A 143,241-nucleotide genomic window follows, 5' to 3' on the forward strand; every position below is an offset into this window, starting at 1 on the left:
TCACGTCCCTTAGCTTACTCACCATCTCTTAAGAAACGATACCGGAGTTCCCGTGGTGGCGCAGCGATTAACGAATCCGACTAGGAACCATGAGGTTGAAGGTTCCGTCCCTGGCCTTGCCCAGTGGGTTTGGGATCCGGCCGTTGCCGTGAGCTGTAGTGTAGGTCGCAGACGCAGCCCGGATCCCTCCTTGCTGTGGCTCTGGTGTAGGCCGGCGACTACAGCTCCAATTTGACCCCTAGCCTGGGAACCTCCATACCGCTGTGCGCTGGCCGGAAGCGGAAGTGGACGAGTCGACAGGCCCAGACTACACTTCCCAGAATGCTCTGCGAAGCATAGTCTTTGGGGCCTGACTGTACAGAAAATAAGAGTCCATCTGGAGCCCGGAGAAGGGCCTGGGGCCAAGTTTATGCAGAGGGATGCAAGATGTTCTGGCGCTCAGCTCTGCTGCATCGGAATACTATTTCATTTAAAAAAAGTTATTACGTTGTAGAAGGTCTGACAATATTCTCAAACAAATCCACAATTTCTCACAGGGCATACAAACATTACGAATGTAAATTATGTATACACACACACGGACACACACACACACGGACACACACACACACACACACACACAGAAAGTTGGTGGTGTCGATTCTCAATTACCTCACCACCAACCAATCAGAAGAAAGTCCACGAGATGATCATGCACCGCACAACCCCTGTCCCTCACTTGTCTTTAAAAATCTTTCCCTGAAAACCTTCGGGGAGTATGGGCCTTTTGAGCACTAGCTACCTGGACTCCTTGCTTTATTGCACGTGAGCAATCAGACCCAAGTTTGGTTCAGTTACAGCTGGGTGACACGGGCGATTTCCTGAGGGCTGTGAGAGAAAAGATGGGAGACATGGGGGAGGAAGTTGGTGTGTTCTCTGATTTACTCCATGTTCCTTCTCTTTGCTAGCCTGATTCATGCAGAAATCTGGGAACAGCTGGAGAGTAGCCGGGTGACATGCGAGATTCTCTGAGCAATGCGGGTGAATTGGTTGGTTATAGACGTAAGAAGATATGGTACATTGTTGATGAGTTTGGCAACTCTGAAGAAACCCTAGCAGAGGACAGGGCAGACCACATGGCTTTGGTGATTTCTGGTGTGGTTTGGAGAAGAAAATGTGAATTTGTGAGATGCTGGTGATGATGGAGGTAAATCTGGTGAACCCCTGGAGGTGATTGATAGGTAGACCAGAGACCCTGGTGAGGAGCTGCCCATTATGGAAGATTTGCTGGGAGAGGAGAGTGAGAAGCTGGGTGACTGAGGTGAGCACGTTAGTTTGGGGAGTCAGGGCTGGGGGACCCTCCAGGGGAGGAGCCAGGTGTGACCTCAATCTCTTTAGATGACGATGTGACTGAGAAACCAGCAGCTCCCAGAGGCTCCTACATTTTCTGACCCCACAAATGGTGTGTGTGTTTGGGGTGGAGGGTGGCAAGGTCTCTAAACAGATGCAGTAATAAACAAAAGACACAGAGAGACTTACTTACCAAGTGTTCTTTCCTCTGTTTTCTGAATCAAATTCCAAGTAGGTGGGACTCTGTAAAGACCAAGCACAAGCAGCTCAGACTAACCGATTCATAATGCTATTCGCCTCTGAGCGGATCAAATCAGTAAGAAGCTGGGGTGAGCTTAAATACCAAGGGGCTGGGGTGGGACGTAACACTTTCTCATGCATCTGATCTCAGGCAGCTGTGTCTGCCAGACTTCCTCTCCTGATTTGATTTCATGTTAAAGGTTTGGGACAACTTAAGGCAAGAACTTAGAACTTTTGTGAGGCAGGTATGTTGTAAATTAATTTCATTTAAACACGTAAAACCATTCTAGCGCTGTGGTTCTCAGATTATGGTCTGGACCAACAGCATCATTGCAAATCCTCAAACTCCACCCGAGAGCTACTGAATCAGAAACTTGGGTCAGGACCCAGAAATGTGTGTTATAAGCTTTCCCTCGATTCTGATGCTACTCACGAAAGAGTGCCTCAATGTTTTCAAAGTTCCTGAAGATATATTAAATTATTTAATACACCTTTGCATTTATTTCTTCCGATTCCAAGTCTGGGACAGGTGCCTAGGTCAGGCGGATCCTAGACTGTGCCTGCACCTGAGTTGTGTGGAAGGTTGGGATGTCAGGGCCACCAGTGCCTGGTGTTTCCTGGAGAGTCCATAGTGGTAGATGGGCTGTAGATTCCATTCAAACGAATTCACTGTGCAAACTCATTCATGGAGTTTTTTCTCATTTGCTAAACAACAGCAGAGAGAAAAAAAAAAGTTTCCAGTATAGCCTACTTTTGCCTAGTCCATATGTGAACTTTTTCTTCACTCTACATTTTCACTTACTTGAATATGGTTATATAGCCTCCAACTTAATACAGCTCTATTCCAACCCCAAACCTATGGACTGCTTTCCCTGGTGGCAGGATAATGTAGGGCCTGACATTGCTCTCACTCCCTCATCTACAATCTCCTAGTAGTATCCATTTTTTTTCTTGAAAGGATAGTTCAGATGCTGTGCACTAAAAAAAAAAAAAAAAAGAAAGAAAGAAAAAAAAAGATGGATGCGTGGTGGTGGATTGTAAAACCAGGTAAAATGACCAAGCTAATGAATACTCAGTTTCGTTGTTGTAGGTAGATATTCAAAATCTTTTTTCTAAAACTGCTTTTATAAAACCACAGACAAGTTGGTGACTGGCAATTTTTACTGCTTGAGATAATTTATCCTTATTTGGATTCATTTGTTGACTAAATAAATGATGGTTTTATTATGTCTTGCAGAAAAATAATATTGTTACACTGAAAGATATCACATTTATACATGCACCCCTATGTTCACAGCAGCACTATGCACAATAGCCAAGACATGGAATCAACCTAAATGACCATCAACAGATGAAGGGATTAACAAGATGTGGTATGCATACATCATGGCATGGTACTCAGCTGTAAGAACACAGCAATGCCATTTGCAGCAACATGGATGCAACTAGAGATTCTCATACTAAATGAAGTCAGTCAGAAAGAGAAAGAAAAATACCATATGATATCACTTATATGTGGAATTTAAAATATGGCACAGATGAACCTATCTACAGAACAGAAACAGACTCACAGATGTGGAGAGCAGACTTGTGGTTGCCAAGCGGGAGGGGGATGGAGTGGGAAGGACTGGGAGTTTGGAGTTAGTAGATGCCAACTATCACTTTTTTATTTTTTTTGGTCTTTTTATGGCCGTGCCTGCAGCATATGGATGTTCCCAGGCTAGGGGTCTAATTGGAGCTGTAGCTGCTGGCCTACACCACAGCCACAGCAACTCGGGATCTGAGCTGTGACCCGCACTGCAGCTCACAGCAATGCCAGATCCTTAACCCACTGGGTGAGGCCAGGGATCGAACCTGCAACCTCATGGTTCCTAGTCGGATTTGTTAACCACTGAGCCATGACAGGAACTCCACCTTTTTTTTTTTTTTTTTGTCTTTTTAGGGCCGATCCCCAGGCATATGGAGGTTCCCAGGCTAGGGGTTCAATTGGAGCTGTAGCCACTGGCCTACACCACGGCCACAGCAACTTGAGATCTGAGCTGTGTCTGCAACCTACACCACAGCTCATGGCAATGCTGGATCTTTAAGCCACTGAGCAAAGCCAGGGATCAAACCTATGTCCTCAAGGATGCTAGTCAAATTCGTTTCCGTTGAACCATGACAGGAACTCCACAAACTATTACATCTGGAATGGATAAGCAATGAGGTCCTGCTGTATGGCATAGGTAACTATATCCAATCCCTTGTGATAGAACATGATGGAATATGAGAAAAAGAATATATATATGACTGGGTCACTTTCTGTACAGCAGAAATTGTCAGAACATCATAAATCAACTATAATAAAAAATTTAAAAGAGAAAAACATCACTATTGACATTTGCCAAGTGAATCTTCATGTTGGAACAGAAAAGTTGGATTTTCTGTCTTATGGCCAAGGTGGGATTGATTTGTAGTCCACCGAGGATGGCATGTCAGTGGGAACAGGTTGAAATTTAGGATTAATAAACCTTTCTGTGGCAGTTGTATTACCTGTATGGACTCTCTAATATGTTTTGTGTTCTACTAAATGTCCATTCTGAGGTCATGACTATATTCATGACTATTTTCTCTTTTGTTTAGGGAGGATTCCTGAAATTTAGCTGGCTGTTCAGCATGATTCTAGCAATTTTTTTCTGTGAAGCCCTGAACACGGTCTCTATTGCCAATTCCTTTTTTTTTTTTTTGGGCTGTGCCCATGGCATGTGGAAGTTCCTGGGCCAGGGATTGAACTTGAGCCACAGCAGTAACCCGAGCCACTGCAGTGACAATGCTGGATCTTTAGCTGGCTGTTCCACTAGGGTACTCCACTACTGCCTTTTTTTTTTTTTTTTTGTCTTTTTAGGGCTGCACCCATGGCATATGGAGGTTCCCAGGCTAAGGATCAAATAAGACCTGTAGCTGCCAGCCTACCCCACAGCCACAGTGACTCGAGATCCAAGCCACGTCTGCAATCTACACTGCAATGCGCGATCCCTAACCCACTGAGTGAGACCAGGGATTGAACCCACATCCTCATGGAAACTAGTTGGGTTTGCTACTGCTGAGCCATGACGGAACTCCCACTATTGCCAATTCTTGAAGCCACCTAATATCTTTTCCTGACTCAACTGGCTAAAGTTGGCTCATATGCTTTCCAATTAAGAAACCAGGCTGCTGCAATTATAAAGAGCCATTTGTGCTATTTACCTGATGTGACCCATCAAATCTTCTAAAGGGAAACTGAGTCCATGTGTAATCTCTATCGACCAACTGGAAAAATACTGATTTTTCAAGAGAAAGTTCTAAAGGCCTGGGTAAGATTAACTGGTCTTATCAAGTACATTAAACAAGACATACAGAATAGATATCGGTGAAGTACAAAATCCAGAAGAAATTTAAAAATCCAAAGGTGTATCTGAAAATAGCCTCAAAAAGTCTGGATTCCTTCCCCTCTCCTAGCTGAAACCTCTAAAAACATCAATAAAAGCAGATTTATCTTTGTCAGGCCTATGAGTAAGTGGAAACATCAAACCACAAAATAAGGTGGAAAAAGTTAAAAAAAAAAAAAAAAAAGCACCGAAGACTGAGCCAGAGTGTGGGAGGAAACGTGATGACTGTGATTAACACTGCTGTTTGGGACATTTGAAAGTTGCTGAGAGTAAATCTTAAGAGTTCTCATCACAAGGATTTTTTTTTTTATATGAGATATAGATGTTAACTAATTGTGGTAATTATTTCACAATGATTAGAATTCATTATTCTGTACATGTTAAACTTAGGTCAATTACATGTCAATGCAATTCGAAAAATATTTTTAAATTGGTTCTAGGAGAACATTCCTTAACATCTAGATATTTAAAAACATTTTGGTCACCCTTCATTTATTTATAATTCCTGGAGTATGGTAAGAGCAATTTGGCCTGTAAAAATGTCCACACATTTTTATTTTTCTATGGCAAAGTACAATTTTACTTTGTGAATTTTATAGACAAAAAACTTTATTCAAGAGACATATGCCATGGAGTTCCCATTGTGGAGCAGTGGTTAACGAATCCGGCTGGGAACCATGAGGTTGCAGGTTCGATCCCTGGCCTTGCTCAGTGGGTTGGGGATCCGGCGTTGCCGTGAGCTATGGTGTAGGTTGAAGACACGGCTCGGATCCCGAGTTGCTGTGGCTCTGGGGTAGGCCGGCGGCTACAGCTCCGATTACACCCCCGGCCTGGGAACCTCCACGTGCCGTGGGGAGCAGCCCTAGAAAAGGCAAAAAAAAAAAAAGAAAGGAGACATATGCCATTATATGTATCATACATGTCACTAAAATCAAGTTACTGATTCCCCCTTTTGTCTTTTTCTAGGGCCACACCTGTGGCATATGGAAATTCCCAGCCTACGGGTTGGTTTGGAGCTGTAACTGACAGCCTATGCCACAGGCATGGCAACACCAGAACCGAACCGCATTTGGGACCTACAACACAGCTCACAGCAACACCAGATCCTTAACCCAATGAGTAGGGCCAGGGATTGAACCCACATCCTCATGGATACTAGTTGGGTTCGTTGCAGCTGAGACTTTCTTAATCCTAAATTTTAGGTTCTGAAGTTTACTTACACATTTTTGACATGTTGTCACTTTAATTTCTTTTCATTATTTGTTGACTTTTTTTTAATGGCTTTTTTAGGGCCCCACCCACAGCAAATGGAGGCTCCCAGGCTAGGGGTCTAATCGGAGTGGCAGTTGCCAGCCTACACCAGAGTCACGGCAATGCCAGATCCAAGCCATGTCTGCAACCTACACCACAGCTCACCGCAACGCAGGATCCTTAACCCACTGAGCAAGGCCAGGGATTGAACCTGCAACCTCATGGTTCCTAGTCAGATTCATTTCCACTGTGCCACGACAGGAACTCCCCGCCCCTGCCCCCCCTTTTTTTTTGCCTTTTTAGGGCTGCACCTGTGGCATATGGAGGCTCCCAGGCTAGGCGTTGAATTGGAGCCACAGGGGCTGGCCTCCACCACAGCCACAGAAACTTGAGATCTGAGCCATGTCTGCAACCTACACCACAGCTCAGGGCAATGCCGGATCCTTAACCCACCGAGCAAGGCCAGGGATCAAACCCACGTCTTCATGGATGCTAGTCAGGTTCATTAACTGCTGAGCCACGATGTGAACACCTGTCGACCATTTTTTTAAAAAAGAATACCTTTCTTACAGAGGGAAATCACTCGAAATTAGCATTTTTGTTTATTTGTTGGATTTATCTTACTTCAAAACACTTGGCAACCATAACTCACCGCCTAGGAACTGATGTAATACTTAGGGCTTAGTGCACACAGATGGCTCAAGTATTCAACCTGACCAAGAAACACACCATCACACACGTTTCAAAATCCTTTGAAGTTTTTTCAATGAAATGCTTTTAACACTAAAGAGACTACTTTGCAATAAATTCCTTCCCAAACATGAAATCTTCAGAGCCCTCCTTCTTAGCCCAGTTGGCTTTATACCATTTGTACCATCCTGTTCTTGCCTTCAAAGTAAGATTCAACATGCCCAGTGAAAGTCATCCACTTGTACCTCACACTGCCATTGGTTTTAGCTACTAATTTGGGGGAAAGAAGCCTAACCACTCTCTATGCCAAGTTAGCATTCTCACAATTTTACATCCTCTCCAAGAGACAGTATATGGCAAATACCTTGTGTTCCTCTACCTGTGCATTCATGGACTGACTAAATATCTAGTTTTTCAGCCATCAACAACTGTTCAGAAATTCCATCACTGTCAGGTGTGCTGCACTCGCTGGGTTAATCCTCATAACTCCATCTATCATCTCATGGGGACAGAATTTACAAAGGGTAACCCCTATTGGATGTCACTTTAGCTTTTTCTTTCTTTTTCCAGAGAATTTACCTCTATTCTCTGGTCTCTCAGTTCAACTCTCAGCTTATTTCTCAGTAACTCTCTTGATCAGAGGTTTCAGGTCCATGATAAGCCACAGGAGTAGAATTCATGATTTAGAGGCAAAGATCAGAAAGACTGGTGAACCAAATCTAGAAAACCAATGAAAAGCTACAAAATCTGATCTAAAAGCATTCTTGTGAGCTTAATTTACATGGTGAGCACTTAGCTAGGGCAGTACCATCCCACTCAGAGGACTTTTACATTAGGGAATATATGCCAGAGGAAAAGACAATACTGCATAAGGGGAGAAAAAGAAAACTTAAAAAATTGAGCTACTTTATACTGCTTTAAGTATATGGGTTAAAAAAAAAAAAAAAAAAGCCATTTGCCCTCCATTCTGCCCATGTCCCTGTGGCCTAAATTTCCAATTCCACATTCCCAGGGAAATATTTTATTTCCAACGAGGGATATTCCTGGGAATAGAAGTCCTAAGGAGTGACTTGTTCATGTTAATCCAAACGGAACTCTTAGAACCCTGAGGGACCTTTGCTATCTGGCTGTCTAGGCTCCCCTAAATGGTCAAAGGACATGCTCATTTTTATGGGTTTTCTAATTATTAGTATCATCAGTATTATTTTCTGACATCATTTATTAGTATTATAAAAAAGCATACATTCAAAAAAAGAAAAAGAAAACCAGGCATAAACCTAAAATTAAAAGATACACCTAGAACCTCTTGATTCTGCTCCATACACAAACATGATGGTTCTATAAATGAATGTTCCATATGCTTGCCCTGCATTTTTCAAATTCTTATCTAGCCCCATTTTCCTAGTTTTTACAAAATCTTCACATACAGGGGAAAGTGCTGCATGAAATAGATTACCATGTAGCTGCTGGGAAAGTCATGCTGTAAAATGATACAATGAAATGTTGTTCTCCATCTAAGTTTGAATAACTATAGCAATTTATCAACATTCTCAACAAGCCCATCAGTGTTAGCATTCTCATTTATTCTTTATTGGAAAAGAGGTCCACCTCACTGGCAATCACTCCACAGCATATTGCCCATTTAATAATAATTCTCTCAGATTCAGACTGAAGTGCTTTCTGCAAGGAAAAGTGCCAACATTTATTACTTTCATGGGAATGTGTCATAAGGGCCAAGTTTGATCTTTTTTGAACATGGAATTGCTAAGTAAATGTGATTCACAGTTTTTCTTTCTTCTCCAGAATGAAATTTCCAGATACACAATAACAAAGAGCTAACTGAAAGCTGTTCCACACACATTCTTTTCATGCTATTTCTTTCTAATACAAGTAATCCTGAAGGAATGGAAGGAGGGAATGAAAGGTAGGAGGGAGGAAGAAAGGAAGGGAGGAGGGCAGGACGGAAGGGAGGGAGGAAAGAAGGAAGATACTTTGGCTGAAAAATTTCCAAACTAGTTACATTCATAGGGTTTCTCTTCAGTATGAGTGGCCTGGTGCCTAGTAAGTTTAGAACTATTAATGAAAGCTTTCCCACACTGAGTGCATGTAAAAGGTTTCTCTCCAGTATGAGTTCTTTGATGTACAATAAGTCGAGCACTCAAACTGAACGTTTTCCCACACTGATTACATTCATAGGGTTTCTCTCCAGTATGAGTTCTCTGATGTTGAGTAAGGCATGAACTCTGCCTGAATGACTTCCCACACTGACTGCACTCATAGGGCTTTTCTCCAGTATGAGTTCTCTGATGTACAACAAGAACATAACTCTGGCTGAAGGATTTCCCACACTGATTACATTCATAGGGCTTTTCTCCAGTATGAGTTCTTTGATGCATAACAAGGTGAGAACTGCGGTTGAAAGATTTCCCACACTCATTACATTCATAGGGTTTCTCTCCAGTATGAGTTCTTTGGTGTGCAACAAGTTGAGAACTCCAGCTGAAAGATTTTCCACACTGATTACATTCAAAGGGTTTTTCTCCTGTGTGAGTTCTCTGATGGGCAACGAGTTTGTAACTCTGACTAAAAGACTTTCCACATTGATTGCATTCATAGGGCTTTTCTCCAGTATGAATTCTTTGATGGGCAATAAGTTTATAGCTCTGAATAAATGATTTTCCACACTGACTACATTCGTAGGGCTTCTCTCCCGTATGAGTTCTTTGATGGGCAATAAGTTTGTAGCTCTGTCTGAATGACTTTCCACACTGATTGCATTCATAAGGCTTCTCTCCAGTGTGAGTTCTTTGATGCACAACAAGGACATAGCTCTGGCTAAAGGATTTCCCACACTGATTACATCTATAAGGTTTCTCTCCAGTATGAGTTCTCTGATGGGAAACGAGATGAGAACTGCGGCTGAATGATTTCCCACATTCGTTACATTCATAAGGTTTCTCCCCTGTATGAGTTCTCTGATGTGCAACGAGATGAGAGCTCCAGCTGAAGGATTTTCCACACTGATTACATTCAAAGGGTTTCTCCTCAGAATGATTTCTCATGTTTTGAGCAGGAGATGAACTCTGGGAGGTTTTACTACATTTAAACTGACTCTCTTCAATGGAGATTCTCTGTTGTTCATTACACGATACACTATGGTTTAAAACTTGCCCACAGTCCTTAAAATCAAAGGATCTTCCTTGTGTACATATTTTCTCATGTATATCTAGGGGTGTACAATGGCTAAAAGGTTGAATACTGTCTCTAAATCCATAGGCTTTATCTTCTGTTTGAGTTCTTGTAAATTGAATAAAATGAATGCTCTGGGGGAGGTTTCCACCACATTCATTATTTTCACAGACTTTCTCACTATCATTAATCATCTGATGATCATTTACCATAGAATTATAATGCAATTTTTAATATGTGAGGCATGTTTATGAAAATGGTTTCTTACGGGTATCATTTGGGGTGAAAGAAGACTGGAATTCAGACCACCCTTCTCCTCAAGGTCATCACTTTTGCTGCTTCTCTCATGAGTAATAGCTTTCTTGTGAGTAAACATCACTTCCTTCAAAAGTCTCCCTTGTTTTTCCTGTTGCTTCTCCAACTGCTCCTCACAATCCCGAACTTCTTCACATGAAGATAACCAAGAACTGTCTCTTGTCAATCTTTCTATCTTCACTCTGTGGGATGGTTCATCATCAACAATGCTCTGCTTTGATGTTGATTCTCGTTTTCCAAGTGCAGTTACCGACTCTGGAAGAAAGCAAAATAAAACCTTGGCCAAAAAATTTTAGAGCCGTAACAGTGGGAAAAAAGCCAACAAGAAAGTATGCAAGATATAAGTGGATTTGTTTTTAGTTATGGACCTACAACCCGAATTAAGAAAGCAAAAGGAATGGATGAAGCAGTAAGCAGAGAACTGCCACAGTCCAATACCATAACAGGACATTAAAATGAAACTATTTCAATCTTAGTGTTGCTGAATAAAAAGACTTTAGATGTCAAATATCTCCACATTCCAGAATAAGATGACCTATGCAGAACCTACAGAATTGTAAAGCAATTCTGCAATCTTTAGCAAAAAATAGAGGGTCCTTTATACCCTCTTTAGTGCTAGACACATGATCACTGAAACAGAAATTAATGTCTACATTTCTAGGAATTTCAGGAGGCAGGAAACTTGCTAGCACAGTCTGTATTATAATACAAGGTCAAACTACTTTCTGAACCAGGAAAAAAGAATGGGGGCACTATTACCCCAGGTTCCCTAAATGCTTTGGGGGCTAACATGGCTCCATGGATTCTTATGGTTCCACGTGAGAGAGGATGGCGACTAGCTCATAAGCAGAAACCTAGGTGGCCAAAAAATAGAAAGCACACCTGGAAAAAGTGGTGATGTATACAGTCCACTAGGAGTGGGAGATGGAGAAATATGTGGCATGTCCTATGCAGAGATTTCAAACAAATCTTCTTCTGTAACTGCAATGACTCCTAAGTGTCTGCTTCTCACCTGGATATGGGTGTTGGAAAATTCTTTTCATACTCATCTCCATGTTCCAACTAGGAGAGAGCATCTGGTTTGAAAAGCTGGTAGGGAAACATATAGGACTTTGGGTGTTTGGGCTGGGGACAAAAGAAAATCACTGCAGAATTTGGTCCTAGTCTTTGACCTTTAGGAACCAAGAAGACTGAATAAGCTAAATCCAAGAAGCTATACCATTGCTACCCTAAAAATTATAATTAAATCTTCACTGGGGAATGAAGAGCACAAACACAATCTATGTGTGGCCAGAATCATCATGGCCTCTGTACTCTCTAATCTTGAAAAATGGAAATAAGATATCATTTCAATATATAAACTTCATTAAAGAAGACTATATTCTTACCCCAAGAGACTATGTCCCTGTGGTTCTCCAGGATCACATCTCTGTCCAGGGTCCTCTGAGCAGTATTCAAAGTGCCTTCTTCCTCCTGAGTGAAGTCTACAGTCACTATTCTGAAGTTCACTCCTTCCTAAAACATGACACACATTCCTGCTCAGCTGGGCATCATTTCCTTCAAAGTTCATAGAGAAGGAAAAATTTGACAGAAGGAAGAAGGACAACATGACGGCCTAGAAACTGTTCTGAGATGGTCAATGACCAAAGGAGTCTAGTCAAGAGGTACAGATACCATCCAGAACTTGCCTTGTATGGTCTACAGCATCCACTTGTAGAGTTCTCTGATATTAATATAAAAAAAGCTGACTTTAGGGAGCTGTGGTACAAGGGATTGGTGGCATCTCTGCAACACCAAGGATGCAGGTTCAATCCCTGGTCTAGCACAGTGGGTTAAAAGATCTGGTACTGCTGCAGCTGTGCCACAGGTTGCAACTGTAGTTCAAATGTGATCCCTGGCCAGGAACTCCGTATGTCACCGGGTGACCAAACAAAACAAAACAAAACAAAACAAAACACCCTAGGAGTTCCTGCTGTGGCTCAGTGGCAATGAACTCAACTAATATCCATGAGGGTATGGGTTTGATCCCTGGCCTCACTCAGTGGGTTAAGGATCCCGCATTGCTGTGAGCTGTGATATAGGCTGGCAGTTGCAGCTCTGATTCAAACCCTAGCCTGGGAACTTCCAAATGCCACAGGTGCAGCCCTAAAAAAAGCAAAAAATAAAAATAAAAACCTGATGTTAGGAGTTCCCTTATGGCATAGTGGGTTAAGGATCTGGCACTGCCACTGCAATGGCTCAGGTCGCTGCTATGCCACAGGTTCAATCCCTGGCCCAGGAACTTCCACATGCCTTGGATGCAACCAAAAAAATAAACTGACTTTAATGAAGCACTTTACTACATAGTGTCAGGCAGTGTGCTACGCATGTTGTGTAAATTATCACTCATTTAATTTTCACAAGGTCCCTGGAAAAAAATACTATTAGCACTATGATTTTTCAGATGAAGAACTAGACGGTCAGAGAAATTAACACATATGCCTAAGTTAGTGACTGGAATGCAACCTCAAGTTTGCCTAACATCACAGACGATGCTCTTGGTCACTGACCCATAGCCAGCCAACTCCCAGCCCCTGACCCTTAGGGTGAGACCCCAGATCTTAAAATCACCATAAAGTACTCCACCTCTCAAGCCACATATAAAGAACTGATAACTCTTTAGTTACAACATCAGATTACTTGCTTAATTTTACTCCCTATACTCTTCTCATTCTTTGATGGTTTAGAGCCTTTATTGAAATATCTACTATTACTATCCACCAGTCTATAGGTTTTCTTTCTATTTAGGTCTCTTTATTTTTCCATCTTAGTTATTCATTTTAATCAGTTTTGTCTTTTTGCCATTTCTTGGGCTGCTCCCATGGCATATGGAGGTTCCCAGGCTAGGGGTCGAATCGGAGCTGTAGCTGCCAGCCTATGCCAGAGCCACAGCAACACGGGATCTGAGTCACGTCTGTGACCTACACCACAGCTCATGGCAACGCCAGATTGTTAACCCACTGAGCAAGGGCAGGGATCGAACCAGCAACCTCATGGTTCCTAGTCAGATTCGTTAACCACTGTGCCACGACAGGAACTCCGTTATTCATTTTAGAGTCTGTGGATCATTCATTTTAACCTTTCTATTCAAAAATTCTCTTTCAAATATTACCTTGACCTATGGGGCTTCCACTGAATGTATCTTGCTACAAAAACTAAACAAATATGAATGTTGGTCTGTTATCTATGAAAAGGAGGTTACAGGATGGGGAAGAAAACCCACAAAAGCAGCTGGATAAAACATTAATGGTGACTATCTCAGAATGAGACTTTCAGCCTGAGCAGCAACCCTATTTTAACTCCTGGAGCAGCCTGTTTCTCATAATCCAAATTATTACTTTAAGCCTATTGTGCTCTGACCATCAAACATCTCTCCATTGCAATTCCCACACTCGTGCTTGATGGATAACTTTATCTAACTGTTCACATAGAAAAATGCAAGCCTTCAAATAATTCCCTCAACTTCATCCTTCTTAAATGAGTTCTTCCTCTAATAGAGCCAATGTGTTCACATATGCTCTGAATTCATTCCCCTGGCACTACTGAAGGACTTTGCTTTACAGTTTTTCTTTTTTTATTATTAGTTTTAAATTTTATTTATTTCTTATTTAAAATTTTTATACCATTTTGAAAAGTTACTTTCCATTTACAGTTACTACAAAATATTGGCTATATTCCCTGTGTTGTATGATACATCCTTGAGCCTACCTTACACCCAATAGTCTGTACCTCCCACTCCCCAACTCCTATATTGCCCCCAAACCCTGCCACTGGTAATCATTGCTTTGTTCTCTATATCTGTGAGTTCTGCATTATATATAGTTCTCTCTCCTTCAAAAGCCCTTCAACCTCAGGTTTCCCTGCAATTATCATTCTCTTCAATATTTAACATGATAATCAAATGTTTGTAAAAACTGTCCACTCTTATGTCTATGGTCTCATTTTCTACTCACTTCTCAGCTCATTTCAAACTGGCTTCTGAAGCCCACCAGCCATGTACATTTCTCAGCGTAAAGAAAGATGGCCTGTCCAACTCACCTGGGATGGGACAGCCAGTGACCCAGCATCGTCTCTCTCAACCTTGACAATAATCTCCTGAGGAAGGAGAGAGTCCTGAGGAGTCAAAGCAGATGAGAAAAAGGAAAATAATCAGGGAGCTTGGTTATGGCTCAAAACTCCCACTGTAAGTTGGCCAGGATTTGTCAGACCACCTGTTTTAACACATCCCACCTATCAAACTTCTGTTCTTTCCTATTGGAAAGCTTAAGCAGGCCACGTGGAGAGAGAGGTGGGACATCTGGAGGAGCCATGAGGCACCAGACATGGCATGAGGTCTTTGTGCATCTTCTAGGCCAGCCCATCTACAAGCTGAATACAGCTGAGTGACCCCAGACACTATGTGGAAGAAAAGAACTGACCAGTTATGCCTGCCTGAATTCCTCAATCATGCAACTATAAGCAAAGAAGATTTTATACAGCATGACCAAAGAATGATAAAGAAAAAGGTTAACAAATTCATGCTATAAAATGTTTGGCAAAAAGTGTCACCAATAAGGGTACTATCAATAAGAATCTATATTGTTAAGATTCCTTCCATATCAGAAAGAAATAGGTAGCCTCAACAGAAAAATGGACAAAGAAAAAAGCACATGCAACTATGAGGAAATAAAACAGCCGGTGAATACACAAAGAGGCTCACCTCTTTCTTTTTTTTTTTTTTCTTTTGTCTTTTTTGCTATTTCTTGGACCACTCCCATGGTATATGGAGGTTCCCAGGCTAGGGGTCCAATCGGACCCGTAGCTGCTGCAACGTGGGATCCTTAACCCACTGAGCAAGGCCAGGGATCGAACCTGCAACCTCATGGTTCCCAGTCAGATACATCAACCACTGAGCCACGACGGGAACTCCAGAGGCACACCTCTTTCGATCAGATAAAATCACATCTCTATTCCTATAACCTTCCTATACAGAGACCACAAATTCTGATACTTCCGATTACAATTCAACAACCCATTTTATTCTAGCTTTCCTGCTTTCTATATTTGTACTTTCCTTCTCCAGCTCCCATTATCCTACTTATCTGTACTTATTTGCTCAAACCCCTGTATGTAATCAATATCACCACCACATGGAGTGCTTCTTCGGCCTATTGCTAATGACTCCTGTCCTGGTGGCTTGCTGATCAACAGCTTCATACACTCTTAGAGGTAGTTTAAGTTGATATAACCTTCTTGAACTGGGGAGATATATATGCATATATAAAATAACACTGCATTTTTTTGTTTGTTTTTTGTCCTTTTAGAGCCACACCCACGGCATATGGAGGTTTCTAGGCTAGGGGTTTAATTGGAGCTGTAGCCACCAGCCTACACCACAGTCACAGCAATGGGAGATCTGAGCCATGTCTGCGATCTACACCACAGTTCATGGCAACGCCAGATCCTGAATCCACTGAGCAAGGCCAGGAATCAAACCTACAATCTCATGGTTCCTAGTCAGATTCGTTTCCACTGTGCCACGACGGGAACTCCAATAACACTGTATTTTGAAATCACTTAAGACTCACAAGAAGTTACAAAAGAACAGAAAATTCCTATTACCCTTCGTCCAGCTCCCCCGAATAATAGTATCACACACAATCACACTAAATTGTCAAAACCAGGGAACTGGTATAATATGTATGTCTGTGTATACATAATACACATATATATATATACACACACACACACACAGTATATATACATTATGGCCGCACCTGTGGCATATGGAAGTTCCCAGGCCAGGGACTGAATCCGAGCCACAGCTGTGACCAACATCACCAGATCCTTTAACCCACTGTGCCAGGCTGGGGATCAAACCTACCCCTCTGCATTGACCTAAGCCAATGCAGTTGGATTCTAAGTCTGCTGCACCGTAGCAGGAACTCCATCAGTACAGTACTTTTAACTCAGACTTTAATCCAGATTTCACTACTTTTCATATACACTCTGTTTTTATTTTTGTTTTTTTTTTAATGGTAATTTTTTTGTAGTTCCTGTCGTGGCTCAGTGGTTAATGAATCTGACTAGCATCTATGAGGACGCAGGTTTGATCCCTGGCCTTGCTCAGTGGGTTAAGGGTCTGGCATTGCCATGAGCTCTGGTGCTGATTGCAGACACAGCTGAGTTGTGGTGTAGGGAAGACTCAGCTCCAATCTGGTGTTGCTGTGACTGTGGTGTAGGTCGGCAACTGAAGCTCTAATTTGACCCCCAGCCTGGGAACTTCTGAGGGTGCAGTGCTAAAAAAAGACAAAAAATAAACGAAAATGGTTCTCAACCCCTTTGGTTTCCACATGAAAAACAAAAGGGAGATCAGTTCTGCTCACAGTCAACTCCATCAACTGTCCTTCCCTGAACTCACCCCAGGAGTCAATTCTGCCACTTTACCCTGCTTTCGTTTTTTCTTTTGTTCTTATTACATGTATCTTTATACCTTGTTATGTTTTGTTTTGTTTTTGTCTTTTTAGGGCCACACCCACAGCATATGGAAGTTCCCAGGCTAGGGGCTGAATTGGAGCTGTAGTCGCCAGGCCTACACTATAGCCACAGCAATGCCAGATTCAAGCCACATATGCAACCTATACCACAGCTCACAGCAATACCGGATCCCTGGCCCACTGAGTGTGGCCAGGGGACTTTCATGGATACTAGTCAGCTTGTTACCACTGAGCCACAACAGGAACTCTGGTTTTCTAAAAACCCAACTCCACTAGAGTGGATACCATAAGAGCTGGGCTCTCCTCTCTCCTATTTACCAAAGCTTCATCGATTCATGGCTTCATTGGGCTTAAAACCAGCATAGTCATCACTCCAAGGCTATGAGGGATTGGCTCCAGGATCCTCGCAGATACCAAAATCCATGGATGCTAAAGTCCCTTATATAAAACACTGAACTTATTTGCATTTAACCTCTACGCAAGCCTCCTGTCTATTTTGAATCATTTTTAGATTACTTATAATACCTAATTTCATGTCAGTGTTATGTAAATACTTCTAAGTACCATGTAAACGTGACGTACAGAAATGCAAATCAAAACTACAATGAGGAGTTCCTGCCTTGGTGCAGTGGGAACAACTAGGAACCATGAGGTTTCGGGTTCCATCCCTGGCCTCCCTCAGTGGGTTAAGGATCTGGCATTGTGGTGAGCTATAGTGTAGGTTGCAGACACGGCTCTGATCTGGCATCACTGTGGCTGTGGCATAGGCTGGCAGCAAAAGCTCAGATTAGACTCCTAGCCTGGGAACCTCCATGTGCCTCAGGTGCGGCCCAAGAAAAAGACAAAAAAAAAAAACTACAATGAGGTAATACCTCACACCAGTCAGAAAGGCCATCATTAACAAGTCAACAAATAACAAATGCTGGAGAAGATGATGTAGAGAAAAGGGTCCCTCCTTCACTGTTGGTGGGAATGTAAATTAGTACAACCACTATGGAAAACAGTATGGAGGCACCTCAGAAAACTAAGGATCCAGCAATCCCACTCCTGGGCTTATATCTGGACAAAATTTTAATTGAAAAAGATACATGCACCCTTATGTTCATAGCAGCACTATTCACAATAGCCAAGATGTGACAACCTAAATGCCTATTGACAGATGAATGTGCTAAGATGTGGTATATATACACAATGGAATACTACTCAGCCATAAAAAGCACAAAATAACACCATTTGCAACCACATGGATGGAACTAGAAACTCTCATACTAAGTGAATTAAGTCAGAAAGAGAAAGACAAATACCATATGATATCACTCATATGTGGAATCCAATATATGGCACAAATGAACCTATCTACAGAAAAAAACCACAACAAACTCATGGACATGGAGAACAGACTTGTGGTTGCCAAGGGGGAGGGAGAGGGAGTGTGGTGGACTGGGAGCTTGGGGTAGATGCAAACTATCGCATTTGGAGTGGATAAGCAATGAGATCTTGCTGTATATAGCACAAGGAACTATATCTAGTTACTTGTGTTGGAACATGATGGAGAATAATGTGAGAAAAAGAATGTGTGTATATATATATATATATATATATATATAGAGAGAGAGAGAGAGAGAGAGAGAGAGAGGGAGAGGGAGAGGGAGAGAGAGAGGTATGACTGGGTCACTTTGCTGTATAGCAGAAATTGACAGAATACTGTAAATCAACTATAATAAAAAATTTTTTTTAAGTGAAATAAAGAGTTGCCAGGCAAGCAGCAAATCCAAGTTTTGCTTTTTGGAACTTTGTAATTAAAAATATATTTTTGATCCATGGTTGGTTGAGTCTGCTAATCCCAAGGATACAGACTAATTGTGCTAACGCAGAGTAGGCACTTCATAAACATGCTGACAGTAAAACAACCACACAGAATATAGTACCTGAGCCTTCACATTTGTCCTATGGTCCCCAAAGGCACCAAATCATTGCCGAGCTCAAGTCCCTCCTATAATTATGAGAAACCTCCACTGGGTGCCCTTTCTTCTCAGAAAAATCAGAGCATCAGCCTCCAGAACCTACCCCCAACTTATTCTCTCAAACTAAATGCTCAAAATCCATGTTGTCATAAAAGTATGCAAACATGCACACACACACACACACACACACACACGCACACGCACACGCACACCCCTACACCCACCCACTCTCTCTATCCACTTCGGATTGCTGACCATTTTAGGAACATCTCCTGCATTGACATCTTACCTCCTGCAGTTTCCTGCAAATAATCTCATCTACCTAGTGACATGTCAATTTCACCAATACAGAAATCACTGGAAATAAAGTTTAATAAACTCGCTGAAGTCCAGGGAGTTCACCAGAGATGGTCCCAGCTCGGTGGGTTAAGGATCCGGCGTTGCCGTGAGCTGTGGTGTAGGTCGCAGACGCGGCTCGGATCCCGTGTTGCTGCAGCTCTGATTCGACCCTTAGCCTGGGAACCTCCATATGCCTCAGGAGTGGCCCTAGAAAAGGCAAAAAGACAAAATAAATAAATAAATAGATAGATAAATAAATAAACAAACTCACTGAAGTCCAGGGAGTTCACCAGAGATGGTCCCAACACTGACTACCTGATCGGAACTCCTCCCCTTTTCCCAGCCCCACTGCTCCAAGTCTAACCATTTAAGCTCCAGATCAAACGCCACCTCTTCCATGAAGCATTCCCAGACAGCACCGTCTTTTCTTTCCTTAGGATTTCCTGGCTGTCTTTATCAGACCCTGACCAGACCAGTAAACTAATTCTCCTCTAATTACTTCCATCACTATACAGGTCTCCTGTGGGTCGTGGGTCATGAGTCCCAGTCTGTTAAGAACTAGAGATTTTTCAGTTTTGTATTCTCAGTCTTGCCCAGGAGCCCAATGGGAGCTGTCTGAATTCGACAAGACTAGAGATGTGCGGGGGCTTTGGATATATGAATGGAATTATAAGCCTCTACCCCCACTTTTATATGCTCTAGAGTAGTTTTATTTTTTTTACTATTAACAATTTTATTTATTTATTTTTTATTTTTGTCTCTTTTAGGGCCACACCCATGGCACATGGAGATTCCCAGGCTAGGGGTTGAATTGGAGCTGCCGGTCTATGCCACAGCCACAGCAATGCGCGATCCGAGCTGCATCCTCAACCTACAACACAGCTCATGGCAACACCGGATCCTCCCTGAGTGAGGCCAGGGATCAACCCTGCATCCTCATGGACACCAGTCCGGTTCATTACCGCTAAGCCACAACCGGCACTCCAACGATGTATTTTGCAGCTTTACTGAGGTACACCTGACCGGTTACAATTGCATAAATCTAAGGTGTACAACGTGATGATCCGATACACGTACACGCTGTGCAATGAGCACCACAAGCTCATGAACACACCCGGTGCCTCGCAGAGTTACAACTTTTTTGTTTGATGACAACAATTACGATCACTCTGTGAGCCAACTTCAAGGACACCACACAACACTGTTAACTTTGGTCACCAGGCTGTCTCTTAGATCCCCAGAACTCATTCACCCCACGAAACTGCACCTGCGCACCTCTGACCGACATCGCCCCCTTCCCCAGCCCCGGGCCCTGGAGCCAGCACTCTCCCTTCTGCTTTTATGGGTTTGACTTTTTTTAGGTTCCACCTATAAGGGAGCTCGTGCACGGAGTCTGGCTTATTTCACTCACATAACGTCCTTGTAGAGCAGTGAAAACCAATCCTCTCCATGTCATGAAGGGACACCCGCTTTCTTCTCCATGTTCTTTACAGAACTGGAACAGGAGTCTGTCGCCTTCCACACGGAGGAGAGTGACAGGCAGAGCCTAACTGTTCTCTTGGCGACGTGGATGGAAGCATGTGTGAACCAGGGCAGAGGAAGAGCGACAAGCAGAGCCCACACGGTGGGACCTGTCCCCTTCGCAGGGAGCCTGTGCTCAAGTCAGCCCTAGGACTATGTACTACTTGCTGTCCTGTTGACTAAAAATCAGAGTTGACCAAACACACCCTTCCTAACGGGGGCGGGGGGATTCTCAGAGCAGTAAAACCAAGCTTCTGGTCAAAGCACACAACTGTGATTGAACTTGGTTCTTGAAGCTTTGCATTTGGGTTGTCCCACTGGAAATGCCCCCTTCTGTGAGGGTTCAGGACAGCAACTCTTACAGGCGTCGCACCAGGAGAATTCCTCTCTTTGGTGTGTTCGCTTCTCTTATTGCTGCAAGAGACACTGGGCAGAGTCCCCATTTCAGCTCAAGGGATGCGACACAAAGGCCGGTGTGGAGGGCACAGGGCTTCTTAACTACAAATCTGAGAGGGGCTAAGAACACCCCCTGCTCAAACTAGACAGCGGACGGTTCCCCTGCCTGATTTCCTCAGGGAGCCTCCAGACCCAAGGGTCTCACTAGTTCTCATGCACAAGAAAATCCCCTCTCCCATCCCCCAGCATCATCTATGAAAAATTCTCCACTTTCCTCAAATGTATAGAACAGACCCTCCACCATGGGGTCACCAACTCACCAACAACCTGTCCCGCTCGGATGCTGCGACTGACAGGGGACAGGTGAGGCTCTGTCACCACCTTGGCAGGATTTTTGACCTCAGCCCCCAAAGGCAGGCAGGGCTCAGTCACCTTCCGTGGTTGAGTTACTTCCTGATGTGTAAGCCACACTGAGATCTCTCGGCTCACATCCTAATATGGAATGCGTGGAAATTGCCAGGCCAGGAATCGAACACACACCACGGCAGTGACCGAACTGCTGCAGGGACAATGCCAGATCCTTAACCCGCTGAGCCACCAGGGAACTCCCCATGTGGTCTCTTCGTGAGTGTCCCTCATTCAAAGCCAAAGCCTGGGCCCCTGGATGTCTCTCCTTGCCAGGGTTCTACTTAATATCTCCAGGCCCAAAGTACATCTTCTGATAAGGACTGAATTTAACTAGAGCACATTCAGAGTTGAGAAGTGTGGAATCAACCTCCTAGATGGCCCCCAGCAACCCTCACCTCCTGGTGTTCACACCCTTATGTAGTCCTGGCCCAAAGGATACCCGGGTGGGTCTGTGTGACCAAGAGAATACAGAGGAAGTCAGAGTTCCCGCTGTGGCACAGTGGGTTAAGAATCCAACTGCAGTGGCCTGGGTTGCTACAGAGGCACAGGTTCAATCCCTGGCCTGGAAGAGTGGGTTAAAGGGTTTGGTGTTGCCGACGTTGTGGCTTGGATTCAATCCCTGGCCCCAGGAGCTTCCATATGCCTCAGGTACAGCCATCAAAAAAAAAAAAAAAAAGAATACAGAGGAAGTGATGGTGTGTTCTGAGAACAAATGACAGAAGACACATCTTGGCTGTGTGCAACTGACTGTGCAAGCTCGCCCTCCCCATCTCTCTCTCCTTCTCTCAGACCATTTGCCCTGGGAGACACCAGCTGCTGTGCTGTGAGCAGCCCTGGGAAGAGGTCTCTGTGGTGCGGAACTGAGGCCTCTAGCCAACAGCCACATAAGCAAGCGTGTAAGTGGATCCTCTTACCCAGTCCGGCCTTCTGAAGGCAACAGCCCCACCCAACAACCTACAGCAATCTGTGGATAATCCCGAATGCCAGAAACATCCAGAGAAGCCGCTCCCAGATTCCGACCCTGAGAAACTGTGGGAGATAATAAACACTGGCTGCATTCAGCTGCTAAGTCTGGGAGACGCAACTACAGCTAACTAATACAAGAAGGAAGGTGTTTCAGCTTTTCCTACCTATGCAGCCTCGGAATATACAGGAAGCGCATTTCTGTCTGTGAGAACGAAGCCATCTTTCTCCCCGGTGCCTCACACAGGGCCTTACACTGGTTAGGCCACCAAGAAATATGTGAGGGAAGTCAAATTGTAATGAGGAGATTGCTAGGTCCACCGTATAACATAGAATAAAACGGCAACCATGCCCCGAAAATACTCCAAGTCACTAAAGTACAGTATTAATGGTCACTTCAAAACACGTTTTCCCTATATTTTTGATAAAGATGTAATGTAAATTTACATTTGCATAACTCTTGGAAACTCTTGCACATGTGCACGAGGAATCACGTGCAACACAGCAGTGCTAACTCGGAGAGCAAAGAGCTGAACGCTAAAAGCCCATTAACAGGAAACTAACAGGAAACTCATAAAGTCCGTGGCATATTTAGAAGCTGAGAATCTGGGCACTAAGGGTGCGCACTGGTATCAGAATGTCTCTGCTCCGAGGCCCCCACTGTGGGCAGAGACGGGTAATATGTGTTCACCTCCATACACGTGTGCTCACATGCATGAGCGTGCGCGCACACACGCTCAACATGTTTCTACATCTATGTAGAATGAAACCCAGGAGCCACGCCAATACCTCCAATCCCACGGATCACCTCCAAGTTCCCTCCAACGTCCTCTCTTTCCACGGCTGACGGCGAGAACCCTGCCTCCCACGACCCTTACTGTATTGATTTATCTGAGTTCCCATGGTGGCTCAGCAGGTTAAGAACCTGACATAGTGTCCGTGAAGATGCAGGTTCCATCCCTAGGCTTGCTCAGTGGTGTGGCTGTGCACAGACTAGCAGCTGCTTCTCCGTTTCGACCCCTCGCCTGGGAACTTCCATATGCTGCAGGGGTGGCCGTAAGAAGAAAATAACTAATTTTTAAAACGCATTTATCTGATCGACCCCCACTCCCACCCCGTAAGTAACTCATCTCCCACTTCCACCACCACCCCCTCTCCCACACAGACATGCTTCAGCCCACCTGGGCTCTGCCACCCTACATGGGGCTGTCCTCTGCCAAGGGGCCCTTGTCACCTTGCCTTGGCTTCAGCTCTGCAGGTCCAGCATGCGTCCATGAGATGCCCTTGGCATCCTGCGTGAGCTCTGCTCCTCCACGCCCAGCCACCTTCACATGGAGCCACTGCCACATGGAGATGCCCTCAGCCTGCTCAGGCTGGGGACATACCACACCACGATGCAGCTCCACCCCCAACTTGGCTGCACGCCTGACCCTGCTCTGGCTGCCACCCCACGCTGGACCAGCCCTGGCCTGGACATCCTCACTGCACTTGGGGTGCCCACACCAGCATTCTCTCTCTGGATGCCCTTCTCACTTGCTCTGGCCTTGTCACCCCAAATGGGAACCTCCTTCCTCATATGGACACTTACCTCACCCACCTTGGGCTCTGATTCCTGATGCCATTTTCCTCACCCTTCTTGGTCACTGACACCACCACACATGGACACCCCTGTCACCTTGATCAGGCTGTGACACATCAGAGAGCCCTCCCTCAACTGCCTACCTAGCTCTGCCCCCACCTAATAGCTTCAGGATTGAATTGTACAGGAAGGAAAAGGTGAAATTTTCATCTTACTTTTTTTTTTTTTTTTGGCCACATTTGTGGCATGTGCAAGTTCCCGGGCCAGGGATTGAATCCACACCACAGAAGTGACAATGCTGAATCCTTAACTACTAGGCCATGAGGGAACTCCTAATTTAACGTGGGTTTTTTTTTGTTTGCTTCTTTGTCTTTTTGCCTTTTCTAGGGCCACTCCCGTGGCATATGGAGGTTCCCAGGCTAGGGGTCCAATCGGAGCTGTAGACGCTGGCCTACACCACAGCCACAGCAATGCCAGATCCGAGCTGCATCTGCAACCTACACCACAACTCACGGCAACACCAGATCCTTAACCCACTGAGCAAGGCCAGGGATCAAACCCGCAACCTCATGGTTCCTAGTCGGATTTGTTAACCACTGAGCCACGACGGGAACTCCCTAATTTAAAAGCAAAACGTTCTCAAAGAATATTTGCTGTAGGGAAATGCTTTAAATTCTTTCTTTCTGTCCTTCCTTCCTTTCTTTCTTTTTTGCTTTTTAGGGTCCCACCCAAGGCATATGGAGGTTCCCAGGCTAGGGGTCGAATCGGAGCTGTTGCCACTGGCCTATGCCACAGCCACATCAACTTGGGATCCAAGCCATGTCTGCAACCTACACCACAGCTCATAGCAATGCCGGGTCCTTAATCCACTGAGCAAGGCCAGGGATTGAACCCGCAACCTCATGGTTATTAGTCGGATTCGTTTCTGCTTCGACACAACAGGAACTCCTAAATTGTTAATTTCTTAACCTTCAAATGTGCTGTACGAAAGTATATGTAAATAAATGAAAACATAAAATCACTTGGACTGGAGTTCCCATTGTGGCTCAGTGAGTTAAGGACCTGGTGTTGTCTTTGGGAGAATGTGGGTTCAATCCCTGGCCTCACTCAGCGGGTTAAGCTACGGTGCAGGTCACAGATGCAGCTCAGATCCGGTGTTGCTGTGGCTGTGGCACAGGCTGCAGCTGGAGCTCCGATTCAACCCCTAGCCTGGGAATTTCCATGTGCCGCAGGTGCGGCCATAACAAGAAAAAAAAAAATTGGACTATAACTTACAGATGTTCTTTGTTAACTAATCTACTTATAACATGTTTTCTATGCTCACACAAACTCCATCCCTTTCTCATCACTTATCTACTTCACACAGCTCACAAACATCCTTTTCTGTAGGTAAATATGCTTTACCCTATCAACGGCTACAGAGAATTTCATCCTGACCTCGCCCTAACTCGTTTCGCTCTCCTCTTGCAGAGCACACTTTCAAACACTCTTTCCAATTGCTCCTTCTCAAGCAAACTGTGAGCTGCTGGCCACGGGGGAATCGATACTCCCAGGACTTTTGAAACAGGATGCAAAATTCCTCCCAGAAAGAGTTATCTGAGTTAAAGGGTGAGAAAATGCAGGGAGACTCATGCACTGTAAAGTGTAGAAGTGCCAGAAGCCTGCTTGTCAGGAGGGCCCAGAAACTCTCAAAACACAGCCAGAGAGCTGGACAGCCTCCCAAGCCCAGCAGGTCAGGCTGTGGGTGTGGCTGGGAGTAAGCTCTGGGTCCCCTGCAGGGAGGGAAGCTCCACTCACCTGTGCGCAGGCCTTCAGGGGCCCTGGGGGCTTCTCATCCTGCTCTTCCATGCTCTCCTCCAGGCACCGGCAGGAGCCTGACGTCCTGAGCTGCAAGGGGAGAAGCCCTGAGCACAGCATCCTCCTGCAGGCCCACTGTGGCTCCCCCTCCCTGGGTTAGTCTCTGCTTCCAGGATGCAATCCCCATGGCAACTGTGCTTCTAGAGGCTCCTGCCCAGATAGATCCCTGCTGGAAGGGCTGTGCATGCACCCTCAGCTCCTCTCCTCGGCTGAGACTCTGCAGCTCCTTCACTACCTGGGGCCTCTGGACCACTACCCAGGAGCCTACCTCATGCCCAAATGTGACCTCCTACCACCAAAATCTGCAGCACAAGTCAGTCCCTCTCTATCCCACTGGCTCCTAGGACCGCCCCCCCCAACAAACACCCATCACATTGAGGGCCCCCTAGTGTGCACTCTCATACTCAAACTTGAATCTACAGCCCCAAACCAGCACCCCTTCCTAGGGGGAACAGCAGGGCTCTGGGATTGATGGCCCAGAGTCGAACTCTATGACTAACTGCATGAAGCTCACGACACAGCCTGCCCCCCTCCCAGGATCCTATTTCCACTGACAAGCCTGACCCTCCAGCACCTGCTGTGGGTGGACCACCTATCGCTCCCTGTTCAAAGAGCCAACCATATGCACGGGGCTCAACTGTACCCAGGACCCAGTCCCTCACCATTCTGGGGTTGGTGGCACTTCTACTAGAAGAGTGGCAGCCCAGAGTCCCACCCCTAAACCCTCCTAGGCCCTGAATTTGTTCTTTTGACCTGGCCCCACCACCAACCTGGAGGTCCTCGGGCTTGAGTCTGAAACTGGGAGCCACCCAACAAGCAGCAGCACATGCCAGCCCCTCCTAGGCCCAGAATGTGAACCTCAATTGTCTTTCTACCAACTAGATGTTCCTGGGTCTGAGACTAGAACAGCCCCTGGCAAATCCCACCCTATGCATACCACCCCTGCCCCATCTCTCCCTCTTACCCACCCCTAAGCTCCCCAGGATTCTCACTCAAACAGTATATAGTGTGAGTTCACAGTGCAGCTGTACCTTGAACCTGCACCCAAACCGCTTCCTTCAGCAACCTCTGCAGGCCCGTACCTGAGTCACATCTGCCCAAATTCCTACCCAAGTATCTTCCTGGGCACCTGAAGCTCAGGGAGATAACGTCTCTCCACCAACCTGGCTGTCATCAGGCTGTGATTAGGATGCCATGTGCACAAAGACCCCAGTGCCCTCTAATGTCCACCTCCAGCCCCTCTTTTCCCACCCAAACACCTGTGCTCATGTGCAGAGCACACCCAGGCACCCTCGGCAGCCCAGAATCCGAAGCTGCTCCTTCCATCCACCTGGATATCCACAGGCAGTACCAGGGCTCCAGGACTGCCCCACCCCCCATTTTGCCCAAAAGCCAACGCATGTGCAAACTGTAGCCTTGGCCCTCCCAAGCTCAGAACCCGGGGCTCTGAACTGGGGTCCCCCAGGTCCCTACTCCAGCAGCCACCACACAGAGGCCACTGATCGAGGTTCCCTCCTCCTGTTGGCACACTCGTGTGCTCAGAGCAGGCTCACACCCAGAATCTGCATCCAGGACTGGGGTCCTCTGCCAGCCCTGGGCATTGTGCAAGTCCCTGGTCCTGAGATGAGAAGCTGCATCTCCCACTCTATGCCTCAACTTTCCGAGGATACCTCAAGCACCCACAAGCCTCTGTGAGGGTTCTCAAGTCCCTGGCCCCACTGCCTGCTTATTGCCAGAAATTCAGAACATCCAAATAGCACCCTGAGAAGAGAACTCCAGAATCAGACCTAGGACTTGCACATTCACCAGCCTGGGTGTTCCTGAGCTCATATTAGAGCAGCTCCCATGGGAATTGGGTCTTTTTGCTTCTTACAACCCAAATGCGAGTCCCTGGGTGCCATGAGAATCCAGCCCCTTCCAGGTCTAAATCTGCAGCCCAGATTCTCTCCCTCTACCAACTGGCGCATCCTCAAGCCTGCAAGCTGAGCTGCCCAGCAAAGGTCCTGGGAACACCTACTTGATAATCATGTGGGCAGCATCCGGCTTCCTCCCCCAACAGCTGTTGATTTGATGGGAGTTGTTGCAACCCTGTCATTCCTGGGCTCCGACCAAAACGTGGAAGTCCTAGGACTCTGCAGTCTCCTACATGGGTCCCAGGATCACCAGTCCAAGTTCCTGCTTCCCATTCAGGCACCTGTAACATGCGCACATGCCCTCCACCTAAATCTGACCTAGGCTCTAGTCCCTCCACCAAGCTAAGAATCTGTAGTCCATCAGCCATTCCCAGGGAGGGGAGAAGGGGGTGCGGTCACTGAAGTAGCAGTGCCTCTCCTAAGGCAAGAAACTGCAACTCCAATTTGGTCTGTCCACTACCCAGGGTGCCCCAGGCGTCGAAAAAGAGCGGTGTCTGCTCCAGAATCCCAGAGCCAAGTGTCCAGAATCTCACTTCCCACCTCCTGTTACCTGCTCAAACACACCTGCTCAGGAGTATTGGAAATAATGGCAGATGCCCTCTCCTCCGAGAACCAGAATCTGCAATTGAGCACTTCATCAACCCAGTCATCCTCAGGTCCTCCACTAAGCAAGCCCAGCCTTCGATGAAGGGGAGGTGGGATTCTCAGGCTCTCCCACACAAACCACCTGACGGCGTAACCGCGCACGCGTGCAGGACACAGCCAGGAGATCTTCAGCTTTCCTAGAATCATCACCAACTTCGACCACCAGAGGCTAAAGCACTGCTACACGGGTCCCAGGGCTCCCACCCACACTCTCAATCGCAGCGTCCCGCCTAAACCCTGCGCATGCGCTCATGGGACGCCCGGCACTGCCCCGCCCCTCACCAACCTGGGCGTCCACCAGCTCCAGGACCAAACAGGGCCCGTCCCAGCCTCAGTGCCCAGCACAGCTCTGCAGCAGGACAAGCTCGGTTAAGCAACTCTCTGCCCCGATTCTGCACACGACAGACTAGTGTTAAGCTAGTTCTGTCCCTTCCCGTAGTCGGCATCCGCAAGGCCGCTCGCGTTAACTTCCAAAGGGCCGAGGTGCGCCGAAACAGAAAGCGTCCGCGCGCTAGACAATGGCTGCGCTTCTGGCTGAACCGGGAAGTGCGCTTGCGCTCGGCGAGCCAGAACTACAACTCCCAGAAGCCTCGGCGGCTCGGGCTGCGATTGGGTGGGATTCCAGTTCCCCAGAGGAGGCGTGCGCTGGGACGCAGCTACAAAAGAAGGGGGCTCTAGGGTTGCAGCAGGGATCTGCGAGTTTGAGTGTCTGAGGTTTTGCTGCCCGCGGAATGGAAGTAGCAAGATCGGAGGCCGAGCCAAGGCCCTGATGCATGAGGCGTGGCTGGCTTGGAAAAGGCTGCCTCTGGGCTCTGCTTGACGCCCCGGAATGGCAGTGAAAACAGGATCCGGATGGAAACAACGGGGACCCTTCCTGGGCACCTGCTGCCTGGTCAGACGCTCCGCGTGCATGGTCTCCTTTTGTCCTCACGGGAAAGATAGTTGCTACAAACTCAATACAATACAGCCCAGGAAGCTCCTATCAAGCCCTTCAAGAGTCTGGTTTTGTACTTAATGATAGTGAAGTCCTTTTGTTTTTTAAATTGAATTTCTCTTTGCTACCTATAAGGGCTTAAGTAGGTTTCCTATCCGTTCGCCTTATTCTTTGTCTTCATCTCTTGACCGTTTTCCAGGCTCAGTTCCAGTCACGATGGCCTTTACATTTTCTCCAACAACTCAAGCAGGCTCCCACCTCAGGACTTTGGTGTGTGCTGTTTGCGCTACCTGGCAGGTTCTATCTCTGAGGATTCCCCTATCTTTAGGCTAGTATCACCTTCTCAAGAGGTATTTCCCCCACCTTCCCCCAACCATTGTAAACTTACAAAAGAAATCTTCACGCCCAGGTACTCCTTGCTTCCTCCCATCTTTATTTTTTTCTCTAAAGAACTTGGAGTTCCCTTTGTGGCTCAGTGGTTAATGAAACCGACTAGGAACCATGGTATGCGGGTTTGATCCCTACTCTCGCCCAATGGGTTAGGGATCCGGTGAGCTGTGGTGTGGGTCACAGACGTGGCTTGGATCCCATGTTGCTGTGGCTGTGACATAGGCCAGAAGCTGTAGCTCCGATTCGACCCCTAGCCTGGGAACTTCATTATGCTGTGGGATCAGCCCTAAAAAGCAAGCAGAAAGAAAGAACTTTTCACTGACATAATATATATTTTAGGTATTTATTTAGTCTATTGTTTATTTGCCTTTTCCACTGGACTGTCAGCTCCATAAAGGAAATGATTTATATCAGTTTTGATCACTGCCCTATCCCCAGCACCTAAGGTACCTGGCACATAATAGCTGCTCAATTAAGTATTTGTTTTGAATAAAGTTTCCTGGCCCTACATTAAACACTTTAACATCTCACATCACATTAACTTCCCATACCCACCCCACCCAGGGGGACGCTGAAAATTGAAGCCCTGCTATATGAAAATAGGGTTTTGTTTGTTTGTTTTTAGGGCCGCACCTGTAGCACATGGAGGTTCCCAGGCTAGGAGTCCAATCAGAGCTGCAGCTGCCGGCCTGCCCCACAGTCACGGCAACACAGGGTCCAAGCCATGTCTTCCACCTACACCACAGCTCACGGCAATGCTGGATCCTTAACCCACTGGGCGAGGCCAGGGATCAAACCTGCGTCCTCGTGGATACTAGTCGGGTTTGTTACCACTGAGCCACAATGGGAACGCCTCATCTCTCCCTTTTTAAGCAGCTATTCTTTTTACAGAAGTAATATGAAATAACTTATGTTAGACTATAAGGGCGGAGCTGGTATTTGAGTCCAAGAAGTCTGACTCTGGAGTCCATGCTCTTAACTCTTACAATATTTTGCCCCTTGCCTGCACGTCGGTATCTTTCCGCTACATAGCAGGACTAAGTTTGCAAACGAGGCAGAGAAAGGTACACACTTATTCATAATAGAAGCAAACAAGTCCTACAAGTAAATTTAGTAAGATAGATAGAGACATTAGGGAAAAACCTCCAAAACCCTACTGAGAGAGACAAAAGACATAGAAATGCCACTTTACAATGGTTGTGTTGGAAAGATGTCAAATCTCGCAGACCGATGTACAGATGCAGTATACATAGGACAGAATCACAATGGGGTGCTTTGAGCATTAGTTCATCTTTTTTGGCCTCACCCACGGTACAAGGAAGTTCCTGGGCCAGGGATCCAACCAACACCACGGCAGTGACAACATCAGGTTCCTAACCCTCTGAACCACCAGGGAACTCCTCATCTTCCTTTTTTTCAGTTCACATGTTTTGACTTATTTTTTATTTTTTTACTTTAAGCTGTTTTTATTTTTTTACTTTAAAGCATTGGTAATATATAATGTAAAGGTGACTTTGTCTTTCGTTAGGTCATTTTTTTTTCTTTCAAAATGAACTGGATGGTCATGTTGACTTCCAGGAGCACCAGAATCCCTGACCTAAGCTGAATATTATAGGGACCTTGAGGAACAGAAACGCCTCCTAGAAAAATGCCCTCTAATCCAGAGATTTCTCTCTCAGGTGTTGGGGGATTGACTGAGACCAAGTTTCATAATGAGGCTCTGTTTTTAGGGAGCTGGATGAGGGCTCGCCATCCACTGGAGAGCCAGGAGGTCACGAATCCATTTGCTTTAAAGTTTAAGGGAGAGGGAGAGTGTGACCCGTCCCTTGGAGATTCAGGGGGAAGCAGTTCCTGGCAAGAAAAAAAAAAAAAGGACCGTCCTTTTCCTTTGCACGATCCTCTGCCTCAAACTATAAATGTTGGAGGGACCAACATTTACTTTGTTAGTCCCTGCTCTTCTCTGTCTTCATCTCCTCTCTTGGGGGTCTGTAGGGGAAAGGGTTAACTCAGCAGGCCTGAGTTGCTCAAACCCTGCATATTCCCCTCAAAAGGCCTAGCTTAAAGGACTTGATCAGCTTCTAGGAACTGAGCTTCTGCAATGTTCTATCAGATAGAGGTGTTTTTGCACACCTGTACCCCTCTGTCTAGATAGTTATACAAGCACGGTGATCTGTAGTGAACATACCTCCTTGCCTCCTGGGGGTCTGGAGCTTCAGCAATGGATCCGCATAAAGACCCTGAACACGCAGATTCAGGGTGAGCCTCCCTGGTTGGCAATGCTTCCCGTATGTGGTCACCTACTGCGGGAATCCCCCTGTGACTCCAGAGAAGGGACACCTGGCAGCTTCCTCATGTTTTCCTTCAGACGTCACTGCTTATATCCTTTTCCTTTGCTCATTTCCCTCTCTGTCCTTTTGCCATAATGAACCATAACAATGAGCATAACAACTTCCAGGTCCTGTGAATCCTTTCAGCAAATCATTGAGCCTGAGGGTGGTCCTGGTGACCTCCGACACAAGATTTCATGGAGCCCCCTAACTTCAAATCCCACTGACAACTCCCAAATGTGTCTCTGCAGTCCTGCTCTATCCAGACTTTCAGGAACATCTGCCTACTGGATTCTCCAATTGATCCTTGATGTGTCTAAACCAAATTCTTGGTTGTCTATCCCAAATTTGCTCCTCCCACACTGTTGCTTCAGAAAGTAGCCTGCCGATCATTCCGTTGTTCTGGCCAGGAGCCTGGGAGTCACCCTTGACTCCTCTTTACTTTTGGCAAACCTTGTTCTCTCATCTCCATCAATGAGTCCTTCGGGGTTCTAAGAATCTCATGCCCGCACCTCCCCAGGTGCCTCATTCCCATGGTTCATTCTATGTTTTCTCTCGCCAACTCTTCCTCTCTGTCTATATATACAGCATCTGCAGCATATGGAAGTTCCTGGCCTAGGGGACAAATTGGAGCTGTAGCTGCTGGCCTGCACCACAGCCACACCACTCCAAGCTGCATCTGTGACCTACACCGCAACTTGCCACATGCCAGATCCTTAACCCCACTTGCCAACTCTTAATAGCTCCTTTTTCTTTCTTCTCTACCATGATTTGAAAAGACACGGCTTATCGGACCCCTGCATACACCCCATACTCTATCTTATCGGACTCACACTTCTCCTTGGATACCGTATCTATCAACAGTGTTTGCCAAGGATGGGCAAACACTATGGCATCCCCAACTCCTGGGTGTCGGATCTTGGCCGTCTCATTCTAGGTCACTTTTGCCTTGTCTCTATTGCATTTAAAGAAACAGGAGTCCAAAGCCTGAGATTTGATGGGAGCTAGGGTCCAGGGCCTGGAAAACACATCGAAACAGAATGTCACAAGCTCTACAAAGAGATAGGCTGGAGTACAATATGCATGCAATAAAAGTCATTGAAAATATGATTGGGCGTGATTTCTTCAGGATTTCTGGAGAGACGATCTCTGCTTCTGTTAGACGGAGGAGTTGATGTGGCAGTAAAGGTTGTGCTCTGGATTCACCAGCACCTATTATACAAAGAGAAGAGGTGAGTTGCATTTCTAGATGGACCTTCCTAGTCTATTGTTGTAGGGGCCCAAACACTCTAGCATTCTCCTTTCCCACCTTTGAAAATTCCAAAGAGCTTCCTTGTTTCTCGCCGTACTTCAATCACACTGGAACTTCTCCATTCCTTGAATGGCCCATGCATGTCCCCGCTGTGGAGGACACTCTAAAGGGACCCCCATGATCCTCGCCTTCTGGTATTCATACCCTCATGTAATCCTTCCTTGAGGGCAAGAGCTGTGATTGGCTTCTAACCATTAGACTATGGTAAAGGTGACAGGATGTACATGCTTACATGTATGTGATTCTGTGATCTAAGATCATGACATCTGTCTTGGCTTTGAAGATGCAAGATGCAATGTTATAAGCTGTGTTAGGCAAGGACTACATGGCAAAGGATTGAGGGCAGCCTCTGGCTGACAGCCAATAAGAAACTGAGGCCCTCATTATGACAGCCTGCAAGGAACTGAATGCTGCCAATAACCATAACAGCTTGGACGTGGATCCTTCCCCAGTTGAGCCCCAGATGAGACCTGAGACTTGGCCAACACCTTTATTGTAGTCCTGCAGAAGACCCAGCTGAGCAGCCCCTGGACTCCTGACCCAGGAAATCATGAGATAGTAAATGTGTGCTGTTTTAGGTTGCGAAGTTTGTGATAATTTGTTATACAGCAATAACAAATTCTTTCACTTTAGGGCCTTTTCATTGGATGCCCCTCAACTCGGAATGTTCTATTCCAGACCCTTTGCATCGTTTGCTCCTCCTCATCCTTTGAGAACGTAGCAGACACTGAGGTGGCTGGCCGGACACTCTTCTCCATATTTGCTCCCTTGCCTGCTTCTATTGAAGAGACTGGGAAGGATAACACCTCATTTTCTCAGCCTTCCTTCCAATAAGAAATACCTACCATTTAGGAGTTCCCGTTGTGGCGCAGTTGTTAATGAATCCGACTAGGAACCATGAGGTTGCGGGTTCGGTCCCTGCCCTTGCTCAGTGGGTTAACGATCCGGCGTTGCCGTGAGCTGTGGTGTAGGTTGCAGACGCGGCTCGGATCCCGCGTTGCTGTGGCTCTGGCGTAGGCTGGTGGCTACAGCTCCGATTGGACCCCTAGCCTGGGAACCTCCATATGCCGTGGGAGCGGCCCAAGAAATAGCAAAAAAGACCAAAAAAAAAAAAAAAAAGAAATACCATTTCATGGCATTTCAACCCAAGGAGATATAAGAGGCAGTGTACTGGGTGAGATTTCCAGGAAGAGCTTTTCCTCTACGGATAACAGGGAACAAATGTGACTCCTTTCCCCAGACCCTGATGAAGATAAGGACCTAAGAGGCTATGTTTGTACCAGTTCACAGCTCCCTGGAGGGCTGAAAATGTCAGCACAATGCATACAACAACCTGAGAAAGCGTGCTTCTCTCTGGAAAATTTGAACCCAGAAACCTTTAAACAGCAGTAGAAGATGCTGTCATACATAATTATACAAGTTGTAAAGGAGCCGTGGCCAGGAAACTTTCGTAGAAATTCCATCTGGACTAAGGAGAATGGAACCGATTCATTGATCAGCAAAAATGGGCAACCACATAGGAGAGAAAAACTTCCTGATAACATTCCGGTCCCAAGTAATTTCTGTAATTGAACTATCTGAGATTCCCCAGTGTTTTCTTAATTACTCTCCATTTTACCTGAACTCCTTTCAAGGGGTTTGTCTTTCTTATTAAAAATCCCTGAGATACATATAGACATTCACATCTTTTGAGAATGGTTCATCCGATAAGTAATGGAGCAGAGTGGAATATGATGCCCTTGCATGGGCTGGATTAAGGAGGCATGAAGAAGAAATAGAAGGGAAGAGGATGGAATGAGAGGGAACAGAAAAGAAGGAAACAGAATTGAATGGAAAGGGAAAGGGTGAGGAAGAGGAAGTGAAGAGAAAAGAGAGAAGGACGTGGAAAGAAAATGAAGAGAATGGAAAAGGAAGACATAGAGTTAGAAGAAATGGAGTGTGGTGGAAGGAAAGCCAATCAAATGGAAACGAATGCAAATAGTGACACTGACTATTCCAGACGTGGAAGGAAGGGCAGGTGATAGAATGAATGGAGTAGGTGAAATATATGGATGTAAGAACAGGAATGAAAAGGGACAAGAAGGAAAAGAATAGAAATGAAATACAGTGATGGGATTAAAATGGAGTAGACAGGATGGTACTAGACAGTAACAGAATGTGGGAGATTAAAATGAACAAATAAAAATGAATAAAATGTAAGAGGGGGACGTAGGAAAGAATGGGAAGGGATGAAAGCAGAAAGATGGACTAGAACACAATGAGAACAGAGTGTTGTGGGATAGAATGCAAAGGAATGACAGCGAGTGGAGTGGGTGGGAAGAGAGGACAAGGAATGGAATAGAAAGAAATAAGAGGAATAAAAAGAATGGAAGGGAAATAAAAGGAATTTTTCATGGCCACACCCACAGCATATGGACGTTCCCAAGCCAGGGCCTGAATCTGAGCCACAGCTGCAATCTACGCCACAGCGGTGGCAATGCCAGATCCTTTAACCCCCTGCACCAGGCTGGGGATCGAACCCGCACCTCCACAGCAACCTGAGCTGCGGCAGTGGAATTCTTAACACGGCACCATGGCAGGAACTTCAATGAAAGGAATTTTTTTTTTTGTCTTTTTAGGGCCACACCCATGGCATATGGTGGTTCCCAGGCTAGGGGTCTAATCAGAGCTGTAGCTACTGTCCTACACCACGGCCACAGCAATGCCAGATCCAAGCCACATCTTTGAGCTATACCATAGCTCACGGCAATGCCAGATCTTCAATCCACTGAGCAAGGCCAGGGATTGAACCCACAACCTCATGGTTCCTAGTCGGATTCATTTCCGCTGCGCCATGGTGGGAACTCCAAATGAAGGGAATTTTATGGAAATTAATGAAATGGAAAGAAATGGAGTGGAGTGGAATGGGGAAAAAAAAAAACAACAACCCTAAATGGAATGGAGAGGAAATGGTTGGAATGAAGTGAGAAGTAAATGAAGTTAAATGGATAGAAGGGAAATGGGTGGAGTGAAAAGAGATGTGATGGAAATGTGGGCTGCTGTACAATGGAGTGGACTGAAAGAGAGTAGGATGAAATGAACCAGCAAAAGTGACAGGATAGAAATGGATTGAATTGAAAAGATTGAAAAGACTTTCGAAAGGAATCTCTGGATAGTTTATCCTACAGTCTCCTCAGCAAGGAGGAAAGCAGCTTGGTGTCAGCCCCTCTATCTGTCCAAAGACTCCATGTGGCATAAGGATACCTCATAGTTTGACTCTGTGTTTCCCTTTGGTAGAGTTGGGACTGATGGATCCGATGCCAGTTTGGGCTGTGGCTTCCTGGGGCCACGAGAATAGCCCCCATGGACCGCTGAAGATGATTCCTTCTGGAAGTGAACAAAGAGGTCCTTTAGGACCCACAGGCACAGATTGCCTTAGAATTAGAGCATCTGGAAAGTCGACGTGTACTCCCCAGTGATCCAAAGAGAAAGTGATTCAACCAGGTTCTTACAATGTATCGGAAACAAAAGGAGGCTTAGGACCCAGGGCTCAGAAGACTTCCCTTTTCACCTGGCTACTGCCACAACCTCTACTCCAAAACTTCCCTTCCACCCCAGCACTTGCTAGGCCAGTGCCACCTCATTTCCAAGCCCTGGGGTTAGAAGCAGCTCAGTATAGGAGCCAGAGTCCTAGAATGTGACCCAGCTCCATGTGAGGCTTTGGGGTACCTTCTCCCCATTCCTGGCCCTGCAAGGCTCAATGAAAGATCTAGCCAGGATGGTTTCTCAGACTTGTCACATAGAACATTCTCGGATTGTGTTCCCTTGCAGCTTCTTTCATAAAATCAAGCAGGGACAACCCACCTCATGGAACTCCCCTGGAGGGTCCTGTGTCAGCACCTGAGGGAAAAGAAAGTAGTGAAGAGGTCATGGGGCTTGGGATGAAGGACACCCCCGGAAATGCTTGGAAATAGCTTGGGCCTCAGAGGCAGTTACATCCCCTCTGATTCCTGAGGTGGGTTTCAGGTTAGGCATTGTCATGCTGAAGAGCAAGAAGACAAGGAAAGGGATGAAAAAGCCTTGGAAGGTCTTGAGATCCCCAGAAAAGCCAGGGAGGAGATGCGGAGACACCCAAGCTGCCACCCACCCCAGGAAGTGAGGCCAGAACAGCCCTCCTGGAGTGAGGAAGGGCCAGATAGTCAGGGGAGCAGAGAGGGTTCCTCTGGAGGTTCTACCCACCTTTTTGACTCGGACCTGTTCTTGAGTGTTGGGTACATTGGCATACGTGGGCATGGGCCAGTCTAGAGAAAATGAATGCCAGCCCAGGGCTGGAGTTAGGAAAAGATATGAGGGAAGGGTCTATTTGTCCAGGTCACTTCTATCCCCAAGAAGGATGTGGCAGAAGCCTTCCTTCCTTTCTTCCCAGGACTCCCCATCACATCTCCAGTGATCTTGACCAGGGAATGTCCTGGAAATCAAGTTCTGGATTAGATAAAGGCAGATGGATGATACAGATGAGCACCAAAGTCTAATATCTAGCCCCAGTTGTGCCAGGGTCCTCTGTAGATGGAGTTTATCATATATCTTTCCTGGCCTTGGTTTTCTTCTCTGTGAAATTGAGCTGTATTGGACAGTTTCTAGAGGACTTCCATTTCATGAGCCCATCATATGAGAATCTTAGGCCAGACACAGCAAAGGTGTTTCATTTCATCTTTGGTCAACTCCTATCCATCAGCAGAGGGTGGCTGAGGCACTGGGTTGGGATGGACTATGTGACTGGTTTTGAATTTAGCAGGGAAGTGTGTTGTGATCAATTCTCTCTGTCTAGAGCAATCAACTAACAAAGTTTTCCAAGAGTAAGGAAGAACAGAATGGCAGCATGTTGCTATATTTGTGTTATGGCTATTGGAACAGGCAAAATCCCTCAGAATTCTTGACCCTGATTGCATCCATTTTCCAGATGGGGACACAGAGGTTCTGGGTATACAGGGCTTGCCCATGACATTATAATGACCTGGGGGCAAAGCTGGGAGCAGAGGCCTGGGCTCTCTGCACCAGCCTCTTCCCCTGCTCTGGGCATCAGCTATGGAGTTACTTACTGCGACCAGGCTCTGCAGGATGAGTCGTTTCAGAGGTGGGTGTCATGGCCTCAAGGATGAGGTCCTCTGTTGTTCTCCTTGAGGACCTGAAACCCCGAGACCCTCATTCTTTTATGCCTTTAGTTCCTGCCCATCTCCACAGGCTCTGCCCATATCCCATGTCCATTTTGGGCGATGTCCCAAACCCTCTCAATTCCCCATGCGCCATGGAAACCGTTCAGCACCATGGTCAGCACCAGGTCTGCCAGCAAGTCCCCTGTGGGGCACACCCCCTAACCCATTCCCAGCTTTACCCTTTGGCATATCTTATGTAGAGGAAACAGGCCAGCCCTGTGGCCAGGGCAACAACAGCCAGGCTCCCGATGGTAATGCCAGTGATGGCCCCTATAGACTGGGACAACCGGGGACCTGGGGAAGGAGAAAGAATCAGGACCTGGGCCTGACACACCCTCATCCTTGTCCCCAGCCCCACTTCCAAGCTTGTGGCTTTATCTCCACTGTCGTCTGATGAGCACTTGTTTTCCAGCCATTGGGAGGCAGAAGTTTGTGGTAGTACTAGCATCATTTCTGGAATCAAACAGCCTAAGTTCACATCTCAGCTGTGTGACCTTGACCATGCTACTTAACCCCTCTGGGCTTCAGTTGACTCTTCTGTAAAAGAAGAAATAAAAAATTCTTTTTCTTTTTCTTTATTTTCTTTTTTTTTAGGGCCGCACCTGGGGCATATGGAAGTTCCCAGGCTAGGGGTCAAATCAGAGCTACGGCTGCTAGCCTACACCACAGCCACAGCAACACAGGATCCGAGCCATGTCTGCGACCTGCACCACAGGTCATGGCAATGCCAGATCCTTAACCCACTGAGCAAGGCCAGGGATCAAACCCGCAATGTCATGGTTCCTAGTCAGATTGGTTTCTGCTGCACCATGACGGGAACTCCTAAAAATAGAGATAATATGATGCCTACTTCATATGGTTGCTGGAAAGATTAAATATATATATATACGTATGTATATATTCATGTTCCCTATATGTGATGTTTAATATGTTCAATGTAGGTAAAGTATTTAGACCCATGGGCAGTGATCGGTGTTAGTGTGATGACACTGCTGATTAGGATGACGGATCAGATGTGGCCAAGTATGGCCAAAGGAAAGGACTTTGGCAACCAGAAACCTGGCTTTCCCCTAAGTGAGTCACCTTTGACTCTCTGGGGCCCTGTGAACATTGACAAAAGTGACTTCTCTTTCTGAGTCTCTTTCCCGCACCCGTAAAGTGGGGGAAATGGTACCTACTGCATGGAGCTGTCACGACAATGAAATGAGATCATGAATGTTATCGCCTGGCCTCCAGTAAGTGATTGATTAATACACGGCAGTGGTTACCATGAACAGTGGCCTACTGTTTACCCATCCCCCTTCCACCTAGAACCTTTCTCAGTGGGGTGAAGTACAGCCACAGGAATTAGGAAGGCAGCCACCCGAGGGTCAAGGTTATGAGGAAAGGGTCCCACTTTGGAGGGGGTTTCCTGGATGCCATAGGAATTCCTGACTGTATTCTCTGAGTACCCATTTCTTTAAAGGCCAAACAAGCCTCATCATCTGTAACCTTACAGGCTTTATGAAAGATTCAATGAGATCCCCTGTGAAAGTACCAACACAGTGCCTGATACTTAGTAGGTGCTTATAAAAGGCAATAACGATGATGATGGCGATAGATGCTGCCATGTACCAAGCTCCAAGATCCCAGAGCCCTTCGTACCTGATCCAATTCAAAGCCTGCAAGATCCCTGTGACCATCAACTAAATTCACCGCTTCCTGAGCCTCTGCTTCTCCATCCATCCTGTGGTCTCAACAAGACCAGAGGTTGTTCTGATGAAGAAATGAGATAGTGTGGGAACCTGTATGGGGCCCTCCACTCTGTGGACAACTGGGAACACTGCTCTTGAGATGGCCAGCCTGGTTTTAAACCCCAGGAATGGGGCTTTAGTCTCTAGATCTCAGTGTCTCCTGAACGGTGGAGAGACCAACAGGCCTGCCTCGTAGCTGGCTGGCCAAGAGGACCTAAGAAATCTTTGCTGATGGTGTCTACGGAAAGGCTGGCTTCAGGGTGTGACACAGGCTCAGTAAAGAATCATTTTATTTAACACACACAATATGCCAGGCACTGCCCTAAGAACTTTACCAATGTGAATTAATCTTCCACAACCCTATGACATAAGCACAAGTTTGATGTCTGTTTTACTGGCAAGGAATCAGAGGCCCAGAGAGGTTAAGTAGCATGACCAAGGTCACACAGCATTGGAGCCAGGTTGTGAACAGCGACTGGCTAACAGTGACACTGTGTTGCCTTCTCAAGAACTCAAGACAGACATACAGAGGTTTGGGGAGTTCCTTGGTGGCTCATCAGGTCACAGATCGGATGTTGCCACCGCTATGGCTCTGATTACTACTGTGGTGCGGGTTCAATCCCTGGCCTGGGGAGCTTCTGCGTGCCACAGGTTCAGGAAAAGATAAAAGAGAAATACAGGGGCCTTGCTGCCGTCACAACCAGGTTGTTATTAATATAAGCTTTGGCTCCCCCAGTCAGCTCATTCCTTCTCTCCTTGACTGTCTCCTTGACTCACTGTGCTTCTAAACAACTCTGAAATGTAAGCATCACAAATCCCATCTGTAGGTGGGAAAACTGAGGCTCAGAGAACCCTGCAGAGGCAGCCAGGGCACCCACGTAGGAAGGAGCATCCCTAGAACCTGAGTGTTAGGAGTTGAGACCCCACAGCTCCAGATTAGGAACCTGCCTCCGCAGGACACTCGCAGTCACACCCTGCCACCCGAGCCCAGGGGAAGGAAGACCAGCATCAGGAAAAGTCCAGGTGACCCAAGGAGAAGGGGCCCTGAAGGACTCACCCATCACCCTGACCCGGACGGAGGCGGAGCTGGCCAGGTGGGTCAGGGAGTTAAAAGCCACACAGTTGTAGATCCCCTGGTGTTCCCAGGTCAGGGCCTCGATGACCAGCTGCTCCCCCGTCCACACACTGGTGGAGTGTTCGAGGGTCCAGTGAAACTCAGCATCTGGCTGGGATTCAGCCCGACACTGCAGGGTCAGGCTGGAGTTGAACTCTGCCTTGATGGTGCTGACTGCCTCGGACGCCGGGCCCCTGGTGATGTCCGCTCGATCAGGGCCATCTGTGTGCAGAGCCAAACACACGCACCCATCCTCCACTGGCGAGATACCTGTTCCACTCCGTTCAATCCCACATTGGAAGTTCTGCCTTTTTTTTTTTCTTTTACAATTCTAACTAAGGGCATTCCAGGTTGTAGCCTGGAAAACAAAGGCTCTTCCACCTGCTGTTCAAAGGAATCTCAGTGAGAGCAAGAAAAAAATGCTCCCTTTCGTCCTTGGCAGCCCAGCAAATGGATTATAATCCATAACACAGATGAGGAAAATTTTGAAATAAAACAAAATTAAAATAAAAAACAGAGTTCCCTGGTGGCTCAGTAGGTTAAGGATCTGGTGTTGTCACTGCTATGGCTCAGGTCACTGCTGTGGTGGAGATTTGATCCCCGGCTGGGGAAATTCCGAATGCCACAGCTGAGGCCAAAAAAAAATTTAAAACAAGCCCCCCACCCGCAAAAAAAAAAAAAAAAAGCCAGAAACCTCTGCTCTTGCAAAACTGAATTCTAACAAAGGAGGCTTATAAGACATCCAGGCTTCAGAAGTTGTTGGTGTGTCCTGTGAAGGTAGCCCCTAACTTCCAAAAAGCTCACAATTCTGATGGAATCTCTTACTTAATAATTACCAGCCCTGTGAGAATACTGACACTTACACCTATGTATTCTCAAAGGCAGAGATGCTCGTAGCTGTTCTTTGTAAAGCCAGAAGGAGACCAGTTGTCCTTGGCTCTCCTCCCGTATCCGTGAAGGAAACAAAGGATATGGCTGGTGGATTTCTCATGCAAAACCAAGAGTTTGAGTCTTAAGTCCATGTGAACTACTGGAGGGAAGGAGGCAAAGAGTTTCTAGTTGCAACAGCCCACCAGAGAAGGAAAATCTTGCCCTTGCCCCTAAATATCCTTTGAATCTGTTCATGTCTCCCCATCTGGTCTCCCCGTCCTGGTCTCACATCCTCCAGGGAGCAGCTAGAGGTGTCTTCCTAAGTACACCTGCCCACTCTCCTCCCTACTCGGATTCCCTAGTGTCCTTGGAATGAAGCCCATGGCTTACGAGCTCATTCACAATCTTGAAGACCCCTCCAGCCCCACCACTCACCTCTCCACACCTCCCACTCTCAATCCAGGAATAAGATCCACTTGGATATTCCATCCCTGCCACAGCCTCTCTTGCCTCAGAGCCATCGCATACTCTCTTCCTTCTGGAATGCCCTTCCCCTGAGTCTCTACCTACTTACTTGTCCTTCAGATCTCAAGGTAACATCGCCTTTCATGGCGAGTCTTCCCACGTCCCCCAGACTGGCGGGGGCTTTCTTCGGGGTCCCCAGATCTCTCACGTCATGGCAGCACCTAACACCCTGTATTTTCTTTGCTTGATTATTGATCTCCTGATCCTGAGTAGGCTGTGAGCTCTGAAAGTCACAGAGCCTGACTTGTTGCTCAGTATAGAGAGAGAACAAATTAGACACTTTTGATTGAACGACTGGAGTAGGGAGGAGAGAGCAAGAGAGAAAGGGAAAGCCATGTACTTAGTCTCTGACTCGCTGCCCCCTTGCTAGTCAGTGCATAGAACAGACCCCCGCTTTCTCTCCCTGCAGACACCTCTGCTCCCCCAGTCTACCCGAGCTTAGTTCACAGCCTCTACATCCTTTGAGTAGCTCAGGCAAAAAAAACCCTTGGAGTCATTCCTGACTCTTCCCTTTCTCTTTGCTTCATGTCAGTTAGCAGCGAATCCTGTGAGTCTGGTATTTAAAATACATTCACAGGAGTCCCTGCTGTGGTGCAATGGGATGGGCAGTGTCTTGGGAGCCCTGGGATACAGGTTCGATCCCTAGCTCCACACAGGGGGTTCAGGATCTGGCGTTGCCACAGCTGCAGCTTAGGTCACCACTGAGGCTCGAATCTGATTCCTGGCCCTGAACTCCATATGCTGTGGGGTGGCCAATAAATAAAATAAATGGAATGAAATCAATGAAATAATAATAAATACAGTAAAATAAAAATAAAAATAAAATAAAATAAATAAATTAAGTCCATGGTCTGACCACGTCTCTTCACCCACAGCTGCTACCCTGGCTCAGCCTCATCATCTCTTGGTGGACGGCTGCGGCCCCCATGAGAAGGCACCTCACAGTGTAATGACCAAGGGCCCAGCTGCTGTATCCCCACATCCCAAGCCTCTCCCAAGCTGCACCCTGCCAGGACCTAAGCGTAGGGGGGGAACTAAGGCAGAGCCCTTTCAGGAGGCATGGGCGCCTCAAGAGTCCTGACAGTGTCCCTTTAGACCACTCCATGGTCTACACGATCCTACCCAACGCGCTCTCCCTTTCTCCCTCACTTGGAGTCGGACTTGCATCTCAGTGCCACGGCTCCCCCAGCCTTTTGAGGCTCTCCCAGCCTTTTGAGGCTCCCTCCCTCATTCTGCACAGGAGCATTCCCTTAGTAAAATCCTTGCATGTCTAATTCCGTGTTGGGGTCCACCTCTCCATGGAGCCGGACAAACCCAAGTCTTTCTCTAACTCCTCCCTCTCCCCTGCTTCTACCCCGTAGACAAGGGCCAGAGAGACCTTGTGACAACCTAAGTCTAATGCTACCGCTCCTCTGCTCAGAGCCTTCTGTGGCTGCCAGTGTCCTCCCCACGGCTCACTGGACCCCGTGTGCTCTACTTCCACTCTCCGGACCTCTTCCGTTCCACTGCCCCCCTCCCCCGACTGACTTCTCCGGTCACCTTGGCCTCCTTGCGTTCCTCTGACATGTCAAGCACAGTCCACCTCAAGTGCTGGTCCCTCCCCTGGGACTCTCTTCTGCTGGCTATCTGCACGGCTCGCTCCCCGCCTCCTTCTGCACAAAGGCCACCTCCTCGGGGAGGCCCCCCCTGACTACCCCAGCCAGAACTGCAACACCTTCCCCGCCAGGCCTGTCGTTCTTGCCACCTCTCGCTCCATCAGACATACCAGGATTCACCCTCGATTAGCTGTTTGTGCTCTGTCTCCCCTATAGGAACATAAGCTCCACGAGGGCAGGTGTGTGGTGTGGTCCAGGGCCCAGACATGCCCAGCACAAAGCAGATATTTGACATTTATGGAATGAATGGCTGGAAGGAAAAATTTAAGCAAGGGAGGGAGAAGGGAGGAAGAGAAGGTCGCGGCTCGCGAGACTCACAGCTGATGTTCAGCCTGAAGGAGTCGCTCCGGGCCCCGCTGCCCCAGTTCCAGACCTCACACTCGTAGGGCCCCGCGTCGTCTCGCCGGAGGCCGTGGATGACCAGGGTCCTGTTGTCAGCTGACAGCACCAGGTGCGGGCTGGGCAGGAGGGGCTGGCCCCTCAGGAACCACTGGACTCCAACCCCCTCGTGGCTGGTCTGGCAGGTCAGGACCACCAGGCTGGCATTTTCCACAAGATTCAGATTTGGGGATGTGATGCAAGGCTTGGTCACTCTTTCTGGAAGTACATGAAGACAGAGGATGGGGGCCAGGGACCTTTTGCCTGTCTCCCGTCCATATGGGGCCCACAGGGTCTTCTGGTGTATGCATTTTGTGGGTGGTGTGTGTGTGTGTGCTTTGCATAAGACCGTATTGTGGGGGTGGTACATCTAAGCTTTTGGTGTGTGTGTGTTATGTGACAATTCTGTGAACGTGCTATGGGTTTTGTGTGTAGAGAGAGTGTGTGGTGTATGGATGTATTTGTGTGTGTGTGTTGTATGTATATGTTTTGTGACGATGAGGTAGGGGTGGTGTATATATATATATATATATATATATATATATATATATATATACTTTGTATACAGCGAATGTGTATTGAGTATATATGTTTTGTGACGATGAGGTAGGGGTGGTGTATATATATATATATATATATATATATACTTTGTATACAGCGAATGTGTATTGTGTATATATATTTTCTGGATATGAGTGTTGTGTGTCTGTGGTTATACATATGTGTTGTACTATTTGTGTATCACTTTATTGTGTGGGCAGTGCATTTAAACCTTGTATGTGTGTTCTGTATCATTGCGCACATGGGCTGAGGGTGTTGAATGTGTGGTGTGTGAGGTGTTTTCTGTGTTGCATGGGAGGATGCTGAGTGTCTGTGATGTGTGTTGTGTGCATCTACTGTGTGTATGAAATGTTTTGTGTGTATATGTGTTTTATGGGCGAGTGAGTTGTGTGTCTATGATACTGCTCCTTGCATATGTGAGATTAGTGTTTCTGTGTTTTATGTATGAGCACGTCCTGGGTATTGTGTGCATGCTGTGCATATGTGTGAGTGTACTGTATGTACATGTTGTGGGTTCGTGCATATGGTATGTATATGTGTTGTGTGTCTGCGATGTATTATGTCCTATGTATTGTGTGTATCTGTCATGTACATGTTATATGTGTCTTATGTGAGTGTGTAGTATGTGCTTTTTAGTATGTGCTTGGTGTTATGTGTGCTGTGTGTCTGTGACGTGTGTTGCATGTATTATGTGTACGGTTTTGTGCATGTTACATGTGTCTTGTGTGAGTGTGTGTTGTGTGTGAGTTGGATGTGTCTCTGGTGCATATGTGTGAGTGTGCTATGCATGCAAGACTATTATCAGGGTCTTCATGAGTGAGAGTTGTGTTAGCCTTTGTGTGGACAGACAATCACCTCCCCACTTCAAAAAAATCAAATAACAGACACCCCACAGAGACCCAACAAGGTCGTGTGGTGGCTGTGCCAACCCAGGACCCAAGACCTTCCCTGTGGTCAGAGCCATGATCTGCCACCAGTCACACAGGAAATGCCCACTCCACTGGGTCCTCCTCCAAGTCTAGGACACTGGTGTAGCTCTGATTCTCAGAGAAACAAAGGAGACATACAGGGAAAAGACACTCACCAAGGACGCGGACTTTAAGGGCACCCAGACGGGACAGGTTGGTGGCCTTGTTGGACACCAAGCACCTGTACAGGCCCTCGTGTTCCTTGGATGCAGCATGGAGGGTAAACGTGCTCGTGGTGGGACTCAAGCTCGTGATGGGCTTGGAGTCATTGGAGAAAAACCATGAATAGTCAGGGTGTGGATGAGACAGTGTTTCCACCGAGAAGGTCAAGTTGGAGCCCTCTATCACCTCAACTGCCTCCCCATTGGGTACACCAGGCTCCAACTTGATTTCAAAAGGGTCAGGACCATCTGAGAGAAGAAGAAGAAGAACTGTAGCAGTAATGATAGCATCGGTGACAGCTCTCTTCGGGGAACCTAGGCAGTCAATAGATATTAACTTTTTTCTTCTCCCATCCAAGCTCTGGAACCATTACAAGGAGATGCAAGGGTCTGGGGATGATTACATGTCAGCTTCATCCCTGGGTAAAGCTGGACAGGAAGATACATCTCCTAAAGCAGGCCAGCAAATGCTCCTTCCTCACCCCCTTCCCTGGCAATATTTTGGATCAACCATCTGAAAGTGAAGGAGCTCAGTTTTAGGCCTGTCAAGTTGGAAGTTCCCAGTGGAATCCAAGTAGAGAGGTGACACAGTTATACATCTGGAGTTCAAGGGTGGACGAGTCTGCATTTGGATGGTATGTAAAGCTGTGGGACTTAAGGAGATCACCAAAGAAGTGGGTGAGGGGCTGGGGAGAATGGAGAGGGACTCACAGTACACAATCAGGAAGGTGGGGTTGCTGCTCTGGACCTGGAGGACACCCCAAACTTCACACTGGTAAGTCCCTGCATCCTCCCGCTGGACAGTGAGGATGGTGAGGTTCTTGCGATCCGTGGACAGCCACATGCGCTCATCGAACTTCAAGGGGTGATTGTTGGAGACCCAGTAGATGGTAATATTGACGTCCTTGGTGTCACAGTAGAAGCTCACCCCTTCCCTGTGCTCTATGGCAGTGCCCTGGCTGACTGCAATGGTGGGCTTGGCCAGTGAGCCTACAGGAGAATGAGAGAGAGGGAGACAGAGGCAGAGACTCAGACAAACAAAGACCCAGCAAGACACACTCACCAAGGGAACCCAGAGAAACAGGGATGGATTGGAATTGCATGAAGACATGCTGAAGCTCCATGAGCTCAAATGCTGGATCTACTTCTCATTCTAGGTGTGAGCTTAGGCAACTCACTTCCCTTCTCCAAGCCCCATTAAATGGGATTGTACAAATAAGACAGAGGGTCTTGGACATGACCATGGGTCAATTAGTATCAGCTGCAAAGAAATCAAGCTTGTAACAGGAATGAGTGCTGGGGCTCCCTACTCACTTCTTAGCCAACCTTCCTCACCCATGGCCATGACAGCCATGGTCTACCCTTTACCCTGCCCCCAGCACAACTGATCAGAGCAGCTGTTGCCCATTCCCCAACGGGGCCAATCAAGTTTGTCCTGTTGGGACTTTGGGCATGTGACCCTGATGGATGGAGACAGACAGACAGCCTTGTTCCTATGCCCACGACTCTGCATCTGCCATGAGTCTGGCACGACCAAGGGGTCCCCAACATAGACAGAATAACATCCTTCTCACTTCGGGTGGCTTTAGGCAGTCTGTCAGCAAGGGTGAGCTGGGCTGCAGCTGGCAGGCTCCATGTGGTCAAAAGCGAGGCTGGAGGGGGAAAGAAGAAGCATTCAGGGAAGGAAGGGTGTGTTGGGGTGTCCAGTTTTGGTCTTCACTAGCAGAGGGAGGTCTGAGGTCGAGGATGGGGCGCTCCGACACTAGAGGCTTGACTCCTACCCACCACTTACAGGCTGTGTGACTTCAGGCATGTTTTGATCTTTTCTGAGCCTCAATTTCCCCACTTGCGAAATGGGCATATTATCACCTGTCTCCTAGGATATCTGTGGGTGGTCATGAATACTGACAAGCTCTAACTGGGTCCCCCGAGGGTCCCTGTCTTTCTCCAATGACGCTTGCTCCCTGGAAGTTGCATGGGCAGCCTCCCCTTTCCACGTAGAGGTAGACGGATGCTCAGATAGGTGAGCTCACTTTCCAAGACCATGCAGTGGGTGTCAGAAGCTAAACTTGAACCTGGCCCACCAGCCCCTAAAGACTGCCGGCTCAACACTGTGACCTTCCTCTGACCCGGGGCTGGGGCATGGAGTCAGCCCCTGAGCAGAGGGAACTTCTGTTATCTTTGATGGGATAAAGGAACCTTTGGTACTTCCTCATCCTTGCCCTCAGGCAGAGATATCCCTTGTTGGGGGGGGGGAGCAGAGGGAACAAGACAGTAGAGGTTTCCAGTTTTCCATCTGGCCATTCAGCACATAGTTTTATGGAAACTCAAACGGTGGACATAGGTGGGGAGCCCCAACCCCAGCAGCCATGTCCGTGTGCGGCTAACCTAATACCCCCCACGCCCCTCCCATCAGCTCAGTTAACAGAGCCTGGCCGTCCTGCCCATCTCCACCCTCCAGAGACCCTAATTTGGCCCAAGCACTGCCCTATCCCCTGCTCAACCAGCGGTGAAGGGCTTGGGCTCTTGGATCCTGGGGAGCAAATATGGACTCTCACGCTTACTTTCTCTACATCTCTGAGACTCAGTTTCTTCAACTACAAAATGGGGAGAAGAGAAGAACTTAGTTCAGTAGGTTATTGTGAGGTCTGAGGAGCTATCAGACGTGACGCTATTATTTTTATGATTGTTATTCTACAACTACTGTTATTCTTATTTCCTGTACTGGTATCTCTCTATGTTCAACGCCATTAGAGGTGACGTTCACAACTCAGAGCCTGACTCTCTGGGTTTTGAATCCCAGCTTTGCTGTGTTTATTTGGGCAAGTGGTGTCCTCTTACCCAAATAGACATCTTGTCTGCGTCTCAGTTTCTCCGTCTGTAAGATGGGGGTCATCGCAGTTTCTGCCTCGTATAATTGTCACAGGAGAAATGAAATACTGCAGGTGCAAGCCTCACAGGTGGGCCTCATCATACTCATCCAAGGGCGGAAATTCTTTCTGTGCAAAGCCTCCACCGGGACCCTCCCCGAGGCTCCTCCCCAGAGAAGCCTGCTTCCTGTCCCTCTAGGAGGAGGCCAACGTTGAGGAAAAACCCAAGATGCTGTGGCTGATAACTCTCAGCCTCCCAGGAGGGACAAGGAGCCCCTGAAGTCTGCCTGGGGCAGCCAGGAAGCTCTGGCCAGAGGGAGGAGCGGGTCTCAGAGCCACACAGCAAAGCCGGGCTGAGCCCTCACCTCTGCACACCACACATTGCAAAATCACATCTTTACCTCCAAAATGCTTTTTTAAAAAATTAAAGTGTCAGGAGTTCCCATGGTGGCTCAGTGGTTAATGAACCCGACTAGGATCCAGGAGGATGTGGGTTTGATCCCTGGCCTTGCTCAGTAGGTTAAGGATCCGGCATTGCCATGAGCCCTAGTGTAGGTTGCAGCTTGGATCCTGTGCTGGCTGTGGTGTAGGCCAGTTCAACCCCTAGGCTGGGAACTTTCATAGTCCACAAGTGCAGCCCCAAAAAGCCAAAAAAAAAAAAAATTGAAGTTTAGTTGACTTACAAAGTTGCACTGGTTTCTGGTGATTCAATTTACATATACATATAATATATAATATATATTTATATATTAAATATATATTTAACATTAATGTATTAAATATATTTTATATATTTATATATAAAATATATTTAATATTAATGTATTAAATATTTTTATATTATATTTAAGATATATAATAGTATATATCTATATAATATATACCATTAATATATTATATATGATACAGAATAGTATATAATTATATATAATACAGAATCACATATATTTATACTATTGTAAATATATATTTATAGTATAGTACATATAGTGTAAATATACTATACTATATAAGTAGTATGTATTTAGGGAGTTCCCGTCGTGGCGCAGTGGTTAACGAATCCGACTAGGAACCATGAGGTTGCGGGTTCGGTCCCTGCCCTTGCTCAGTGGGTTAACGATCCGGCGCTGCTGTGAGCTGTGGTGTAGGTTGCAGACGTGGCTTGGATCCCGCATTGCTGTGGCTCTGCATAGGCCGGTGGCTACAGCTCCGATTCGACCTCTAGCCTGGGAACTTCCATATGCCACGGGAGCGGCCCAAGAAATAGCAAAAAGACAAAAAAAATATAGTATATATTTATATACTATTCTGTATTATATATAATACATTATTATATATAATACATATATATTTAATCTAATAACCTGTAATGGAAAAGAATATAGGAGTTCCCTTGTGTCTCAGAGGGTTAAGGACCTGGTATTGTCACTGCAGCAGCTTAGGTCACTGCTGGCCCAGGAACTTCTGTATGTGGCAGGCATGGTCAAAAAATATATATGTATGTACACACACACATACACATATATGTATATACACGTATACATACATTTGTATACGTGTATATGTATATATATTCTTTTCCAAATATAAATGCAAATATACACATGTATATACGTATATACATTCATTTCCATTATGGGTTATTATAAGATATTGAATATAGTTCCCTGCACTATACAGTACGACCTTCTTATTTTTTTTATACATTAATGTACATCTGTTAACCCCAAGGTCTTTTTTTTTTTCTTTCTCTTTTTAGGGCCGCACCTGCAGCATATGGAGGTTCCCAGGCTAGGGTCTAATGAGGGCTATAGCTGCTGGTCTACGCCACAGCCACAGCCATGCAAGATCCGGGCCGCATCTGTGACCGACACCACAGCTCAGGGCAATGCTGGATACTTATCCCACTGAGCAAGGCCAGGGATTGAACCTGTGTCCTTATGGATGCTAGTCAGATTCGTTAACCACTGAGCCACGACAGGAACTTCACCCCAAGCTCTTAATTTATCCCTCCCCCCACCTCTTTCCTCTGTAAATCTGTTTTCTGTCTATGAGTCTATTCCTGTTTTTCAATCCAAATATTCTAGCTTCTCCCTTTTGGCTCAGATGCCCTTTAAGCATCAATGTCACATCCATCCCCTGTCCTGATGTGTGACCTGTCCCCTCTGGGCTGACACGTCTCCCTCTGCCTGTCTCACTCCCGTCTGTTTCCCTGTCTCCCGCTCTGACTCCCCCGGAATCTATTTTTCTCTGTGTGTCTTTAAAGTTTTCTTGCTCTTTATCCTGCCTCCCTCTCGCCTCTCTAGTTTGCCCTCTCGTGCAGTTTCTACTCTTATTTTCACGGTCTGTCTGTCTCTCTCTGGTTCTGGTTCTGGTTCCATGGTTCGGATTCCATCTCTCTCTGCACGTATGTTGTCTCTGCCTCTGTTTCCCTTTGTCAATCTCTTAAGTATTTCTGTTTCTATTTCTGTGTCTCTGTGTGTCTTTTGGGCACATGCACGCACACCCACAGCCACACCCTTCTACCCCCCACCCCACCTGAGGGGAACAGGGCACTCACCTGAGAGCAGGAGTCCTGCCCAGTGGTGGGCCCAGAGGGCAGTGGACGCCATGGGTCCTGCCACCCGGCTTCAGAAGGCCAAGCGGATCGCCTCCCCGGCTCGCTCAAGCAGGCACCGTCCTTTTCCGGCTGCGGGCCCTCCAGCTCCCTTCTCTTCCCCTCTGCCGGGCTGCAGACTCACAGGCTCTTCAATGACAGCACCCCACCACCTCCAGGTGAGGGGGGAACTTCGGCCGCACCTCCCTTCTCCGCCCCAGGGTTCACGTCCCTCCTTCTCCTCCTCTCCGCTCAGAGAGCCCCGGAAACCCTGGAGTTTCCCCCGAGGTGGCAAAGGAGGAAGCAAGCCCCGCCCTTTGGCCCCGGATCCCCTGAGAAATTAGGCTTCCTCCCACTTGCTTGACATCAAGGAGGGGGCAGCCCAGGGAGAGGCAGGGCCAGATGTTAAAGGGGCCTGGAACCAAGATTATAAATGCTCAACAGCTATTGCAATAAAATCAATAACGGTGGGCTCCCGGTGGTCAAGCGCTTAAGAAAACCAGCCCCAGGGGTCCCACTGTGGCTCAGCAGGTTAAGAACCCAACTAGTATCCATGAGGATACAGGTTCAATCTCTCTCTCTCTCTCTCTCTCTCCCCCAAACTCTTTGGCTCCTTGGGCTAAGGGCACCAGGTTCCAGTGAGCCAGCATTCCAGACCCCCCACCATCCATCCCATCCTGTCCTCCCCAGAATACCTGAGGCTTCTGACCACACCCCCACCACTCCTCATCCACTCATCCAGGCTTCGATCCTGCCTGCCTCTGCTCTGTCTCACCCACTCAGCGGCCCCAGCCCTCCTCCCCTCCACCCCACCCAGGAGGACAGAGCCCCCACTGGCCTGGGCTTCCAGATCGGCCTCTTCATAAGGGAGGAGATTTCTCTCCCTAAATCCCTACTAACCCACCCTCCACAAGGCAGGTTGTGTCTTTTCCTGCCCCCCCACAATAAAGGAGGATTTCCTGGGCCCTTTTCCTAGCACATCTTCCACTTTCTTTCTAACAGGTGAAAGTAAACCCAAGTCCTTCCTGCCCCCACACCCTCACCTGCCAATCTCAGCAGAGCAGGCTGGCTCACTGCTGTGTCTTCACCTGACCTCCCAACCCACGTTGCCACGCTATGGCTGCCTCCACCATTCACAAAGATTTATTTGCCCTGCTATGTGCCAGGCACTATTTTGGTGTTGAGGGCGTGCCAGCAAGTGAAACACAGACCTCAGCCCTTAAAGAAAGTACATTTCATGCAGGGAGAGTGGAGGTTTGGGGGAAGACAATAAGATATGTGATAAATAACTGAATTATCCGTGGTGTTGGAAAGTGATGGTGCCACGGGGGCTCAGGGCAAGGGAGTCAGAGTGCTGGGTGGGCACACTGGATTCCGGGCTAAATTGGGTGGCCTGGGTCGGCCTCATAGACTTTGGAGAACAACTTGAAGGAGGTGAGAGGGTAAAACAGGCATTGGAGGGTCTTAAGAATTAATTCATTTCTGAAAAAAATGGAAGCAGAGTGCCAAGCTAGGAGCCACCCCCTGCTTCCTGTGTGTAAATAACCACACAAGTTTCTCATTGCTGTTGTAACAAATGACCACAAACTTGGTGGCTTGGAAACAAGACACGTTCATGATCTCTCACAGTTTGGAAGGTCAGAGTGCAGGTTGGCTCAGCTGGTTTCTCTGCTGAAATCAAGCTGTTGCTGCCTGGGCTCTTTTGGAGATGCCTTGGGAAGAATCTGCTCCCAAGTTCACCTAGGTTGATGGGAGAATCAAATTCCTTGGAGTTGTGAGACCGAGGTCCCCATTTCCTTGCCAGTTATCAGCTGTGGGCCACTCTTTGCCCCTGAAGCTTTTTTCTTGTCCCTGCATGTGAGCCCCGAGTCTCAGAGCTGCCAACACACAGCACATCTCTCTGGCTTCCTTTTCTGCTGCATGTCTCTACTGCTTAGAGCTAGAGAAAGGTCTCTGCTCTGAAGGGCTTGCGTCATTCAATTGAGCCCTCTGGTAATCCAAGCTATCTCCCTATCCGGGAGTCTGTAACCTTATTAACATCAGCAAAGCCCCTTTTGCTATGTAACAGGTTCATACCGTATTCACAGCTTGGGGCATGGACATCTTTTCTGCTTACCGCAATGTTGTGATGTGAGGGCAGGATATCTACAGTTGAGCAGCCCTCTTGAGACCATGAGGTAGCAAACTGGAGAGGATATTCAACACACAGGAATGAGGGATGGATGGAAGGAGTCCACTGAGCCATGAAATAAGCCTAGGGCCCCTTGTAAAGTAACAGTTATGCGTTTTGCCACTGGGAGCCAGGGTATCTTTTGTTTGCAGCTGAATGTATCCTACTTGGTACCCTGTTCAGTCACCACTGGAAATGTTTATTGGAATTTCTCACCTTGTTTTTTTTGTTGTTGTTGTTTGTTTGTTTGTTTTTTGTCTTTTTGCTATTTCTTGGGCCGCTCCTGCGGCATATGGAGGTTCCCAGGCTAGGGGTCTAATCGGAGCCGTAGCCACCGGCCTACGCCAGAGCCACAGCAACACAGGATCTGAGCCGCGTCTGCAACTTACACCACAGCTCACGGCAACGCTGGATCCTTAACCCACTGAGCAAGGGCAGGGACTGAACCCACAACCTCATGGTTCCTGGTCGGGTTCGTTAACCACTGCGACACGACGGGAACTCCGGAATTTCTCACCTTGTGATCAAAACTCTGATTGTTTAGAAGCTCAGAGTTAATGGAGCTTGTGTCCTCGGTCCTAGAGGGAAATAAAACTTGTAGAACTTACTTTGAGGAGGAACGTACTCACAACAATCACTCTGTTTAAAAAGAGATTCCTGTCTGTCTCCTTTCTATTCAATACGAAGAAATTGAGTTCCAAAGGGGAGAGTGAATTTCTTGAGGATCATAGAGCTGAGTCTTCTTCTTAGAGCACCTGGGAAACTCAGTTTTGTACCACTGACTTTTTGTGCCACCGTGTAGAGAAAGCGGGAGCAGTATAAATGAGAAGAGGAAAGATGCGGTATAAAAGGATCCAGTTTATACAATAGCAACATCTCAAAGACATGATTGGCTCCAAAATAGACAAACATCTCCTACAGCTTAATATCAACAAAAACAACCCAATCAAAAAAGGAGCAGAAGATCTAAACAGACATTTCTCCAAAGAAAACACACAGATGGCAAAAAAACAGATGAACAGATGCTCAACATCACTAATTATTAGAGAAATGCAAATCAGAATCAAAATTCTATGAGGTACCACCTTACACCAGCCAGAATGGCCACTATCAAAAAGCCTACAAACAATAAATACTTGAGAGGGTGTGGAGAAAAGGGAACCCTCTTACACTATTGGTGGGAATGGAAACTGGTGCAACCACTATGGAAAACAGTGTGGAGGTTCCTCTAAAAACTAAAAATAGAATTACCATACAGTCCAGCAAGCCCACTCCTGAGCATCTATCCAGACAAAACCATAAAGAGACGTGCATCCCGGTGTACATTGTAGCACTATTTACAATAGCCAACCATGGAAGCAACCTAAATGTCCATCAACAGAGGAATGGATAAACAAGACATGGTACATATAAACAATGGAGTATTACTCACCCATAAAAAGAATGAAATAATGCCATTTGTAGCAACATGGATGGACCTAGAAACTATCATACTAAGTGACGTTAATCAGTGAAAGACATACATCATATGATAACACTTCCATGTGGAATCTAAAAAAAAAAAGAAAAAAGGATATAAGTGAACTTATTTGCAGAACAGAAATAGACTCACAGACTTTGAAAAACTTACGGTGACCAAAGGGGACAGGTGGCGGGGTGGGAAGGATGTACTACGGGTTTGGGATGGGCACATGCACACTGAGGTATATGGAGTGATTGGCCAACAGGGACCTGCACAGAGAACTCTACCCAATATTCTGGGGTGATCTACGTGGGAAAAGAACCTGAAAGAGAATGGGTGGGTGTACACGTATGACTGACTCACTCTGCTGTACAGCAGAAAGGATCACAACCTCGTAAATCAACTACATGTCAGAAAACCTTAAAAAAAGACATGATCAGAAAAATCTACAACCACAAATCTCTGCAGACACATATCACCCTGCACCTCTGAAGCTGCTACACCACACTTGCTGCCATGACTCTGTAAAATCCTAGGGCAACCCAGAAAACAGACAAAACATTGGCCCACAGACACTCAGATATTTTATTGAGTTCCTTATGTCCACTGGCCTCACAGGAATGGGCACATCATTTCTCAATCATGGTTCAAGGGAGTGAACTTGCTCAGAAGCTTCTCTAGCTGAGATGTTCTCAATAACTTCACAAACACTCTCACAATTCCAGCCCCTCCTTCCTCCTAACAATCCACATTCCACCCCACCCTGCTGAAGCCATGACTTCCAAAACTTGGGGCACCACCAGTTAGACAGTGAAATGCTTCTTTGCCAAGAGGATGCTTTATGTTTACTTTAAGATCAATCCTGCATCAACAGTTTTGTAAGTTACCGACCTCTCAGCTAGCAGCAAGGGAGGAAAGTGTTTTCAATCTTCCATAATCAAGCCAGCCATGAAAACTCCATTTAAGTGAGATGGTGGCGAAAGGAAATCGAGGATGAGAGAGAGGGAGGGTTCTGTGGTGGGAGAGGGTCCTAGGAACTGAAGGATGTTAAAGGTAAACTGATGACATGAGGACATTAGCCTAAGTCACCAAGGACCATGAATGTCCTTTTTGCTAGGTGAGTGAAGACTGGAATTCCTATTTGAATTGTGCAGGTTTTCTTTGTACAGCTTCACCTGCGGCATATGACAGTTCCCGGGCTCGGGGTTGAATCAGAGCCCAGCGCAGGTCCATGCCGCAGCCACGGCAACACCACATCCAAGCCACATCTGTGACGGACATCACAGCTTGCATCCATGCCGGACCCTTAACCCCCTCAGCAAGGCCAGGGACTGAACCCTCATCCTCAGCAATATTATGACTGGTTCTTAATCCAATGAGCCACAATGGGAACTCCCTGAATCATGAATTTTTTAATGCAGTTCCACTCTGGGACTGAGCCACACAAGCCACGGTTTCTACAGGGTTACACACAGATGTAAAGAATGCATCATGGAAGGGGCTGTTCTTCAGAACACGTCTTCACTGGCGGAATAAAGGCTGTGGTACAAGGCAAGTCTTATTTGTCAGCAAGCCTCTTACTCAAGTATTTTCTTAAAAAAGGAAAGAGACTGGGGACGGATTACAATCCTCTCCTATGCAAATAATCTCAAATCTGTTAAAACAGCTGGCTGCCGAAGCATGGCTCAGTTTCTCCTTTCGGCTTTGGAAGATCTTGGCATCCTTATGTAGGTGTCAAAAGGCAGTTACAATGAGGTTGATATCTCCACCCCTCTGAAAAACAGGAAACCTTGGTCAACCTTATCCAAGAAAGGATCTTTCTGTTCTGGCCGCCAGGGCCCAGACGTGCCTCGGCTTCCTCCAGCAATGGGACAGACGCCTGGTTCCTAACGCAGGGTCAGCTGTCCCCTCATCTTTCAATTCTGTTTTTTCTCTCTGAAATTCAAAACATCTGCACATCCTCCTGGATGCCCTCCTTTCTCTAACCCACCTCCAACATCCAATCAGTCACCAAATCCCGTGAGTTGCATCTTTTTTTTTTTTTTCGCTGTACCTGTGACATGTGGAAGTTCCCGGGTGAGAGACTGAACCCAGTCACAGCAGCAGCCGGAGCCACACCACAGCAGCGACGACGCAGATCCTTAACCCACTGACCCACAAGGGAACTCTGCATCTTTTCATTAACTGTTATCTGCCCCCTTCTCTCCATCCCACTACCTTAGGCATCACCACCATCTTCCCTCGGCTGTGAAACTGCCCCAGCCTCCCTGTCTCTGAGCTCACCATCTCCAGGCTGCCCACAGCAATCCTGGCCCCCTTCCAAAATCGCAGCTTTGACATAGAGTCCCTCCCTTCTAAAAAGAAATTCCAGGAGTTCCCGTTTTGGCACAGCATAACAGAATCCGACTAGGAACCATGAGGTTTCAGGTTCCATCCCTGGCCCTGCTCAGTGGGTTAAGGATCTGGCGTTGCCGTGAGCTGTGGCGCAGGCCGGCGGTCATAGCCCCGATAAGACCCCTAGCCTGGGAACCTCCACATGCCTCGGGTGCGGCCCTAGAAAGACAAAAAAAAAAAAAAAAAGAGAGAGAGATATTCCAAGACCCTCATCTAACCCTGCAAGAGGTCGGGGATACCCCATCTCTCCTCTGATAAATCTGCAGGGTGAGTGTGAAACTCCTCATTCTGGCATCTGAAGTTTCCTTGCCTGGAACCTCCCTCCCCAGCGTCTCTCCTCTGCAGCTCCTGCACACACACTGGCAGGCTCTCGAGCCACGTTCTCTAGATGCATCTTGGAGACAGTTTTTCCTCAACAAGAACGTTTCCTCCTTACCTTGCTGAGCTGAACTCCACAGGATTCCTGGACTAGAGAGAAGGAGAGAAGCCTTAAGCTCCATGAGGAAGGTGGCAAAGGTGCCCGCCTCTGTGGCTAAGCCAAACCCAAGCTGGCTTCCCCACCCCACCTTCCAAAAGAGGGAAAGGGGACAAATAGATGAGCTCTTTCTTTTTCTTTCTTTTTTTGTCTTTTACCCTTTTCTAGGGCCACTTCCCGTGGCATATGGAGGTTCGCAGGCTAGGGGTCCAATTGGAGCTGTAGCCACCGGCCTACACCAGAGCCACAGCAACGCGGGATCTGAGCCGCGTCTGCGACCTACACCACAGCTCACGGCAACGCCGGATCCTTAACCCACTGAGCAAGGCCAGGGATGGAACCTGAAACCTCATGGTTCCTAGTCGGATTCGTTAACCACTGCACCACAACGGGAACTCCAATAGATTAGATTTCTGCTTTAGGATGAGCCCAAGTTCCCCGAGAACCTTGGAGGGAGAGGGGACTCTGTGTGTCACTCGGTCCGTCCCAGAAAGTGGAGCTTATTTGGTGCCCACTCGCGTGTGCTCAGATGGGATGCACTCAGGTGGCATCTTCGTCCCAGACCCCCCTCACCCTGCTCTAGTCTTGGTGTGCTCAAGGGAGCCTAACAGCAGAGGAGGTAAGGACCCAGGCTCTGGGCCAGACAGAAATGGGTTCAAGGTTCAGCTACTCCACTAGCTAGCTGTGGGACCTTAAGCAAGAGGCTGAACCTCATTGAACCTTGGCTTGTTCTTCTGAAAAATGGGCATAACCACAGCACCTCCCTCTCAGTGAGATGGCGAGAGGCTGAACCGAACAGCTCAGCAGACAGTGAAATTAATTTTTTAAAATAACTGTTTCATTCATTCATTCATTATTTTCCATTTGTATTCACCCTGATGCAGGCACGAGTGTCAACCCTTTAATTCCTAATAACCCACTGATGGAGGGCCTATTATTAGCCTCATTTACAGATAAGGAAACCAACACTGAAACATTAAAGAATTCCTCCAAGGTGACAAAAGCCCAGATCTCTGTGTATGAGGTAGCTTGGCCTTTGAGGTCAAGGGCAGATCCCATGTGACCCAGGCAAGTCTCTCTGACTCTCTGAGCCTCCATTTTCCTTCTCTTAACTGCAAAGAATAATACGCACAGCTTCTTCCTAAAGCTGTTGGAAGGATTTCATGAGGAAACCCAGAACCGGGACTGCAGTTAGCTCTTTGTAACTGAGCCATATTTATGATGAATGATGATATAATTATAAGATTATACGTTAACGATGTTCTGAATGATGATAGAGTTAGTGACCCCTGACCACATGCAGACACTGGCTAAGCCCCAATGATGCCAGTGACCGGGGATGACACGGGCTACATTTATCCCCAAGTCACAGATGAGCAAACTGAGGCAGGAGAGGTTAGGTCATAGTTCCAGGATCACCACAGCTGGAAGGTGGTGAAGGAGGATTTGAGCTCTCTCCTGCTGACTGGGGAGCCCAGGATCTAATCACTACACTAAACGCAGGGCAAGTGAGCAGTGACCCACCCCCAGCCCCAGTCCTGGCCTCCAGGTCCCAGGGCTCACTCCTCCCCTGGAGCCCAGCCCTCATTGGTCCCCCAGCTCCCTACCCGCACGGCTCCCAGCCCTGAGCCCCCTCTGAACTGTTTCAGACAGGCAGGCCCAGCTCTGTGACCTCTGAAGAGCCCAGAACGGGTACCTGGGACCTCATCACCCCAACAAAGTAGCCGGCTGTCCCTGTGAGCGCCACACAGATCAGGACACCCAGCGTGATTCCTGCGATGCCCCCGCCAGGGATGGCGGTCCTGAGCAAGGTCGGCTGCAGGTTGCTGTCTGGAGCTTCTGCTGGAGGAAGAGAGAGATAGAGAGAGAGAGGGGAGAGGGGAGAGGGAGGAGAGACTGTGAGAGAGAGCAAGGTACAGGCTCTGGGTTTCAGGGCCTCCAAGCTGGGCCCACTCTGCGTGTGCCCTTTACTCCCCCCAGTTTACAGCCTGGAAAACTGAGGCCCAGAACAGGACCAGATAACAGCTCTAAGAGTCATAAATACTAAGTGGTAATGACCAGTAAATGACATTATCTCATCTATCGCTCAACACAACTCTATGAGATAGGCTTTGTTAATATCCCCCATTTTTCAGAGGGAGAAACTGAGGCACAGAGGTTAAACTACCCAACCATGATTGCACACGTGGTAGAATTATGATTTGAAACGTGCTGATGCCAGAGCCCACACTCAGCCCCTCCATTATTCCACCTCTGGGGAATCACTTGTATCTATTCCTCATTAAATAGATTTTTTTTTTTTTTTGGCCATACCTGTGGCATATGGAAATTCCCAGGCCAGGAATTGAATCCAGGCCATGGCTGTGACCGACACTGCAGCTGCTGCAATGCCAGAGCCTTTAGCCCACTATGAGGGCTGGGGATCAAACCTGCATCTCTGCAGCAACCTGCGCCACTGCAGTCAGGTTCTTAACCCATTGTGCCACAACAGGAACTCGCCTATATTCATTTAGCACCTACTGTGTGCCAGGCCCTTTTTCAGGTACTGGAGGTATAGTTGGGAACAGAGTAGGCAGAAATTCCTGCCATCCCGAAGCTTACACTTTAGGAGGGAAATAAGACACGAAACACACACGGAGCAAATAAACATCATGCAAGTTGTGCCAGGGTGATAAAGGAGCAAAATGGGCTGCTCGGTGAGGATATTACAGGAGTGCAGGTCTAACCTGGGGTGATCAGGAATGCAGCCTGGAGGTAATGACATTTCATGCAGGCCTTGGCCATGGGTTTGACCCCTGGCCTCACTCAGTAGGTTAGGGATTCGGTGTTGCCATAAGCTGTGGTGTAGGTGGCAGAGGCGGCTCAGATCTCACGTTGCTGGGGTGTAAGCCTGTGGCTACAGCTCCAATTGGACCCCTAGCCTGGGAACGTCCATATGACATGGGTGTGGCCCTAAAAAGGCAAAAAAACAAACAAACAAACAAAAAAAACAACCTCACTTTGGCTGCAGAGTTGATAGTTGCCAGGGGAGTAGGATGGCACAGGGGGAAAGGGTCACCAGTGAGGAAGAGGCCATCCTAAGTGTCCGGGCAAGACACGTGCAGCTTAGACTAAGGTGGCTGCTGTGGGGGAGAGTGATGGGCATGGCTTCCAGAGAATCTGCAAGACTGAATCTAGAGCCAAATCCCAGCCTCACCATTCAATGGCTAGATGGCCTGGGCAGGTCATTTTGCCTCTGCCTCAGCTTCCTCCATCTGTAAGCGGAGGTAATGATGGTACCTCCCAGACGTGACAGAGTGGTTAGGAGGATGAAGTGAGGAGTTCCCGTTGTGGCTCAGTGGTTAACGAATCTGACTAGGAAGCATGAGGTTGCGGCTTCGATCCCTAGCCTTGCTCAGTGGATTAAGGATCCGGCATTGCCATGAGCTGTGGTGTAGGTTGCAGATGCAGCTCAGATCCTGTGTTGCTGTGGCTGTGGTATGGGCTGGCGACTACAGCTCCGATTCGACTCCTAGCCTGGGAACCTCCATGTGCTGAGGGAGTGGCCCAAGAAATGGCAAAAAGACAAACAAACAAACAAAAAAAGGGATGAAATGAACTCACATGTATAAAGAATTTAGAAGGGAGCCCGGGACTTTGTGTTTTTGTGACTCTAATATGGACAATGAGGTCCAGGATGAACCACAGGGAACTCAGAACAGAAGATACATCAAGAATAGAGCACGTTTAGGGAGGAGACCCGTTTGGACCACATGATCCTGTGAAATGTCTTCGCAATGAACAAACAGCTATTATCTTCAAACGACCTAGAGTTAATGGCGGTTGGTGCAGAAAGCAGCAGCTTCTTGGAGGCAGGCTGGGTTGCAATCCCAGCTCCTCTGCTTCCCAAATGCATCCTACAAGACCAACAAAGCCTGCAGTCATGGTCCCTCTGACGGTCCTGTGCTAGGTCGCTTGCAAAGGTGTCCTCACTCGGCCCTTCCCTGAACACATGCCCTTTGCCATGTGATTTTTTTCAGCTCCTCCTCCCTCTTGACTATGAGCTGGTCATGTGATTTCATTTGACCAATAGAATGGGAAGAAGGGATGTTATGCAAATTTTGAGCATAGCCCTCAAAACTGGTAGCTTCTGCTTCCACCTTCAATAAGTATTATTCACCTCCTCCTCCTCTTCCCCCTGCTTTTGCTCCTCCTCCCCCTCCTCCTCCTTCTCTTTCTCCTCCTCCTCCACCTTCCCTCCCCTCCTCCCCTCCTGCTCTTTCTCCCTCTTCCTCCCTGCCCCAACCATCTCTCTCTCTCTCTCTCTCTCTCTCTCTCTCTCTCTCTCTCTCTCTCCTCTGCCTGTGTATGATATAAACCCAGCCCAGGCTGGCCTGCTGGAGGATAAGATACCAAGAGCCTGGGCATCCCACACCAGCCGGCCCCCAAGATCAGCAGAGCCACCTGCGGCTGACCACAGATGCATGAGTGATCCAGCCAACTCCAGAAGAATCACCCATAGATGTGTGAGTCATAACACAGGTTCACTGTCTTGAGCCATCGAGTTTTGGGAAAGGGAGCGTGCAGCTTTCCTGAGATAAGTGTATGGCTGACACAACCCCCATCGCCACCTGTATAAAGGCAAGAGAGCCTGAGCCACTGTCACCATGACACCTCCACACCCACCTGAGATCCGGATCTTCCCATTGGCTGAGCAGCGAAGGTGAGTGATGCTGTTGAAGGCTTCGCAGGTGTACCTGCCCTCCTGGTCCAGGGAGACCTCCGCGATGACCAGGTGCTGGGTGGCAGGGCCTGGCTTCCCATCCACCTCCCAGCGGTACTGGGCAGGGGGGTTTGAGTCAGCAAAGCAGGACAGGGTGAGGGCTGCGCCAGCCCTGACCTCTGGGTCCAGAGGGTTGACCACAGGAAGGTCTGGGCCATCTGCCGAGAATCGACAAGTTCAGGCCAGAGGGAAGAGCAAGGTCCGTCCTCATCAGAGCCTCGGGCCTCTGACCCGGAGAACACTTTTTCATCCCCATCCAGGGGACAAGGGCGTTTGACCCCTCTTCTGCCTGCCTGCCTCTTGTCCCGTAGCCCCCCAGTCTCCACCAAGCAGCCAGAACCAAGTCATATGTCATCCTGCCTCTGCACAAAACCCTTGTCTCCATCTCACGCAGACTAAAAGCCAAAGCCCCCACCAATGGCCACGGGCCCCCCACGCTCCGCCCCTCTTCCCTCTTTGGGGAGAGTCCCTTCTCTTTCACCCCCCCCCAACTCTGCTTCCTTCACTCTGACCCCCTTGCTGCTCCTCAAGCGGGCCAAGCACCCTCACCCCCGGGCCCCGGAATTTGCATCTCCCTTCCCCGCAAATATCCACCCCTTCATTTCCTCCAGATCTTCTCCTCAAAAGGCTTGTCTTGGAGTTCCCGTCATGGCACAGCAGAAACGAATCCAACTAGGAACCATGAGGTTGCGGGTTCGATCCCTGGCCTTGCTCTGTGGGTTAAGGATCTGGCGTTGCCGTGAGCTGTGGTGTGGGTCGCAGACGAGGCTCGGATCCCACGTTGCTGTGGCTGTGGTGTAGGCCGGTGGCTACAGCTCCGATTCGACCCCTAGCCTGGGAACCTCCATATGCCATGGGTGCAGCCCCTCCCCAAAAAAAGACCAAAAAAAAAAAAAAAGACAAAAGGTTTTTCTGGGGGCGGGGAGCAGATACATCAGGAGGATGGGGTTGACACGTGCGCGCTGTTAGTCACAGGGTAGGTGACTACCGGGGACCTACTGTGCAGCCCAGGGAGGTCTGCTCGATGTTCCCTAATAACCTATGTGTGAAAAAGAATAGATGTACGTATAACTGATTCACTTTGCTGTGCACCTCAAGCCTAGCAAATGTTTTAAATAAACTTTACCCCAATGAGATTAAAAGAAATTTTTTTAATCAAAGTGGTAGTCCATTTACCATGTTGTGTCAATTGCTGCTGTAGGGCAAAGTCACCCAGTTATACATACATATATGTATATGTACATTCTCTTTCTCACATTCTTCCATCCTTGGGTTTTTGGTTTTTGGGTTTTTGTGGGCTTTTTTGGCATTTTAGTGCCACATTCACGGCAAATGGAGGTTCCCAGGTTAGGGGTTTAATCGGAGCTACAGCTGCCGGCCTACGCCACAGCCACAGCCACACCAGATCTGAGACGTGTCTGTGACCTACACCACAGCTCACAGCAACGCTGGATTCTTAACCCACTGAGTGAGGCCAGGGATCCAACCTGCAACCTCTTGGTTCCTAGTCAGATTTGTTTTCGCTGTGCCACAACGGGAACTCCCCCATCATGTTCTATCACAGCAAAAAAAAAAAAAAAAATTTTAAAGGCTTTTCTGGAGTTCCTGTCGTGGCTCAGTGGGAACGAACCTGACTTGTTATCCATGAGGATGAGGGCTTGATACCTGGCCTCACTCAGTGGGTTCAGAATCTGCTGTTGAGGTGAGCTGTGGTGTAGGTCACAGAGGCAGCTTGGATCTGGCGTGGCTGTGGCTGTGGCTGTGGTGTAGGCCAGCAGCAGTAGCTCTGATTCAACCCGTAGCCTGGGAATCTCCATATGCCGCAGGTGCGGACCTAAAAAGATCGAAAAAACAAAAAGGCTTTTCTGACCACCCTCTGCCACTCTCTGGTCTCTCACTTTGGTTTGTCCTTGCAATGATCACCAGCCAACATTGTATTTTTATTTGCTTAATTCGGGGGGTGGGGGGTGGCATTCCCACAGCAGGTGGAAGTTCCTGGGCCGGGAAAGGAACCCACACCACAGCAGTGCCAACACCGGATCCTTAACCCACTGAGCCACCAGGGAAATCCTTTATTTGCTCATTTGTTGATTGTCTTCCTCATCCCACCAGCATGCCAGGTCCGTGGAGCTGGGGTTTCTGTGTGTTGTGGTCACAGCTGGGTCCCCAGCACCTAGTACAGTGCCTGCCACACAGTAGGGGCTCAACACAGGTTGATGGAATGAATCTGCCGCCTGGTCTTTGGCTGTTCAGCTACCACGCTCCACTCCCTGCCTCTGGCCACCCCCTGTCAACCCCTCTGTGGGCTCCTCTTCCTCCACTGGAGCCCTAAATCTGGTGGGCCCCAGGGTTCACACTTTTTGGCTTTCTATCCTTTTCATTTTATACATCCCCCCTCAAGACAATTTCACCCATTCCTAAGGCTTCCATCACCACCCCAGGATATCGAGTCCCAGCCCAACATCTCGGGTCAAATCCTCTTTCTAAGCTTCACACTTATCTATTTGCTTGATGCTGGCTGTCCAACACTGAACTTGGTGTCTGTATTGACCACGTCTTTTTCTTTCTGTATTCTGATGCTGTGACATCTTAGAGCCTCCTCGGTGAGGACTTGGGTCCTGGGGGGACTGCCCCTCCCAGGGTTAGCTAATTCCTAGAGATATTAAATAATTTGCTCATGAGCATGCTTTTCAACTGCAAACCAACAAAACCAGAGCCCATACCCAAATCATCTGCAACACTCCAGGCCACTGCCTACCTGTTTTAACCACCCTGAGGCAGGTCCCAGACACCTAGGGACAGCCTCCATGCCCCAGAACCCACTGAAATCATTCTAACTAGCCAACGGTATGCCTGCTTATTCTGTCTCCCCCATTTCTTCCTGCAGAAACCACAATAAAGGCTCTTGCCCACAGTATCCCCTCTCCCCCTGCCTCCTGGCCGACTCTGGTACTCCCCCACGTAGCCTCCATGGCAGAGTGTCCCCCTCCTTTTGTGAACTCTCAGTAACAAAATGTCTTTTCAATGGCCGTTCTCTCCCAATCCGTTGGCCTTACTGAACCTCACATTTCCTGTGAATATATTTTACTTTGAAACAATGTCTTCCCCAGGGAGTTTGGGGAACGTAGATGCAAACTATTACAATTCCAATGGATAATGGGTCCTACTGTACAGCACAGGGAACTAGGTCCAGTCTCTTGGGTCAGAACATGATAGAAGATACTATGAAAAAAAATGTATATATGTGTATGACTGGGTCACTTTGCTGAACAGCAGAAATTGAAGGAACACTGTAAGTCAACTATACTTGAATAAAAAATATTAAAAATAGGAGTTCCCATCGTGGCGCAGTGGTTAACAAATCCGACTAGGAAACATGAGGTTGCGGGTTCGGTCCCTGCCCTTGCTCAGTGGGTTAACGATCCGGCGTTGCCGTGAGCTGTGGTGTAGGTTGCAGACGCGGCTCGGATCCCGCGTTGCTGTGGCTCTGGCGTAGGCCGGTGGCTACAGCTCCAATTAGACCCCTAGCCTGGGAACCTCCATATGCCGCAGGAGCGGCCCAAAGAAATAGCAAAAAAAAAAAAAAAAAAGTGTCTTCCCTCAAAACCTGCTTCTCTTCCCGGCGCCCCATCTCCGAAGGTAGTGCCACCATCCATCTCACCTGTCCTCTCTCCCTTGTACCTCAGGATGCATCACCTCCAGCCCCTCCCTGTGGTCCTCGCCCCTGTCCACTCTTCCTCCTGCTTGTTACTGAACCTCCTGAATGGCCTTTTCATTTGTCCCAACCCATCTTCAACAGGACAGGCTAGAGAGTATTTCAGTGCAAATCCGACCACATCACTCCTCCGTTGGTAAAGAACAAACCATCAGCAAGGACGTCAATACCAGGGTGAGGTGAGCCTGAGTCTCCAGGCTCACCTTTCACTTGTCCACCTCTACTCCCATGTTCCTGCGTTTCCCTGACCTCTCTTGCTATTTTATGCCTCTGGACCTTTGCACAAGCTGCTCTCTCCACCCAGAACATTATAAAGGTTACAAATCCTAACCTTTTCAACTATGTCTTCCATAATCATCCTTCAGGTCTTCTTTTCCAGGAGGCTTTCCTCGACTCCCAGGCTTGGTCCAGCACCCCGGCTGGGTTTCCTCCAACCCCTTAGATTCCCCCCATCCCAGCCCTGCCCACTCTGTTTGCTGCCACTATCTGGAGACAGGCCTGTCTCCTCCACTGGACTAGAAGCCCCAGGAGGACAGGACCAGGGATCTGCTTTGTTTTCTGCTGCACACTCAGGGTTTAACACAGGACTCTGGTGCACCTTCAGCCTCTAAATATTTTCAATGTATTGACTAATTAAGAGTCAGTCAAACACCATGCATTAATTACCAATGACAACAGCTGTCATTTACCATGTTCCTGCAACATGCCACTTACATTTTCAGGTGCTGTAAATGCTAGACTTCACTTGCCCCTCTGCCAGATCCTAGAAGGTGGATTTTATCATCCCCATTTTAACAATAGGGACACTGGGGCTCAGAGAATAAAACATCTTCCCCAAGGCCACATGTTCCATTAATTCATCCATTTAACACATATTTACTGAGGACCTACTGGTTACTGAAAATAGATCTGTGAACGAGTCTGTCACCCAATGTAGATACTGCTGGTGGAGCTAGGGTTCCATGTCCTCCCTATGGAGTTTGCAAGCCTTTCCCAAATGCCCTGTTGGGCCTGCTGCTGGGAAGTTAGTAACACATCGCACAGTGGGACAGGCATCTCTGGCTTGGACTTAAACAGGATCCTCAACAGCGGGAGGTCTTTATGCGAATAATACACATTCCCCCACCTTAGGGCAGCCGCCACCAGCTTGGCCAACAGACCCAGCTGGATTTCAACCCCCTGCTTCACCCCTCAGCCACATCCATGTGGCATCCCCACCCATCCTTTAGCAAGGCCCACAACTCACAAATGACTTTGACAAGGACGGGGTCGCTGATGCTGCTGGCGGCTGAGTTCCTGCTCTCACACTGGTAGAGCCCCGTGTCGTTCCTGCTGATGTTGTGCAGAGTCAGCGTCCTGTGGTCTGAGGACAGCTCCATGTGGCCCCCAGGGAAGATACTCTGGCCATTGACATACCACAGGAGGGCCACCGTACTCTTTGGGGGGGAAGCAGTGCAGGCTGATGGATTCCACATGCTCTACTGGGGCTAAGTTATTGGCTGAGACATTGGGCTGTGGAAGTGTCTCTGCGGGAAAATTAGGAAGAGGTAGAAGTGTTGAGTCCTGACAGATCATAGGCTCAGGTAGAAATCAGAGTCCTTACCAATCATTCTTTTACTTATTTATTTATTGTCTTTTTTTTTTCTTTTTTTTTTTGCATTTTCTAGGGCCACTCCCATGGCATACGAAGGTTCCCAGGCTACGGGTCCAATCGGAGCTTCAGTCTCCAGCCTACGCCAGAGCCACAGCAATGCCAGATCCGAGCCGTGTCTGCGACCTACACCACAGCTCACAGCAACGCTGGATCCTTAACCCACTGAGCAAGGCCAGGGATCAAACCCGCAACCTCATGGTTCCTAGTTGGATTCGTTAACCACTGAGCCACGACAGGAACTCCCCAATCATTCTTTTAATAATCTGTTCGTCCAAACACCCGTCCATACACCTGTTCATAAGTTCATCTATTTACTCACCAACTCAGCCATTCATATATCGCTCCACCCAGGGGTTCACTCTTCTATCCACCCATCATCTGTACATCTATCCATCATCCATCCATCTACCTATTTATCTGCTATTCATCCATCCATCCATCCCTCCATCCATCCTATCCATAAATCCAACATCCCATCTACCGACCTGTGCCGACATCCATACATGCACCTGTCCATCTAACACTGGAGTTGCCACCAGACCCTTGCTGAAAACCCACCCACCCCTCCCCTGAACAGGAGCTAACATTTATCTTTAAGTCACATGGTCTGGCCGCAAAGAAAGAAGGCTATAGGAAGAGAAAAACAAAAACTGAATAGAACCAGCTGAACCCAAGATTGTGATGACTCGGACCCCCAAAACATCCTGAGTCTCATTCTATGCTGATTTGATTACATTAGCAAACTAAACGACATTCCTGTGCCTGAGGCCATGACCCGAAGTCAAAAACCAAAAGTCAAAGCCCAAAAAAGGACAGAAAAGAGGTGATACCCCATTTCTGGGAAAGCCAGGCCTCTTCCCCAGAAAACTAATGCACAAGCCTCCCCATCATTAGTCGCCATCCTCTCCGCCTAGTCCTTACTCCTTAAAAGTAAATCCCTCTCCCTGTTAAGGTGAGAAGTTGATTTTACGGAGTTCTAGCTTCTCCATTCTTTGGCCACTGAATAAAACTAGTGCTGCTTCAATCTCAGCTTCATCTTCCTTTTAGGCTGTGCAAAAGTGCATGGAAAAAGAACCTTGCCTGCTAGGGCAAGGGGCCTCAGTTGGGCTAGCACCCAGGTAGGGGTCCACGTGATCTAATCTAGTTACACATCTACCCATTCATTCATTCATCCACCAATCCACCCACTGACCATTCCATTTTACATATATATATATATATATATATATATATATATATATAATATACATATAGCTTTTAGGGCAATGTCTACGGTATATGGAGGTTCCCAGGCTAGGGTTCATATTGGAGCTACAGCCACAGCAACGCGGGATCCGAGCCTCATCTGCGACCTACACCACAGCTCATGGGATCTGAGTGAGGCCACAGATCAAGCTAGCATCCTCATGGATACTAGTCGGATTCAGTTCCGCTGTGCCACAATGGGAACTGTCTTCTAGATTTTATATTAAATCTATTCTTAAGAGATCAAAGTGTGATCTCTTAGAGGTGAGGTGAAGCATTTCTGGAAATTTCCAAACGCTGAATAAACGTGACGTTGAAGGTCAAGCCACCTTGAATCTTAGGGCTGGAATGGCCTCTTCAGACCGTATTTAGAAGCTTTTGTCGCACAAATGGGAAAAGAAAGACTAGACCAATCCCACAAGAGTGGCCTGTCTGGTCTACCACAGGGTGCTGGCCAAGCTGCTTGCCCCCTATGTCCATAAAGAAAATCATGTACAAAATATGTGTACATATACACACAGTGTATAAAAAGCTACACTGCAGAGCAATGGGCAGTGTTCTAAAGCAACACTCATGAAATTTTGTTAAACGAACAAATGCTGGCTGCCAAGCAGTATGCATAGTCCACTCTCCTTTTGTAGGACAAAATGCACGTGTCTTTATTCATTTATTGGAATAAGCATGGGGACAGAGTTCCCGTCATGGCTCAGCAGTAGCAAACCCCACTAGTACCCATGAGGACGCGGGTTCCATCCGAGGCCTCACTCATTAGGTTAAGAATCTCGCGTTGCCACAAGTGTGGTGTGGGTTTCCGAGGTGGTTCGGACCACGTTGCTGGGGTGTAGGCCTGCAGCAGCAGCTCCAGCGGGACCCCTAGCCTGGGAACTTCTATATGCTGTAGGTGCGGCCCCAATAACAACAACAACAACAAAAAAAAAAAAAAAAAAAAAAAAGGAAGAAAAGACACAGGCACGAGGAATGAATCTGTAAAATCTGTAAGAGGAGATGCCAACGTATTAGCAGGGGTCATCTCTGGAAGAGTGGGGTTTTCCTCCCTCTTCTTTCCCTTTTAAAAAGTATCTCCAGGAGTTCCCGTCGTGGCGCAGTGGTTAATGAATCCAACTAGGAACCATAAGGTTGCAGGTTCAATCCCTGGCCTTGCTCAGTGGGATAAGGATCTGGCATTGCCGTGAGCCGTGCTGTAGCTCGCAGATGCGGCTTGGATCCTGAGTTGCTGTGGCTGTGCTGTAGGCTGGCAGCTATAGCTCCAATTAGACCCCTAGCCTGGGAACCTCCATATGCTGTGGGAGCAGCCCTAGAAAAGGCAAAAAGAGAGAAAAAAAAAGTATCTCCATTATCTAATTTTATTTTGCACTGAATATACAGCATGTGTTCAATAAAGAAATAGTCCAAATGAGGATGTGATGTGGCTCTATGTTAACCAAGATAGAAACTGAAGATCAGAAGATTAAAATTTAAAAACAGGTTAAATAATGGTAAATAGAGTATAATATTTTTTGATTGTGGGTTTGTTTTTTTTGTTTTTTGGTTTTTTTGGTCTTTTCTAGGGCTACACCCGCAGCATATGGAGGTTACCAGGTTAGGGGGTCTAGTTGGAGCTGTAGCTGCCGGCCTACGCCACAGCCACCGCAATGCCAGATCCGAGCCGTATCTACGACCTACACCACAGCTCATGGTGTGATCCTTAACCCACTAAGTGAGGCCAGGGATCTAACCTGAGTCCTCATGGATACTAGTCAGGTTCATTAACTGCTGAGCCATGATGGGAACTCCTAATATTTTTTGTTTTGAAATACATATATTTGAATGCAGATATTGAAATAAGGGAATTACAGAAGCTATGCGGGTGTCTCTGGGAGGCTCCATTGCCTACCTTCCCTTTCCTGTAATGAATGTGCAATTTACTTAAAATATGAAAAGGTGGCCTACAATATTTTTAGAAAGCAACCCCTGCCAAACAAGTCACTTTGTAATTAGATTAAGAATATAAAAACTTGGGAGTTCCCGTCGTGGCGCAGTGGTTAACGAATCTGACTAGGAACCATGAGGTTGTGGGTTCGGTCCCTGCCCTTGCTCAGTGGGTTAAGGATCCGGTGTTGCCGTGAGCTGTGGTGTAGGTTGCAGACGTGGCTCGGATCCCGTGTTGCTGTGGCTGTGGTGTAGGCTGGCAGCTACAGCTCTGATTAGACCCCTAGCCTGGGAACCTCCATATGCCGCGGGAGTGGCCCAAAGAAATAGCAAAAAGACAAAAATAATAAACAAATAAATAAAATAAATAAAATAAAATTTCAAAAAAAAAAGAATATAAAAACTTATTCTGCATAACACGGGTTAGAAAAATCTTGCTAAATATGTTTATAAGTGGAACAGCCAAGAAAAGCATCCTAAAACCAAAACCGAACCAAACTCTACCAATAAAGTCCCGGGGCAAGGAATGATTTTTGTCTTGATTTCTTTTTTCTTTTTTTTTTTTTTTAATTTTGGAGATTTCACGTCTAACCAATAACCTCCCACCTTGGCTTCCTACCCCTCTTAGTTCATTTGTTCTCTTATAACGAAACACAGAGTGAGTAGCTTATAAACCACAGAAAGGTATGTCTCATGGTTCTGAAGCCTGGCAGCCCAAGGCCAGGGTGCCAGCATGGTCAAGTTCTAGTGAGGACCTTCCTCCTGGTTCTTGGGTTCTGGTTCCACACGGCGGAGGGGACTAGGGACCTCTCTGGAGCCTCTTTTATAAATGCATTAATCCCACGCAGGAGGCTCCAGCCTCATGATCTAATCACCTCCCAACGGCCCCACCTCCTAATACCATCACCTTGTGGGTTAGGATTTCAACAGAGGAGTTTTTTGGGGTGTGTCTGAGGGGACAGGTATTCAGACCATAGCGGTACCTGAGACGCTGATGCTGGTGTCCACGCTGCTGTGCAAGCCGGATATGGAGTTTGAAGCCTTGCGGGTATAGATCCCCGAGTGTGCCCTGGAGAGACTGGGAATGAAGAGGGTCTGGCCCTCAGGCCCGGGGACCCCATTGATGCTCCACGTGTACTGGGCAGGGGGCTGGGAGTCGGCCAGGCAGATCAGGGTGATGTTAGAACCAATCACAAAATCTGGGTCTGGTGAGGTCGTGGTGGGGGTGTCAGGGCCATCTGGACCACGAGAAAATGGTCTTCAGCGGGAAGCGTGGGGCAAATCCGGACCCCATCCCCATCCCCACCCATCCCCCCACCCCCCCTACCCCTACCCACACCCTTGTGTTGTCCACTTAGCTCAGAGCTGGAAGCCATGCAGCTTGAGGAGGGTGCACAGTGATACAACATAAAGGTCTGTCCAGTAAATGAATGAATGGATGAAAGAATGAAAGGACTATTGCAGTAGCCTCCTCGCTATTGGGTCTGTATCTCTCATTCTCATTCTGTACAGAATGTCTGTTCCATGAGGACCAGGATGCTTGTCTGTTTACCACTTGGACCAAAATAACTCATGGCACACAGCAGGCACTCACAGGAATGTTTTTCAAGAGACAGGGAGGAGAGGGAAGGGGAGAGGAGAGAGAGTTGGATTCAAGTTCCCATCTTTACTCCTGACACTATGAGATCGCGGGCAAGCCCCTTCTCTTTCTTAATCTCAGTTTCCTTGTTTTCAAAATAAAGGGTCTCTGAAAATTCTTTCAGGTCTTTATGGTTTGGGGTCTGGCATTTCTCTGGGTGGAATCCCGTGATCTCCACTTGACTTTGGACCTCAGAGAGGGTGAGTCTGACAGTTTGTAAGTGGGTACACGGTCAAGCTCAACAAATACACAAATGATGGGTGAACTTGCAGGACAGTGTTCATAAGCGTCTCTCGAGCACTCAGGTGCCAGTCGCTGTTCTAAGTTCTGAACATGAACCCACTTATTTAATCCTCACAATGACCCAGTGAGAGAGATACTATTGTGACCCCCACTTTGTAGACGAGGAAACCGAGGCACAGAAAGGGGAAGCGATTTGCCCAAATTCACCAGCTGAGAAAGAGCAGAGTCAGGATTTGAACCCAGGGAGTCTATAGAGCCCTTGGTCTAAACAGCCCCTGCTTTAAGCTATAAACAATGGACAAACCAGTGGACTGTTGAGCAGGAGGTACTGTGTGGATCAGGGTGGGTCCCTCATGGGGCCGGGATGCCCAGATTCACAGGTCACGCCAACCACAAGGGCTTCACTGGCCAAGTGGTTCCTGGCCTCGCAGTGGTAGGTGCCAGAGTTATTTCATGTGACTCTGGGGATGGTGAGGACCCTGCCATCCGTGGAGACTGCTGACCCATCTCCTTCCTGAATCACCTCGAGGTTCTGAAACCACCGGATGGTTACATCTTTGTTTGGGGAGACGCATGTCAAATGCAAGGAGTCCATGTGCTCCACTGGGGCCAGGTTCTGGGTGGCTACCTGGGGCTGCTGCAGCTTCTCTGGGGAGGAGAAAGGAGAACCAGAGCGTGCCAAGGGCAGGAGGGCACCCAGGGTTCCAGAAATTATCAGGAGCAGGAAATGCCCTGAGGCCTCGGAAACCCCCTACTGCTGGCTTTGCTGGACGCAAGGTAAACATACCTGGCGTCAGCCTCAAGTCTAATAAGCACACACACGCACACACACACAACGGACTCACCCACTCCACTGCAGAGGTTCTTAAATGTCTGGGCATCCCAATCCTCTCCCTAGAAACCACACGCACAAAAAAGTGCATTTGCACCTAATTTCAGGTGTTGTGGGTCACTCTGAGGACCCTCTTAGGAGCCCAGGTAAAGACACTTACACCTAGATTACAAATTAGCAAAAACCTTTCTCTGGCAAAACAAATCAAAGGCTTTAAAATGGAGTTCCTGTTATGGCTCCACAGGTTAGGAACCTGACTTGTGTCCGTGAGGATGCAGGGTCAGGTTCAATCCCGGGCCTCGCTCAGCAGCTTAAGGATCTGGCATTGCTGCGAGCTGTGACATGTACAGGGCACAGATGTGGCTCAGATCCCAAGTTTCTGTCTCTGTGGTGTAGGCTGGCAGCTGAAGCTCTGATATGACTCCGAGCCCAGGAACTTTCATATGCTAAGGGGGTGGCCCTAAAAAGTAGGAAAAAAAAAAAAAGTACTTAACGATGTCATTTCCCCCGAAATTTACACACAGGTTTAAGAAAGTGCTATCAAAATCTTAGCAAATTTTTGTTGACATAGAAGAGATTATTTTAAAATTTATATGGAGGAGTTCCCATCGTGGGGCAGTGGTTAACGAATCCGACTGAGGATTCGTTACATGAGGTTGCGGGTTCGGTCCCTGCCCTTGCTCAGTGGGTTAAGGATCTGGCGTTGCCGTGAGCTGTGGTGTAGATTGCAGACGCGGCTCGGATCCCACGTTGCTGTGGCTGTGGTGTAGGCTGGCAGCTACAGCTCTGATTCGACCCCTAGCCTGGGAACCTCCATATGCTGCGGGAGCGGCCCAAGAAATAGCAAAAACACACACACACACACAAAGAACAGATAAAAACAATTTGGGGGAAAAAAGATAAAGTGATAAGTATGACGCTACCAGATTTCAAGATGCATTATATAGCTACAGTAATCAAAACTGTGGAGTACTGGTGGTAAATAATTACATAAATCAATGAAACAGAATAAAGAGCTCAGAAATAGACTCATACAAATCTGTCCCACTGATTTTTGGCAAAGGTACAAAAGTGATTCAATGGAGGAAAGATCTCCTTTCTTTCTTTTTTTTTTCCGGGGTGGAGTTTTTTGTTGTTGTTGGTTTATTTTTAAATTGAAGAAAGGATCTCTTTTCAAGGAATGGTACTAGACCTGTAGAGCAGAAATTGGCACAACATTGTAAATCAACTACGCTTTTATTTTTTTTTTTTTTTTTTGCTTTTTAGGGCCGCATGTGCAGCATATGGAACTTCCCAGGCTAGTGGTCAAATCAGAGCCGCAGCCACTGGCCTGCACCACAGCCACACCAGATCTGAGCCGCACCTGTGATCAATGCTGAAGTTTTGGCAATGTGAGATCCTTAACCCACTGAGCGAGGCCAGGGATGGAACCCGCATCCTCATGGATACCAGTTGGGTTCGTAACCTACTGAGCCACAATGGGAACTCCAATCAACCATACTTTAATGAAAAAAAATAATAAGGGCATCAAATTAAAGAAAACGGCATTCTTCAAAATTAAAATTGACAAATTCTCAAACAAACAAACAAAACAAAAAAGAAAACAAGAAATGGTGCTCAAGCAATAAAACATCTATGAGTAAAAAAAGAAATCTTGGCCTAAACCTCACACCTTATCCAAAAATTCATTCAAAATGGGTCGCAGATTTAACGGTAAAATGTTAAAACTATAAAACTTTTAGAAGAAAACAGGGAGTTCTCGTCATGGTGCAGCAGAAATGAATCCGACTAGGAACCATGAGGTTGTGGGTTTGATCCCTGGCCTTGCTCAGTGGGTTAAGGATCCCGCGTTGCCGTGAGCTGTGGTGTAGGTCACAGACTCCGCTTGGATCTGTCGTTGCTATGGCCGTGGCGTAGGCTGGTGGCTAACAGCTCCGATTCGACCCCTAGCCTGGGAACCTCCATATGCCACAAGAGCGCCTCTAAAAAGACAAAAGACAAAAGACAAAAAAAAGAAAACAGAAAATCTTTATGATCCTAGGGATTGTTGAAGAATTCTTAGACATGGCACCAAAAGCAGAATCCATAAAAGAAAAGTTGATAATTCATCAGTATGTTTCTCCGCAAAAGATGCTACTAAGAGCACACACAAAAAATAAGCTACAGACTGAGAAAAAATATCTACAAACCACACACCTGACAATGGATTTGTATCTAAAATATGCACCAAAAAAAACCCCAAACCTCTCATAACTCAACAGTGAAAAACAAACAACCCAAGTAGAAAAGAGCTAAAAGACATGAAGAGATATTTCATTGGAAGGATATACGAATGGCAAACAGGCTCATGAAAGAATGTTCAACAGTATTAGCTATTAAGGAAATGCAAATGAAGATCACAATGAAATATTTCTACATAGCAACTAAAATTTTTTAGAAATAGTGACAATAACAAATGTTGCCAAGGAAACTGGATCTCCCATGCTCTGCCTTTGGAAATGTAAAAAGTTACAGCCGTTCTGGAAAACAGTTTGGCAGTTTCTTTAGATCATTAAACAGATGCCTGCCACATCCAGCAATTGCACTTCTGGACATTTATCCCAGAAAAATCAAAACTTATGTCCACATAAAAATCTGTAGGAGTTCCCGTGGTGGCGCAGCAGAAAGGAATCCAACTAGGAAGCATGAGGGTGCAGGGTTGATCCCTGGCCTCGCTCAGTGGGTTAAGGATCTCGTGTTGCCATGAGCTGTGCTGTAGGTCGTGGATGCGCTCAGATCTGATGTTGCTGTGGCTGTGGCGAAGGCCAATGGCTACAGCTCTGATTGGACTCCTAGCCTAGGAACTTCCATATGCTGCAGGTGCGGCCCTGAAAAGCAAAAATAAATAAATAAATAAATAAATAAAAATCTGTAAACGAATGTTCATGGCAGCTTTATTTGTAATAGCCAAAACCTGGGAACACCAAAATGTTCTTCAATAAGTGAATCATTAAATAAACTAAGGTGCCTTCACAGGGTAGACTAACTACTCAGTAATCAAAAGGAATAGACTACTGAAATGTAACGACTTAGATTGGATTTCAAGGGCATTGTGGCTGAGTGGGAAATGAAAAAAAAAAAAAAGCTGCTCTCACAAGGTTACATGACAAAATTACAGAGATGGAGAACAGATGGGTGGTTTCCAAGGGTCAGGGATGGTAACCCCAAGAGGGGAAGTGGGAGGTGGGTGTGACTGTGGCGAGAATGTTTAAGATGGACTTTCTTAGGCGCTTTCAACATGCAATGCAGCACTATCCACTGCTGTCGCCATGCTGTATGTCACGACCCCCTGGCTTATGTATTTTATAACTGTATAAAACACATACCTTTTGACCCCCTTCACCTATTTTGTCCCCCTCATCCCGGTTTGGGGCAACCACCCATCTGTTCTTCATCAGTTCAGTTAAAAAAAATTTTTTTTTAGGCGTTCCCATTGTGGCTCAGTGGTGAATGAACCCACGAGTATCCATGAGGATGTGGGATCAATTCCTGGCCTCGCTATGAGCTATGGTGTAGACTGCAGATGCGGCTCAGATCCCATGTTGCTGTGGCTGTGGCTGGCAGTTGCAGCTCCAATTCGACCCCTAGCCTGGGAATTTCCACATGCTGCAGATGCAGCCCTAAAAAAGAAAAAAAAAATTTTTTTTAGACACCACATATAAATGAGATCATACAGTATTTGTCTTCCTCTACTTGAATTATTTCACTTAGCGTAATGCCTTCAAGATCTACCCATGTTGTCACAAATGGAAAGATTTCCTCCTTTTTATGGTTGAATAATACTCCATATATAGCACATTTTCTTTATTCATTTATCCACTGGGCACTTAGGTTGTTTCTACATCTTGGCTATTGTAAATAATGCTGCAATGGCCATAGGGGTGCACATATCTTTTTGAGTTAGTGTTTTTGTTTTCTTTGAATAAACACCTAGAAGTGGAATTACTGAATCCTGTGACAGTTCTATTTTTAATATTTTTCAGGAACTTTCATACTATTTTCCATAGTGGCTGCACCAATTTACATTCCCACGAATAATGCACCAGGCTTCCCTTTTCTACACACCCGCACCAACACTTGTTATTTGCATTAATTTTTCAAACCAGCAATCCCACTCCTAGGAAGTTAGTCTGAAGAAACACTTCCAATGGGGTGAAAACATGGGCACAAGCTTATTTGTTACAGCATTGTTTGCCATTGTAAAATATTGGAAACTACCTATACCCCCAAGCAAAGGACGTGGTTGAATAAATTACAGTACCTTTAGACAAGGAAGTACTATGCAGCTATTAAAAAAGAATGAGGAAGAGCTCTATGAACAGACATAGGGTGATTTCCCAGACATTCTGTAAAATAAAAATAAATAAATAAAAGTGCAAAGAGTATTTAGAGTATGTGATCTATTGTTGAAGGAAAAAGAGACAGATCTGTGTATTTTTGCAAAAAAAAAAAAAAATAGGGGGGTTCCCGTCGTGGCGCAGTGGTTAACGAATCCGACTAGGAACCATGAGGTTGTGGGTTCAATCCCTGGCCTTGCTCAGTGGGTTAAGGATCCGGTGTTGCCGTGAGCCGTGGTGTAGGTCGCAGACTCGGCTTGGATCCCAAGTTGCTGTGGCTCTGGCGTAGGCCAGTGGCTACAGCTCCGATTAGACCCCTAGCCTGGGAACCTCCATATGCCATGGGAGCACCCAAGAAATGGCAAAAAGACAAAAAAAAAAATAGGAAGGATAAATGAGACAATGATGAAGTTGGTCACCCACAAGGGCGGGAGAGATTTTGGAGGAAGGACCACATCTCTGAGCACATCTTTATGTGTAATTCTGGAATCAGGTTACTATTCTACACATTCAAGAAATTAAATTAAATCAGTAAAGATGGGACAAGGGAGAAGTAAAACTGAAGAGCAAACTAAAGCAAATGAACTTAGTTGTATTTCAAATGAATATCAACAGTATGTTGATTTGATATCCAAAAGGGAGGGAGGATGGGGGAGGGACATGTAATTTGCAAACATACTATTGGATTTTTCAGCAGGGCAGGTACAAACAAATTCTGAACTCTTTTTAATAGGATTTTTTTTTCCCTGTAGTGGTATAGGCAAAGCAATTCAAACATATTTTAGGGAGTTTTCATTGTGGCTCAGTGGTAACAAACCCGACTAGGATCCATGAGGACGCGGGTTTGATCCCTGGCCCTGCTCAGTGGGTTAAGGATCCGGCGTTGCCGTGAGCTGTGGTGTAGGTTGCAGACGTGGCCCAGATCCTGCGTTGCTGTGGCTGTGTAGCTCTGATTCTACCCCTAACCTGGGAACCTCCCTCTGTAGGAGGTGAGCCCCCAAAAAGAAAAAAAAAGACAAAAATATTTTAGATATATTATTTTGAGAAAATTATTATATTAAGCAACCGAAATGTTTTAATGTTGTTGGGAGCCAGCATTCTCACTGTGAAAGAAGAGACGTGGGATGAGGGAAGGTCAGAAAGAACCCGGAACTTGAGGTATTGTTGTAAACTCATGAGTTTGAAAATAGGCATAATTCTGTATCTGTGTATGCCTCGGTGCACTTGTGTATGTTGTGAGTGTGTAGGTGTGTATGTGTGTGTATGCATAGGTGTGAACATGCTTGTATGTCCTAGTTCTGGTCACTGAAATTTCCTGGAAACAAAAACATCCCAGGAGAGTGAGTGCACCCTGATCTTGGCCTCTAATACCATTTCCCACTAAAAGGAACCAGGGTGTCTCAAAAAAGTGGCGGATCCGGGACTGAAGCAGGACATGGAAAACACGAGCCTGAAATACCTTATGCCAGAAAGGAAGGACGTTCTTAACAAAGGGGGAGGGGGAAGGGCACCACACAAGAAAGATTCAAGGGGCTTCCACTGGGCAAAGCTCCAGTAATTTAAGTACCAAAATATTAAGTACAGTGATGAGTTATAAACCATTAAAAAACAGAAATTCGTGAGTCCATACGGATGGCAGATAGGTAGATAGATATGATGAATAAGATGCTAAATAGATAACAGCTAAGACAGGTGGACAGATAGGTATAGACGATACATGATAGCTAGGTTCACAGGTAAGTAGGAGGGAGGGAGGTAGATGATAGATACGGAGAGAGAGACAGAGAGAACAGAGAGGAAAGAGGGGGAGAGGGCTCTTTCAGAAGAATTCCAAGTGCTGACTGGTGAAGGTCACGAGAGTGCTGGACTTAGAATATCATCGTTTGCAACCCTCATGGCAAAGACCTTCAAAGCAGGAATCATCAAGGGATGATAAATCACGGAGGGAGTTTTGATGAGGGATAAGACATAGTCTTAAAATGTCTTCCCACTTGCTTGTTTGTGACAAGGAATCAAAAAGAAAAGAGTCCCTATCCAGGGAAGTAAGTGGGCAAAACCTTGACCGGGAGATCAACAATTACATCGGCAATGATGGACAGATGGACAGGCGCTGAGAAGGACACGACATCACGCGTGCTGTATTCGGAGTGCCCCACTGCACTCTAGTCATGAGGAAACATCAGACACATGCACAATGAGAAAGGTTCTGCTTTGTAAAGGGAGAGCTATGCTCTTTAAAAATGTCAATGTCATTGAAGATAAAGAGAGGCTGTGGGAAAGTTCCAGATTTAAGGAGGCCAAAGAGATAGGACACGAAATGCAAGACCTGACTACGCCGAGTCCTGTACTCCTGTACCTGATGGGGTAAGATATGCTATAAAGGACTTTATCAGTTCAATGGACCAAGTTTAAAAATGGATGGGGGATTAGATAAAAGCATTGCATCACTGGAAAGTCATAAAGTCCTTAAGCGTGGTTATACACACACACACACACACACACACACACACACACAATGGAATATTAGCCAGCTATAAAAAGGAAATTCTGACATTTGCGGCAACACGAATGAACTTGGGGAACATTACGTTAAGTGGAATAAGCCAGACACAGAAAGACAAATACTGTATTATCTCACTTCTATGTGAAATCTAAAATAGACAGACTTGGAGTTCTCTGGTGACTCAGCATGTTAAAGACGCAGCATTTTCACGGCTGTGGCTTGGGTTGCTGTTGGGGAGCAGGTTCTATCCCTGGCCCTGGAACTTCCGCAAGCCACAGGCATGCCAAAAAAATTTTAAAAATCATAATAAAGAAATAAAATAGACAAACTCATAGAACTAGAGTGTAACACTGTGGTTGTCAAAGACTGGAGGGGTGGGGAAAACGCTAGAATCCTGGTCAAAAGGTACAAACATCACGATTTAAGATGAAAATGGTCTGGGGATCTAATGTACAAGATAGTGACTATAGTTAATGATACTGTATTATATACTTGAAATTTGCTAAGAGAATAGATCTTAAATTTCTCACCCCCCCCATCCACCCCCCACGCATGTGCAGGTATCTATGTGAGGTGATGGATGTATCAACTTGCTTGTAATTATCGTTTCACAATGTCTGTACATTATATCACCACACTGTATACCCTAAAAACAAATTCTATGTGTCAATTATACCTCCATAAACCTTGTGAGTGAGGAATTATATCTTGTTTTAGTTTTATTTCCTTTATTATTAGTGAAATTGAGCATCTTTTCATATCATTATTGACCATTTATAGTTCTTCCTCTGCCAACCAAGTATCCAAATCTTTCACTTGCTTTTTCTTATTGAAGCATTTTCCCTTTTGTTGATTCGTGGGCACTCTTTATATATTGTATATAAATCCTTTAAGTATTGGTACAGGGAATGAGGCAAAACAATTGCTCAGAAAAGAACCTGTTGAGAGTTGTTACTCTAATAAAAGGGAGGGAGTAATATTATACTACTTATGTGTAATAAGCACTCTGATGTAGTACTCAAAAACATGGGCTTCAGGGTTCAGCAGAGATTGGGTTCAAATCCCAGCTCTGTAGGTGCCACTGGCCATGTTGCTTAAGCATCCCGGAGCCTCAAATCCCCTATTCAGTGGTAGTGAGAAGCCCGTGGCAACCTATCTCCAGAGGGTACAGAATAGCACCAGGTACACAGAAAGCACTTAATAAATGCTTACTACTGCTAGTTGTGCCACCAGAGAGGAATGCCCTTACCAGAGACAAGTAGCATAGCGTAATGGCCACTGGTCCCGTCCACAGAGATGAGCTGCAGCGTGTAGATGCCATTGTCCAACACTCACACGTCAGCGACGGTCAGAGACCAATCAGCACTGCCTGTCTCCCGGCCACTGTGGGCTGGTCCTGACGTGAGGGCGTGGTTGGTGAATTTAAAATTGAGGATCCGGGTATCCTGGGAAGTGGCTGCTCCTCGGAACCAGTTGTAGGAGATGAGATTCTGAGGGAGCCCCTGGACCGACAAGGTGATGTTTCCCCCTTCCATGGCCCGGGGAGGGATGGAGGTGGTGGTCAGCTGGGCAGACGCCTGCTTGCTGCAGGAGCTCAGAAAGAAGGCTGAGGGAGAAGGGGGCCTCTGAGCAGCATTCGACACTAGAATCAGCCCCTCTTAGATCCTCACTCATCCGAGTGCAACAATTTGAAGAGGAGAAAGCATGGCAAAGGCCCTGGGGCAGGAATAAGATTGTTGGGCACATCGGAAACACCAGTGTGGCTGAATTAAGTGAGCAAACAACGTAGAAAATAAGGGCAGAGGTTGCTACGGACATTTTTGGCAAGACAGTTATTCATCCTGGGGGACTGCCCAGCGCATTGCAAGTAGTTCGACGGGGGGGTGGAGGAGTTGTCTCCCCACCACACCCACACCAGTAGCTTCCTCCCAGCATTGAGTCAAATGCCCACTAGGGGGCAGGCAGTATCAGCACCCATACACTGCCACACATTCACCAAATCCCCACTAGGGGGCAGTATTAGCCCTGGTTGGGATCAATTCATTCAGGCTCTTGTTCAGAGAGCACTAGAGAACCATTGGAGGCTTTTGAGCTAAGGGCTAACATGAAAGTGCCTTACGTTCTGCAGGGATCCTTCTGGCTACGGAGTGAACTGACTTTGGAGTCCGAGGGGAGAGGTGCTACATCACGCAGCTCCACAGAGGGAACCGCTGGTGAATGTGAAATCGCCGTTAACACAAACAGCGCGGCCCGCACTTGAGTGGTGCACAACATGTGCAGCTGTACATGACAACTCCAGGGAAGGCAGAAGCAGAAGGGACCCGTTAGGAAGTGACTACAGCCACCCAGGCCAGAGACATCAGTGGTTTGGGCCGAAGTGGTTGCAACCAGAAAACAGAAATGGTGAGACTGGGGATCTGAAGCCACTAGGATTTGCTGACGGATAAGATGTGTGGGGTGTGAGTGCAAGATTGAAGTCAGAGATGACTCTGAGGTTTGGGGCATGGGCACCTGAAAGGATGGAGGTGCCACACCCTGAGATGTGAAGACTGGGTGGGGGTGGAGGGGGGACAGCAAAGAAGGTTGGGGAAGAAAATCAGGAATTACGGCCTTGTAGCTGTTACCTGCGAGACCGAGCCATTTCCAAAGGCCACCACCTCTGCAGGGACCCTCCATGGGGCCAGCCGTGCTTTCGTGATGCCTCAATGGTCCAACTGTCCTCCTGCCTCCTCCCATCAAGAGTCCAGGCCTAGAAGAAGAGCCAGAGTGTCTGAGAAGCCCCTGTCCCTATGCAGGGTCCCTGGTTTTCCCTCTTCCCTAAGGGGAGCTCATCGATCTCGTTCCCCTGAGTCCCACCCCCGTTCACCCCAGAGTGAACCCCAAGGCCCTGGGGCACCTCCCCAGTAAGAGTCAGAGGTGGCCCAGGGCCTTGGGGGTTTGGGAACGGGGGAAGGGGGAGGCAGGGTCCACTCCCACGAGGCTAGGCTCTCACCAGTTCTGCAGATTCCTCCAGGCTCTGCAACAACCCAGCTGTCCAGCTCTAACACTGCTGAAGTCAGAAAGAGCAGCATGGTGCTACATTCGCTGACAAGGCAAGTGGCCTTGTGCCCCCAGGGCAGGTGGGGCAGCCACCTCCGCTCCTCTCAGAGGTCCTCTGTGCCATGCAAAGTATCACCAGTGTGGCTGGCATGCAGCGTAGGCCCCGCGTGGGCTTACAGCGCTGTTGGCACAAGCCTGGTGTCCGGGTTAATTTTTGCTAGGCGCCTGCAGCCTGGTACAGAGGTGCTGACATGGGACAGCCTCAAAGGCCACAGACAGGAGTTTATCGGAACAGGTGATAACAAGGTAAGGACGGCCCCTTCGCCTCAGATCCTGCCTGGCAGCTGTTTCCACCTGCAGTTCCAAAGGCCTAGAGATGATGAAGGAAGCCGCCTGCTTTCAAATCACCTTGACCCTGAGTTTCAAAGTCTGCAGGCCACTTGGCAAGAGGGGTGAAGGGGCAGAGAGGGGTGACCAATATCATTACCTGATCAGTAGAGGAGAAGACGAAGGAAAAAATAAGCTTGAAAACCACCAGCACCCCCCCCTCAGAATTTTTTGTTGGTCTTTTAGGGCCGCACCTGTGGCACATGGAGGTTCCCAGGCTAGGGGTCAAATCGGAGCTGCAGCTGCCAGCCTACACCACAGCCACAGCAATGCCAGATCCGAGCCGAGTCTGCAAGCTACACCACAGCTCGTGGCAACGCCAGATCCTTACACCACTGGGGAAGGCCAGGGAATGAACCCAAGTCCTCACGGATACTAGTCAGGTTCCTTACCACTGAGCCCCAGCGGGAATTCCCTGACCTAGAATTTTTCAATGATGGCATCCAGTACTGGCAAAAGAATGGTGAGCGTATGCCGGGGCAGGCTTTCTGGATAGCAACTAGGCAAGAAGTGCTCAAAGACGGAAAAATGTGCATTCTCTTTGACCTCACGATTCAAGCATTAAATATATATGAAAATATTTACTTCTGGGCTAATCACAAAAATGTTGTTTATAGCAAGAAAAAATATGGAAACTTCCCAAATAGGGTATTCATGAAATACACTGTGGCAAATTTATTCAAAGGAATATTTTGCAAATCCGAAAAATAAAATTAGAGCTGAACATTTCTGTATGCGAAAAGATGTTCACAAGAGTGACTAAAGATGAGTCATGAAACAGACATTGCACATTGATCCATGTCATTAAGCATCTTCAATAACTTCATGTGAACCGCAGAGTATTCTATTATATAGACGCAGAATAATTTATTTAACACTTGACGGTTGGACTACTGGACGTTTTTGTTAGCTTTGATTATTTTTGTATTAAGAAAGAAAGCTATACTCTAGGAGTTCCTGCTGTGGCACAGTGGGTTAAGAACCCAGCTGCAGCAGCTTGGGTCCCTGTGAAGGCGTGGGTTCGATCCCCAGCCCAGGGTAATGGGTTAAAGCTCCAGCATTGCCATAGCCATCTGTAGGTTGCAGCTTAAAAGTTACACTCTAGTTGAGAATACGATATTTTATATTGGACATTGCTAAGAGGATAGACCTTCAACATTCGCATTGCAGGGAAAAAAATCTTGTACCTATGTGAGGCGATGGATGTTAACTAAACCTGCGGTGGTGATCATTTTGCAATATATACCTATATCATTCATTATGTGGTACACCCAAAATGAATACAACATTCTATGTCAACCAGATCTCAGTTTAAAAAAGAAATGAATCTATACGTAGCTCTATCTTTGTACACATGTATAGTTGGAAAACATTCCCGGAAGTAGAACAAATGGGTCAAAATGAATGTGAATTTCAAGGCTTTTTTATACACATGGTCAAATTGAGATGATGTCACACTCAACCACCCTGGGTATCATCTTTAAAAACAACAACAAGGAGTTCTCTGGTGGCACACTGGGTTCAGGATCCAGCACTGTCACTGCAGCAGCTTGGGTCACTGCTGTGACGGGGTTTAATTCCCGGCCTGGGAACTTCCACATACCTCAGGAGTGGCCAAAAAAATGTAAAAATATAACCAAAACGGTATGGCCCTGGCACAAACACAGAAATGTAGATCAGTGGAACAGGATAGAAAGCCCAGAATTAAACCTTCACACCTACAGTCAACTAATCTATGACAAAGGAGGCAAGAATATATAATGGAGAAAAGACAGTTCCTTCAATAAGTGGTCCTGGGAAAACTGGACAGCCACATGGAAAAGAATGAAATTCAAACACACCCCAACACCATACACAAAAATAAACTCAAAATGGTTAAGGACCTAAGTATAAAACTGTATACTATAAAACTTATTAGAGGAAAACATAGGCCGAACACTCTCTGACATAAACCACAGAAATATCTTCTCAGATCCACCTCCTAGAATAATGACAATAAAAACAAAAAGAAACAAACGGGACCTAATTAAACTTAAAAGTTTTTGCACAGCAAAGGAAACCCGAAACAAAATGAAAAGGCAAACCATAGAATGGGAGAAAATATTTGCAAATGAAGCAACTGACAAGGGATTGATCTCCAAAACACATAAACACCTCCTGCAGCTCAATACCAAAAAAAAAAAAAAAAAGTAAAAAATTGGCAGAAGACCTAAACAAAACATTTCTACAAAGAAGACATACAGATGTCAAAAAAAAAAAAAAATCATGCAAAGATGTTCAACATCACTCATTATCGGAGAAATGCAAATCAAAACTACTATGAGGTACCACCTTACACCAGACAGAATGGCCATCATCAAAAAGTCTACAAACAATAAATGCTGGAGAGGGTGTGGAGAAAAGGGAACCCTCTTACACTGTTGGTGGGAGTGTAAAATTGATGCAACTACTATAGAAAGCAGTACAGAGATTCCTCAAAAAACTAAAAATGGAATTACCATTTGAGCCATCAATTCCACTCCTGGGCATCTATCCAGAGAAAACCATGACGCAAAAATGTACATGTACCCCAGTGTTCACTGTAACACTATATACCATAGACACGACACGGAAGCAACCTCAATGTCCATCGACAGAGGAGTGGATAAAGAAGATATGGTACATACACACAGTGGAATATTACTCAGCCATAAAAAGGAATGAAATAACGGCATTTGCAGCAACATAGGTGGACCTAGAAATCATCATGCTAAGTAAAGTTAGTCAGATAGTGAGAGACAAACATCACATGCTCTCACTTATATGTGCAATCTAAAAAAAGGATACAATGAATTTCTTTGCAGAACAGAAACTGACTCACAGACTTTGAAAAACTTATGGTAACGGAAGGGGACAGGTTGGTGGTGGAGAGCTGAGGGGTTTGGGATGGAAATGTGGTAAAATTGGGTTGTGATGATGGTTGTACAACTATAATAAAATGCACTATTTTAAAAATTAAAAAATACATAAGAACAACAAACTCAAACAGTTTAATAGGTGAAAAATGGTGACCCGTTTTTTTAAAAATTGCTTTACTGAAGTATAACTGACATACAATAAATTGATAGGTTTTAATGTATGTATATACCAGTGACACCGTCACCACAATCAAAATAGGAACCATACCCGTCACCAAAGCATGTCCTCCAGCTCCAGCGAAATCCCTCCCTCTTGCCCCTCCCCCTCCCCCACCAACAGCCAATCTACTTCCTGTGCCTCCAGATTGGTTTGCACTTTCTGGGGTTTGATCTGAATGGGATCATAGAGTATATACGGTTTTATCCAGCTTCTTCTACTCAGGGTAGTGAGAGATTTACATGTGTTAATTGTATGTATCAGTAAATCATTCCTTTTTATTGCTCAGAGATATTCAACTCTACGTCTATCAGCACAATTTTTTAACCATTCATCTGCTGACAGATATCTGGCTTATTTTCGGGTTTTGGCTATTACACAGAAAGCTGCTATGAACATTCGTGGGTAGTCTTTGTATGGATACGTGCTTTCATTCCTCTTGGGTAAATACCCAAGAGGGGAAAGAGAAGCTGAAAAACTCTTTTCCAAAGTGGCTGTAACATTTTACATCCCAACCAGCAGTGATGAAGATTTCCAGTTGTTCTACAACCTCGCCAGGTTAGGGATCAAATCAGAGCTGCAGCTGCCAGCCGACACCACAACCACAGTAACGCTGGATCTGAACCGCATCTGTGGCCTACACTGCAGCTTGGGGCAACACCAGATCTTTAACCCACTGAGCGAGGCCAGGGATCGAATCTGGATCCTCACGAACACTGTGCCAGGTTCTTAACCTGCTGAGCCACAACGGGAACCCGGGCCAAAACATTCTAATAGGTTGAAGTGGCGTCCCATTGTGGTTTTACTTTGCATTTCCCTAATGACTAATGATTGAGAGTCTCTTTATGTGTTTATTTACCATCTGTATATCAGATCTTTTGCCCATGTGTTAATTGGGAACCCCATGGTTTTGTGTGTGTGTGTGTGTGTTTTATTGGTGTTGATTTACAGTGTTGTGTCAATTTCTGCTGTATGACCCAGTCATACATATACATACATTCCTTTTCTCATATTATTTCCCATATCGTGTTCTATCATGAGATCGGATAGAGTTCCCTGTGCTATATAGCAGGAACGGTATGTCTTTTTATTTTTTTTAAGGAGAGATGTTACCAAGTTCTCCTCCTTTGTTTTTTATTTTTTTGTCTTTTTAGGGCCATACCCGCAGCAGATGGAGGTTCCCAGGCTAGGGGTCAAATCAGAGCTGTAGCCACCAGCCAACACCACAGCCACAGCAATGCCAGATCCGAGCCACGTCTGTACCCTATACCACAGCTCACAGCGACGCTAGATCCTTAACCCACTGAGCAAGGTCAGGGGTCAAACCTGAATCCTCACGGATGCTAGTCAGGTTCGTTAACCACAGAGCCATGAAGAGAACTCCCCTGTATGTTTTTTAATACTCATTTGTTCACTTTAGTTTAACCCCAGAGAGCACAAACCATAATGTTAATTCAAGAAATATGGAGTCCCTACTATCTCCCAACAAGTCAGGGGGTCCACAGTGAACGAAACCAGCACAGGCCTAGGGAGCTTGTAAACTGGCGGGACAAAGTCAAGGATGTAATGACCCGATGAGGATGGCTCATACCACAGATGTCATCTGTGGGACACCACTGGTGGGGACCCCTAACTCAGCCTTGAGGGGTATGGGTGCCCTCCCAGAGGAAGCAGTGTCTCTGAGCCCAGCACAGACACAGATCAGAAGGGGACATCTCTTGGTATCAGCCATACTGTTCTTGCGGTTTGCCAAGGGTCTTAGGAGATCGATCACATCCATCCTCAAGGAGGCCCTGGAGGGGTTAAAGGAAAGGAAACCAAGGCTCAGGGAGGTGAGGCCCTGTTTCACTCCGGCCACTCCTTCCAAGCACAGCTGACACCTGTTAGGCAAGAGAGCGCCCTGAGTGGGTGCTCTTTGATCCGATCCCATCTGATGGCCTCTCAGGAATGCCAGGCCGTGCGCACATGTTGGTCTCCTGCCCGGAAGCCAAGTACAGGCAGGTGGGGACCAGCCAGGGCTCTGAGATAACCGTTGCCGTGGTGATGAGTGATTTTCTATTCGTCTGCTGGAGGCTTCTCCTCCACCATCCAGTCGGTCCCCAGTGGGGAGGTCTGTTTCCTCAGGAGCTAATTAGCCCGATGGGTCTGTTGAAGCTCAGAATGCGAATAAGTAGGAAGCACCTACCAAAGGCCAGATGCTGTCCTGCGACCTGGTGAACGCGTTCCATCTTTATCACCGTCCTAGGAGGTAGCTGCTACTATCACACTCTCCATTTTCTTGACTCTCACTCTCCATTCTCAGCCACTGGTTGACCAGAGGAGGTGCCAAGAATCTAGAGAGTGAGGCCCCAAGATGGACAAAGCCTGAGTCGCCAACATGACGCATGGAGCAGAGTGCCCCAACCACCCGAACTGGACTGCCATTGTGTTCAGCCACTACGATTTGGGGACCTGTTACAACAGATGATTCTATTTTTATTTTATCTTTTCAAAACAAAAAAAAATTATTTAAAGTTTCAAACGAGAAAATTTTAAATGAAAAACACACAGAAAATTGTAAAAATAGTAAAGAGAGGTCCCATGTATCCTTCACTCAGCTCTCCCTAACTGCAGATGTTATCAAAAACAAGAAATTGACATCAGTACAATGCTATAAATGACACGAGAGACCTAATTCATATTTTGCCAGCTTGAATGTGTGTGTGTGTACTATGAAATTTTATTACCTGTGTAGATTCACGTATTCACCACAATCAGAATACAGAACTGGGAGTTCCCGTTGTGGCGCAGTGGTTAACAAATCCGACTAGGAACCATAGGTTGTGGGTTCGGTCCCTGACCTTGCTCAGTGGGTTAACGATCCGGCGTTGCCGTGAGCTGTGGTGTAGGTCACAGATGCAGCTCGGATCCCGCATTGCTGTGGCTCTGGTGTAGGCCGGCAGCTGTAGCTCCAATTAGACCCCTAGCCTGGGAACCTCCATATGCCGCGGGAGCAGCCCAAGAAATGGCAAAAAGACAAAAAAAAAAAAAAAGAATACAGAACTGTTCAATCACCACAATGAAGACCCCTCAACAGGAGATCTTTTGTGGAGCAGTGGGATCCACCACTGTCACTGCAGCAGCTCGGGTCACTGCTGTGGCTTCGGTTCAATCCCTGGCCTGGGAACTTCTGCATGGCACAGGTGCAGCCCAAAAGAAAAGAAAAGAAGACGCCTCAACAGCAGCTAGTTTTACTTACTCTAATGAATATAAACTACTTTTTCCATTCACTGTCATGCTTTTAGGATCCATCTGTGATGCTGTGTGAACAAACAGTATTTCCAATTGCTGTCAACGCTCTCCAGTGTGAATCCACCATCCTGCTGTCAACTCCCCCAGGCATGGACGTCCACAATGCACCGCTTTGTTTATATTCCTTTGCACGGTCAGGACATTCCTTATCCAGGAGGACAACGCCTGGGTTCCAGGGACTATGCTTGATTTGCCCAAGTCCTGCCAGGTTGTCCTACAGAATCACTGTCCCCAGCCATAGTCCCACCAGCAGTGCCAGAGGCTCCTATGACCCCATGTCCCCAGGAACACCTGTCATCACCCAGCTTTCTCGGATTTACAAGCTACCATATGTACCATGACATCCTGCTGTTTCACTGTTCACGTCCCAGTTGGAGCATCTCTGCACATGCAGCTTGTGTGTGGGGTCTTTTCTTTGACAGGATAAGACATCAAGTGGTGAATTTCAAGGTGGTATCCAGCCTTCTGGATCATGACTCCATGTTGAATTGTCTGGATCTGCAACGTACAAAAGCAAGATCAAGAGTTCCCATTCTGGCTCAGTGGGTTAAGAACCCAACTAATCTCCATGAGGACACAGGGTCGCTCACTGGCCTCCCTCAGTGGGTTAAGGATCCGGCATTGCCCTGAGCTGTGGTATAGGTCGCAGATGAGGCTCGGACCTGGCGTTGCTGTGGCTCTGGCACAGGCTGGCATCTGTAACTCTGATTCAACCCCTAGCCTGAGAACCTCCACATGGCACAGGTGTGGCCCTAAAAAGAGATAGAGAAAGAGGGAAAAAAAAGAAGAGAAAAAAAAAGAGAGAGAGAGAGAGAGAAACAAAAAGAAGATCAGTGTCTGTCCCCAGAAAGTGAGGGCTAAAGCTCACCCATCTCCCGCCCTGGCTGTCAGTGACTGAACCCGGGGAGCCCAAGGACGGGAGGAGGGAACAGCCACAGAGAAGGCTGGGAGAACTCTGCCCCATAGATGTGGTAGACACATCTACCCAATCCAGTGCCTTTGCCTTCAGAGTCTGTGCACTGGTCCTCAGAAATTACAGTCCCAGGGAATTCTAGTCACTCACTTAGTCAGTCAACAAATATTCGCTGGGCACCTACTGTGTGCCACACATGCTCCAGGCACTGTGGACACAAAGAGCAGACAAAAACAACGACCTGGGAGTTCCTGACGTGGCTCAGCAGCAACGAACCCGACTAGTATCCTTGAGGACACGGGTTTGATCCTTGGCCTCGCTTAGTGGGTTAAGGATCCAGCACTGCCATGAGCTGTGGCATAAGTCACAGATGCGGCTGGGATCTGGCACTGCTGTGGCTGTGGCATAGGCCAGCAGCTGCAGCTCTGATTTGACCCCTAGCCTGGGACCTTCCATATGCCCCATGTGTGGCCCTAAAAAGACCAAAAAAAAAAAAAAATTACTGATCACATTTTAGATTCCACATAGAAGTGATATCACATGGTATGTATCTTTCTCTCTCTTTTTTTTTTCCTTGTCTTTTTTTGCTATTTCTTGGGCCGCTCCCGCGGCATATGGAGGTTCCCAAGCTAGGGGTGTAATCGGAGCTGTAGCCACTGGCCTACGCCAGAGCCACAGCAACTCGGGATCCAAGCCGAGTCTGCGACCTACACCACAGCTCACGGCAACACCGGATCGTTAACCCACTGAGCAAGGGCAGGTACCGAACCCGCAACCTCATGGTTCTTAGTCGCATTCGTTAAGCACTGCGCTGCGACGGAAACTCCTCTCTTTCTGACTTACTTCACTTAGTATGAGAATCTCTAGTTGCATCCATGTGGCTGCAAACGGCATGATTTCATTCTTTTTTATGGCTGAGTAGAATGGATAAGCAGCGAGGTCCTACCGTACAGCACAGGGAACTCTATCCAATCCCTTGGGATAGAACACGATAGAAGATTGTATGACAAAAAGACTGGGTCACCATGCTGTACAGCAGAAACTGACACAGCACTGTAAATCAACTGCACGCTAATTAAAAAAAAAAAAGCTTTAAAAAATTACCGATCATACATCACCATAACAAGTACATTAAAGAGTAAACAGATTGAAAATTGTGAGAATTATGAAAATGTGATGATGCTGAGATAGGAAGTGAGCAAATTCCGCGGGGAAAACAGCACGGATGGAATTGCTTGGTGCAGCGTTGCGACAAATCTTTGATTAGTGAAAAAAAAAAAAAAAAGACAATTATCTGCAAAGCACAGTAACGAAGTGCAACAAAACGAGGTTTGCCTATCTCTAAAGAAAGTACATAATTCATTTAACAATGTACTATGTGTGACAGCTGCTGTACAGTTGAAAGAGAACAGAATATGCCATCCTGATATATGCCACTTTGGCAATTAATTACTTTGAATTAAAGTTATTTAATAAGCAGCCGTGGAAAAAGGACACTCTGACCTTCCTTTGCACCCTGGCGATCAGGAAACAGACCTCCCATGTGGAAGTTCCCCTCCCTGTACCAGGAGGGTACAAGACATTCGTATCACCAGAATTTGGGAATTCAGGGCCAAGAAGGCTGTATAATTAAACCTTGTTATTTCTTTACTAAGGGAGCCTAACCCCCTTGGCCTTGTCAAGTCTTTGCTAATGTATGGTTTTCTTGTCTAAAAGGAATAAATGCTGCCTGCTTCTGGGTACTTTGAATCTCATTTTTTTATGGGGATCGCCCTAGAAAATTCAATTTGTTTCTCTCTCGTTACTCTGTTTTATGTCAATTTAATTATTAGGTGAGTCAGAGAACTTAGGAAGAAAGGCAAAGTTTTGCACTGCAGCTGCTCAATCAAAGAAAATCATTGCAACAAGACTGGCATGTACTTGGGGGAAAGGGGTTCAGACAATGATTAATGACAAAAAATGGTAAGACTGTCATATTTCATTTTCTTTTTTTAGGGCTGCACCTGCGGCTTGGAAGTTCCCAGGCTAGGAGTCACATCAGAGCTGCAGCTGCCAGCCGACACCACAGCCACAGCAACCCAGGATCTCCAACCCACTGAGCAAGGCCAGGGAGCAAACCCACATCCTCAGGGATGCTAGTCGGATTCATTTCCACCGCATCACAACGGGAACTCCCAAGATTGTCATGTTTCTAAATGAGAAGTGGAGCATGTGATTTATCTACAGGGACATTTTAATCATTTCCAAGCTCCTCCCTCTCCTCCCTCCCCCACCCTCACCCCTCCAGCCCGTGGTTCCCACGTACCCAAACCCAGTGACCCTGTCAGCGGTAATCCCCTGACTTACCTTCTCAGGTGAGGAGACACAGCTGCCCTGAACTGGAGGGGAAGACGAAGGAGAGAGGATTTCAATTCTGCCCCAGGGTTGGGGGTGGGGCACCGTACGAGGAGCGAGGGTTGTCCGCTGCCTCCCCCAGGGCAAGGCAATAACATCCCAAATCTCTAATCTAGGGTTAGGGGCCTCCACAATACAAGCCCTGCCAGTTCCAGCGCGCGCACGCACACACGCACACACGCACGCACACAGGGAATTCTATTCTCTTGCTCCTCACTCAACACCTTAGCATCTCCCTGCCCCAGGCCTACGACAAGGGAAGGGAGCTGAGCATCTGCCTGAAGACGGAACTGGCTGACTCCCCGTGGGAGAAGTCAGGTCCTCGGCTCGGAGTTCCAGGTCTCTGCAAACAGCCCCACGTCTCCTTTTTCACCCTTAGCTTCCACACGCCTAGAAAGGAACTCTAATCTTGCTCCTGGCTCACTTCCCTTGCACCCTCTCTTCAGCAGCCATCCCACCAGGCCCAGGGGCATAGAGAGGGGGTCCCACGTGCAGGGAGCACTCTCTGATCCCCCATGCCCAGGGGGTCAAAGTCTGATACCTTTGGCTTGGCATTCAAGGCCTCTACGATCTAGTCTCTGCCAACTTGTCTGCCCTTCATTTCGATCAGAGCAACAAGAAAACTTGGGGATCTGGTTAATCCCTCTCTATCTTCATCCGAGCCAGGGATCCCTCCACCTCCCTTCAGAGACAGAAGCCCAGCCCTCCTTTAGGGAAAAGGAGACCACGGCTACCTGGTCCCTCATGAAGCCCAGGAAATAGTCCACAGTGGCCGTCAGAACGACACCAACCACCACTCCAAGCACAATGCCGGCGATGCCCCCTCCAGGGATGGGTGGTCTGTAGAACGCTGCGCCCAGGTCATTCTCAGCTATGGCATCTACGGAGACAGAGGAGAGACAGAGTGGGAGAGGCTGTGGGAGGCTAAATAATGGTACCCAGAGATCTCCAGTTCCCAATCCCTGGAACCTGCGACTGCTCCCTTATATGGTCAAAAGAGACCTCGCAGAGGCAATGAAGTTAAAGGTCTTGAGATGGGGAGGGTAGCCTGGATTATCCACTGGGTCCTAAATGCAATTACAAGCATCCTTACAACCGGGAGGTAGAGGGAGACTTGATACAGAAGAAGGTCATGTGACAGAAAGCAGATGGCACTGTCCAAGAAAGATGCCCCGATGCTGGCTTTAGAGACAGAGGAAGGGGCCATGAACCAAGGAAGGCGAGAAACGCAGTTCTAGAAGCTGGAAAAGACAAGGAAACAGCTTCTCCCCTTGAGCTTTCCAGGGGAGCCCAACCCTGCCTACACCTTGTCGTTGGCACCATGAGGCTGATATTGGACCTCTGATCTCCGGACGTGTAGGAGGACAAATTTACGTGGTTGTCAGCCACCAAAAGTGGAATTGTCACAGCAGCCGCAGGAAACCAACAGAGCCAAGACCTCCGTGAACCAGCACCCACCGTGGATTTCATCTGTGCTCTCAGCCGAGCATCTTTCATCTACGGCCCTCCTCGTCATAGGATCAGGGTGAGGGAGCTCATGGATTCCAGCGTCCGTTTCTCAGATGGAGAGGTCGGGGCTCAGGGGGGGAGAATACTGGCCTCTGCCAAGAGTCCTGCCCCTGCCCACTCTTCGTGCTGCTACATAGTATTTTACTAACGTCATTCACTGTCTCCCTCCACAATATTTTCCTCACTTCCACTACTGCCTTAATGTGTCTTTATATTGACTCAATGTTGTTGGGTTTTTTTTTGGTCTTTTTAGGGCTGCACCTGTGGCATCTGGAGGTTCCCAGGTTAGGGGTCCAATTGGAGCTGTAGTCACCAGCCTACGCCACAGCCCCAGCCATGCAGGATCCGAGTCGTGTCTGCAACCTACAGCACAGCTCACGGCAACACTGGATCCTCAACCCACTGATCGAGGCCAGGGATCAAACCCGCATCCTCATGGATACTAGTTGGGTTCCTTAACCTCTGAGCCATGACAGGAATTCCACTGACTCACAATTCTATTGAAATAAATGTAAGTAGGAACAAATTAACTTCTAAAAGAAGTTCAGTATAAACAGAGGGATGTCACTCAGTTCAAGGGAGATACAGCGACAGGGTCTGGCTGTCTTCCTGTTGGGCCAAGAAAGGAGCAAGCGCTAAGGAGAGATTTAAAGATAAATTAGCTCTTGGAGTTCCCGCTGTGGCACAGTGGGTTAAGAATCCAACTGCAGCAACTTGGGTCGTTGTGGAGGTGTGGGTTGGATCCCTGGCCCCCTCGCAGTGGGTTAAGGATCCAGCATTGCTGCAGCTATGACGTAGGGCGAGGAACTCCTGGCCCAGGAACTTCCATATGCCGCAGGAGCAGCCATTAAAAAAAATAAAAAGATAAATTAGCTCTAAATCAAATTTTTCTCTCAATATCATCAAAAAGACCGAACTAAATCAAGCGGGACTTCTGCTCTGTGTCACGATATCTCATGTCATTTCCAGGTACCGTCTGAAGACATTTCAACCATCACTTAAACTTGTCCTGAATTCTGGGAAAACCATGCTCATACTATGTTCCTGCCTCCCTATGGCCTAACCCAATTCTAGGCACACAGTAGGTGCTTCATAAATGCTGTATTTTCTCAGTTGGAAGATGCTGCCCATTATCCGCTGCACCACTGATTTTATGGTGGCTGTGGATGCGCTTGTAACAAAGTGGAGGGAAGTTTGAGTCTTATACTCAAGATGCATGCACTTTGTTGAACAAATGAATGGACACAGATGAAACAGCTTCCTTTCAAGGTCTCCATCCTGGCTTTCCATCAGGGCAGGAACCATGCCCACCACCATCTCCCTTCACGCCCTCTGCCAGGCTGAGACCAGAAGATGCCTGACACTGTTTGGGCCCCTAATGGGTCTTTAAGCCCCAAGGAGGGAACACCCCATTCTACGGAAGCATTTTCCTCATGAGACCCCAATGTCTTATGAAGAGGGCTCTTCTGTCTCTCAGAGAACCCAAGTAAACCAAACCCAGGCCTTCAAACTCTCCTAACTCCATCTCATCACAGGGCCTCTGCACTCACTGTCCCCTCTTCCTCCAAGTCTCTGACCCTCCTTGCCCATAGCCAGTTGGCTATCTGGGTGGATAGAGAGATGGCGTGGGTGACTGTTTCTGTGGCTGGCTGGCTGAGTATGTGGGTAGATGGAGGGAGGGAAGGAAGGAAGGGTGGATGGATGGATACACAGATAACCAGAGGGTATGTGGATAGGTCAGCAGGAGAATGGGCGGGTTGGTTGATGGGTTGGTTAAGTGTGGGAGGAACAGGGGAGTGGTTGGCTGGACGGATGGCTAACAAGAGGAGGCCCCTCAACCTTTTTTTTTTCCTTTTATCCTGATAACCTTATTTACTTACTTATTGTCTTTTTAGGGCTGCACCCGCGGCATATGGAGGTTCCCAGGCTAGGGGTCGAATGAGAGCCACAGCCACAGCCACAAGGAATCTGAGCCGCATCTGTGACCTACACCACAGCTCACAGCAACACTGGATCCTTGACCCACTGAACGAGGCCAGGGATCGAACCTGCAACCTAGTCGGATTCGTTTCTGCTGCACCATGACGAGAACTCCGGCCCCTCACCTTTGATGTGGACCACCAGCTGGGCCATGCTCTGGAGGCCTGGTCTGCGTTGGCAGCATGGCAGCTGTACAGCCCCGAGCTGTTCAGCGAGACATCCAGGATGGAGAGGAGCTGCCCTGCTGGCCCTGGACTCCCATCCACCCTCCACATGTACGCAGCAGGCGGGTTGGAGCTGGCGAAGCAGGAGAGGGTGAGGTTGGAGCCAGCCACGAAGGTGGAATCCATGGGGTTTATCACCGGGACATTGGGTCCATCTGGGGAAGACAGAGGCGATATTCTCAAGGCGAGAAGAATGCTCCATCCTTCCCTCCTTCCAGCCCAGGCCCACGGAGTCCCGATTCTGCCCAACTTCCATCACATTTCTGCCACAAAGGGGACCCTGATCCACTCACCGCCCCCCAATCATGTCTGAGCCCCTTCCTTGTGGTTCTGGCCCTTTGGGCCTTATCCCGTAAACCTCTTCCTGTCCAAAGGGTTCATTTCCATCAGTGGAGCAAAGGTAGGGGCTCAGAGCCAGGCTGCGGGGGTTCAAACTCCAGCTCTGGCCCTACTGGCTGTGTGGCCTTGGGCCGATGCCCTGACTTGTCCTTGACTCAGTTTCTTTCTCTGGAAAATGGTTGTCACACGAATGCCCACCTCCCAGGGTTGTTGAAAGTCTTGAGGATTTAGAACAGCACCTGGCACAGGGCAAGTGCTACCATTTATCAATCTTCACAGTTAGACTTCTTGTTTTTGGCCGCACCCATGGCATGTGGAAGTTACCAGGCCAGGGATCGAACCTGCACCAGAGCAGTGACCTGAGCTGCAGTAGTGACAATGCCAGATCCTTAATCCACTGAGCCACCAGGGAACTCCTTTAAATTCTGCAAGGGGCGGATGGGTCTGCCCGCTCACCACTGGGTCTGCAGAGCAACTGTCTCCAGGCACCTAGGAGGACCTCAGTACCTCTGTACCGAATCCAGTGATGCTGAGGTATCCCCAGCACAGCAACCCATCTTCTCCCTCATCCCCCTGGAGAAAGGGATGAATAATGATGATAATAACTGGGAGCTTTCTTTGTGACTCAGTGGTTAATGAACCCAACTAGGATCCATGAGGTTGCGGGTTCGATCCCTGGCCTTGCTCAGTGGGTTAAGGAGCCGGTGTTGCTGTGAGCTGCGGTGTAGGTCACAGGTGCAGCTCGGATCTGGTATTGCTGTGGCTGTGATATAGGCCAGCAGCGGTAGCTCTTGATTCGACCCCTAGCCTGGGAACCTCCATATGCCGTGCTGCCCTAAAAAGCAAAAAGTTAAAAAAAAATTTTTTTTAATGATGATGATAGTAATTTCTCCCTTTTCTTAAGCACTAACTATGTGCCAGGCACTGCGCTGAGGGCTTTACCTGAAATACAATATTTTTTCCTCAAAACAATTAGTACCTACTTCTGAAGTACTAACATCCCCACTTTACAGATGAGCAAAACTGAGATTCAGGAAAAGAAGGTAAGTCACGTTTCCAAGATTGAGCAGCTCTGGAGTGGAGGAACCAGAATTTGTACGAGGGGAGCCTGACTCCAGAGATCAAGGTCTCAGTCCCTACCTCAAAGTCAAATTCATTTTCTCCCCGCCCTGGCTTCCCTTGACACTTCCCCACGCACACACTTCGCCTCAGCCGGAAGACACCGTTTGCTGTTCCCTGACACTGGGCTGGGCCTGGCTTTTGTGCCCTCGCATAGATGGTCCCCTCTACTCATGTCCTTGCTTTCCTCCCCGCGACCGTCCCCGCTCCTATCAACACTTCTGTTTGCTGCTGAGCTGTCACCTCCTCCAGAAAGCCCTCCCGGGGTGTGCCCAGGTAGAATCGGGGGATGCTTTTCTGTGCTTTTGTGTTTCCATAATTAAGCCACCTTCTTGGAAGCCAGGGACAGGGCCCAGATCGGCCCTGGACACCCAGCCCTTAAAGCAGGGCTGGGCACGCAGGAGGCCTCAGGAAAGGCAGCCCTGGGGAGGTGGGGGGAGCCCGACAGGCCCCTAGGTTGCCCTTCGCATGCCTGGTGAGGAGGGACAAGGAAGCGGATGAATGGGGATGCAGGGTGGGTAGGGGAAGGGGGGGGGAGGTGACTTGACAAGGACACGGGAAGGATGTGATGGCATCTGGGGCCCTTGACTCTCAGCTGCCTCTTGAGCACATATGGTGCTGGGGTTGACCAGAGAAGCCGAATGGCCTCTTTTCACGCAGGGTTCTTTGAAGCCCCCTGCAATGAAATAGAGTTTTAACTAAAGAACAACCCCCCTTGGCTAAGAAGGCAGCTGCATGCCTTTCCAGCTATGCTCCTCACTATACCACCCTTCTTGTAATAATGTAACAACTGTGTGCCCTCTGTCCAAGCCAGCAGCCCTGCTAATCACGTACCCAACATGCTTGTCAGTTCCGCTTCTGTAACCTTGCTGGCTCAGTTCCTTAGGGAGGAACTCTGTCTGCTTGGGGATGGGGGGAGGTCCGGGATGCTTACATGGGAAAATCAAGACCTTGTAGTGTATAAAAGTTACTGAGAACAAAGACCTGGTGCTCAGACTGTGGAGGTGACTCCTCTGAGCCCGCACCGGTGCTGAATAAACCTTGCTTTTCCATATCTCCGAGTGCTCTTTGTCTCCTTCCACTGCCACGGTTTTTGCAGTTTCCGCAACAGCACTACCATGGTGTCCAGAAGGACCCACAACCCACTACAGTGTCCGGAATGTGGTGTGCGCAGCCACACAGAATGAGAGCAGTGAGTCTGGCTTGCTCCAGCCAGTGGGGCCTCAGGAGGTGACGCAGGTTTTGGAGTCTGACTGGCCAGAATCCAATGCTAGCAACCTCATGTATTAGCTCTGAGCCCATTTCCTCATTTGTGAAAATCAGGGAAAAGAGTGGCCACCTGACTGGATTGTGTGGAGTCACTGGGATATGCACGTGCTTGGCCCGTAGTCAGTGCTAGATATGAGCGATTAATTAATTAATTAATTAACTTTATTAACGTTAATATTTAATCCCTTTTAAGAGGAGTGAAGAAGCTTGAAACCCAAAGCAAAATACCCACCCATCTCCAAGCCAGTAGCAAGGTCGTGGCATCAGGGTGAGTGCTGTGCCAGGAATCCCTAAGCTGAGACCAACCCCCGGGGATTTGCCTGCCCCATCCCATAACCCACCCTTATCTAAAAAAAGAGACTGAACCCCACACCTGCCCTAGGGTGGACCCAACTGAGGGGCCACATGCAGATTTTTCCTGACCAGTAACCATACTCTACAGCCCAGTAGGGAACTACCCTGCCTCCATTCTCAATCTGCCCATTCTGTTCCGTTCCACTGGAGTCCATCTTCCTTCTCGCCCCTCACAGGCTGGGGGCAGACACATGACTCCTGACTGTCCAATGAGAGCACAGTATCTCCCTCTACAGTGATTGGTTCAGGGGTGGGAACGTGACCCAAAATGGGCCAATGAGAGTCAGCCTTGGAACTTCCGAGGGAACCTACAGGATTAAGGTGGTTTTTTTTCTCCTGGTGTTGCCCGGCCATTGGGTTGTGGGTGTGGACCTGCTGGGGCTGTGGTTTAAGACCTCAGAATGAAAGCTCCACAGAAGAAAGAGAAGCCCAGAATCTGGTGGCTTGCAAATGGCACTCCCGTGACCTTCTTGTACATTCTCCATTTTCTTTTAGCTTTGTGCCATTTCTGTTCCTCTTAACCCAAACAATTCCTAGGTACCTTGGGCCACCCCTCCCTTTACCTCCATCTCTAGTTTCTCTAGTCCTAAGAAGGGGATATTCGATGTGATGGCCTCTGAGTCTTCAGGAAGCAAGGAGACAGCGTAGGAAGACAGCTAAGAGCGGGCCTCTAGAGCCAGATGCTGGGTTCAAATCTGACTCTACCATATATGAACTCTGGGAAACTGCACCTCTCTAAGCCTCGACTTCCTCATCTGTTAAATGGGGACAATCATAGTACCTACCTCACAGGTTGTGGGCAAGGATTAAAGGAGTTCCTATATGAACAGTGCCTGGCACGTGGTATGTTCTCAACCAATAGTGACTACCATCACATCACTCGGACTTGCCTCATCCCCTCCCTGAGGTGCCCCCAAGGCAAGCAAAAGGCAGAAGAGACTCACAGTTCACGTTCACAGGGAGGGGGTTGCTCAGGCTGGAAGTGGCAGAATTGCTGGCCTCACACTGGTAGAGCCCAGTGTCATTCCGTGTAATATTCCGGAGGGTGAGGAACCTGTGGTCTGGGGACAGCTCCCCTCGGCCCCCATTGGAAAGGACATCACTGTCTTTGAACCACCTGATGGCAGCAACGCTCTTTGGAGGGACACACATCAGGGTGACAGAGTCCATGTCCTCCACGGGGGCAATGTTGTCAGCCAGGATGCTGGGCTGAGGCATGTACTCTGTCAGGGACACAGAGCAAAGAGGGAATAGCAGTGAGATAGTGGGGTTCCTCTTTGCAGCCAATTCAAGAACTTCTGCAGTCCTTAACCTCCACCACTTAGACCTCTGTGCATCTGCCCCTTTCCTGAAACCCTCTCCTCCCCAAGCCTAGAAGCTCACACACCCTCCTATGCCCTCTAGTCAGTATAATCTAGTCTAGATCTACACTGACCAGTACAACAGCAGCTGCCAGCTGCAGGTGGCTACGGAGGACCTGAAATGTGGCTGATCCAAATTAAGACATACTATGAGCATAAAATACACAGTGGGTTTCCAAAATGGAAAAAAGTATGTAAGCTTGCTCAATACATTTTATATTGATTACATGTTGAAATGATATTTTGAATATATTAGGTTAACGACGTTATTAAAATTAATTTTACCTGTTACGTTATGCTCTTTCATTGCAGCTACTAGAAAATTTTAAATCCTGTGTGTGTCTCACATTCTATTTCTACTAAACAGCTCTACTCTGGTGGCTATGTACGCAGGATCTGGCATTGGATTGAGCTCACTAGCTGATGAATTACAAGACCAAACTATACCTCAGTGTCCTTCCAGTCAAATAATAATTGCTCTGCCACCTCATAAAGACAAACAGAGATAATATACACACAAATATTGTAATACAGTTACAGCTTCCAAACTGTCCTTCTAATCTCCTGCCTTCATCCAATCTGCTGCCCACATGGTGGAAATATGATCTTTTCCTAAGATGTAGATTGGGTTGTGTCTCTCTCCTGGTTAAGTGCCATCCTTGGCTCCTGGCTCCTCAGGACAGGGCTCTGAATTATCTGTTCCTTGCTAACTGTTCCAGCCCCAAGCCCTGATACTTACTTACTATCCCCCTAACCGGCATTCTTTCTGTTCCTTCAATACCTCCAAAGTCCTTCTTGCCACAGGTCCTTTGCACACACCAGTCTTGCTCCCATTTACTCTTCAATAACTCATCTCCTGCTCATCCTTCAGGTCTCAATGTAAATGCCACCGCTTCTGAGAAGCCTCATGCGGTAGACTAAATTATTCGGTGCGATTCTTCCCCCCACTCCTCCATACCCCCTTCCCAATGTTCACCCTCTTGGCCATGTAACTTTGCAGTCCTTCCCACAAAACACAGAATGTGTCCCCTGCCGTGACTGTGGGTGTTAGCAGACATGATGCAAGCGGGGGTTGAAATGTGCTTGTGTCTTTGGGTGTGCCCCCTTGCACCTCTGCCACAGTCATAAGAAGAGCTCCATCTTGGGAAGCTGCCATTGCTTTAACCTAAGCCTCAGAATAAACACAGGTGGACCAGACCCGAGTCCAACCCACAGTGAGGAGCCAAGCCCAGTCAGGCCGGGGCTGGATTAGCAGACCCACCAACCAACTTGCAGATGTGTGAGTGAACCCAGCTGAGAATAGTGCAGCAGTCCCAAGTGACCTGCAGACATAGGATAATTATTTGTTATCATAGGTAGTCTGCCTGGATTCTCATGACTGTTTGTTAGGCAGCAATGGCTAACTGATACACCTCCCAAGGACTCTATGTAAGTCAGAATCCTCATTATAACCTCTCACTGTATCTACTCTTCCTTCAGAGTACTTGTCGCATTGTCCAATAATATATTTATTTGTGTGACCATCTTTCAACCACCTGTCTCTCCTTTTAGACCTCAAGCTGCAAGAGGGCAGGAACCACTTCTCTCTTTATCTGTCTATCGCTGATCCCTAGAACTGTGCTTGGAACACATCAGGTGCTTAACAAATATGGGAATGAATAAATGAGTAAGATCCCATTGATCAGGAGATGATTCTAATTATCTCTGAGCTGCAGTTAAAACCTTAAAGGGACAGAAACTCAAGGTCCAGAGATTCCCTGAGATTCGGGGCATTTTCTGAAGACCATGATGATGAAACTCAGGGACGCAAGGACTTAGGAGAAAGCCAGTGGTCCCAACCGATACCTTCTCCTGTGATCGTGAGAACTCCCGTACGCCCTCCCACCAAACTTCTTCCTTCTCTGTGCGATGGCAGGGATTGGACTGGGAGGTCTCCCAGGGCTCCTCGAGCTCCATCGAGTCAACCAGAGTCCCCTCCAGACTCCCCCCACTCACCAGGGATGACAATCAGTGTGTTGACGGCACTGTGGCTGCCCGAGGCAGGGTTGGTGGCCTCACAGGTGTAGACTCCAGCTGTGCCCAGGCGGATGGCGGACAAGAAGAGCTGCTGGCCAGAGGGCCCTGGGCTCCCATTGATTGTCCATGAGTACTGGGCTGGAGGGTTGCATGTGGTGGAGCAGGAAAGGGTGAGGTTGAAGCCGACTATGAAGCTGAGCTCAGTGGTGGTTACTGTGGGCATGTCCGGACCATCTATAGCAGCCAAAATAAATTCCCTGAGTGAGTCACAACTGGACACTTGGATCCTGCCTTTTCCCCTCACCCTGGTCCCTTTCCTGGGCTCCCATTTGCTGTGTGACCCTGGGCAACTCACCTGCCCTCTCTGGGTCAGGATCCTGCAGATAGTAACTGGTCTATATATTCCTCAAAGGAAAAGGCTATCTATGACTTTGTCATCATATTTTTTTTTCTTTTTAAAAAATTTTTGTCATCATATTCAATGCTCAGTAATTATATGCTGAATAGACAAATGAACCATTAACCAGGGCTTATTATGTTATGAGGCACTGGATGAGCTCTGCAGGAGCTGAGGAGCTATTTCAAGCACTGTCTCTACCCATCCGAGAGGAAGGCACGCATCTCAGTGACAGACAGCAGATTTATCCACCTTTTCAATAAATGTTTTTTGATCTCTTGCTTTGGGCCAGGCGCTGTCCTAGTCTGGGGACACACCAGAGACCAGAGGCTGAGACAGGCCTGGTCCTGCCCTCACGGGGCTCCCAGTCCATTCAGGGAGACACACCTGTTCCTGAAAGCAATGACTTGGCATGGGCTGACCTGGAATAGAAACGTCCAGAGCAGAGGGTCGGGGGAGGGGAGAGTTCAGGGGGGATGCCTGACCCAGCCTGGGACATCAGGGAGGACTTCCTGGAGTAAAGGACAGCTGAGCTGAAACCTGGAGGAGGAGGAGGAGGTATTCGGGCAAAGGATGAGAGCAGTAAGGGGAGAAGCATGCCAGAAAGAGGAAGTCACATGAGCAAGGCTGGGGGATCAGCCAGATCATGGTGCGCTCGGAAGCTGCTAGTGAGAGACGGCGGGTAGTGAGAAGCAAGGCTTCGAGGGTCCGGAGAGAACTGTGGCCTGGAGTTCAGGCTAAGAGGCCTGGGCTTCCTACTGGGGTAGGGGGTGGGCACTAGGGAGCCATGGAAGGGATTTGAGAACAGGGAGAGACAGGATCTAATTTATGCTTTAGAAAGACATGGGCACCAGACGCTGACCCTGCCTTTATAACCTTTCCTTGTATCCCTGGGTCCCGCACCCCACAGCCCAACCTGCCAGGCAAGGTGGATTTAGGAGAGGTGACCTTGGAGGAGGCAAGGGGTGTGGGATGGGCGCTCACAGATGACGTCGAGGAGCAGGGGCTCGCTGAGGCTGGTGATGGCCGGGTTCTTGACCTCACACTGATAAGGTCCTGAATCGTTCCGGGTCACCTGGTGGATGGTCAGTCTCTGCTGGTCCAGGGACAGCTCCAGCCACCCACTGTCCACCACGGGCTCCTTGCCAAGGTACCACTGGAAGGTGGCGTCATTGCTTGGGGACTGGCAGCTCAAGGTCACGGAGTCCTGCAGCTCCAGGGGAGCTGAGGTGGAGGCTGTGATGGTGGGTGGAGCCAGCTTCTCTGTGACAGGGGGTGGGGGTAGGGTGGAGAGAGGAAGAGACTTGAACTGAAGCAAAGGTACTGCCCACCTCGGGGAACTTGGCCACACTGGCCTCCCCGCTCTGAGCCTCAGTCACCTCCAAAAATGAGCACCAGCCTCATGGGACTGTTGTGAAGATGACATGAACTAACATACGTGACACTCTTGGCCCAGGATCCTGCAGATAGTAACTGCCTAGCAATGTACCCTTCGTTCCTGTCCATGGACTGAAGATGGGGCATGGGGGAGGGGATATCGTGTAATGACCCCAGTAGAATGAATAAGTTGTTTTCCCAGACACATAGGTGTGGCCTTTTTTCCAAATATAGGTGGAGGCTGTGATGCTAAAAATACACACACACACACACATATATACACACACAATACAAAATTGGTCAATGCATAATGTTGATTATTCCTTTGGGTCACTCATTTAACAAACACCTGCTGGCATCTGCTCTGGGCCGCATTGTGTGCTAGGTAGGGAAGGGGTCACAGGAGTGATCGAGACAGTCCCAGCCCTGCCCTCCTGGGGCTCCCCAGTTCTGAAGGGCAGAGTAAGCGCTCAAAATGTGAAGTATTTTTAAAAAAATTATCCATGGGCACGATGTCATTATAAGCCTATGGGAGCAAAAAGCAAGAAACAAACTGAAGGTAATCTGCTGGATCAGGGAACCTCCTTTAACTGATCCCTCCATCCACCCATCCATTTCTTACTTCATTTAACTAGTATGGGATCAAGCCAACCCAGTCTGTGCTCTCACGGGGCTTGCAGTACAGTGAGGGAGACAGACTCATCCCCAGATGGTGATGGCCCCAAGGGACAAGAGCTGGGACACCTGACCCCAGTCTGAGGACAGAGAGAACTTCGTGTATGGTATCAATGTTGTACTTAATGCCACTGAACTGTACCCTTAAAGTGGTTAAGATAGTGAATTTTTTGTTCCTTGTATTTTTATCACAATTTTAAATAAACAAGAAGTGCATAAAAGAGTCTGTATCTCCTTATGGGGGAAAAGAAGGCAGTCTCACCTAAGAGGAAAGCATGACACTGATGGATTTTCTGACCTAAGCTCTTTGGATTCGGTCCTTTTAAGTTCAAGTGTGGGTTTTTCTGACCTCATCTACACAAACATTGCATCTCTAGGTCCAGAGACGCAGCTTATTCCCATCCCTGGGCAATTTCCTTGCCGTTGCTGTTTCCTTATATAAAAATCAAGGCTGGGACAAAGGAGAGCCCTGAATTTCAGCCTACATTTTTTCCTAACCAAGGAGAGGTTTCTATTTTCCATCCCCACCCTCGCAGAGATGGCTAGATGTCCTCTGATGTCCATTGTCTTGTCTTCCATACTACTAGTGGCCCAAATTTTTAAACTGACACATGGCCACCAGTGTGAGGACTACATTTCCCAGCCTCCCTTGCAGCTATGTGTGACCATGTGACTAAATTCTGGCCAATGGGATGTGAGTAGAAGTGATGGGCATCATCTCCAACTCATTTTTTTTTTAAACATATATATCTCTTTCCTTTTCCCGTATTATCTTCCATCGTGTTCTGTCATGAGAGTGGCTATAGTTCCCTGTGCTGTACAGCAGGACCTCATTGCTTATCCATTCTAAATGTAATAGTTTGCATCTACTAATTCTGAGTTCCCAGTCCATCCCATTCCCTCCCCCTCCCCCTGGGAAACCAGAGTCTGATCTCCACGTCTGCGTGACTCATGTTTTTAAAGGAAGGGAGGAGATGTGCCCTTCCCTTCCTTCTTTCCCTTTCCCAGGTTGGAATGGGGGCATCACTATCACCACATCTGCCATCTTGGTTCACACAGACAAGGGCTATACCCCAGAGTGACGGAGAATTTAGAAGAAACTGGGTCTCTGGCACTATGGTGTGGTTACAGCCACTCTAAAATTATTCCATCTGGACTAGGGAGAAAGCGAGGGAGAGGTGGAGGGGGGAGCGGGGAGGAGGGAGAGAGGGGAGGAGAAGAGAAACGTGTGTGTTAAAACACCATTAGTTTGAACCTTTGTCACAACAGCCAAATCTTCCAGCAAATACACATACTGTCATTAGGGCACCAGGGAGCTGTGGAAGTTCTGAGTGGGGTGGGACGGTGTCAGATTAGAGGTGGTTGCTGGGGAGGGGTGTCTGTACTCACCGTACACAGGCAGGTAGACACTCCACGTCGGGTGGCTCATGTCCATCAAAATCTTCCGTAGGGTGTAGGGGCCCATGTCTGCGAGGCTGAGCCCGGCGATGTGCAGAGAACCATCTGGCTTCACCGTCTCCCGGCCCGTGTGAGCAGGGCTGAGGGTCAGGCCCCCCGAGATCACGTGGAAAGTTAAGATCTGCTGGGCCATCTCCGTGCCTGCTCCCCGAAACCAGTTGAAGGACAGGAGCCCGTCCTCGGCCAAGCCCTGAACAGCCAGGGTGATGTTGCCCCCTTCCAGTGCTTGAGTTGGAACAAGTGTGATGGTTAGTTGGGCAGCTGCTGGCACGGCCCAGGAGCCCAGGAGAGAGGCTGGGGGTGGGTGGGGGAGAAAAGATGTCAGAAATGCCAGGGAAGCGTGAGACGGCAGGATCCTGGGAACAGCCCCGGCTGAGCCTGTGCTGCCAGCTGTGTGACTGTGACACCACAGAGATGGGCTGGACAGGACCCCCTGCCCCATCCGTGGGGAGCCCATCAGCAGATGGCCTCCAGTGCCACCTCCCCCAAGGTCACATCCCTCCCAGGGTGGCCTATATTTTGGGGATGGAGCAAGGCCTGGCCATTTCCCACTGACACAGGACAACACTGAGGGGCAATTCTCTCTCCCCAGCTCCGGGCAAATCAGCTAAGGGTTTGTCAGGCCTGAATTCCCGTTCAGTTTCTCTATCTGCCCAGTTCTGCTCCCCTCGCCTTCCTTCCACAGGCATTGGGTTTTTGTTTTTTTTTTTTTTTCCGCTCTTTTTCATGGTCGCACCTGCAGCATATGGAGGTTCCCAGGCTAGGAGTCGAATCAGAGCTGCAGCTGCCAGCCTCCACCACAGCCACAGCAACATGGGATCCAAGCTGCATCTGTGACCTACACCACAGCTCACGGCACTGCCAGATCCTTAACCCACTGAGCGAGGCCAGGGATTGAACCCACGTCCTCATGGATACTAGTCGGGTTTGTTACCGCTGAGCCATGACAGGAACTCCCCACAGACATGGATTTCTAATAAACAACTTGCCTTCCGTATCAGTTCACTAGGGCTGCCATGACGAAAGAGTACATGCTGTGGCTTAAAACAACAGAAATGTGTTGTCTCACAGTTCTGGAGGCAGAAGTACAAAATCATGGTGTGGGCAGAGGAGTTCCCACTGTGGCTCTGCGGGTTAAGAACCGGACTAGTATCCATGAGGATGTGGGTTTGAACGCTGGCCTCGCTCAGTGGGTTAAGGATCTGGCAGTGCCATGAGCTGTGGTGTAAGTCACAGACATGGCTTGGATCTCACATTGCTGTGGCTGTGCTGTAATCCAGCAGCTGCAGCTCTGATGCAAGCCCTAGCCTGGGAACCTCCATATGCTGCGAGTGTGGCCCTGAAAAAAACAAAAACAAAAACATAAAAAAACAAAAAAACCCACACATGGTGTGGGCAGAGCTGTGCTCTCTTGGAAACCTGAAGGGGAAACCTTCCTTGCCTCTTGCAGTTTCTGGTGCACTGCTGGCCATCTTTGGCATCCTTGCCTCATAGAAGCACCGCTCCAGTCTTCTGTTCACTGGCTGTCTTCTCCCTGTGTGTCTTTGAGTCTACATTACATGGCCTTCTTCTTATGAGTTCACAAGCATGTTGCCTTTTCTTTTGTTTTTTTTTTTGGACCACACCTGCGGCATATGGAGGTTCCCAGGCTGGAGGTCCAATCGGAGCTGTAGCTGCCGGCCTATGCCACAGCCACAGCAATGTTAGTTCCCAGCCATGTCTGCAACCTACAGCACAGCTCACAGGAATGCCGGATCCTTAACCCACCAAGTGAAGCCAGGGATCGAACTTGTGTCCTCATGGATACTAGTCAAGATTCGTTAACCGCTGAGCCGCAAAGGGAACTCCCCACCCACCAAGCATGTTGGATTGAGGGGCCCACATCACTCCAGTAAAACCTCATCTTAATTAATTACATCTGCAACAGCCTGACATCCAAATAAGGTCACCTTCTGAGGCCCTAGGGGCTAGAATGTCAACAAGTCTTTGGGGCAGGGTGAGGGGGGGAGGACATGGTTCAACTCATAACACCCCCCCCAACTCCCTCCCTCTCCGAGTCTGCTTCTGAAAAACCCAATCTGCCGCAGTGACTTTGGACAGGCAGTTTCACCTCCCTAAGGTTTCTGCTCTTAAAACAGAAGCATCACTGCGACCTGAGGATTCATGAAGACAGACGTGTAGAATGCCCAGGATCGAGTCAGAAACCCAGCCGTTAAAGAAATGGGAGCTTTTCGACCGTTACTCCATCAATAGTCATTCCACAAACATTTGCTGAGCACCTACCATGTGCCAGGACCAGGGCTAACAATGGGATAAGAAAATAAACTGTAAAAATCAAAACCCTTACCCTCATGGAGCCTATGGATGGTCCAATGGAAACAATGGACATTAACCACCCATCCACGCAAATAAATGTATGTACACACGGCAGTGTTACTGAAAAGGGGCCGGGGAAAGCGGCACCACGAAGGAGTAAAGACAGAGACCTGAAGGCAGAGTCATCCAGATGAAAAAACCAAAAATGTGCGATGGGGAAAAGGACTACCAGGCATAGGGAACAGGACGTGCAAAGACCCAGAGGTGGGAAGGAGGAGCTCAGAGAAGCCCCCACGCCCAGGGAATAGGGAAGAAGGCGCCTGTGTTTAGCAGCTTTCCAACGATAAGAATGATGGTGTGGGGGTTTGAATGATGCCCCCCTCAAAGATATGCCTACTTGGAAACTACGGATGTGATTGTATTTGGAAAAGCATCTTTGCCGATGTAATTACGCTAAAGATCTCAGGCCGAGATCATCCTGGATGACTCAGGTGGGCCCTAAATCCAATGACAAGTGTCCTTATAAGAGACAGAAGAGGCAGACACCTTGATTTCAACCTCTGCCCTCTGGAATTGCAAGAGACTAAAATTCTGTTGTTTTAAACCACCAAGTTTATAGCCATGTGTTATGACAGCCCTAGGAAACTCAGAGTAACAGCAAATTGTCAGAGGAACCAGATAGTGTTCAGGAGGGGAGGCAGTGAGCTCCCTGTTACTGGAGGGAAAAAGGATGGGACCTTCCCAGGAGGTCTTGTTTTCCAACTGGGATTTCTCCCCCCATCAGAAGCATCTCAAAACTAAAAGCCACTTGGCCTTATGTACTTGAACCCCAAACCATGAACTGGTCTCCCTCCCACCCACCTTCCACCCTTCCCACCTGTATCCATCCTACACCTCAGGCCCCTCACCCTCAAACACCGTTGTCCTCAGAACTTCAATGGAAATATTCTCTCCTTAGAAACTTTTAATGGCATAAAACCACCAAAACTTCTTAAGGCAGTAATACCCAGTGTGAGCAAAGATATTCAGAAATGGGCACGCTCATACATACCTCGTGCCAGGCCACATTGACACAGTAATGTTGAAGAGTCATGCTATGCCATGTATCAAGAATGAAAATATGACTCAACTATTCTACTTTCAGGAATTCAGCCTAAGAAAATAATCTGGGAGTTCCCGTCGTGGCGCAGTGGTTAACGAATCCGACTAGGAACCATGAGATTGCGGGTTCGATCCCTGCCCTTGCTCAGTGGGTTAACAATCTGGCGTTGCCGTGAGCTGTGGTGTAGGTTGCAGACGCGGCTCGGATCCTGCATTGCTGTGGCTCTGGCGTAGGCTGGTGGCTACAGCTCTGATTAGACCCCTAGCCTGGGAACCTTCATATGCCGTGGAAGCGGCCCAAGAAATAGCAAAAAGACAAAAAATAAAAATAAAAAAGAAAAAAAAAGAAAATAATCTGGGACATGCAAAATAGATTTATAAGACTCTTCACGGCATATCCCTTGTCCTTCTCCCCAGCCCCATCTCTTCGTCTTTCGCTGATCACTCACTTGAGGTTTATATACCAGCCAGGTTACACACTCGTCATAGGAGTGTGTGTGCTTTTTCTTTCTTCTTTCTACGGCGCTTCTTTCTTTTTTCTTTTCTTTGGTTTCTCGAGGGCAGTGGGAATTGGGTTGGAGAGGTGCTGTTCTTCCCCTGCCTGGCTAACTCTGGCTCATCTTTGCAGGGTGAATTTGGATCACCTCCACCAGCTTCCTGACCTCCTGGGAGCAGGCTGGGTACCTCCTCAGGGCCCCCAGGTGCCCTCCTTCACCTTTACATGATTAACAGGGAAGATGCTAGAGCCAGTTTCTGATTCTAGCACCCACTTCACAGGGCTGCAAGACTCTGGGCAAGGTGCCCGCATCTCCAGCAGTTTTCTTGTAAATGTTTATCAAGGGTGTACTCTGTACCATGGACGGTTCGGCCTGCTTTACCAACAGAAACCCACTGACTCTCACAGCAGCTCTTGGAGGCAGGGGTTACTACTATCCATTTTCTGGATGAGGGGACCGAGGCCCTGGAAGCTTCAACGACTTGCTGAAGCTCAGGAAGTGTATGTTACAGAGCTGGATCTGAATCCACGATGTCAACATCCTATGCTATGTTGCTTCCCAGCCTCAGTCTCCTCATCTGGAAAATGGGGCCGACGGTAAGAGCGCCCCCTCACAGAGGGACGGTGGGGACCGAATGAGCTGATGATGAAAGCACCTGGCGCAGTGCCTGGCCCATCTCCAGTGCTCAGCGAGGACCCAAGAGTATTTTCACATAATGGACTATATCCCTGTATTTATCTTTTGAACATTCTTATTAATCATGGTCTAAAGCTCCCTGCTGATTTTTCAGGCACTCAAAATAGGGTTCATTTGGTTTTTGCAGCAGCCCTAAGCGGGAGTCCCATCATTGCCCATTTCCCAAATAAGGAAACTGAGAGGATCAGAGAGGTTGGGTGACTCACCTCAGGTCACAGAGCTAACCGGGGGAAAGCAAGAAATTAACCTGGCTGGTCCCACTCAAAGCCACCCTGCCTCGCAGCCCCCCTCTCAGACCTGATCACTTAACAGAGAGGAACTGCATGCCTGGATCTAACCCAGGGAATGCATGTCAGGCGCATGGGTTCTGGTCCTCGAAGGCTGGCCCTCCCCCACCCCACCCTCAGTCACTCCTCACCTACGAGCAGGGCCCCCACCCAGGGGACGCGGCCCGGCCATGGGGGACATCCAGATGTTGAGCCATGGGTCCTCCAAGTCCCCAGAAGCACTTCCTCCTGAAAGGACCTTGCTCTGCAGAGGACGCCCCGCAAAACCCCCAGGGCCGCCCGAGACAGCCAGGTGGTGCGTCCAGCCCAGAACCTCAGCCCTGAGGGGAGATGGACTTGCATGGCCCTGATGAGGGCTGTGCCCATGTGGCACTGGCAGCCAGCCCAGGAGAGGCGGGCATGGCCCTCCTCAGTTTACGACGGTGCGATGTCCCGTTATCTCCTCATCTTTGACCAGGTCCCGGGTCAGGGACGCATGCCCTTTGCTCGCCCTGGATGCTCTTGTTGTAGGAGAACACCAGCAGGGGCTGCTGGAAGCTCTCCGTCCTGCTGCCGAAATAGGGAAACTGGACTTCCCGTTGTGGCTCAGTGGGTTAAGAACCGGACTAGTATCCATGAGGACACGGGTTCAATCCCTGGCCTCGCTCAGCGGGTTCAGGATCCAGCATTGCCACAAGCTGTGGGGTAGGTCGCAGATGCAGCTTGGATCTGGCGTGGCTATGGCTGTGGTGGAGGCAGGCAACTGCAGCTCTGATTGGACCCCTAGCCTGGAAACTTCCAGATGCTATAGGGACGGCCCTTAAAAAACAACAACAACAACAACAAACCTTTCTCAGGAGCCTTCTGTGGTTCAGCTTTCAAATCCCTCCTGAATCCGACTGCTTCTCACCAGCGCCACCAGAGCCACCAGCATCTCCCGCCTGGCGCTCTGCAGTCACCTCCCACTGGGCTCCCTGATCCTGCCCCACCCTCCACTGTCTGCTCCACACAATAAAGCCAGCCGGAGGGACCCTATCAGCACCTAAGCCGGTATAGGTTCCTCTCCTGGCCAAAAGCTTCCTGGGGCTCCTACCTCACCCAGCATAAAAGCTAATGTCCCTATGGAGCTGCTGTTGTGGTGCAGCGGAAATGAACCTGACTGGTACCCATGAGGATGCCGGGAGGTTCCATCCCTGGCCTCAATCAGTGGGTTAAGGATCCGGCGTTGCCATGAGCTGTGGTGTAGGTTGCAGATACCGCTCAGATCCCACGTTGCTGTGACTGTGGCAAAGACAGGCATCTGCAGCTCCAATTCGACCCCTAGCCTGGAAACTTCAAAAAAAAACCGTCCTTTTAGTGGCCCACAAGGCCCCACGTAACAGAGGCCCCTTATCCTACTTCTCCCCTCACTCCTTCCACTCCAGCCCCACTGCCTCGCCACTGTTTTATAAACACACAGGGCACAGTCCTGCCTCAGGACCTTTGCACCAGCTTTTCTTTCTGCCCCAAACACTCTTCCCAAGATAATCCACAGGCTTTCTCTCTCACCTCATGCAGGCTCCTGTTCAGATGTCACCTCTTCAAAGAGGCCTTCCCGGGTACACCAAGCTTCCCCAGGACAGACCCGGCCACATCCTCCTGTTTATAGAAAATCTTTGGTCAGAGTTCCCATCATGGCTCAGTGGTTAACGAATCCAATAGGAACCATGAGGTTGTGGGTTTGATCCCTGGCATTGCTCAGCAGGTTAAGGATCTGGCAATGCCGTGAGCTGTGGTGTAGGTCGCAGATGTGGCCCAGATCCCACGTTGCTGTGGCTGTGGTGTAGACTGGCAGCTACAGCTCCGATTTGACCCCTAGCCTGGGAACCTCCATATGCTGCGGGAGCAGCCCAAGAAATGGCAAAAAGACAAAAAAAAAAAAGAGAGAGAGAAAGAAAATCTTTGGTTTCCCAGGCTTGCCCTGAGTCTCAAAAGGCTGGCTCAAGTAATAATCAGAAAATGGGAAGATGGACTTCTCCTGTGCAACAGGCTAAGGATCCAGCATTGTCACTGCAATGGCTTGGGTCACTGCTGTGGCATGGGTTTGATCCCCGACCTGGGAACTTCCACATGCTGTGGGAATGGCCAAAAAAAAAAAGAAAAAGAAAGAAAGGAAAAGAAAATGCAAAGATGGAGAAACAAAATATAGCTGTTGGGCCAGGAAACTTAAACTGGTAACAATTTAGACTCTAAACCAGCCACATAAAAGAGTCAGCCAACTCTCAGTTCCCTGGAAGCGATAAAGGCCTGACACGCCTTCCTACCCTGTCGTTACAGGAAGCAAAACCCACCAGATGAAAACTGCGGACCGCAAGCACGTGGACCCCGGACTGGCGATGGATGCTGCTCAAAGCCACCTCTTGATGTCATCCAGTCTGAGAACCGGGCACGCACTGACCCCTCCCTGATGCCACCTTTAAAAGCTTCCTCTCCTAATGGGCATCCGGATGGTGGCCTGAAGACTAGGTCAGTCCATCTCCCCAGGCCGCTGGCCTCCCGAAGAAAGCAACGTTCCCTTTTCCACCGACACTTATCTTTAAAGTACCGGCCTTCTGAGCAGTGAGCGGCTCAACTCGGGTTTGGTGCCAGTCTCACCAGATTATACCCTGACCACGCTCTGGGCACCCCAGCTCTCTCCGTACCCGCCTCTCTGGCTGTTTTTCTTCGAAGAACTCATTCCTATTTGACGTCCCTTCTCTGCCTTGTGCTTGTGGCTTATGTGCCTCCCTCTAAAATCAGCCCCATGAGATCGAGGTTTCTTTTTCTTTCTTTTTAGGGCCATACCTGCAGCATATGGAAGTTCCCGGGCTAGGGGTTGGATCAGAGCTGCAGCTGCTGGCCTATGCCACAGCCACAGCCGTGCCAGATCCAAGCCGCATCTGCGACCTACACCACAGCTCACGGCAATGCCAGATCTTTAACCCACTGAGTGAGGCCAGGGATCGAACCTGCAGCTTCATGGATATTAATTGGGTTTGTTACGGCTGAGCCACAACAGGAACTATGAAGCTGGGATTTCTGTCTGTTTTGCTCCCTGTTGTCCACCCAAAGCCTAGGACAGTCCCTGGCCTATAGTAGGCACTTGATACGTGTTTCGTGAATAAATGTGTGAGAACCTGCCGCCCAGCTGCATTTAATCCAAATTAAGTGAGGGTTTTCATTCCCATGACACAGAGGCAGGAAAGGAGGCTCAGAGAGGTCCCTGTCCAGCGGCACAGCTCATAAGGGGAAGAGCTGGGAGCTGAATCCACGTCCGTCTGATGCCGAAGCCCACATTACAATTCTTAGTCTCAACTACAATTCTATACAGCCCCTAGATGTGCAATGCTACCGCTGAGGCCCAGAGAAAATGACAGTGGCCGTCCCCTTAGTTAACCAGGGAATCTTTCAAAAATAAGAAGTAAATGATATAAGGAATCACCGCAAGCCCTCTTGCAAGGAGATGCCCCGACCATTCCTCCCAAAGACAAAAATCATCTTTCGTCCTTGGCTGAGGGAAACTCCGCCCCCTGGTGGCCATTCACTAACACTGCCTCATCGGTGTCCCAGGACCGTGAGCATTGAGGAAGGCTCACACTTAGGAACAAGTAACTGCTTAAAATCTCTGACATACCAAAAGCTCCTAGAAGGCCACAGGACAAAGAAAAATAACACAATTTTTAAAATTCATAAAATACACAAACAGGCAATTCACAAAGCCTGTCATCTTCAAACACTTAGGAAAAGAGAGGCAGTTTCACTAGTGATAGATATGCAATTTAAAACAATATATCGGAGTTCCTGTTGTGGCACAGCGGAAACAAATCTGATTAGTATCCATGAGGATGTGGGTTTGACCCTTTTCCTCACTCAGTGGGTCAGGGATCTGGTGTTGCCATGAGCTGTGGTGTAGGCTGGCAGCTATAGATCTGATTTAACCCCTAGCCTGGGAAATTCCATATGCCATGGGTGCAGCCCTAAAAAGACAATAAATAAAATAAATAAATATTTTTTAGGGCCACACCTGTGGCATATGGGAGTTGCCAAGCTAGGGGTTGAATCAGAGGTGCAGCTGCCGGTCTACACCACAGCTCATGGCAACACTAGATCCTTAACCCACTGAGCAGGGCCAGGGACACTAGTCAGGTTCTTAACCTGCTGAGCCACAATGGAAACTCCAATTTAAAACAATATAGAGGCACCAATGTTCATCACACACAGATGGGCAATAAAATGTGAATGATTGATTCCCAGGACTGGGAAAAGAGACCCTTGCAAACACTGTTAGAGAAAGTAAACTGATGAAATCTTTGGGATGTCAATATTTATTAAAACGTGTAATACATGCGTACTCTTTTCATCCAGATATTCCACTTCTGAGAGTCTACCCTACAGCAATAGTCACCCAGTGAACTTCAGAGTGTTCACTGAAGTTTTGTTCTGCAGTATTGGTTTTCCTAAAATTCACATGGAATTGCAGTTGGTCTCTGAACTGACACCAGAATCACGTGTGATCAGCACCTGACCAGATTCAGCCAGGAGGGAAGGAACAAAGGACATGAGAGGTGACAACAGCCTGGCTTCTGGAAGCATCTGGAAAGGTTTTCAAAGTGTGGGCTCTGGGTTTGAATCCTGGCTTACTGCTTTCTAGCTGATTGATCGTGGGACAATTCCCAGACCTCTCTGAGCCTCTCTCTATTTCCTGCTCTGAGGAACGGAAATTATGATACATGTTTATCATGAGGTTGTTAAGACAGTAAAACAGCCACAAATTTTTTTTTTTGTCACTCTTCCTACGAAGAGGTAGGGGACCACAACCCTTCCCTTGGAATCTGGGCTGGCTTGTTGTGACTGTTTCGACCAAAAGTGTAAGACGGAAGGGATGCCACACACCTTTCCTGGTGAGGTCACAAAAGGTCATGGAGCGCCTTCCATCTGGTTCTCTGGGTGTAGTAGTCTCCTGTGGCTGCTGTAACAAATCAGCACAAAGGGAGGGGCTCAGGGGAACACAAATGTACTGTCTCACAGCTCCGGCAGTCAGACATGGTAAATGGCCCGGCAGGGCCATTCCTTCCGGGCTCTCAGCTTCCCACTTCCTTGCCTCTCTCAGCTTCGAGAGGCCACCTGCTCGCCCCAGGTCAGCCCACGGCTCCTTCCTCGCATCCCTCCGGCCTCTACTCCCATCCTCGTGTCGCCTTCTGATTCGGGTCCTCTGGATTCCCTCTTACCAGGACTCTTGGGATTATACTGAGTCCATGTGGACGATCCAGGATGATCTCTCCGTCTCGGGATCCTTAATCAACCTGCAAAGTCCCTTTTGCCGTGTGAAGGAACACTCACAGGTTCAAGGAACTAAGACGTGGACATCTTCAGGGGGGCATTAATCAGCCACATTTGGGTAGACGGCCTCTCCCTGGGCCTCAGTTTCCTCATCCTGAAAATGGGGGTAACAGTAGTGCCTACCTCTGAGGTTGTCACGAAGATTAAATGAACGCGTATGTGCTTGGAACCAGACCTGACGCTTAGAAGGGCTCAAAAGTATCAGCTATGGTCTTAGTTCAGAACCTCCCAGAAGATGACTCTGAGACTCCCTGGTTAATGGGAAGTGCAGGGAACAGTGGTGGGATACAAGGAAGGAGACAACACAGGGTAGCCACTAGGCCAGATGCCACCGTGGGTGATCCAAGAGCCAGCCAACAGGGAGCACCTGGGGAGCGGGGCGGAGTACACCCCTGAAAGACGAGTGAAACCGAGCAGGGCCCCGTGGGGCTCCTGGACGCAAAAGCCTTTCTGTGTCCCCCACTTCCTGTTTGTAGGAAATAGGCTTCATTCAGGCTTCGTGACCTTCCCTGAGTTTCAAGGGGCAGGTTCGAACGGTTGCTAATCAGGGAAGGAAGGGGATGCAGAGACCAGGGAAAAGCAGTCAAGAAACAAGTGTGCAGGAGTTCCTGCTGTGGCACAACAGGATCAGTGGCATCGCTTCGGTGCCAGGACGCAAGTTCAATCCCTGGCCCGGCACAGTGGGTTAAAGGATCTGGCGATGCCCCAACTGTAGTGAAGGTCACAGCTGTGACTCGGATCTGATCCCTGGCCCAGGAACTTCAGATGCCTCAGGGTGGCCAAAAAAAGAAGAAGAAAAAAAAAACAAGGAGCAGCCTGGAGCGAGGGAGTCACATAACAATATCTCTGAATTCTTCTGCAGAACTAAACCCCCCAACAAATGGAACATGTTACCTACTTGAGGAAGCATTCTTCACTTCACAAAGAAGGTCATGGGTGCCATAGTCTCCAGGACCACCAGAACCAGGCCCCGGACCACCAGACCACCACCCGACACCAGCTTTGAAGAAAAATGCACATGTGCATCTACCGTGATCTTTATCTGCAGCCCTACTTTCCACCCCCAAACTATGCTCTCCCAAAGGACAGTCAGGGATTCTCCTTTGCCTGGCAAAGCAATAAAAGCAACTCCTTTCTCCTTTGCCCCAAACTCTGCCTCTGCATTTCTATTCAGCACCTGTGGACAGAGGCAGAGTTTCAGCCACACGAGGGCGCTATTTTTGCTCCAGTTTTCCTCCATCAACGCCGAAGACAACTTCCACAGGGTGTCGCTGTCCTGGCACTCCCTGTCTGGCCCATTCAGGCAGAGTGGGCTTTTTGGTTCCAGAAAACAGTCCACAGATACCAAGATGTATGCTGGAAGCCCACTGGAGCACCATGGACCACCCGAGGGACGAGGGCAGGGCTCTGAATGCATCTGCTGCAGCTGTTGTTCTTATCATCCCCAGCTGTGTGACGTGATCCTGAAACTAAGTTCTCCTAACACTGAGTCCCTCTGCTCAGTTGATCGCTAACCTGTCTATCCAAAACTGCCTTCTTTTTCTTGTCCTGAACTGTTTCCCCTCAAGACAGGAGGCGTATCAAAGAAAAGGGGGGGGGGGGTCATAACTGAGCAGGACCCTATGGGGCCTTCCTGGGAGAGACCCCCTTGTGTCATTCTCCTGCCTCTTGTTTGTAGAAAAAACTTTAGCCTCCTAGGCCTTCCCCAAGTTGCAAAGAGCAGATTTAATCCGAGAGGTGAGAAAAATGCAGAAACAAAGGAAAACAGTCACACAAGACAAAACAGTAATAGTCTAACCACTAAACAAACAAGTTCAAGGACCTTTTGTTCTTCCTCAAAGGCGGTAGATAATATTCTGAGCCACATCCTTGAAGTGGACTCTATGCTGCCCCACTGCCCGCCAGCACGGACACCTCAAACCAGCTGGAACCTGAAGGTTGATGATGTCTTCCCCCAATTACCTCTCCATTGACCAATCAGAAGAATGTCCACAAGCTGATCACATATCCTGCAACCCTGTCCCTCACCCTGTCTTGAAACCTTTCCCTCAAAGCCATCAGAGAGTTTGGGTCTTTCCATCACCAGCTGCCTGGACTCCTTGCTTGGGGCCTGCAATAGACGCTGCACTTTCTTTCCCTACCACTAGGTGTCCGTGGATCAGCTTTACTGTGCGCCGGTGAGCAGCCCCAAGTTTGGTTGGGTAACAGGCCTGAGGTCCTCAGAAGAACGGCCAAAGCCAGTGGGGGCTGCAAAGGCACAGCCCTCCAGCTCTCCGTGCCTGCCAAGGCTGCTCACGCTTGACCCCCCCCCCCCGCCAAAGAAAGCTGTGCGCTTTTGTATCACCCCCTTGGCCATGAGACATGAGCGAGGTATCAATGGGCAGTGGTCAAAGGAGCCCAGTGAGGCCCCTGGCGAGGGGCGGAGAAAGCCCCTCGCCAGGGGCTCAGCAGGAAGCTGCCCCACTAGACGCACACCGTATTCAGGGAAGCGGACCATCCCCAGAGACGGCCACTCGAAGCAAGTCAGGGTTTGGGGCCCCTGAGGAGGTCGCACTGCCAACAACACCCTGCTGGCCGCGAGGGGCGGGAAAGCCCAACGTGAGATCATGCAAGTGGAAAGAAAGGGTCTCATTATCAGGAGACCAGAGGCTGCCTGCAGATCAAAGACAGGAGGGGGCTGGGTTTCATGGACCAAAGCAGCCAGGGCCCCCACACCCTCAGAGTGGCTTCTCTCCATCTCCCTGAACTCAGAGAGACCAGGTTCAAAGCCCACGTCTCGCCCCACACGCTGTGACCTCCGGTTGTGTGACGGCTCTCACCCTCGGTTTCCCTGTCTTGCTCTCCTGCACACGAGGGGTGAATAGTAAACCTCCTTCCCGTGGGAACACTGCCTGGTCCGCAGCACGGCTTTGGGGTCTGTTGTTACATGTGTGTATAGATTATGCATTTATTATTATTATTATCCTCTCACTGACAAGCTCCACCAAGGGGACGAAAGGGCTGCTGCAGGTCCCTGACGTTCTGGCTCTGAAAGTGAGCCACCAGGGGATGCCCGACTCTCTGGTTTTAAGCTCCAGACCCCACTTCTCCCAGAAGCCCGCTGATGCCGCACCGTCCTGGACACCTTGAGGCCTCTTTTCCAGAAAGTTCGTGGAAACGGAATCAGACGTCGTGGCGTCTTCCGTGTCCAGCCTCTGCTGCTCAGCATCACACACTGGTGACCCCATCCAAGGTAACTGTTCCTCCATTTGTTTAAAAAAATTTTTTACTATAGTTGATTTACAATGTCATGTCAATTTGTGCTGTACAGCAGTGACCCAGTCATACATATATATATACATTTTTTTATTTTTTGTTTTTTTATATATAATTATTTTTTTCCCATTATTGCTGGTTTACAGTGTTCTGTCAATTTTCCACTGTACAGCATGGTGACCCAGTCACACCATTTTCTCATAATACCTTCTATCATGTTCCATCACAAGTGACCAGATACAGTTTCCTGTGCTATGCAGCAGGACCTCATTGCTTATCCATTCTAAATGCAATAGTCCAAGAGTTCCTACTGTGGCTCAGTGGCTTACGAACCCAACTAGCATCCCTGAGGACATGGGTTCGATCCCTGGCCTCACTCAGATCCAGAGTTAAGGGTCTGGTGTAGCTGCAGGCTGTGGCGTAGGTTGCAGACGAGGCTCAGATCTGGCGTTGCTGTGGTGCAGGCCAGCAGCTGCAGCTCCAATTCCAGCCCTAGCCTGGGAGCTTCCACATGCTGCAGGTGTGGCCCTAAAATAAATAAACAAATGCAACCGTTTGCATCCGCTAACCCCAAACTCCCAGTCCATCCCACTCCCTCCCCCTCGGCAACCACAAGTCTGTTCTCCATGTCTGTGAGTCTGTTTCTGTAGGTAGGTTCATCTGTGCCTTATTTTAGATTCCATACACAAGTGGTATCACATGGTATCTGTCTTTCTGACTTCACTTGGTATGAGAATCTCTAGTTGCATCCATGTGGCTGTGAATGGCATTGTTTCGTTCTTAGGGCTGGGTAGTATGCCATGGTGTGTATGTACCACATCTTCTTCATCCATGCATCTGTTGCTGGACATGTAGGTTATGTCCTAGTCTTGGCTACTGTGAATAGTGCTGCAATGCTAAATGCTCCTCCACTCAGCTGATGAGGGGTATTCGGAGTCTTGCCAGCGGGGGCGGTTAGAAATAAGGCACAAACATACAGATCGTATGTTCTGGACATGGGTGCCCTAGTCTTTGGGTGAAGCTCCATCTCCGCTTTCAACTGTGGTCCTGCTCTTGGGGGGAAGGCCCCCTGCAGTGATGGAACCTGGTGGGGCTACTGGAGCCCAGCCATTTCTGCCCAGGGCAAGACTCCTCCAAGAGGCCATCCTGGCCCTGGAGGGGCTCCCTGGGCAGCTGGGCCTTTGTGAGGTCAGCATGTGGTCTTCGGCCCCCTCGCCTCTCCTGTCACAGGCATGGCTCCCTAGCAAAGCTCTCGCCCCGCTAACTCGGCCGCGTGTCTGCCTTCCACAGAACCAGCCTGAGACACACACTTAAAGCGCTTGGAAGGGTTTGTCCTTGTGATTATGACACAGCCTCTGGCACTGGATGCTCAGGTCCAGCTCCAGGTCACAAAAGTCCCCACCGAAGGGGAGAACCACAGTGCCAGGACCTGCCTCATATGAGCGCCGCCCCCCCCCCCCACCTCCCCAAGAGCTTTCCAGGTGCCTCCACGGCTCAGCCACAGAGAGGGAGGTGGGAGGGGGGTGAGGAGGGAGGGGGTCAGAATCCCAACAAGAGAAAACAGAGGTTTTTCCACCTGCTTGGTTCTGCCCTCTACTTCCCAGCCTGAAGCCATCCTCACTGGGGGAAGCAGGAATCTATGTAACAGTCTCAGATTTCACCTGATGAAATTGTGCTGGAAATTTTTTTTTTTTTTTCTTTTTGGGGCTGCACTTGCGGCATGTAGAAGTTCCCAGGCTAGGAGTCCAATTGGAGCTACAGCTGCCGGCCACAGCCACAGCCACACCAGATCCAAGCCGTGGTCTGTGACCAGCACCACAGCTCATGGCAACACCAGATCCTTAACTCCCTGAGCGAGGTCAGGGATCAAACCTGCGTCTTCATGTATCCTAGTAGGGTTTGTTACTGCTGAGCCCGGTGGGAACTCTAAGCTTTTGGATTTTAGTATGTGTGTGTGTTTCTTTAGAATACTAATTATGAAAAATTTCAAACCTACTCAGAAGCTAAGAGCAGTGCAACAAACCTCTCTGTCCCTTCAGATCTCACAACATTGAGGCTTTTGTCATATTGGTTTTACCGCGCTCCAAATTCTTCTCATGAGTTTAGAGGAAAGTATGCAAGACCTAATTCTCACGAAGCCAGCACCCACATGAGCATGAGCTAGAGCCTGCTGGAGACAGCAGCTGCCCTTGTGCCCCCATCCCCCCAAAGGCCACTGCCGGCATAATTCTCACAGCACATCATGGGGATGGGTTTAAAATGAGACTGTTCATCTTCTGGGGATGGGGAAAGCTTCCTTGGAGAACCAGAGAAAGCTCTCCAGGCCTCTCTCCTAGATGAAAATGCAGATACAACAGCTGGCACTCACTTGGGAGAGAGTCCCAGGCCAGGAGCTCATCCGGGAAATCAATCTCTGGGAAAGGATGGGAGCAGGTATGGCTGGCTCCAGGGGGTTCTTGGGAGACTCCGGGATCAGGCGGCTCTGCAGGCAGGGCCCCGGGGACAGAGGAAAAGCCTGCCCGGCAAGAGGTCCTGACCTTCTCCACCTCCCCGGGGACTCTCGCTGTTCCCCCAGCTCCCCGCTGCAAGCACCCAGGGGATGCTGGCCTAGTTGATGCAGGCGTCAGGGAGCGGATGTGAACGTCGGAGCTCAGTCCAGTGGAGTCTGTGCAGACCCGTGGGTGTGTGAGCGCAGGTGGGACGTTTGAAGATGTAGGTTTTATTGGTACTGGGGTATGGAGAGGCCAAGAGATCAGGGGACGACTGCCACGGGAAAGACGGTTTAGGACGCAGGGTTCCCAAGGAAGATACGCCAGCAAAGAGAAGGCGGAGGCTGGTCTCGGGCCTGGGTGGGGAGGGAGCAGGTGGGCTATGGGCGAGAGACTTTACTGCGGTTTTTATGGGAAGGAAACGAGGAAGCAGGGTTAATTAAGCAGGTGTAAAATTGGCTAGTTTGAATCATTTCAGCGGGCTCTGGGGCGTAAGGGGTAGTCCCTCACGGACACGTCCCTGGCTCTGGGGTGATTAGGGCAGGGAGAGAGTGATAGAAAAACGTGAGAGTCCCGGAAAAAGAAAGCAGTTGGGAGCGTGAGCTTTGGGTGGGCTAGTTTGCATATGAAAGGCCCGCTCTTGGGCGAGTCATTTGCTTGCTCTAGGAATCAACCAGCCCTAGAGCTGCTCCAGGCTCAATGAGATGCGTCCTAATGCAGACGCATTTTAAACGTGTTAAACCAACTCAGGAGCCAAGAAATCTGCTAAGCACTTTCTCGGCATCAGCTCTTTTACTCCTCCCCGCAGCAAAACGACGAGGGGTGATTAAGTTTATCTGATAAAGTCACTGGGAACACATCCCACAGTTTGGCAACCCGGATTTATTCGTGCTGCAGCAAGGGGTTCGAATCCCCGATGGGCAGTCTCCCCCAAGAGAAGATACAAGGTTATATGATTGGAGTTCCCATTGTGGCTCAGCAGGTTAAGGACCCAGTGTTGTCTCTCTGATGATGCGGGTTCACTCCCTGGCCTTGCACCGTGGGTTAAAAGGATCCGGCATTGCTGCAAGTTGCAGTGTAAGTCACGGATACGGCTCGGATCCAGTGTTGCCATGGCTGTGGCACAGGTCTCAGCTACAGCTCTGTTCAACCCCTGGCCCAGGAACTTCCATAGGCCTCAGGTGGGGCCCTAAAAAAAAAAAAAAAAAAAAAAGACAGGGTTTTATGAAATGTGGGGAAGGGTAGTGTGTTGGTGACACTGAAATGGCACAGTGTTTTGATCTGCACAAAGAAAAGCAGTGCTGTGAACAAGGGAGTTAATAAGGCCTGGGCTGTGAGAACTCGGAGCCCGCTGCCTTTACAAGCCACACAATTAGGCTAAGTACGTAACACAGAGTCCACAAATCCCTTCTCTGAAACTCTGAACCTGGGCTGGAAACGGGGGCTGTGTCTCTGGGTCAGAGCTATTTAGTGTCCCCACCCACCCACCCCCAACCCCTGCCAAAGTGGAATATCCCTTTCTCATTAATTTGATTTCAAATAGCCAAGTCTCTCTTGGTTGATTTTAGAGAATGATGTTTCTCTGCCTTTGGTAGTTGGCAGTTCACTTAACAAGAGCAATTTTAGGAGTTCCCATCATGGCAGATCGGAAACTAATCTAACTAGGAGCCATGAGGTTGCAGGTTCGATCCCTGGCCTCTCTCAGTGGGTTAAGGATCTGGCGTTGCCATGAGCTGTGGTGTAGGCCGGCAGCTGTAGCTCCAGTTCGACCCCTAGCCTGGGAACCTTCATATGCCATGGGTGTGGCCCTAAAACCACAAAAGACAAAAACGAAAATAAAGAGCAATTTTACGGATTCACACGTAAGTTACTAGTCAACACCCATTTCACAGATGAGGAAACTGAGGCTCAGCTCTACAAGTCACTCGCTCTAAGTCATGACTGAATCAGCAGCCAACCATACCTCCTTGGCTTTAGAGTGTGGGGTCTAACACTTCCCAGACTGTGGCATAGACACTAAGAGGGGACACTCAGAATCTCCTCCCTCCCTGACCCCAGGGTTTCTCATCCATCCCAGGCTCCCATGTGGAAAGTGTTGGACAGAAACTTGCTTCGCCAGGGATGGAACCCGAGCTCCAGTGACAATGCCAGACCCTTAACTCGCTGAGCCACAAAGCAACTCTGGACATAAATTTCTTTTTTGTTTTTACAGCCACACCTGCATCACATGGAAGTTCCCAGGCCGAGGACTGAGTCTGAGCCACAGCTTTGCCCCAAGCCTCAGCAGTGATGGTGCCAGATCCTTGAACCCACTGCACCGGCCAGGGATCAAACCTGTACCTCTGCAGCGACCCAAGACACTGCAGTCAGATTCTTAACCCAGTAGCAGGGCAGACATTGTGTGGACATAAATTTCTTCAGTGAGTCTTAAGCATGTATCAAAGTTGATGTCTCACTGATGGGGAACCAGCCGAGTGAGCCGGTGAAGGTGGGCAGGGAAACAGCGGTGTAGCCAGACGCAGTCCTGTGAATTCCCCAAGGCCGTCAAAGCACACGTTGTCATCAGCGGTGGCTTGAGACTGGGGAGGACATCTTTAGGCAGGAGCCATTAATCAGAAATAACAAGCAACTTCTGGGAAACAAACCATAAACCAATGAACCAGCGGCAAGAGGTTGATTCCCCAGGAGGAGCCAATTAGCGCCCAGGCGCCGGCAGCTGTGTCCAGTCTCCAGCAGGGTCAGGTGGGCTCTGTCAGGCCAAGGGGCTCAGCCCGCCCGCACTGATCCATCCATTTCTCTAGTGGCCAGAGATGCGGAGCACAGCGTAGGCTTCAGTCTCAGTTTGGGGACAGAATGATTTCTCTCTCAGAAGCAAGTGAGGGTGTGGAGTTCCCGTCGTGGCGCAGTGGTTAACGACTCCGATGAGGAACCATGAGGTTGTGGGTTCGATCCCTGGTCTCACTCAGTGGGTTAAGGATCTGGTGGTGTCGTGAGCTGTGGTGTAGGTCACAGATTTGGCTCAGATCTGGTGTGGCTGTGGTGTAGGCCAGCGGCTACAGCTCAGATTAGACCCCTAGCCTGGGAACCTCCATATGCCATGGGTGCAGCCCTGGAAAAAGACAAAAAAAAAAAAAAGAAGTGAGGGTGGGACAGCGTTTTGTTTGGGGCAAAATGTGCTTAGAGACGGAGATGGTCTTTGCCAATATTTTATCTAACACAGGTTCACTGCAGGAAATGTAAGAATTTCACAAGCCAGAAGCATACAAGATGTCTGTCTGTCTCTCTCGCCTCACCTAAGTAAGGCATGTGGACGTTCCCTAGGCCGGGAATCGAACCTGCACCACAGCAGTGGCCCAGTGGGCTGCAGTGACAACACTGTATCCTTAAACCGCTGCACAGGAGAACTCCCAGGATAATGTCTCTTAATAAGCCAATCAAGAAAGAACCTTCTCAACAGTGTGGATCAGCGGTAACAAACCTGACTAGTATCCATGAGGACGTGGGTTCCATTGCTGGCCTCACTCAGTGGGTTAAGGATCCAGTGTTGCCATGAGCAACATGGCTCGGATCTGGCGGGGCTGTGGCTGTGGTGTATGCAGACAGCTGTAGCTCCACTTCGACCCCTAGCCTGGGAACCTCCAGATGCGGCAGGTGTGGCCTTCTAAAGCAAAAAAAAAAAAAAAAAAGGAAGAACCTTCTCCAAATTAATGACAGACTTACGGCACTATTGTAAATAGCACCCTTCTACAAGTTGGTTCTGGGGAGAGGCCGATTAACCAAGCACAAGCCACGACCAGCTGCCCACCTGCGAAACGCGGACGTGCCTGTTGCTAGAGCACGTTGCTAGGAAACAACGGAGCCACCGAGGGCAGGGCGCTCTTCCTCCAGGCTGCAGAGGCTCCCGCCCCACCCCACCCCTGTCTGGAAAAGAGTCACCGTCACCAGGCAAGAGCCAATGCCCCAAGGTCCTCAGAGAGCTATTTCAATGGCAGCAGACAGTAGCTTTGCTCAGACCCAACACTCTCGGACGATGCTCACCAACTCTGCGTATGCCACCGAAACAGCCCCGCCACATAGCTGCTTTTTCACCCTCTAATTGTTCAGCACCCCCCCCCCCCACCCCATGGAGCCTCCCAGCAGCTGGGCTACTGAGTCCTTATTGGTAGGACTGCAGAGAAACAGGCTGGAGCACTGAGAGCCCAAGCAGGTTTATTGACCAACAGAACCGTGGAGAGCCCTGAGCAGAGAGAACTTGGCGCCCCGCTATTGGGGCGAGGGCTTTTTTCTTTTTTCGTCTTTTTGCCTTTTCTTGAGCCGCTCCTGCCGCATATGGAGGTTCCCAGGCTAGGAGTCAAATCGGAGCTGTAGCCACCGGCCAACGCCAGAGCCACAGCAACGTGGGATCCGAGCCTCGTCTGTGACCCACACCACAGCTCATGGCAACGCCGGATCCTTAACCCTCTGAGCAAGGCCAGGGATCGAACCCGCAACCTCATGGTTCCTAGTTGGATTTGTTAACCACTGCGGGAACTAATCCTAGTTGGATTTGTTAGCCACAACGGGAACTCCGCAAGGGCTTTTTTGTAGTTAGGGTTTCCCGTGATAGGTCACTTAGACTCAGGGAAAAAGGAGAAGGGGGGCTTAGGAAACGGAAGCAGGTCTGAGGTCCTTAAGTGTGAACTTGGACAGTCCTTTTGGATCTATTTTGAGGTTTAACAGCTCCTTAAATTATCTTGGTCCCTGGCCCTCATCCCTGCTGGAGTCTGTTTTTCCGTTTGTTTGGCCAGCTGAAATCGTGTCTGGAGCCTGGGTGGGATCTTGAAGGTGTGGTTGTGTTATGTCCTCCGACTGGTCTGCTTCCTCCAGGTTAGAGACACCACCTAATACTTCTCAGCAACCACAGATGCGGATAATGACGACCTGACGTGTCATTTCACTTTGGTCTCAAAACAGTAACTTCATTCTTGAAAACCAATTCGCTCTTAAAAACAACTGCATTTTTGTCATCAACAAGTGGATCGGGGAGTTCCCGTCATGGTGCAGCGGAAACGAATCCCGACTAGGAACCATGAGGTTGCAGGTTCAATCCCTGCCCTCGCTCAGCGGGTTAAGGATCTGGCGAGTCTGTGGCTGTGGTGGAGGCCGGCAGCTGCAGCTCTCATTCAACCCCTAGCCTGGGTGCGGCCCTAAAAAGCAGGAAAAAAAAAAAAAAAAAAAAAGGTGGATCAGAAATGGTATCCAACTGCTACGCACAGACAGACAGATGGACTGGATGGTGGGGTCTGGCACTTCACAGTCAGGCACTGCACGGATCTGGTACTTGACTCCAGGGTCTAGCTGCCTGCAGCTGCTGGGGATTCTGCCTAAAACTGGCACCCAGCAGCCAGTTTCCTAGAAATCCATCCTGTTCTGTGCATTTTACCTACAGTTTCACCCCCTCTTGAAAGGGGTTTTTCATGCTTTCGTTTTTTGTGGGCTTTTAGGTACTTCATAAAGTTTTTTTAAAAAACAATGTGATAAGGTCTGCACCTGAATTGACAGCATTGTTCTAACATCAGTTTCCAGATTTTGACACAGGGCTCTTGTTATGTAAAATACAAGCGCAGGAGGGCAGCTGGGTGTGATACAATAAAAACTGTTTGGTCTTAGACCCCAGTTCCTGGCACACAGCTCCTGAAACCCAGCCTTGGACTCTACCAAGCGAGAGCATCTTTTGTAGGTTAGCGAAGTGAATGGTCCTTGGGGGCCCCTGGATGGCTTCAGGATGGGGGCTGGGCACCAGAGAGGCATGATTAAGGGGTTGGAACTTTCAGCCTCATCCTACCCTGGACCTGAGGGGAGGGGAGAGGCGGTTGGAGGCTGGATTAATCATCCGTGGTCAGTGATGGCGATGAGTCATGCCTGTGTAATGAAACGTCCATAAAAACCCTAAATGGCAGGGTTCAGAGAGCTTAGGGGTTGGTGAAAACACAGAGGTTCTGGGAGGATGGTGCTCCCCGACGGGGCACAGAAACTCTAGACACAGACACAAACACACCCCTACCTTATGCATCTCTTCTATTTGGCTATTCCTGAGTTGCATTTTAAAAACAGACAGACAGAAAAGAAAATGCAAGTGCTTCCCTGAGTTTTCTGAGCTGTTCTGGTAAATGAATGCACCTGAAAGGGAGGGAGCTGGGGAAACCAGCGCCCCCAGCTTTGTAGCTGAGTCCAAGAGAAGTTCTGGGAACTTGGGGACCCCAGGCTTGCTACTGGCATCTGAAGTGAAGGCGGTCTTGCGGGACTGAGCCCCTAACCCGTGGCATCTGACCCTGACTCCAGGAGGATTAGTGTCGGAGCTGAACTGCAGGACACGCTAGTTTGTTGGCATTGGAGAATCAGAGACAGTCGTGAGAAAAGCAAGCCACACATGTGGCCTCACAAGTGCTGTGAGTAAAAGCACCACAGCAAGTGAAGTGTGTCCACAGGAACTCTTGGTCCTATTTCTGCCATGTCTTTTGAGCCAAATGATTTCAAAGGGGAAAATTATAATTTAAAAACACCCACAATGTGGGGGTGGGGGGTGGGTTGGGGGTTTGAGATGGAAATGCTATAAAATTGGGTTGTGATGATCGTTGTACAACTATCAATGTAACAAAGTTCATGGAGTTTTTAAAAAATCAATAAAAATTTTAAAAATATGAAGGGCACTCATTTAATTTTGCATTTACAGTAACTTTTTTTTTTCCCCCAAATTTGCAGCCTCTTGCCCAGGACAGGAAAATTTTATAAGCCTGTGCCTCTCTCGTTCTCGTTTCTCTACCTTGGCAAAGTCTACTTGGCTGACTTGTGAAGCGATTCGCCTAAGCACCTTTCCTTTCTAAAACGAAAATTAAATTTCCTTTTCATTGTCCGTTACATGTACTGGGAAATCTCACCGCACTCTGTCAGACGCCAGTGCATTCCAGAGGGGCTGGACTACAGGGAAGCTGGTCACCCAAGACTGAGAAGCAGAAGTTCAGGACCCAGAAGCCTGCCCCCTTGGGGTGTGTGGGTCTTGTCTGCAGACTGGCTCAACCTATAGCGACGGAAAGCTGGCCAGTGGCTGCCGGGGGAAGGGGGGCCCAGGGAAAGCAATGGGAGAATCTGAAGATATTCCGGAGGTAGAGCTAACAGGATGTGATGACTGACTGGATGGGGGGTATGAGAGACCGGAGCTGGAGGGGACTCCAAAGTGTGGGAGGGCTGAGGGTGACAGGGTGAAGAGATGTGGTCACCACAGGTGCTGGGGGCCGGGCAGAACGAAGGTGACAAAGTCACATTCCTACAGGTGGCCTGAGGGTCTGTATGCAGCAACATGCAGCAGGCAGTGGATTGTTCTGGGTCTTAGCAGGGAGGTGGGCAAGAGAGAAGGATGTTTGGGAACCATGGAGCAGGGGGCAATGGTGTGCTAATAAACTAGTTCTTGCTAAAAAAAAAAAAAAAAAGGAAAAGCCCCAATTTGTTCTGCTTGTCACTTTCTGGCACCGCATACTCCTGCCGAGGCTGATTTCAAGCTACTGATGCTTAACAGCAAGCTGGCATTCCTGAATCTCCAACAGCTCAACCAAGCTGGTGGACTCCAGCAGCCACTGGAAGGGGCGGAGGCGGTACGAGCCCTGATAATGATCATCTGGCAAGCCCTCACTCAGTCTCCACTGCAGCGCATCCTAGGATCCCATCTCGTTCGGCCCTCAAAACACTCTCCTTGCTCTCCAAGGAGAAAATGGAGATGCAGGCAGGTGCTCTGTCAAAGCCAGAGCCGCCCACCAGCAGGTGGAGGGACTGGGATTGGAAACCTGCCTACAGATGCTGCACAAGCGTTGATACTTTGACTGTTGTGCCTCAGGAGCACCCCAAGCCGAGCCATTCACCACCTATGGGGCACTGTCCTAGGACTATTATTCCTAACAACCCTACGAGGTAGCTTCTGTTATGATGCCTCCATTAAAGAGAGAACCTGTGAAGAGGAAGAACAGTAGCTGGCCCAGGGCTCAAAGCTGGCTAGAGGTGAAGGCAGGACTTTCGCTCAGGCAGGCTGTCTCTGTGACAGTGCGCTCAACCTCTGGGCTACGCAACCCACAGGCCGGCCTCCATCCTTCACCCTGCGTTCAGGTCAGCTCACTGCGTGGGTCTTACTGAGAAACTGAGCTCAGTGGTCTCAGGAATAAGCAGTTTGGTCATGCTTTTATTCCGGCCCATATGATGTCAGCAACACTTCCTCCCATTGTTCAATTTGTCCAGCGGCCCTAGATTTTGGTGGCTGAGTGATTGTTTCATTTGGCACAATCAGGACAAGAGAAACTGGCAAAAAGGAAGCAGGCGGGGGTGAGCTTGGAGAGAGAGCTAGGGATTGCAGTGGGCATGGCTTGGGAGGCTCAAGGCAGGGAAGCTGAGAGCCTCCTGGCGGTCAGAGCCCCCCCAGGACACCACTGGCCCTCCTGAAACACGGGACTGCATCTCTGCTCACTCGGGATTCAAAGTCAAGGGAGCTTGAGGGAATCCGGTTCCCTTTGGGTGGCCGAAACTGTGAGAGAGCTTAGGGGCTGTGAGTAACTATGTTCAGGGCCTCCATGGAGAAAACCAGGCTGTAAGAAGAGAGAATGAGGTGGTTATGAAAGGGAAAGACAGCGAATCCCTGCCGGAGTTTGAGCCTCTGGTTCTGGGTGTCCCCGAGGCACAGCCCATTGTTATCTTGGAATTCCCTTATAGCAAATTTCCCATTTTCCTTCAACTACTTGCAGCTGGGTTCCTGCTATGTAGCCTCAAAAGAATTTCAAGAGATAACTTGCCTTGACAGATGTACCCTGAATTTCTCCTCCAATGAGAGAGCATTTTGTCAAGATTAGGTTCAGCTGCAAGTAACGGAAAACACCCAAATCAAATGAATTAAATAGGGTGGAAGTTTACTTTGCTCTTATCTCAATGGAATATGGAGGTAGGGCATCCAGGGCTCCTATGGCAGCTTCATAATGATGAGGACCCAGGCTCCTTTCATATTATTCTGTTATCTTCAGCACATAACTTGTGATTCAAGATGGCTGCTGGAGCTCCAGCCATCATGCCCACATTCCAGTCAGTAGTGCATAGCAAGAAGGGGTTAGAGAAACTCTCCTTAAGGCCAATCTCTGCAAGTCCCACACAACACTTCTACTTGTGTCTATAGGCCAAAATGTAGTCACATGGCCACACTTAGGTAAGAGGAACATAGTGTAATTTTTGCTGGTCCAATGTCTACTTAAAGATCAAGGCTTAACTGCAAAGCTACAGCAATCAAAACAGTATGGTATTGGCACACAGACAGACATACGGATCAATGAAACAGAATGGAGAGCTCAGCAAAAACCCACAAGCCTATGGTCAATTAATCTTCAATAAAGGGGAGTTCCCATCGTAGCGCAGTGGTTAACAAATCCAACTAGGAACCATGAGGTTGCAGGTTCGATCTCTGGCCTTGCTCAGTGGGTTAAGGAACTGGTGTTGCTGTGAGCTGTGGTGTAGGTCACAGATGTGGCTCGGATCCTGAGTTGCTGTGGCCCTAGCATAGGCTGGTAGCTATAGCTCTGATTCGACCCCTCGCCTGGGAATCTCCATATGCCATGGGTGCGGCCCTAGAAAAGACAAAAAGGCAAAAAAAAAAAAATTTCAATAAAGGAAGCCAGAATATACGTTGGAGAAAAGACAGTCTCTTCTGCAAGTGGTGTTGGGAAAGCTGGACAGCCGCATGTAAATCAATGAGATTGGAACACATCATCACACCATACACAAAAGCAACCTCGAAGTGACTTAAAGACAAATGTAAGACATGACACCATAAAACTCCTAGAAGAGAGCATAGGCAACACACTCTCTGACATAAATCATAGCAATGTTTTAAGTCAGTCTCCCAAGGCAATAAAAATAAAAGCAAAAATAAACAAATGGGACTCACGAGCTTTTGTACAGCAAAGGAAACCATAAACAGAACAAAAAGACAACCTACAGAATGGGAGAAAATATTTGCAAATGACATAACCAACCAGGGGTTGATATCTCAAATATACAAAGAGCTCACACAACTCAATATCAAAAAACAACACAGTCAAAAAATGGGCAGAAGACCTAAAGAGACATTTCTCCAAAGAAGACATACAGATGCCCACGGGCACATGAAAAGATGCTCAACATTACTAATCATCAGAGAAATGCAAATCAAAACCACGGTGAGGTACCACCTCACACCTGTCAGAATGGCCATCATTTAAAAGTCTGCAAGTAACAAATGCTGGAGAGGGTGTGGGGAAAAGGGAACCCTCCCACTGTTGCTGGGAATGTAAACTGGTGCAGCCACTACGGAAAACAGAATGGAGGAGGGTCCTCAAAAAACTAAAAAAAGAACCACCATGTGATGCATCAATCCCAGTCTTGGGCACATATCCAGACACAACTTAAATTCAAAGAGACACATGCACCTCTGTGTTCACTGCGGCACTATCCACAATAGCCAAGAAACAACCATCAACAGCCAAGACATAGAAACAACCTAAACATCCATGGGCAGATGAACGGATAAACAAGATGCAGTGCATATACATGATGGAATACTGCTCAGCCAGAAAAAAGAATGAAGGAATGCCATTTGCAGCAACGTGGATGGGCCTAAAGATGATCGTACTAAGTGAAGTCAGGCAGACAAAGACAAATAGCACGTGACATCACTAACATGCGGCATCTAAAATATGACACAAATGAACTTATCTTCGAAGCAGAAACAGATTCACAGACATTGAGAACAGACCTGTGGTTGCTAAGGAGGAGGGGGAAGGAGAGGGATGGACTGGGAGTCTGGGGTTAGCAGATGCAATACTATTATGTACAGAATGGATAAACAACCAGGTCCCACTCTATAGCACCAGGAACTAACTATAGTCAGTCTCCGGTGACAAACCATAACGGAAAAGAGTACAAAATAAGAATGCATATAAATGAATCATGTGCTGAACAGCAGAAATTAAAACATTGTGAATCAACTCTATTTCAAAACATAAATTAAAAAATAATTTAAAAATAAAAATCGGAGTTCCCATCGTGGCGCAGTGGTTAACAAATCCGACTAGGAACCATGAGGTTGCAGGTTCGATCCCTGGCCTTGCTCAGTGGGTTAAGGATCTGGCGTTGCCATGAGCTGTGGTGTCGGTCGCAGACGCGGCTCGGATCCCACATTGCTGTGGCTCTGGCGTAGGCCAGTGGCTACAGCTCCGATTGGACCCCTAGCCTGGGAACCTCCACATGCCACAGGAGCAGCCCAAGAAATGGCAAAAAGACAAAAAACAAACAAACAAACAAACAAAAAAAAACCCAACAACAAAAAAATAAATAAATAAAATAAAAATAAAATAAAAATCAAGGTTTGTATTTCCAAGGAAGAAGCATGGATTATCGGGGGCTCTTTCCCAAAATCTTATCCTTCTGCAGAGATGGAGAGCATCCTGAGCCTTCAGCTGGACACCCTCTAAACTGAGAAGTTTCTGGACTTCCCATTGTGGCGCAACAGAAGCAAAACCAACTAGGAACCATGAGGTTGTGGGTTCGATTCTTGGCCTCGCTCAGTGGGTTAAGGATCCAGTGTGCCATGAACTGTGGTGTAGGTCACAGACACGGCTCGGATCCTGTGTTGCTATGGCTGTGGTGTAGGCTGGTAGCTGTAGCTCCGATTCAACCCCTAGCCTGGGAACTTCCATATGCAGCAGGCGTGGGCCTAAAAAGCAAATAAATAAACAAACAAACAAACTGAGAAGCTTTCTAAGAGCCATTCGGAGAACCAATTCCACCAAAAGAAACTATCAACAGTGGGCCAGTGGACGTGGCTCGCCTGGGGCAGGTGGCAGCCCAGGGAAGCAGGCCCAAGGCCAAGGAGGTGTGATCTCCTGTGGGAGCCCAACTTACTTCCTTCTTCTCAAGAGAGGAAACCCTCCCAGCCCCACCCAGGGCCAGGTCCTCACCTGCCCAGCAGGGAGCTGACACTAATCAGTAACCCAGTCCTCCCACGTGGCAGCCACAGTAAAAGGAGCTGTAACAGGGCAGGGTCTGGTCTCCGGCACCCCCCAGAGATAGAAGACCCAGCCCCTCAGCCCTGTCCAAACAAACACCCATCCTACCCAAGGCCTCAACCCAAATACACACCTCCACCACCAGGCGGCACCATTCCCACAGAGCACATCCAACTGAGTTAGGAGAGGCAGGGGCATCTGGTCCACACGTTCACAGGGTGAGAAAAGGGAGTAGAAAGAACTGGATGGAGGGGGTGCATCCCCCCAAGTCAGCTTCCGGAGGAGAGCTTGGCAAGGTGCAGCAGGGTGGAGTGGAATAACGGTTCCTGTTACCGCCCAGCTGACAAGGTCTCAGCCCAGCACCAAGAATTTGGTGGAGGATGGACTGGAGCTGGGGGGAATAGAGAGACCATTTGGGGGGCGGGGGTCACTAAGCCTCTGGAAGAAGAGCAGAGGGCAGCACGTTCTAAACCATCAGAACAAACAAGTCCCTTGGCCAGACTTGTTAGGGTTCTCACCAGCTCTCTGTGGAAGAGGAGCTGGGGGCTGAGAACAGAAACCAGTGGGTATCCTTGGGACGCCTGGAGAAAGTGGGGAGGGTGCTGCTCCAGGAAAAGGAAAGAGCGGGGACAAAGACATGGCTGCAGCCTTCTCGTTTGTATCCCCAAACCACAAGGCAGGCACACTGGCTGGGAGAACTATGTTTTGCAGGGCACAGGCTAGACCCCATCACTCATTCCAGAATCTGTCACATTCAGTACTTGAAGGCATCAAATCATACTTCAAAGACTATACATGTATAGGATTGCAGGCTTACAGATTAAAAGCTCCAAGTTCAGAGCAAGACTTTGCGACCGTGTTTGTCCACTGGAAATGAACTCCATTGGGGAGACTTTCAAATACTGATGAGGGGATAAGAGCCGTGGTACCTCCATACAAGGGAAGACGGGTGACCCACAAACAACATGGGGATTAGTGGACCCCCCGCCCCCATGCAGTCGAAAATCCACGTATAAGTTTTGGCTTCCTGAAAACTGAACTACTAACAGTTGATTAATACATATTCTGTAGGTTATATGTATTACATACTATATTCTTACCAGAAAGTAAGCTAGAGAAAAAAAAATGTTATTAAGAAAATCATAAGGAGTTCCCATTGTGGCACAGCGGAAACGAATCCGACTAGGAACCATGAGGTTGCAGGTTCGATCCCTGGCCTTGCTCAGGGGGTTAAGGATCCGGCGTTGCCGTGAGCTGTGGTGGGGGTCGCAGATGCGGCTCGGATCCCGCGTTGCTGTGGCTGTAGCTCCGATTGGACCCCTAGCCTGGGAATCTCCATGTGCCGCGAGTGTAGCCCTAAAAAGTGAAAAAGAAACATAAGGAAGAAAAAATATATTTATGATACTGTACTGTATTTATTGGTACTATAAGCTTATGTTGTCTGTTTGCAAGATGAATCACCTGTCAGTACCTATGTCGACATAGGATCTGCAGATATTATCCGTATTACTAACACTAGACATCAAAAATAAAGATAACGAGAAAAAGAAATTCATATTCATTTACAGGTATAACAATTCGTGCATTGATAATGAAGCAGCAGCAATATGGTTGCTTTACGGTAGCCTAGCCTATACATTTATTTATTTTTTTGGCTGCACTCACAGCATATGGGAAGTTCCCAAGCCGTGGATCGAACCCATACCACAACTGTGACAACGTCCTCTCCTTAACCCGCTGTGCCACAAGGGGACTTCCCAGTCTATAAATTTTTACGACATACATGTGTGATTGTCATATGCATTATACAGTATTAGAAACAATGTCACATAAAAAAAAAATCACTTCCCTGTAAGTTTAGGCTGACACACCATTTCTTCAATTATTTGGGTGGGGGAGGGGAGGCAGGGCATGTGGTTATGTAATTCTTTGAATGCCAAGTTAAAAAAAAAAAAAACGGAGTTCCCGTCGTGGCGCAGTGGTTAACGAATCCGACTAGGAACCATGAGGTTGTGGGTTCGATCCCTGCCCTTGCTCAGTGGGTTAACGATCCGGCGTTGCCATGAGCTGTGGTGTAGGTTGCAGATGCGGCTCGGATCCCGAGTTGCTGTGGCTCTGGCATAGGCTGGCAGCTACAGCTCCGATTCAACCCCTAGCCTGGGAACCTCCATATACCACGGGAGCGGCCCAAGAAATAGCAAAAAGACAAAAAACAAAAAAAACAAAAAAAAAACGCCAATACTGTAAGACAGCCAACACACTGGTTTTATATGAAATATCGTTCACCACATGCCTATGTAAGGAGAGGCGCTTCAAAATGAAACGTGTGAGGTCCGGAACAGATGTTCCCGTCTGCTTGGTGAAAAACACCTGTGTGCACGTGGCCCCACTCGGTTCAAGCACGTTCAAGGTCAACTGTACCCAGCAATAAAAAGGAAGGAAATACTAAGACGTGCAACCACGTGGCTGAATTTCGAAAACACGCGGAATGAAATGAGTGTTCAAAATGTACTCAAAAGAGTGCATTTACTGTGAACCCACTGATAAAGAAATGCTGAGAGACACAGATCTAGTCCATTTTTTTTAAAGGCCAATCTGTCCTTGCCGAGGGTGGGGGGATTAACTGCAAAGAGGCACAGAGGAAACTTTTGGGGTCATGAAATGTTCTGTATCTTGACAGTAGTGATGGTTTCAAGGGTCAAATATATCAAAATTTACACTCATCACAGGTGCATTTTAATGGATGCAAATTTTACTTTTTTTCTTTTTTTGTCTTTTTGCCTTTTCCAGGGCTGCTCCTGTGGCATATGGAGGTTCCCAAGCTAGGGATCAAATTGGAGCTGTTGCCGCCAGCCTACACCAGAGCCACAGCAATGCCAAATCCGAGCACTGTCTGCAGCCTACACCACAGCTCATGGCAATGCCAGATCCTTAACCTACTTAACCCAGGGATCGAACCTGCAACCTCATGATTCCTAGTCAGATTCGTCTCCGCTGCTCCATGACAGGAACTCCCCAATTTTACTTTAATAAGGTGGATTTTTAAAAGTATATCGATATCCTGCTCTACCTTTAGAGATTATGATTTGGCTGATCAGGGCTGCAGGCTGGGCACTGGAATTTTGAGAAGCTCCCCCAAGAGATTCCAATGTGTCTGGAAGCAGTGGTCCTCCAGGTGTGCCCTACAGACGTGCATCAGAACCAGGAGAAGTTTGTTCATGCAGATTCCTGACTTCCATCCCCAGAGGTTCTGATGCTATAAGTCTGCAGTACAGCTGGGAACTTCATTTTAACGAGCTCCCCCAGGCAACTCTCGAATGTTCTCAAATTCTCGAGAACTTGAGAGCAGTTGCTTAGAACATGCTGTGGGTTGGGCCTCACTCGAAGGGAAACGATCAGCCCAGAAGAACGCAGAGCTGGGCCCTGCTGTGTGCCCTTGAGCCAGGCTCCAAACCGCTCTGATTCTGCTTTACCGTGGACACTTCAGAACCGGTGGCTAGTGTGCACTTTTGAGATGCACTACGAGTGTAAAATACACACTGGGTTTGGAATGCTTCGTATGAAGAAAAGAATGTAAAGCATCTCAGTAGTAATTTTTTTTTCTTTTTACGGTTGCACCTGTGACATATGGAAGTTTCCAGGCTAGGGGCTGAATCGGAGCTACAGCTACCAGCCTACACCACAGCAACACCAGATCCAAGCCACATCTGTGACCTGCACTGCAGCCTGTAGCAACACTGGCTCTTCAACCCACTGAGCGATGCCAGGGATCGAACCAGCATCCTCACAGACACGACATCAGGTTCTTAACCTGCTGAGCCACAGTGGGAATTCCCCCTACCCCCGCCAAAGAAAATTCATTTAACCATGGAACCACTTTTTTTCAATAGGGAACTCATTTTCTATAGAATTCTACTTAAGGGCAAAGGACAAGTATGTACTTTTTAGCTCTAAAATTCCATGATTCGTTGACAATGCTGGATGCTTAACTGCTAGGCCACCAGGGAACTCCTAAAATTCCACAATTCTTTAATTAATAAATTTCTCAAGAAAGGCTTCAAAGAAATTTTTTTGAATGGATGAGGCCTTCCTCATTTTCATAAACAAGCTCCTCGCTTCCCTATCATGTGTTGCCATGACAACAAGATTCAGTGAGGCACCATCTCCAAGACTGTCGGCCTCTGCTGTCTGTTGGGGTCTGCATGCATTTCCAAAGTCCCCCATGACCTGGCCCTGCCACGCCAGATCGACAGCTAGCAGGTATCACTGTCGCATAAAATAAACCATCTATTCAAAAAGCTGGTCTCCTGACTGCACCTTGACTTCAGCGTCTGTACTTTTGCTTTTTTTTTTTTTTTTTTTTTTTTTGGCTGCACCCACGGCAGGCAGAAGCTCCCAGGCAAGGAATCAAACCTGCACCATAGCAGCGACAACACCTACTGAGCCACTGGGGAACTCCTGCTTTTTTTTTTTTCTTTTACTTCATCGGGCATATCTTTCCTTCAAACTTCATAGTATGGCGCATGGCCCCTCCTCTACAAACTTGCCCTAGTTTATATGCAGTTCTAGTCTCTACTGATCCACTTTTTACAAACTCAATGGTTCCCACATTAGAATCATCTGTGGAGCTTCCGCCCCAAACGCAGAAACCCCGGCAAGACCAACTTAGTGGCTCTGGTCGGAAGCCCAGGTACCTATATGTCCACAAAGCTCTGCTCATGATCCTGATACACACACAGGAGCCAGAAAAATCTCTCTCTGACATACTGTGTGCATTCTGTACCGATTTTTTTTTTGCAGGTTTCTTATTTTATTATTTATTATTATTATTTTTGCTTTTTAGGGCTGCACCCAGGCATATGGAGGTTCCCAGGCTAGGGGTCTAATCGGAGCTGTAGCTGCCTGCCTACACCACAGTCACAGCGACATGGGATCCGAGCCGAGTCTGCGGCCTACACCACAGCTCATGGCAATGCTGGATCCTTAACCCAATGAACAAGGCCAGAGATTGAACTTGCAACCTCATGGTTCCTAGTCAGATTCGTTTCCGCTGAGCCATGATGGGAACTCCATTATTTTATTTTTTATTATAGTTGATTTACAATGTTCTGTCAATTTCTGCTGTATAGCAAAGTAACCCAGTTATCCATATACCTACACCAATTAAAATAAATTTCGTTTTGTCTTTTTAGGGCCACACCTGCAGCATACGGAGGTTCCCAGGTTAGAGGTTGAGTCTGGCCTATGCCACAGGCACAGCAATGGGCAGCAACACCAGATCCTTAACCTCCTGAGCAAGGCCAGGGATAGAACCCCCGTCCTCATGAATACTAGTCAGGTTCATTACCTCTGAGCCACAACGGGACCTCCCCTTCCATACCAATTAAACATCTCTCCAATGCTGCCTAGGGGCCATTGCTTGGGTGTTTGTGGATGCAGAGACCTCAGCGGTATCCTTACATTCAGGCGGCAGAGTAAAGGATGGCTGTGGAGTTCCCGCAACTAAACGCGATGCTGTTAAGTCATAATGGTATTTTCCCGGCTAAATAATGGGGCTATTTTGGCTGCAGTCACACATGAAGCATATGCCTCCAGATCCTCTGGCAGAGAATATATGAAAGAAAAGACAGAAATGCAGAGGAGAAATGCTGGTAGAGGTCAGGCTATGAGAGACCTCAAATGCCATGCTAAGGATGTCACAGCTTTCTTCTGAACAACAGAAAATAATCTAAGGGAGAAGCCCCCACCTTTGTTGTTACTGTTGTTTTCTAGCATTGATTCCCATGGCAGAAATTCCTGAGGGTGGCACCCAGCCATTTTTATTCATAGCAGTGTGTCAAGACAACCCATTTCCGGTAGGAAACACTACATCAGTGACTCTCTAAATGTGTAAGAATCCCATATTCTCACCCAGGTATTCTTTGGCTATTAAGTCGTAAGACCCAAGTTTCAAGGTGGAAGTGCCAGTGATTCTTAAAGCCTGATGTACTGCACTGAGCTTCAGTTACGATGACTAATCAATTCAATCCACCAGAACGATGACCGCCTGAACCCAGATTTATGTAGGGAGTGGCAGACAGGTGAAAAAAATTGTCCTGTCGTTCTGCTTTTTTTCCCTCCCGTCTTCGTGTTTTTTAATGTAAGTCCCAGAAATTAAAAAAAAAAAAAAAAATCCATCTGTGGCTGGCCTTCTAATCCCACTGTTCAGTGCTGCTTCAGACAGTAATGACACCTACTTTCCAGGGACTGTGCCAGGCGTAAGCACATGTAAAAGAAACTGATTTAGCATAAGTACATGTAAAAGAAACTGATTTTAAGCCTTTAGGGGGAAGTTTGAAAAACTGCAGTAAAAACTGAAATAGTAGCAGAGAGCATTTATTTATTTATTTACTTACTTATTTGTGTCTTTTTAGGGCCACACCTGTGGCATATGGAGGTTCCCAGGCTAGGGGTCTAATTGGAGCTGTAGCCCCTGGCCTAAGCAACAGCCA

The 143,241-nt window shown here is 48.0% G+C and overlaps 4 protein-coding genes and 1 long non-coding RNA gene across 6 annotated transcripts in view; all 5 read right to left on the reverse strand.

The window, feature by feature from the left end:
• The window catches only part of LOC125133468 (uncharacterized), an 11,633-nt gene extending 11,586 nt beyond the window's left edge, over positions 1 to 47 (reverse strand). The window contains exon 1 of the long non-coding RNA XR_007136446.1: positions 1 to 47. This exon is cut by the window's left edge and continues 960 nt beyond it. This is a non-coding gene — a long non-coding RNA (uncharacterized LOC125133468).
• An 8,435-nt stretch (positions 48 to 8,482) lies between these two features.
• Positions 8,483 to 28,797, reverse strand: ZNF180 (zinc finger protein 180). Its single transcript, XM_047791606.1, is given in 6 exon segments — positions 8,483 to 10,335; positions 10,338 to 10,679; positions 11,813 to 11,939; positions 14,502 to 14,576; positions 25,907 to 25,996; positions 27,984 to 28,797. Coding segments are annotated over 6 exon segments (2,301 nt in total). The 5' UTR covers positions 28,248 to 28,797; the 3' UTR covers positions 8,483 to 8,932.
• Positions 28,798 to 32,907: 4,110 nt separating this feature from the next.
• CEACAM20 (CEA cell adhesion molecule 20) lies at positions 32,908 to 52,572 on the reverse strand. 2 transcript variants are annotated; one of them, XM_047793396.1, is made up of 12 exons: positions 52,075 to 52,572; positions 48,219 to 48,296; positions 47,356 to 47,634; positions 46,600 to 46,893; positions 44,895 to 45,173; positions 41,470 to 41,748; positions 38,859 to 38,973; positions 38,566 to 38,651; positions 37,706 to 37,767; positions 37,331 to 37,366; positions 36,731 to 36,853; positions 32,908 to 33,387 (listed from the first exon to the last, which is right to left on the reverse strand). In XM_047793396.1, the coding sequence occupies exons 1-12, from the start codon at positions 52,124 to 52,126 to the stop codon at positions 33,334 to 33,336; spliced, it is 1,737 nt and encodes a 578-aa protein (XP_047649352.1). In that variant the 5' UTR covers positions 52,127 to 52,572; the 3' UTR covers positions 32,908 to 33,333. The 2 variants fall into 2 exon arrangements, with proteins under 2 accessions (XP_047649352.1, XP_047649353.1); XM_047793397.1 differs by lacking the exon at positions 36,731 to 36,853.
• A 7,684-nt stretch (positions 52,573 to 60,256) lies between these two features.
• On the reverse strand, positions 60,257 to 95,120 carry LOC125133219 (carcinoembryonic antigen-related cell adhesion molecule 5-like). Its single transcript, XM_047791345.1, is given in 12 exon segments — positions 60,257 to 60,453; positions 63,277 to 63,531; positions 68,335 to 68,533; positions 68,535 to 68,614; positions 72,900 to 73,154; positions 74,177 to 74,446; positions 74,644 to 74,692; positions 81,064 to 81,168; positions 82,847 to 83,093; positions 84,134 to 84,258; positions 94,600 to 94,631; positions 95,072 to 95,120. Coding segments are annotated over 12 exon segments (1,863 nt in total).
• LOC125133220 (carcinoembryonic antigen-related cell adhesion molecule 5-like) lies at positions 91,108 to 113,988 on the reverse strand. The gene is made up of 10 exons (XM_047791347.1): positions 113,754 to 113,988; positions 112,753 to 112,857; positions 108,657 to 109,019; positions 106,200 to 106,589; positions 104,798 to 105,052; positions 102,386 to 102,664; positions 98,262 to 98,515; positions 95,382 to 95,527; positions 94,600 to 94,631; positions 91,108 to 91,838 (listed from the first exon to the last, which is right to left on the reverse strand). The coding sequence occupies exons 1-8, from the start codon at positions 113,986 to 113,988 to the stop codon at positions 95,519 to 95,521; spliced, it is 1,890 nt and encodes a 629-aa protein (XP_047647303.1). The 3' UTR covers positions 91,108 to 91,838; positions 94,600 to 94,631; positions 95,382 to 95,518.
• Between the last annotated feature and the right edge of the window lie 29,253 nt (positions 113,989 to 143,241).

This window comes from Phacochoerus africanus, chromosome 8 (assembly GCF_016906955.1).
Source record: "Phacochoerus africanus isolate WHEZ1 chromosome 8, ROS_Pafr_v1, whole genome shotgun sequence".
Lineage (NCBI taxonomy): Eukaryota > Metazoa > Chordata > Mammalia > Artiodactyla > Suidae > Phacochoerus > Phacochoerus africanus.

Coding starts and splice junctions, on each gene's coding strand:
- CEACAM20 (XM_047793396.1), bottom strand. CDS start 52,126: ATGGCGTCCACTGCCCTCTGGGCCCACCACTGGGCAGGACTCCTGCTC. Junction 47,635..48,218: donor ACTGCCTAAAGCCACCCGAA/GTGAGAAGGATG, acceptor ATTCTCCTGTAG/GCTCACTGGCCAAGCCCACC. Junction 37,367..37,705: donor AACAGGTCCGAGTCAAAAAG/GTGGGTAGAACC, acceptor CTTTTCCCTCAG/GTGCTGACACAGGACCCTCC.
- LOC125133220 (XM_047791347.1), bottom strand. CDS start 113,988: ATGGGCACAGCCCTCATCAGGGCCATGCAAGTCCATCTCCCCTCAGGG. Junction 106,590..108,656: donor TGTCTACCTGCCTGTGTACG/GTGAGTACAGAC, acceptor TTTGGAGGTGAC/TGAGGCTCAGAGCGGGGAGG. Junction 98,516..102,385: donor CCTCCCTGTGAACGTGAACT/GTGAGTCTCTTC, acceptor TGTCTTCCCCAG/ATGGACCCAATGTCCCGGTG.